The 143,038-nt window shown below is 49.0% G+C and overlaps 6 protein-coding genes across 15 annotated transcripts in view; 3 read left to right on the top strand and 3 right to left on the bottom strand.

The window, feature by feature from the left end:
• Positions 1-37,101, bottom strand: part of DNAH1 (dynein axonemal heavy chain 1) — a 90,854-nt gene extending 53,753 nt beyond the window's left edge. For 2 of the 3 annotated variants that reach the window (XM_083155799.1, XM_083155801.1), the window contains exons 1-30: positions 37,025-37,101; positions 29,483-29,728; positions 28,038-28,110; positions 27,564-27,738; positions 27,308-27,464; positions 25,984-26,116; positions 25,709-25,858; positions 25,393-25,630; positions 18,291-18,448; positions 17,996-18,207; positions 13,982-14,280; positions 13,627-13,777; positions 12,459-12,652; positions 10,233-10,458; positions 10,027-10,146; positions 9,417-9,499; positions 9,191-9,332; positions 8,948-9,103; positions 8,643-8,841; positions 7,959-8,212; positions 7,466-7,678; positions 5,932-6,096; positions 3,961-4,082; positions 1,834-1,939; positions 1,243-1,422; positions 1,020-1,160; positions 745-908; positions 415-528; positions 147-335; positions 1-62 (exon numbers count right to left, since the gene is read on the bottom strand). The exon at positions 1-62 is cut by the window's left edge and continues 44 nt beyond it. In XM_083155799.1, the coding sequence (XP_083011925.1) occupies positions 1-62; positions 147-335; positions 415-528; positions 745-908; positions 1,020-1,160; positions 1,243-1,422; positions 1,834-1,939; positions 3,961-4,082; positions 5,932-6,096; positions 7,466-7,678; positions 7,959-8,212; positions 8,643-8,841; positions 8,948-9,103; positions 9,191-9,332; positions 9,417-9,499; positions 10,027-10,146; positions 10,233-10,458; positions 12,459-12,652; positions 13,627-13,777; positions 13,982-14,280; positions 17,996-18,207; positions 18,291-18,448; positions 25,393-25,630; positions 25,709-25,858; positions 25,984-26,116; positions 27,308-27,464; positions 27,564-27,738; positions 28,038-28,110; positions 29,483-29,689 (4,783 nt within the window). In that variant the 5' untranslated portion in view covers positions 29,690-29,728; positions 37,025-37,101. Of the gene's footprint in view, positions 63-146; positions 336-414; positions 529-744; positions 909-1,019; positions 1,161-1,242; positions 1,423-1,833; positions 1,940-3,960; positions 4,083-5,931; positions 6,097-7,465; positions 7,679-7,958; positions 8,213-8,642; positions 8,842-8,947; positions 9,104-9,190; positions 9,333-9,416; positions 9,500-10,026; positions 10,147-10,232; positions 10,459-12,458; positions 12,653-13,626; positions 13,778-13,981; positions 14,281-17,995; positions 18,208-18,290; positions 18,449-25,392; positions 25,631-25,708; positions 25,859-25,983; positions 26,117-27,307; positions 27,465-27,563; positions 27,739-28,037; positions 28,111-29,482; positions 29,729-37,010 lie in introns of all 3 variants that reach the window. The other variant, XM_083155800.1, reaches the window with a different exon arrangement.
• A 6,918-nt stretch (positions 37,102-44,019) lies between these two features.
• Positions 44,020-70,784, bottom strand: GLYCTK (glycerate kinase). Of its 4 annotated transcripts, XM_083155796.1 has the most exons (6): positions 70,685-70,784; positions 68,477-68,668; positions 53,375-53,752; positions 51,459-51,610; positions 46,218-46,393; positions 44,020-45,017 (listed from the first exon to the last, which is right to left on the bottom strand). In XM_083155796.1, the coding sequence occupies exons 3-6, from the start codon at positions 53,737-53,739 to the stop codon at positions 44,148-44,150; spliced, it is 1,563 nt and encodes a 520-aa protein (XP_083011922.1). In that variant the 5' UTR covers positions 53,740-53,752; positions 68,477-68,668; positions 70,685-70,784; the 3' UTR covers positions 44,020-44,147. The 4 variants fall into 4 exon arrangements, with proteins under 4 accessions (XP_083011922.1, XP_083011920.1, XP_083011923.1 ...); XM_083155794.1 differs by lacking the exon at positions 68,477-68,668 and having other exon boundaries at positions 70,718-70,782; XM_083155797.1 differs by lacking the exon at positions 68,477-68,668 and having other exon boundaries at positions 70,685-70,720.
• Positions 70,785-70,862: 78 nt separating this feature from the next.
• WDR82 (WD repeat domain 82) lies at positions 70,863-80,182 on the top strand. The gene is made up of 9 exons (XM_083155798.1): positions 70,863-71,562; positions 73,035-73,132; positions 73,613-73,679; positions 74,472-74,571; positions 74,656-74,772; positions 75,595-75,750; positions 75,836-75,905; positions 75,981-76,123; positions 78,885-80,182. The coding sequence occupies exons 1-9, from the start codon at positions 71,402-71,404 to the stop codon at positions 78,912-78,914; spliced, it is 942 nt and encodes a 313-aa protein (XP_083011924.1). The 5' UTR covers positions 70,863-71,401; the 3' UTR covers positions 78,915-80,182.
• Positions 80,183-82,701: 2,519 nt separating this feature from the next.
• On the top strand, positions 82,702-102,672 carry TWF2 (twinfilin actin binding protein 2). The gene is made up of 9 exons (XM_083155793.1): positions 82,702-82,852; positions 91,344-91,421; positions 93,104-93,282; positions 95,311-95,406; positions 95,832-95,936; positions 96,018-96,143; positions 99,779-99,929; positions 100,672-100,793; positions 101,772-102,672. The coding sequence occupies exons 1-9, from the start codon at positions 82,714-82,716 to the stop codon at positions 101,937-101,939; spliced, it is 1,164 nt and encodes a 387-aa protein (XP_083011919.1). The 5' UTR covers positions 82,702-82,713; the 3' UTR covers positions 101,940-102,672.
• Positions 102,673-116,996: 14,324 nt separating this feature from the next.
• Positions 116,997-133,153, top strand: LOC146025754 (antileukoproteinase-like). 4 transcript variants are annotated; one of them, XM_083155789.1, is made up of 4 exons: positions 116,997-117,127; positions 125,603-125,758; positions 125,844-125,965; positions 132,982-133,153. In XM_083155789.1, the coding sequence occupies exons 1-4, from the start codon at positions 117,028-117,030 to the stop codon at positions 132,988-132,990; spliced, it is 387 nt and encodes a 128-aa protein (XP_083011915.1). In that variant the 5' UTR covers positions 116,997-117,027; the 3' UTR covers positions 132,991-133,153. The 4 variants fall into 4 exon arrangements, with proteins under 4 accessions (XP_083011915.1, XP_083011918.1, XP_083011917.1 ...); XM_083155792.1 differs by lacking the exon at positions 116,997-117,127 and adding an exon at positions 123,612-123,655; XM_083155791.1 differs by lacking the exon at positions 116,997-117,127 and adding an exon at positions 124,088-124,317.
• Positions 133,154-139,199: 6,046 nt separating this feature from the next.
• Positions 139,200-143,038, bottom strand: part of JOSD2 (Josephin domain containing 2) — a 10,152-nt gene continuing 6,313 nt past the window's right edge. For both annotated transcript variants that reach the window (XM_083155788.1, XM_083155787.1), the window contains one exon: positions 139,200-139,617. Coding sequence is in view for 1 of the 2 variants with exons in the window: in XM_083155787.1 (XP_083011913.1) it covers positions 139,509-139,617 (109 nt within the window). In the remaining variant the exon portion in view is untranslated. The remainder of the gene's footprint in view (positions 139,618-143,038) is intronic.

Here is a 143,038-nt window from a genome sequence, read left to right as displayed (position 1 = left end):
CCACGGAAAGCACCTCAATATCGATACGATTGAACTCATCAAAGCAAGCCCAGGCCCCGGAGCTGTTGGCGCACACAGAGAATCACAGTCAGCAGATAGAAGCCACATCCCGCAAGTGGACAGAGTCACCATTAATGATCACACACCTGGCCAAGCCTTTGAAGAACTTGCCCATGGCCATAAAGTCCAGTTGGTCAGAGCAGTTGAACACGACGGTTTGGATTGCCAGTGCTTTCCCCAGATCCTTTGTGGTCTCCGTCTTCCCCGTTCCGGCTGGGCCAGCAGGAGCTCCCCCAAACTTTAGGTGGAGGGCTCCCGTTAGTGTCAGGTAGCATCTACAATCAGAGCAAGGAGAATACTTAATCATTCCACACCCTAATAATAACAATGGTCATTATAGAGCACCAGACGTACCGGTCAGTGAGTGGGGTTATGACCAAGCGTCCGGTATTCCCCAGGTACTCGTAGCCGTACAGGAACTCGGCATTGACGGCTCTGACATAGAGGTCATCCCGGCTCCAGTAATACCTGGCAATGAGTAAAATGGTAATGGCCCATGGTAAAACCGTATAACGAGATCCGCAAAGTGCATGACTTTATTACAGGTGCGCCGCCGTCTTCGTTAGCGCATTTATAGCACAATAACCTGCTATGGAGTAATTAGCTCCTTTCAAGAAAAATAAACCCTCTTATTAAAGTACTAATCCTAGTAATAACCCCCAAAAAATAGTATTGCTTTCATACCGGAGCTGGGAGATCCACTCAAAATCATTGACGCTCCTCACGCTTTCCTCAATCAGACGAGCGGCGACATCTTTTGCGTGGACCTCGATCACGATGAGAGCGGACAGGATGGAGCGCTGCATGCGGGATAACTTACCCCGCACCAAGGCCACGAGGTCGCTCAGCTGCCGAGACAAGAGACTCGTTTATAGAGGGCATTGGACCGCAAAGCATTGTAACGAGAGATTCATGGTCGGGCGGCTGAAAGACACGGGAGTTTGAAGCAGAATCCTGACCTGAGCTTCTAGTTGTGGGAAGAGCGCGGTGGATAAATTTCCAGCCTCCAACGCCTCGGACACTTCCTTTGTCCAGAATGTCTGGCATCCGGCTATGACGACTTGTCCTGGCCAGTTGGTCACCCACTCTGTACGAGGAGCCTGGAAACGAGAAGCCAATTGTAAGCGGAGGGTGATGTGGACATAGCAGGGTGGCGGGGATGATAGAAGCTAGTAGTCTTACGTTGGGGTAAGCCTTAATAGATTGCTCGATGTAATCCCGCACACTGGCCTTCATAACCTTCTCCACCACCAGAAGCCAGTCCTCCACGTTGCCCGTTGGGTAGATGGGTGTGGACAGCTGCACTTCCTCCCCCTCCGCCGAGTACATGTGAGTGATCTGGAGATCTGGCTGGAACAGCAGCTGGACAGAAGCAGGCATATGTCATAGGTACGTCACTTTCATATTGCTAGAATCACAAATATATTGGGACACTAAAGAAAATCTGACATCTACAGTCATCCGAAATAACTCTACGGGGCTGGAAGAGAAGCCAAACCATAAGACATGGCCATTTCCACTGCAATATAAATGATGGGGGACTTCCTAAATGTTCCACAGTGGCAGACATACAGTATAGTGATAAGTATATGGTCAGACGGTGAGCAATGTGCATTGTACATGGGCATTAGCGAGGAGGCAGCAATACTGCAGTCTGAACCGCTGTCCAGCCAAGTGTCACATGCCTCAGTGATGTCATTAGATCCTAGTGAGTTTACTGGCCTACATCCAGGTCTATGTGAATAGTGCAGCCAGTGGGATCCTCAATCTCACCCGCGCAACATTCTCAAAGCACTTGCGTAGATGCGGCTGTACGGCGGTGGGGTCCTTGGTCTGGGAAAGAATCTCCAGGAGTTCATCGTCCGACAGAAAATAGAACCTGAAAAGACAGACATTGTGCATCACTGTGATCCTGACAGGTCTTTAGACGCTGCGCTGTAAGGTGTATAGACGCTGCGCTGTAAGGTCTATAGACGCTGTGCTTTAAGATCTATAGACGCTGCGCTGTACAGTCTATAGAGGCTGCGCTGTACAGTATATAGTGGTTGCGCTGTAAGGTGTATAGAAGCTGTGCTTTAAGGTGTATAGACGCTGTGCTGTAAGGTTTATTGAAGCTGCGTTGTAAGGTCTATAGATGCTGCACTGTAAAGTCTATAGACGCTGCACTGTAAGGTGTATAGACGCTGCGCTGTAAGGTGTATAGAGGCTGTGCTGTAAGGTTTATAGATGCTGCACTGTAAGGTGTATAGACGCTGCGCTGTAAGGTGTATAGACGCTGCGCTGTAAGGTGTATAGACGCTGCGCTGTAAGGTGTATAGAGGCTGTGCTGTAAGGTTTATAGATGCTGCACTGTAAGGTCTATAGATGCTGCACTGTAAGGTGTATAGACGCTGCGCTGTAAGGTGTATAGACGCTGCACTGTACAGTCTACAGAGACTGCGATGTAAGGTTTATAGATGCTGCGCTGTACAGTCTCTAGAGGCTGTGCTGTATGGTCTATTGAAGCTGTGTTGTAAGGTCTATAGATGCTGCACCGTAAGGTCTATAGACGCTGTGCTGTACAGTCTATAGAGGCTGCACTGTAAGGTGTATAGACGCTGCACTGTGAGGTCTATAGATGCTGCGCTGTGCGGTCTATAGAGGCTGTGCTGTAAGGTGTATAGATGCTGCACTGTACAGTCTATAGAGGCTGTTCTGTAAGGTGTGTAGACTTTGCAATCTAAGATCTATAGATGCTGCACTGTACGGTCTAGTGAGGCTGTGCTGTAAGGTGTATAGACGCGGCACTGTAAGGTCTATAGACGCTGTGCTGTAAAGTGTATAGACGCTGCGCTGTACATCATATAGACTCAAGGCTTTGCTGTAAAGTGTATAGATGCTGCACTCTAAGGTCTATAGACGCTGCGCTATAAGGTGTATAGATGCTGCACTGTAAGGTCTATAGAGGCTGTGTTGTAAAGTGTATAGATGCTGCGCTGTAAGGTCTATAGAGGCTGAGCTGTAAGGTGTATAGACACTGCACTCTTAGGTCTATAGAGGCTGTGCTGTAAAGTGTATAGATGCTGCGCTGTACATCCTATAGACTCGAGGTTGCGCTGTAAGGTGTATAGATGCTGTGGTGTAATGGCTGTACACTCTGCGCTCTAAGGTCTATAGATGCTGCACTTGTATGGACTAGTGAGGCTGTGCTGTAAAGTGTATCGATGCTGCACTGTAAGGTCTATAGAGGCTGCACTGTAAAGTGTATAGATGCTGTACTGTAAGGTCTATAGAGGCTGCGCTATAAAGTGTATAGACACTGCGCTGTACGTCCTATAGAGGCTGCGCTGTAAGGTCTGTAGATGCTGCGCTGTACAGTCTATAGACGCTGCGCTGTAAGGTCTATAGACGCTGGTCTGTAAGGGCTATAGACGGTGCACTGTAAGGTGTATAGATGCTGCGCTGTAAGGTATATAGACTATGCTGTAAGGTCTATAGAGGCTGCACTGTGAAGTGTATAGAAGGTGCACTGTAAGGTGTATAGATGCTGCGTTGTAAGTTATATAGGTCTGTAAGGGCTATAGAAGGTGCACTGTAAGGTGTATAGATGCTGCGGTGTAAGGTCTATAGAGGCTGCACTGTAAAGTGTATAGACGGTGCACTGTAAGGTGTATAGATGCTGTGCTGTAAGGTGTATAGCTGCTGCGCTGTAAGGTGTATAGGCTCTGCTGTAAGGTCTATAGAGGGTGCACTGTAAGGTGTATAGATGCTGCACTGTAAGGTGTATAGGCTATGCTGTAAGGTCTATAGAGGCTGCACTGTGAAGTGTATAGATGGTGCACTGTAAGGTGTATAGATGCTGCGCTGTAAGGTGTATATACGCTGCACTGTATGTATATGGAGCTATATGGAGCTGCTCACCTGGGGAAAGCTCCCCTTTTGGTCTCCAGATATTCACTGAGTCCTTTCTGCACCAATTCCAGCAACTTATTACATTCCCGGAGACTCTCCAGGAGGCGGGGATCGGGGCACAGGGAAATGACCTGCAAACCAGAAGCGTCCTCAGCCAATATACAGCCATATACAGCATTGCACAGCCATACACTGCAATGTACAGCCATACACTGCAATGTACAGCCATACACAGCAATGTACAGCCATATACAGCATTGCACAGCAATGTACAGCCATATGCAGCATTGCACAGCCATACACAGCAATGTACAGCTATATACAGCAATGTGCAGCCATACACAGCAATGTACAGCCATATACAGCTACACACACACAGCAATGTACAGCAATACACAGCAATGTACAGCAATACACAGCAATGTTAAACCATATACAGCCATACACAGCAATGTACAGCCATATACAGCAATGTACAGCCATACACAGCAATGTACAGCTAAATGCAGCAATATACAGCCATACACAGCAATGTACAGCAATGTACAGCCATATACAGCAATACACAGCAATGTACAGCCATACACAGCAATGTACTGCCATATGCAGCAATATACAGCATTGCACAGCCATACACAGCAATATACAGCAATGTACAGCCATATACAGCCACACACACAGCAATGTACATCCATATACAGCAATACACAGCCATACACAGCAATGTAAAACCATATACAGCCATACACAGCAATGTACAGCCATACACAGCAATGTACAGCCATACACAGCAATGTACAGCCATGAACGGCAGTACGGATGGTGTAATGGTAAGCATTACTGTCTCATGGCGGTGAGGTCATGGGTTCGATTCTCCCCGTACTTGCGTGGGTTTCCACTGGGTACTCCGGTTTCCTCCCACAATCCAAAATACTGGTAGGTTATTTGGCTTCCAACAAAATTAACCCTAGAATGTCTTTGTCTGTGTGTGCGTGTACATGTGGTAGGGAATATAGATTGTAAGCTCGAGATGTCAAATATTCTGTAAAGCACTGTGGATTATGTGTGCGCTATATACGAAACTGTTAATAAATAAATAAATAAATAATATACAGTCATGTGTTGATCATTGTATACTACATGGCCTGGACACCTCCCAGGTTGGCTGGAGGAGAGCTGCAGGTACTGTACCTCAGTGATATGTATTATACTGTAATGATAAGAGTTCTCCTGTGCAGACTGATACCACAGGGGGGACGTAGCCCTTTATCAGATTTGGGGAATGTTACATAAGACACCAAGCATAGGAACACAACCACATAGGAGGTGCAGTCAGCATGGTGGCGTAGTGGTTAGCGGTGCTGCCTCACAGCCCATCACCAAGACATTACGGTAGGGATTTTGTATGTGCTTCATCCGAGGGCTCCGCTTCCCCCCCCCCACCCCCTAAACACCAACCCCAGGATGTGTGCGAAAGGTAACAGGGGCTGTGATATGATCAGTACAGGAATATGTGTGCGCTATATAAATAACTGGTAAATGGGGAATTAGCTCATACACATTGGGGGTTATTCTGGTTGATTCTCAAGGCTGCAAATTTGTGGCGGCCACCCATTTGCAGAGTGTGTTCGCACGCACTGGCTGCGAATGGATGGATTCAGCCTGTGGGGGACACTCATCATTCAATGGTCACTGACTATGGAATGATGTGGAAGGCACACGCACATCTAAGGTTGAAATATGCATAAAAAATACATTGCGCTCGCACGTGAATTCTTATACAAGCATACGGACCTGAATCAGGTCCATTATCCCTGCTGACAGTGACAGCACTTACACAGCGGAGCTCTCCCTCCCCCCACACTCAGTAATGGGGGTACAGGTGAGTACAGACAGTCATACATCCTCTGTATGGTGCACCCCTAGATGTACATACCGCCCTCACTATATGTGAGACCCCCCAGATCTGCATGCCCCCACCTGTTTATTCTCCTCTGTGTTCCGCATGATCTTCCTCCAGGTCCTCTCCATGGTCTGGTAACGTTTGCTCTCCACCGGCAGCTGTCTGTTAATATCCTCAGAGCTAAAAATTGGCTCCAGATAGAGCCAGGAGCGCTGGCAGGTCAGCCATTCATCCAGGACGTCCTGAGAGGCACAGAGGGAACGATACATGTATCCATACTCACAGTAAAGCACCGCGTACCAGAGTCACAGACTGTACAGCACCACGTACCAGAGTCACAGACTGTACAGCACCACGTACCAGAGTCACAGACTGTACAGCACCACGTACCAGTCACAGACTGTACAGCACCGCGTACCAGAGTCACAGACTGTACAGCACGACGTACCAGAGTCACAGACTGTACAGCACCACGTACCTGAGTCACAGACTGTACAGCACCGCGTACTTGAGTCACAGACTGTACAGCACCGCGTACCAGAGTCACAGACTGTACAGCACCGCGTACCAGAGTGACAGACTGTACAGCACCACGTACCAGAGACACAGACTGTACAGCACCGCGTACCAGAGTCACAGACTGTACAGCACCGCGTACCAAAGTCACAGACTGTACAGCACCGCGTACCAGAGTCACAGATTGTACAGCACCACGTACCAGAGTCACAGACTGTACAGCACCACGTACCAGAGTCACAGACTGTAAAGCACTGCATACCAGAGTCACAGACTGTACAGCACCGCGTACCAGAGTCACAGACTGTACAGCACCGTGTACCTGAGTCACAGACTGGACAGAACTGGTGAGGCCAGTATACTCATCCGCACTCACAGACTGTACAGCACTGCGTACCTGGGTCAGGCAAGGCCAATGTACGTATCCGCAAACACAGACTGTACAGTACTGCATACCTGGGTCAGGCGAGGCCAGTATACTTATCCACAACCTCAGACTGTACAGCACTGCATACTTGCGTCAGATGAGGCTAGTGTACTTATCCATAACCTCAGACTGTAAAGCACTGTGTACCTGGGTCAGGTGAGGCTAGTATACTTATCCGCAAGCCTCAGACTGTACAGCACTGCATACCTGGATCAGATAAGGCCAGTATACAGACTGTACAGCACTGCATACCTGGATCAGATAAGGCCAGTATACAGACAGTACAGCACTGCGTACCTGGATCAGATAAGGCCAGTATACAGACTGTACAGCACTGCGTACCTGGATCAGATGAGGAAAATGAACTTATCCGCAATCACAGACTGTACAGCACTGCATACCTGCGTCAGATGAGGCCAGTGAACTTATCCGCAATCACAGACTGTACAGCACTGCATACCTGGATCAGACAAGGCCAGTATACAGAATGTACAGCACTGCATACCTGCGTCAGATGAGGCCAGTGAACTTATCCGCAATCACAGACTGTACAGCACTGCGTACCTGGATCAGACAAGGCCAGTATACAGAATGTACAGCACTGCATACCTGCGTCAGATGAGGCCAGTGAACTTATCCGCAATCACAGACTGTACAGCACTGCGTACCTGCGTCAGGCGCAGTTTGGTCTCCCAGGTGCTGATGCGATCCTCAAAGGGCTTCTTATAGGGGGAGAAGGACATGCTCTGCGTCATTACGATGTGGTCATCCAGCAGCTGCGAGGCCTCCTCAGGACTCTTCAGGATAAAGGTGCCGGTCTCTTTATAAGGCAGTATATTGAACAGTACCGTGGACCACTCACCCTCCATTTTGTCCAGGGCCTGTGTAATGAACAATTAGTGTTAAACCCATATTAAGCCTGTCACCTAAACAGAATGGGGCGACATGTTCACGTTAATACTAGAACAGCCTATCAACTCCAGCGACATCACCATGGCACTCCAAGGCGGCCATCTTCCCTGCCTTGACGTATTTCTGTGATGTCACTGCTTCCTGGTGCATTGATTGGCTGCATTCTCATGATACTAATTTGAGACCACAATATGGCTGCTTCTGTGGTGTGAAGGTTATTGAGGCAGCATTGATGGACACAATGATCACCTGTTCGATGGAGAATTCCTTTCCCGCAATCTCAGCCACCTTGGCTATACTCTCTATGTGGTCCTGTAGCCTCATCTCCAGGCAGCGGGTGAAGGTCAGGTTGGCTTTGGGCTTGACGTTGATCTTTATTTCTTCGGATAGAATCTCCCAGTGACGGTTTCTCATACCAGGGTTGCGCAAGCCTTGTATCAATGGTATATAAGGCTTAAATTCTTCAATCCGCCCCTTAATGTCTTGGGCTACATTTTGGCAAGCTGTGGAAGAACACAATACAATAGCTTCATCCTTCCCTATTCAACAGCCTTAAGGGGAGGACATTTCACTCTGCACTTTCTACTTCCTTCATGTCTTAGCAGGAACAGGAAGTCAACATTTTTGTGGTCAATTTTGTATATAAGCTGGATGGACAAAGTTTCCCCATTAACGGCAGAAAATTATTTCTAGCAAATGCATACTCCCATATCGTATACTGCCACCTGTTATAGTGTAGTGACTTACTCAGGTGCCATTTTATAAATGGAACCAATGTTCATATACAATTTATTACTATAGACATCACTGTACACCTTTACCTTGTGAACAGAGAGCTTCTGCTGGCAAAACATGCGCTTAAAGTATGGTCTTATGTAATGTCATGTGATCTGTACGATCGAGTCACATGACATAACGGTGCCACTAATTCACCTGGAATGTCCCGGAAGTGCTTCACGCTCTTGTGCATGGTTTTATAAGACTCGCTGACGTTCTTCTCCAGCTGCTCAGCGTCGATGGTGGTGAGCGGGTCATTCATCCAGCTCTCGTACCAGCGCATCCAGTCAGAGACGGTGGTCCACAGGTCTCGGAAGGGCTGGAAATCTTTCACCAGTCTCAGCAGCTTATCGTACTGCCCGAGAGAAAGTGAAGCCGGTTTTTAGACCTTTATGTGGGAAGAACGTAACCATCGGTCTTGTAGGACGCAAGATGTGACGTCACCACCGAGGGGTACTTACATTTGTGACTGGCTGGCCAAAGAGCCTCTCCCTGTTGTTATAGAGCTGAGCCATCTGCAGGGACTCATTCAGCTGCTTGTGGACCCTGCGGACCTCGTTAGCGATCTCGTGGGCCCGATTTATGTCCACGTGAGTGGAGAAACCAGCGACGACCATCTAGGAGGCAGAGTAACAGGAGACCGGGAGAGCACAGATTACATACATGCTACACAGATTATAGACCAGGAGCCGGGCAGTACCCACCTGCAGGGAGTCCAAACGCTCCAAGAAATTGTTCTGATCCATGACCTGGATTTTACGAAACCTCTCCTCATCCTCCAAGTGCTGTTCCTGGATGGTTTCCATGGTGGTCAGTACTTTGTGTGGCCAAGCGATGATGGACCACCTAGAGATGACGAGACATGGGACAATCAGTGGTGATTCTTCTCCTCTACTATGACGTATACATAGGAAGGAGCCGCGCACTCACTTTGTATTGAAGTCGTCCTGGGTGAGGTTATAGAGGAAATCATCCATGACCTCGTAATCACCGGCGACTTTGGCTATTTGCTCCTGCAGAGCGAAGACATGACGGCAGAGTTACTTTCTACATACAATGACTTTCAGCAGGAGATAATAAGGTGGAGATAACGGGGCTGGTACAGAGGTGGCTGCAAATCGAGTATTTTTGGGCAGTAACGGGGTAGTGGCAGACGGGTGACGACTGATTTGGGGGCATAAGGCTGTAACTGAGATCTCATATGCAACAGCAATGCATCCGGTGTCTTATTTAATGCGGCCATGCTGCAGATCATAGGGCTATTCACAACTTCCAGAACCGACTGATCTGTGACGGATGTGGCATCTTTGCACGCAGCTGCTGGGACTTGCAAAGCCCCACCGGGGGATAGCAACATTTGCATATTATTGTACAGCTGCTGCTTACACATTCCCAGTGTGCAAACTATGTTAACAACTGTGACAGTGTTGCAATAGTCATTGTGATAGGCCGGGGGACCAGACAGTGGCGCACTTATCTGCCCATGACTTGGCCCAGTATAGAATGTCATTATCATTGGATTCCCTTTGCGGGGTCTTACCTCCAGAGATTTAACCTGCTCTGGAACCCCCTTCATCCACTCCCGGAGCTCCGTCAGCTCCTCCACACTGTTCGGCTTCTCATACAGTTTGCGACTGATGACTCGGAACTGCTCTGAGATCTGTAAAAGCGAAGCAACGGGGCGGTGTTACCGGATGACAGCATGCGCTGCCGCACTACCCCCACAGACCGCCCTCGCTCAGTCACCTGCTCCACCTCGCCTTGCACGCTCTTGGCGAATAGCTCCAGCAGCGCCTGGGAGAGAGCTTTGCGTTTACGAGACAGGTTCTGCTTCACTCCCTCAATGCTGATGTGGAAGGGGCCGACTATGACGGAGTTGGGGAGGGAATGGTCAAGTCGCTCCTTTTCCAGAAGATGTTCCTCTGCCTCGCGTCGGACTTCTGCTGCCGACAGGTTCTTGGCTCTGATCATTCTGTGGGGAAATCGAGGATGCCATCAGGGGTAACATATATGGAGTGTGATCTCACATAATGAGGCTGTGCTCTTTTATAGAGGACTATGGCGTGATTCTGAGTCAGAAAGAAAGGGGGTTATTCAGCTGGTACTCAACGCAGTCCATGCAGACAGACTTAACTGAATAGCCTTTCCCAGCACCGCAGGGTTTTTTGTTGCCAACTAGCCGTGGGGTAAAACTCCAAAGTGTCTGTGATGCCGCAGAAGCAGCCGGATTTACTACCTTATGCTAATGCACGGCCATAAGCATCATTTGCATTGGCAAGTGCACCAGCCCCTCACATGGTGCCAGAGACCCAGCATACACAGTCTTCCCTTCACCGTATGCAGGACTCCAGCTAAACTCCCACCACACATGACCTACCCACCACATGTCCACCACATGCTCAGGACACACCCACCCCATTCCTATGACCTACCGACCACATGCTCAGGACACACCCACCACATTCCTATGACCTACCGACCACATGTTCACCACATGCTCAGGACACACCCACCACATTCCTATGACCTACCTACCACATGCTCAGGACACACCCACCACATTCCTATGACCTACCCATCACATGCTCAGGACACACCCACCACATTCCTATGACCTACCGACCACATGCTCAGGACACACCCACTACATTCCTATGACCTACCCACCACATGTCCACCACATGCTCAGGACACACCCACCACATTCCTATGACCTACCGACCACATGCTCAGAACACACCCACTACATTCCTATGACCTACCGACCACATGTTCACCACATGCTCAGGACACACCCACCACATTCCTATGACCTACCGACCACATGCTCAGGACACACCCACTACATTCCTATGACCTACCCACCACATGTCCACCACATGCTCAGGACACACCCACCACATTCCTATGACCTACCGACCACATGCTCAGGACACACCCACTACATTCCTATGACCTACCCACCACATGTCCACCACATGCTCAGGACACACCCACCACATTCCTATGACCTACCGACCACATGCTCAGGACACACCCACTACATTCCTATGACCTACCCACTACATGTCCACCACATGCTCAGGACACACCCACCACATTCCTATGACTTACCGACCACATGCTCAGGACACACCCACCACATTCCTATGACCTACCGACCACATGCTCAGGACACACCCACCACATTCCTATGACCTACCGACCACATGCTCAGGACACACCCACCACATTCCTATGACCTACCGACCACATGTTCACCACATGCTCAGGACACACCCACCACATTCCTATGACCTACCCACCACATGCCGAGGACACACCCACCAAATTACTATGACCTATCCACCACATGTTAAGGACACACCCACCACATTACTATGACCTACCCACCACATGTCCACCACATGCTCAGGACACACCCACCACATTCCTATGACCTATCGACCACATGCCGAGGACACACCCACCAAATTACTATGACCTACCCACCACATGTTCAGGACGGACCCACCACATTCCTATGACCTACCCACCACATGCCAAGGACACACCAACCAAATTACTATGACCTACCCACCACATGTTCAGGACACACCCACCACATTCCTATGACCTACCCACCACATGCCGAGGACACACCCACCACATTACTATGACCTACCCACCACATGTCCACCACATGCTCAGGACACACCCACCACATTCCTATGACCTACCGACCACATGTCCACCACATGCTCAGGACACACCCACCACATTCCTATGACCTATCGACCACATAACAATGACACACCCACCAGATGCCCATGACACACCCACCACATGCATATGACACGCCCGCCACAAGAGCTCAGTGTAGATGCTGCACTTTGTAATGACAGGAGACTTAAGCAGCGACAGAAAGCTGCGCATTCTCTCTGCCAGTATTACTGCTGAGATAAACCATGATGGCACCTATAGGACACTCACTTCATGTAGGTTTCCACGTCTGTGTTATTTAGCTCCAAGTATTTCTCGTACTGTCTGACGTACGCCCTCAGAGGTATCAGGGCTTTACAAATGGCGGTGCGGATGTTATTCCTCAGCTCCTCCACCGGCGGCTCGTGCAGCCCCACGGACTCCAGCAGCTGGGTGCCGCTGATGAACAGATTTTCCAGCACAAACTAGAACAAAGATGAGGAACCCGAAAGAATTAATCATCCCCAGCTTCTCAGGAAATGTCAGTGATTTTCAGCCTTGTTTTAGAACATCAGGAAGAGCCGTTTACTGGTATTGCACTGGATATAGATGTACCCATTGGTGAGAGCAGAGCACCACTATATCATACCCCGAATCATCCCTCCCTGAGGATAGAACCACTGGGCTGTGAAGCACATGCCCTCACTTCCATTGTGCACAGAAAAATACATTGGTTCTGCACCAGAGCTGGTGTAAAATCCCCAGATCGTTATACAGTATGTTTCATTGGCACATTCTTACACAAGTCACCTTTGTGTGTGCAAATCAGGGCCGCCGATAGGGGGGTGTTCTGGGTACAGCTGTCTCGGGCCCCGGCCTCTGGAAGGGCCCGGGCAGCTCATTTTGCCCACTGCAACACCCCCTCCCTTCCACGAATGCCTTCAGACGACGGCAGCCAATTAAAATGCTGCACCGGCTTTTGCGCCAATCAGAGCTGATGTACCGTTAGCCAATCAGAGAGGCTGCCGATGCACGAGCTCTGATTGGCTCACCAGTTGGTGCTGCATTTTAGTTGGCCGCAGGCGTCCTGCATTAAATAAGCCTGTGCTTCAGGATCAGCAGTAGGGGATAAGGGAGCAGGAGTCGAGTGGAAAGGGAAGGGAGGGGGTGTTGGGGCCCGAACTGGAAATCAGTCCCGGGCCCCGAAATTCCTAGTGGCAGCCCTGGTGCAAACCTTTTATATCACATTGCCTGGCGAAAGCCAGAAATGCGCTTCTCTGCCGAAAAAACACAGGGAGACAAAAGATCACAGTCATAGGGGTCATGTCAGGCCGCTGAAGGTCACTTCTGGAAGGCAGCGTGGATATTTATGTCCTAGCTGCAGTTATGATGGTTCCCTGTGTTTGCACGCTGCTGGGAAACCCTGGGGGTCAGTACCAGACCTGGCCGGCTGACTCACCTTTTCGAGTTGGGGTACAGTGTGAGTTGCCAGGATTCCCTTATCAAACAAGCTCATGAGCGTACTTTCAAAATTCTCCATAGGCGTGCTGAAGTGGGCCCCGGAAATGTCCAGCACCAAGTCCAGCAGGAATATTGGGTTCTTGCGGGGCCTGTAAAATAAAAGGAATATGACAGTCACGTGGGGAAGTGCAGTACAGTGCCATGTAGAGTGATGTACATTATCTTGCCATTGTCTATACGGCATGTATTCCAAGATCATCCCTTTACAATTCATATAACATGAGCACGTCTAATGGGAAGATAATGACAGCTCTAGCCTCTATAGCCTTACAATACTACGGATGATGTCTCACTTATAGGGGCTGTTGATGAGGTCACCTCCCCAATCCATATCCTCGGGACACGACAAGACGCTGTAACAGGCATCCAGTATGAACTGGGTGAAGCTGACCAGAGAGTCCTGCACCAGGAACCGCAGAGAGTCCTGCAGGTTAAACTTCACGAGCTCCATCAGCTGCCGCAGTTTGGACATACGGTAGACCTCCCAGTTACGCTCGCTGAGGTCATACCAGCCCTTTCCCACATCTCGCAGACTGCTGCGCACGGCATTCTTTAACGTGCTCACCCAGCTGTCCTTCAGAAACAGCTGGACCTAGAAGGGAAAAGAGAGGGGAGGTCAGGAAGAAGCAGGTGGATCTAGAAGGGAAGATACAGAGGTGAGATGAGGAGAGGGGAGGTCAGGAAGAAGCAGATGGACCTAGAAGGGAAGATACAGAAGTGAGGAGAGGGGAGGTCAGGAAGAAGCAGATGGATCTAGAAGGAAAAATACAGAGGTGTGGAGAGGGGAGGTCAGAAAGAAGCAGATGGACCTAGAAGGGAAAATACAGAGGTGAGATGAGGAGAGGGGAGGGGAGGTCAGGAAGAAGCAGATGGACCTAGAAGGGAAGATACAGAAGTGAGGAGAGGGGAGGTCAGGAAGAAGCAGATGGACCTAGAAGGGAAGATACAGAAGTGAGGAGAGGGTAGGTCAGGAAGAAGCAGATGGATCTAGAAGGGAAGATACAGAGGTGAGGTGAGGAGAGGGGAGGTCAGGAAGAAGCAGATGGATCTAGAAGGGAAGATACAGAAGTGAGGAGAGGGGAGGTCAGGAAGAAGCAGATGGACCTAGAAGGGAAGATACAGAAGTGAGGAGAGGGTAGGTCAGGAAGAAGCAGATGGATCTAGAAGGGAAGATACAGAGGTGAGGAGAGGGGAGGTCAGGAAGAAGCAGATGGACCTAGAAGGGAAGATACAGAAGTGAGGAGAGGGGAAGTCAGGAAGAAGCAGATGGATCTAGAAGGGAAGATACAGAGGTGAGGTGAGGAGAGGGGAGGTCAGGAAGAAGCAGATGGATCTAGGAGAAAAGGTACAGAGGTGAGGAGAGGGGACGTCAGGAAGCAGCAGATGGATCTAGGAGGGGAAATACAGAGGTGAGGAGAGGGGATGTCAGGAAGAAGCAGATGGATCTGGGAGAGAAGATACAGAGGTGAGGAGAGGTGATGTCAGGAAGAAGCAGATGGACCTAGAAGGGAAGATACAGAGGTGAGCAGAGGGGATGTCAGGAAGAAGCAGATGGATCTGGGAGAGAAGATACAGAGGTGAGGAGAGGGGAGGTCAGGAACAAGCAGATGGATCTAGAAGGGAGGATACAGAGGTGAGGAGAGGGGATGTCAGGAAGAAGCAGATGGATCTGGGAGAAAAGATACAGAGGTGAGGGGAGGGGAGGTCAGAAAGAAGCAGATGGACCTAGAAGGGAAGATACAGAGGTGAGCAGAGGGGATGTCAGGAAGAAGCAGATGGATCTGGGAGAGAAGATACAGAGGTGAGGAGAGGGGATGTCAGGAAGAAGCAGATGGACCTAGAAGGAAAGTTACAGAGGTGAGGAGAGGGGAGGTCAGGAAGAAGCAGATGGATCAATCGTGGCGGCGATGGGGAGAGGAGGCAGTGCTGTGCTCCCCCGGCGGTGAGCACCGTACACCCCCGGCGGTGAGCGTCGAGCACCGGAGCACAGCAGCAGGAGCAGCAGGACGGCCGGAGCTGCAGCGCGGCGGTTCCCTTCGCCCCTCCCGCAGCACCATCAGCCTGCGGGCGGCCCCCCTTAATCCCCGGCGGTGAACGGTGAGCATGAAGGACGGAGTCCAGCATCGCGGCGGTTCCCTCCGCCCCATCAGCCTGCGGGCGGCCCCCCCTTAACCCCCGGCGGTGATCAGGAGCAGGATGGCCGGAGCACCATCAGCCTGCGGGCGGCCACCCCTTAACCCCCGGCAGTGAACAGGAGTCAGACAGAGCAGGACGGCCGGAGCCCAGCAGAGCGACGGTTCCCCCCACGCAGCACCATTAATCTGGGGGCGCCCCCCACAGAGACAGCGGTGGTCTGGCCTAGCGGAGGCCCCACACAGACACCGGAAATTGCGGCATCCAGGCTCCCGGCGACCAGCGGAGGGAGAGGTGAGGGGAAGCTGCATGAGGGCCCCAGTGGTAGCCCCCACTGCTCAGTGCTGGCAGGATCATGTGCTCTCATCCCCAGGAGAGAGACCCAGGGCCCAACTCCATCTCCCAGGCCTCACTGACCCTGCCCAGGCCCCACTGACTCTCTCCCCCCTCCAACTCCAGCCCCAGTCCTGACTGACTCTGCCCAGGCTTCGGTGACTCTCTCTCTCTTCCCCCAACCCCCCATCGCCGCCACCACCATCCATGCCGCCCACGGCTCTCCCTACAGGAAGATCCAAGATGGCGCCGCAAATGGCTGCCAAGGAACTGTGCATCTCAGCTATGTAACCCTTGTGTTACCTGCCTGGCTGGTGCAGCGACCAGTGGCGCCGCGGATGGCTGCCTAGGCGCTGTGCTGCTCGGCGGGTAGGTTTTTCCATGTGTTCCCTGTGTGACAAACTGTTCTGTCCGTGCTTATATGGTCACCTACCGACTGCTGCATCGACCAGTGGCGCCGCTGATGGCTGCCTAGGCGATGTGCTGCTTGGCGGGTATGTGTTCCCTGTGTATAAATTGTACTGTCCCTGCTCATATTGTCACCTACCAACTGCTGCAATGACCAGTGGCGCCGCTGATGGCTGCCTAGGCGCTGCGCAGCTCGGCGGGCATGTGTTCCCCTACATGTAATGTGTAATGTCCTCAATGTAATGTATGCAATGTCCTCTCTCCCCCCCCCCCTCCCCCATCCCTGCTTGATGATGCACTGTAAATCCGAAAAAAATTCCTAGTGTGCGCAAGCACACATGGCCAATAAAGTTGATTCTATTCTATTCTATTCTATGGATCTGGGAGAAAAGATACAGAGGTGAGGGGAGGGGAGGTCAGAAAGAAGCAGATGGACCTAGAAGGGAAGATACAGAGGTGAGCAGAGGGGAGGTCAGAAAGAAGCAGATGGACCTAGAAGGGAAGATACAGAGGTGAGGAGAGGGGATGTGAGGAAGAAGCAGATGGACCTAGAAGGAAAGTTACAGAGGTGGGGAGAGGGGAGGTCAGGAAGAAGCAGATGGAGCTAGAAGGGAGGATACAGAGGTGAGGAGATGTCAGGAAGCAGCAGATGGATCTAGGAGGGAGGATGCAGAGGTGAGGAGAGGGGAGGTCAGGAAGAAGCAGATGGACCTAGAAGGGAAAATACAGAGGTGATGAGAGGGGAGGTCAGGAAGAAGCAGATGGACCTAGGAGGGAGGATACAGAGGTGAGGAGAGGGGACATCAGGAAGAAGTAGATGGACCTAGAAGGGAAAATAAAGAGGTGAGGAGAGGGGAGGTCAGGAAAAAGCAGATGGACCTAGGAGGGAGGATACAGAGGTGAGGAGAGGGGACGTCAGGAAGAAGCAGATGGACCTAGAAGGGAAAATAAAGAGGTGAGGAGAATGGACGTCAGGAAGAAGCAGATGGATCAAGAAGGGAAGATACAGAGGTGAGGAGATGTCAAGAAGAAGCAGATGGACCTAGAAGGGAGGATACAGAGGTGAGGAGATGTCAGGAAGCAGCAGATGGATCTAGAAGGGAGGATACAGAGGTGAGATGTCAGGAAGAAGCAGATGGACCTAGAAGGGAGGATACAGAGGTGAGGAGATGTCAGGAAGCAGCAGATGGATCTAGAAGGGAGGATACAGAGGTGAGGAGATGTCAGGAAGCAGCAGATGGATCTAGAATGGAGGATGCAGAGGTGAGGAGAGGGGAGGTCAGGAAGAAGCAGATGGACCTAGAAGGGAGGATACAGAGGTGAGGAGAGGTAGGTCAGGAAGAAGCAGATAGATCTAGACGGGAGGATGCAGAGGTGAGGAGAGGAGATGTCAGGAAGAAGCAGAAGAACCAATGTAACATGTAACTCTTTACCTGGGAGAAGATCTGTGACTGAATCTGCTCAAACTCCTCCAGTCGAACGCTCTTGGTCAGGTTGGAATTAAAGAGAGACATTGCGCAGACTTTGTTACACTCCGCTCGGACCTTACAGAGGGAGGTGATGACCTCTGGTCTAGTCAGGAGGGTGGTGAACGTCAACGACGCACGGTTCTTCACAAAAGGGTAGTTTGGAACCTGAACTAGTCCTGCAGTGACCCAATGACAGGGGTTATATTGGTAAATAAGACAGAACACAGCGACAGCAGCAGGAGGGATATAATATTTGTACCTTTCACAGGAACCTTTTCCTCAGTTCTGTCTGGGAGAGTCACATACGAAAACTTCTCAGGCTTTAAAGAGACCAGTCGGTGAAAGATGAGCTTGTTCATCGTGCGCTGGTAATCCAGGCTGACTTCCGACTCCAGGAGTTCCAGCTGCTGACGCGCACTGAGAAAAGCGACGACACTGTGAGTGTAGTCTCTAGTTTTGACTATTTTTCTTGTGCAAGTGTAGAGATTTTAAGGAATCAGGGAGCCTTAATTGGGAGCAGCAGGCTACACATTTATTGAATTTTTTTTTTTTTTTTTTTTTTTAAATATTTTTATTCACAATTGAACAGAAATAAATAACATACATTGCATTGTAGTTGTGCATACATTTTCATCGGCATAGGTACATTGTACAGTAGCGTATCATGAGTGAGCACAGATATAGGATTCTCTAGAGTGCATCTTCTTGAGTGCGTTGTGGGCATACTCGTTTAGCCAAGACCTATCCTAGAAGGGTGGTTTGCCCGCCGCTAAGGCAGCCATGTTGTACCAAGTGGATAGATGGACAATTTTCCTTATAGTGTCCCTTTCGCTTGCTGATAGTGTTACCACATAAGGTAGCCATATATCAAAAAATTTTTCCGATCTGGTCTCTACATCTCCCATACATTCAACCCAGTCCATCTGGTACATATAAATCAATCTAGGCATACATAGCGATAAAGGTATGTCTTCTGGATGTATCCACTTGGAGAGTATGGTTTTTTTTGCCGCAGTCGCTATTCTAGCTAGCAACAATTTTGTGCCCTGTGCAAGTTTTGGGTTTAGTGAGGGAGGATAGTAGTTCCATAGCGCCCAGTTCATACTTATCGTGAATGTGATGTGCAGTGTGTCAGTAATGTATTCCTGTATCTTGGCCCAAAAGGTCTGTACTACTGTGCAGGACCAAAGGCAGTGTGTGATTTCTGCATCCGGTGAGGAGCATTTAAAGCAATTTGAATTATCTGCTACTCCTGTAATGTGTCTGAGCTTTGGGGTGAAATAGGCCCTGTGTAGAATTTTGTATTGCATTTCTGCGTACGATGCCGACACCATTTGCTTGTTTAGTTTGACCGTGAGTCTTATTACATCTAGGGTATTCAGTCCTGCCGATGTGTCCTGCCATTTGGAGAGGCCCGTAGTATTAGTGGTTAGGTCTATTTTCTTCCTGATGAATTCATATAGTATTGATGTCGAAATTGACCTTCCCTCGCTTGTAATTATTAAGTTGTTGAGGGTGTTAGTGAATTCGGCCTTTGGTAGGGTGGGTAGTAATTTGGTGATATAACTTCTGACTTGGAAGTATGCGAATATTGGGATGTGTATGTTTGGGAACTTTTCTTTTAAATTTGATAGCGTAAGTATGGTGGTATGATCTGAGCTGAGAAATTGGTATACCATGTGGAGGCCCTGATTGCGCCATCTTTCATATATCTGATCTGGGGTGCCCTCTTGAAAATCTTTATTATCAGTTAGGGTTGAGAACAGAGTCCGAGTGGCGCATAGTTTAGATCGTTGTCTCCATGATCGCCAAGCTATGTATGGCGTATATAGTAAGGGGTTAGTTTTTGTGATCGTATCTACAGTTCCTATTGGGGAGTGTAGGTGCGCCACTAGTGTGGAGTTAGGTAGGGATGCTTGGTCTGTCGTCCAATCCACAAAGTGGTTGGTCCCCTGTATCCAGTCCAGAGCATATCTCACATTGGATGCTAGTGCATAGTCCTGAATATTAGGGAGGTTAATACCTCCAAGAGACAGGGGTTGCTGTAGTTTGAATAGCGCAATTCTCGGGCGTTTGCCTGCCCATATAAATTTAGTGAGTGCTCTGTTGATTTGCATGGTATCATGTTTATTTATAAGGTAAGGCAGCATCTGGACCGGGTACAGGAGGCGAGGAAACGAAACCATTCTGTATAGTTGGCATCGTCCCAGGTACGAGAGGGGTAGGTGTTGCCACCTTGCAAAATCTGTTTTTAATTGGGCGATGGAGTGTGAGTAGTTGGTGGAGTATATGTCCGATACCTGTCTGGGGAATTTCAGACCTAAGTATGTCAAACATTCCCGCGCCCATCGAAATGGGAATTCGTATGGCCATCCCTGCATAGCTTCAGGACACAATGCTAGGGCCTCTGTTTTGTCAAAATTGACTAGGAATCCAGACACCCTGTGGAAGTCTGTCATGATCTGTTGTAAGTTCGGTATGGCCTCTTTCGGATTACTTATGTACAGTAGTAAGTCATCAGCAAATGCTGACACCTTTATGTCCAACCCCCCGATTTGGATCCCCTTCCAGGTCTCGTCTTTCATGAAGACCCTAATTAGTGGGTCTAGGGCTAAGTTGAAAAATAACGGTGAGAGCGGGCAGCCTTGGCGTGTTCCCCTTGATAGTGTAAAGTTTGTAGAATTGAGGCCATTTACCATTATGTGTGCTGTGGGGCCTGCGTATAGCATACGGAATACGTTCATGAATCCCTCCCCAAACTGTTGAGCTTGTAGGACTCTTAGAATATGCGGCCAGGAAACCCTATCGAACGCCTTGTCGGCATCACAGCTGACTATAATAGTGTCTTTGGAGGAGAGTTGGTTCGACTTATGCATGGCGGCAATTAGTGTTCTTACATTATGTACGGAAGTTCGCCCTCTCACAAACCCGTTTTGGGCCGGGTGGAGAATCCTTGACAGTATAGGTTGTAATCTCTGGGCTAGCAGCTTGGTGAAAAGTTTGAGGTCTTGATTAAGCAGGGATATGGGTCTGTATGATTGCACCTTTAGGGGGTCTTTCCCCGGTTTGGGGAATACTACAATTCTAGCTTCTGTGAATCTGTCTGGTGGAGGGTTGCCTAATAGCATGGAGTTAAAAAGGGAGGTGATGTGTGTTAGTATCTGATCGTGGGCCATTTGGTAGAACTCAGCCCCTAATCCATCGGGACCTGGGGATTTGCCTTTTGTCAAGGATTTGATAAGGGGTGACATTTCTAATTCTGTGACAGGGGACATCAAGGATTCCCTTTCCTCTGGGGTGAGTGTAGGTGATTCGGCCAATCTAAGGAAGTCCAGTCCTTCTGTGTGGTTGTCAGGTGGTGCAGAGTACAGCTGTTTATAGTAGTCCTGGAAAGTGCCTAGTATTTCCTGTGGGTTGTCTACGAGGGGTCCCCTGGAGGACTGTATTTGTAAAATCTGGGATGGGGTTGTATGTGTGCGGATTAGGTTTGCTAATAGTTTCCCTGCCTTGTTGCAGCCTCGGAAATATCTATTTCGTTGTGCATTATGTGTAAACTGTGCTCTTTCGGTACATAGGGCATCGTAAGCTTGTTTGGCCGTTCGATATGATACCTGATTCTCTTCTATGTCACTTAGTAGCATAGCATTATAGGTTTCCGACAGCTTGGTACTACATACTTCTATGGCGCTTCTCAGTTTTTTACGCTTCCTGGCCACATATTCTATAATTTGGCCCCTGATCACCGGCTTGGCTGCTGCCCAAAACAAGTTGATATCTTTTTCATGCTCCGTATTGTCTTTCTGATACATGGTGATTGCATGTTTCAGGTGTGTGTGGAAATCGGAGGAATTAACCAGGTAGGAGGGGAACCTCCAGTTATATGTGGTTGTTATCGGATCTGTGAGGGACATTGTGAACCACACTGGGGCATGATCAGACAGCGTTATAAGATTGATCCCAGCATCAACAACCCTATGTAGTAATGGTTTAGACAATAGCCAGTAGTCTATTCTGGATGAGGAGTGATGTGGGTGTGAGTAGAATGAATATTCTCTAGACACTGGGTATCGACATCTCCACGGGTCACATAGGTTGAGATTATTGGTTAGTATATTGGTATGGGCGGCTTCATCTCTCCCCTCATCCCCTCCCATTCCCGTGGACCTATCTAGGCCCAGGGACTGTACACAATTAAAATCTCCTCCCATAATCAGTTCTCCCTCAGCCCACTGTACTAGCTTGGAGTAGATCGAGGTGTAAAATAATTTGTGTTGACTGACAGGGGCATATACATTAATTAGAGTGTATATCAAGCCAAACATTGTTATCTTTGTGAAGATAAAGTGCCCTTCTGGGTCTGCCCACACATCTTTTATGGTGTAGGGTAGGTGTTTACGGAACAATGTAACCACCCCTCTACGCTTCGAGGTGTATGATGCGGCTTTGAATTCCCCCACCCAGTTGTCTCTCAAAACATTAGCATCTTCTATTTTCCAGTGGGTCTCTTGAAGAAACACTATGTCTGGCTTAAGTCTCTTCAAGTGGGTCATAATCTTACGCCTTTTGATTGGGGTGTTAAGCCCTTCTACGTTCCACGATACAAACTTTAGTGATCTCTGCACTCTAGTGATACTATCTGTTGTAGCATTTGTTTCTATCCTATACCTGTTTTAGGTTTAACCATTCTGTAGCTATTTCTATTTTTGGCCGTCCCATCCGTCCCAGCGAGCGGACTGGAGGACCTGATGATAATTGTACAATGACCTATTGTGCCTATGGGGTTATAATAGTTCTCATATACAATACAATGAAATAGTGAACAAACTTTTTTAAGTATTTTTCGGAACCTATATTGCGACCCTATATGTCGCCACTTATAGTAACATAACTCTGAACTCTGCAATCGCGTGCCCGCACATGATTGTGCCAGGCCTACCGCGTATAGCATATTGCTACATAACAAAAAACTGTAATATAAAAGTAATTGAAACATATGATGACTTATTCTAGATAATAACTTGAACATACGTAACACATAAAAGGATATGGTGCCGACAGTCCTTTTCTATTTTAGAGTGTCAGTCTGCGTCTGACATGTGGGAGGCAGATTCGTCTTTGAGAGAATCCATGAAATTTTTCGCTGCCTGTGGAGTGTCTAGAAAGTAGGAGCGACCCTCATGTGTTACTCGGAGCCTTGCCGGGTAGAGTAGCGCGAATTTGCAGCCCATTTCGAACAGCTGCTTGCAAGCCGGTGCAAATTCTCTTCTTTGTGCTGCAACTAGAAAAGAAAAGTCCTGGAACAACAGCAATTTGGCTCCTTGATATTGCAAACCCTTGCATTTCCTGTATGCGTCTAGGAGTCGGACTTTGTCTGCATAATTGAGTATGCGCATTATGACCGGTCTTGGTCTGTCTCTATTGGTCTGTCTGTCTGGCCCTATACGATGGACTCTCTCTATCATTAGGGGGACTCCCTGTGTGGTGAGGCCCAGTTCGCTGGGTAGCCACTCTGCCACCAGCTGCATAAGTTCTGAATTCTTTACCGATTCTGGCAGACCTATGATGCGCACGTTGTTTCTTCTGTTTCTGTTCTCCAGATCTTCGAGTTTGTCGTGGATGGTGGTTACTAGCTTCTCCTGTTGGGTTATCGTTGCTTTCGATTTCTCTAGCTCATCCTCTAGGTCCGAGATTCTCTGCTCTGCTTCTGACAGCCTCTGGGTATGTTGCGTCAGCTGGGTTAGGGTAGAGTCAATCGATTCTTTGATTGGGGCCAGTTTTTGGTCTAAGAGTGTTGCCAGAATGGTTGTGATGTCTTGAGTCGACATTTGCTTCGGCAAGGCTGGGTCATGGTCTGTATCTGGGTCTTCCTCTTGTGTTGACATAGGGGAGTTTGGGGTGGATCTAGGGGCTGCCACCTTTCCTCGTCCCTTACTCTGTTGGCTGCTCTTTTGCGCCCTTTGTGGCTTGGCCACAAATTTATCCATGGTGGTGAGCATCGACAATGCGTGTGTGCTGGCTATATCTTGGTGCTAGGTGTTAGGGTTCCCTGCAGCTCCTCCGGCCAGCGGCAGTAAGCAATGTGGGTGATCCTTTACACTGCACTATAGTAGCAGAGTTTTGTATTATGTCAGCACTAATTCAGATCTGAGTTCTAGGTTCGAGCTTTGGAGTTCAGGGTTTAGAATTCAGGGTTCAGGATTCAGAGTTTAGAGTTCAGAGTTTAGAGTTCAGAAGTCAAGTTGGAGTGGGATGGGTCCAACTGGTATGCTTTTGGACAAGATGAGATGAGGTAGGGTGAAATGGAGTGAAATGGGATGGAGGGGGGCAAAGAAAGGGAGTATTACAGCTGCTGTGGATGGTCTTGTAGCCTTTTATTATGGTGAGCTGAATCAGGCCCCTCTATCTGTGTTTCAGCAGGAGGGTTTTGTCCCTTCTTTGTACATATATAGCCCCTAATGCGCACTTTCCAGATCTTTGCCCTGTGTATTGTGCAGGTTTCTTCTGGGTTGGGGCACAGTCCCTGCCCTCTTCCCCGTGCCCTGGCTGCTGCTTGGTCTCTGGCTCTAGGGCTAGCTTCTGCAGCCTCTCCTCCCTGGCTGCTCACCTTGTTATGGGGGGTATTGCGGCGGTATCAGGGTGCCCTGGTTTCTTTCTGTCTTGTACTGTGTGGCCTGTGACGTCACCAGCGTCTCCGGCCACCACCAAACTTGAGGCCGCGGTCTCGGCCTGTGTGTAGGCCGCGGCTCGGCGCTCACTTTTCTGGGCTCTGGCGCGGCTGTGCCTGGGTCCCCCCTCCTGTCTGCTCACCTCTCGGGGGGCTGGGGAGGTGTCTGTGTGTCCCCCTCCTGTCCGGGGCGCACGTCGTGACGGGCGGCGTCTCCGATGCCTCTGTACTCGAGGCCGCGGCTCCGTCTTCTGCGTAGGCCGCGGTCCTGCGCTCGCGTCACGGAGCTCCGGCGCGGCTGTGACGGGTGACGGACTGCTTCTCCGTCTCTCCTCTGCTGGACTGGCTACAGGTGCTCCTTCTGTGGGACTTTCCCCGGTGTTAATCGGGCTTTTTCTTGGCTTTTGTCCCGGAGCTCTGTTCAATGGCGTCTGCTCAGTCCAGTCGCTGGCCACGCCCCCATTTATTGAATTTTTATTGATTTTTATATCAAATATAGTAGATTGGTGCGCCCGATTGTCCGGCTTTCCTCTCTCCTTCTCGGCTTTCCCCGACACCGTGTGTTTAAACATATCACACGTCTGCCAGAGGTTTACCGTGTTGGGAGCGAGAGTGAGCCGGGCTTAAATACTGTTGTGAGTGTAAGAAAGCCTGAGGACTGTAATGCACCATGAACATACAGATGTGGGTCATATACCTATCGTCCGTCTTCAGCAGCCGCTGCTTCATCCGGCTCAGACTGTCCTCTGCGATCTTACAGCTCCTGTTCTCTGGCATGCAATCGATATACAGGTTATATAGCAGCAACGCCTCCGTCTTCTTCCGTAACTGGTTAGCTGCTGCGATCCGCTGCGCAAATACAAGAGGGTTCTCAGCGCAGAACAGCAGCCGGATCCGTGGTACCCAGTACTGGTATAATGACAGAGCGGACGATCCTGAGAGAGACGGGAAAAGGTTCAACAACATAACTGGTGTTGGTGCGCACTATACAATACTGGGGTTACCATAGTTACCTGAGACCCCGCATGGTTCTGCGTGCTCTCTGGGGGTCCGGAGCTGGGTGTCCGTAGATTTATGGACCAGGTAAAGCTTCCTCTGCTGATCATAGTCCAGGACACCAACGTTGCACCACTCATACAGCAGCTGCGGACTCCGCGGGTCCTCTACAATGACAATAACGCTAAGTTCCGTTTCCTTATACCCTAACGTGCTATTCCCCCTAGAATGGAGTCAGACCCAACATCTGCCCTCCCACTCCTCCCTCCAAAAACATATTTAAATAGCTGACCGTGCCCAAGTATGTCGTCCACCGGGAGGAGGGCCTGGCCTGGGACAGGTTTTCTCACGTCGGATGTTTCATCGTATCCCAGATTCAACCAATCAGCCCAGGTCCGAATATCGAATTCCTCATCATCGAACACCTTTTACAGGAATAATGAGCGATGTCATATACACCCGCTGGAGACCATGAGGCTTATGTCAGCATTCAGTATGTGCTTCATTGTCACAAAGGGACTGGCTGGTGTGCAAAAGCAAACTCCTTCTTTAATGGACAAAACTGTGCTGCACTGCAGGTGGGGCAGATGTAACATGTGCAGAGAGAGTAAGATTTGGGTGTTATATTGTTTCTGTGCAGGGTAAATACTGGCTGCATTATTTTTACACTGCAATTTAGATTTCAGTTTGAACACACCGCACCCAAATCTAACTCTCTGCACCTGTTACATCTGCCCCATCTGCAGCGCAGCATGGTTTTGTCCATTAAAGAAAGAGTCTGGTTTGCAAACCAACCTGAATCACCCCCATGAGTGTAAATAGAGTACAATGGGCCGGGTTCTAAGCTGTACTGAATGTAGATTGCAGGCGCCTGCTGCAAACAGCGGGGCCGATTCGTCCCTGCCTCTGACGGCAGGGTACTGCACACAAGCATAGGCGCTAATGAGCATACGCAAACCCCCGCAGCAGGCGAATTGGGCAAGATTTTCACCCGCCAGGGTGTTTGCACATGGCGCACCTACCAATACAGCTAGGTGGGCCCTATAGAACGCAGGCGCCCTGGACTGCTCGGGGCGGGCAGGTGATGTCACATGATGTCAGCACTCGCCCCTGTGTGGCAGAACAGTAAGTCCTGGGCTGCGCTTTGTGCGGGCGCGTGTCAATGTACACATCCGCCTGCAGCGTAGCGAGGGGATCCAGCCAGCATGGGGGGGGCATATGCCGGGGCGCCGTTAACCTGCTCACTAGGCTCCGAGCAGGACTGAATAAGGCCCAGAATGCGCAGGAAATGCAGGTGGAAAGCTACCGCGACAGTACGCAAGTTCTGATGTGTATACATGCGTTGCCACACTCTTACATCCGCGGGAACAGCCGCCATTGCCGCCGCCGCCACTTACACCCACCAGATGCTACGAGCAGGAGGTCCGCCTGAATGTGGTGCACTGACACATGCGCACGACTCTGGCTACACACCCCAACGCACCCAAGGGACGGTTCTCTGACGTGCGTTCACATTGATGGCGCCCAGCCACCCACCACCCAAATACACTCATTCAGCCGCTGCAGAGAGACGGTGGAGATATGTACCACTGAGTGCATGAGAGGTGTGGACTTACCTCCAGAGGTAGGTATGTGGGTAGAGGCTGTCCCGTGATCTGCCCGATGCAGGGGAGGCCACTGGGGTCAGTATGTCGGGCCACCAGCAGATTAGAATCTATACCTTCATTGGCCAGGAGCTGGGATATATTCTGACTGAGGTATTCCCGTCTTCTCCTGGTATCATTGGCAGAAATGAGTTATCTTATGTATACACTCTCCTATTTGTCTATAACAAACATCTGCTGTAGCGCAGTACAAGGGTACAGATCTCACCTCTCCAGTTCCAGCTTCCGTGGGCACTGCCCGGGGGGCACAGTGTAAGGAAGCTGCACCTTTGGCTCGTAGCCTCTCCGTGAGAAGTCAGACTTCACAAGCACTTCAGTGGTGGGGTACGAGACCTGTGCGTCCAGGTAACACTGGAGGTTGTCCGGCGTCTCAAAACTGCTAACTGACCAAGAGATTGATAATGATGTTATCACAGGAAAAGGGGAATACAACAGATGTAGACCCTGGAAATGGCACAGACCAAGCTCAGTACAGAGACTAGGGGATATAGACAAAGACTGACACAGGGTGATGTGTGTGACTGTCGGTAACCCGGCTGTATCCCCAGACCCAGAGAATGGCCCACACATCCTGTAATTCTGTTACATGTCCACCTATTGATCAGACTGAGGGGAGCTGACCAGAGACGGTCACAGTGATGTGTCTGCAATCTATGTCGGAAGGAGGCTATGGGGGTTTTACCTTTGGGGGTGTTATGGTCCTGATCGGCCTGTCTGAGGAGGTCTGGTTGTACCATAGGCCCCGCACTCACATCCTGAAACATAAAGGAAACGGCGTGACGTCATTGGTAAGTCTGGGATACTGCTGGAAATATATGGTCAGTGTTACATGAGGGGTCACTTACACACACGGGTAAGTGCGTCCCCGGAAGGATGCCATACGGCTAGTATTTGCGGTAATGTGACAGTTGTTATGGGAGACGACGGTGTTATCGCAGGCTGGAGACTTCAGTTTAGGACAAGATAGTAACATGACTTTCAGAGGGTGACAAGGGGCGTTCCCTTACACGTGTTACATATTATGGGGTGGATTTATCTGACAGGGCAGGAATATGGTGTGTACCAATGCAATACATATGTGATGCGGAAGGGTCAATCGCCCATCATAAATAAGTATTGTGGGGTGCAATCAATCATTATAAATAAGTATTGTGGGGTGCAATAGCACATTATAAATAAGTATTGTGGGGGTGCAATCGCACAATATAAATAAGTATTGTGGGGGTACAATCGAATATTATAAATAAGCAGGGCTATTTTTCAGTAGGCTCCAGCAGGAACTGAGGCCCTTATTCTAGTTCACTCTTTCTGACAAAATATTTCTAAAGGTGCGTACACACGGGGGGAGATATATTGCTATACCAGAGATGGTCGCTGATAAAAAGGAACCTCTGCTGGGGGAGCCACAGAGGTAATTAGCTGGTCGCAGATTACAATGGGGCAGAAAACGGGAGCGGGATTTATCGCCGGGGCACACTCCCAATCACTGGCAATATGGTTACCTGCGACCATATTCCCAGCGATTATAGCCCCTATCACCCCCGTGTGTACACAGCATTAGATGGACAAAACCATGTGCACTGCAGGTGAGGCAGGTGTTACTTGTGCAGAGATAATTAGATTTGGGTGGGGTTTTACACCTGCCTCACCTGCAGTGCACATGGTTTTGTCCATCTAATGCCCCGTACACACGGGGGGAGATATATTGCTCAGCAATATATTGCTGAGCAATATATTGCCCAGTGTCTACTTTGCATCAGCGACCAGAGATGGTCGCTGATGAAAAGGAACCTCTGCTGGAGGAGCCGCAGAGGTAATTAGCTGGTCGCAGGAGCAAGCTCCTGCGACCAGTGATTACAATGGGGCAGAAAACGGGAGCGCGCACCCGGCGATTTATCGCTGGTGAGCACTCCAATCACTGGGAACATGGTCGCCTGCGACCATATTCCCAGCGATTATAGCCCCTATCGCCCCCGTGTGTACACAGCATAAGAAATATTTTGTCAGAAAGAGTGAACTAGAATAAGGGCCTCAGGGAGCGGCATCGCACATTATAAGTATTGTGGGGTGCAATTTAGCACATGCGCCAGTGGCCTCTCATTTCCTGGGTACAATACTGATACTCACGGTGACCAGGGTGTGTGCGCCATAAGTCACGATATCTGAATAAAAGCCTCGCTGCTTGATCGCCGGGTACCTCCGTGTACTCTTAGTGCTTCCCCATGAGGTGGGAGACAGGACAAGAGACGGAGGATGAGGAGACACTGCAGGATACAGCTGGTAGGGACTCTGCCGCAGGGAATGGGGTATACTTCTGCGTGTCTCTTCCATCATACAGGAGAAAGCAGCAGCCACACAGATTCATGGGCACATCTGTAACAGAGGGGATTACCTACTGCAGAGCATTCCACCCTCTACCTAGAACTGCAGAACATTCCACACAACCCTACAGCTGTTGAATACACCTCCACCATTTTGCTGTAGATTATTTCACCCTGTGCCTACATATGCAGCTTATTCCACCATGTCCCAACATCTGCAGATCAATCCACTCTCTCACTGTAGCAGCAGATCATTCCACCCTGTACTTAGAACTGCAGAACATTGCACAATCCTGTACAGCTGTGGGACTTTCCTCTCTGTCCCTGCATCTGCATTCACCACCCTGTCATTGCAGCTGCAGATTATTTCACCCTGTACCTACATCTGCAGATCATTCCATCATATCATTCTGCCCTAGTGAAGGCCATAGACCATCGATGATTCCAAATCATTGATGGTCTATGACCAATGGTGAATACTTTTGCCATCGCTGGGACATCGGGTCTTACTGGCCCACAGCATTATAAAGCATGGTCTACACACAAACCTGGGAACACATGTCAGCGCTATCCTGAATATACAGGTATCTTATGAACAGGAAATATCCCCCTGGATGGATTTTTCCAAATCTTCCGTTACTTCGAATTCTCCTCTACTTCTGCAGGTGCCCCTTAAAGGTTTGGACTGACCTTACAATAGGTCCCTATTGTCACATAAAGGTATCTTTGGGATAACTTTCTCTCTACACTTCCACACTGGATAATCCTATGATAGAGATTTGTACTGACCTCCTATAGGGCCCCTATATTCATATAAGAGTTTCTTTATGGTACATATATTAGATGTCCTCCACATTCGTATATATCCTCGTCACCAACAGGTCAATATGGAAAATCACAGCTCTTATAGACCGACACTCACCTCACTATAAGGCCCTATGGGGAGATGTATGAAGCAGGGAAGCATGGGCACAGGAGCTGACGCTCTATGGGGAGATGTATGAAGCAGGGAAGTGTGGGCACAGGAGCTGACGCGCTATGGGGAGATGTATGAGCAGGGAAGCATGGGCACAGGAGCTGACGCTCTATGGGGAGATGTATGAAGCAGGGAAGTGTGGGCACAGGAGCTGAAGCTCTATGGGGGAGATGTATGAAGCAGGGAAGCATGGGCACAGGAGCTGACACACTATGGGGCAGATGTATGAAGCAGGGAAGCATGGGCACAGGAGCTGACGCTCTATGGGGAGATGTATGAAGCAGGGAAGTGTGGGCACAGGAGCTGACGCGCTATGGGGAGATGTATGAGCAGGGAAGCATGGGCACAGGAGCTGACGCTCTATGGGGAGATGTATGAAGCAGGGAAGTGTGGGCACAGGAGCTGAAGCTCTATGGGGGAGATGTATGAAGCAGGGAAGCATGGGCACAGGAGCTGACACACTATGGGGCAGATGTATGAAGCAGGGAAGAGTGGGCACAGGAGCTGACGCTCTATGGGGGAGATGTATGAAGCAGGGAAGTTTGAGCACAGGAGCTGACACTCTATGGGGAGATGTATGAAGCAGAAAAGTGTGGGCACAAGAGCTGACGCTCTATGGGGAGATGTATGAAGCAGGGAAGTGTGGGCACAGGAGCTGACGCGCTATGGGGAGATGTATGAGCAGGGAAGCATGGGCACAGGAGCTGACGCTCTATGGGGAGATGTATGAAGCAGGGAAGTGTGGGCACAGGAGCTGAAGCTCTATGGGGGAGATGTATGAAGCAGGGAAGCATGGGCACAGGAGCTGACACACTATGGGGCAGATGTATGAAGCAGGGAAGCATGGGCACAGGAGCTGACGCTCTATGGGGAGATGTATGAAGCAGGGAAGTGTGGGCACAGGAGCTGACGCGCTATGGGGAGATGTATGAGCAGGGAAGCATGGGCACAGGAGCTGACGCTCTATGGGGAGATGTATGAAGCAGGGAAGTGTGGGCACAGGAGCTGAAGCTCTATGGGGGAGATGTATGAAGCAGGGAAGCATGGGCACAGGAGCTGACACACTATGGGGCAGATGTATGAAGCAGGGAAGAGTGGGCACAGGAGCTGACGCTCTATGGGGGAGATGTATGAAGCAGGGAAGTTTGAGCACAGGAGCTGACACTCTATGGGGAGATGTATGAAGCAGAAAAGTGTGGGCACAAGAGCTGACGCTCTATGGGGAGATGTATGAAGCAGGGAAGTGTGGGCACAGGAGCTGACGCTCTATGGGGAGATGTATGAAGCAGGGAAGTGTGGGCACAGGAGCTGACGCTCTATGGGGGGAGATGTATGAAGCAGGGAAGTGTGGGCACAGGAGCTGACACACTGGGGCAGATGTATGAAGCAGGGAAGCGTGGACACAGGAGCTGACGCTCTATGGGGGGAGATGTATGAGCAGAGAAATGTGGGCAGAGGAGCTGACGCTCTATGGGGCTGATGTATGAGCAGAGAAATGTGGGCACAGGAGCTGACGCTCTATGGGGAGGAAGATATATAAAGCAGAGAAGCGTGGGCACAGGAGCTGACGCTCTATGGGGAGATGTATGAAGCAGGGAAGTGTGGGCACAGGAGCTGACGCTCTATGGGGAGATGTATGAAGCAGGGAAGTGTGGGCACAGGAGCTGATGCACTACGGGGCAGATGTATGAAGCAGGGAAGCGTGGGCACAGGAGCTGACGCTCTATGGGGAGATGTATGAAGCAGGGAAGTGTGGGCACAGGAGCTGACGCTCTATCTTTGGGAGATATATGAAGCATGGAAGTGTGGGCACAGGAGCTGATGCACTATGGGGAGATGTATGAAGCAGGGAAGTGTGGGCACAGGAGCTGACGCTCTATCTTTGGGAGATATATGAAGCATGGAAGTGTGGGCACAGGAGCTGATGCACTATGGGGAGATGTATGAAGCAGGGAAGCGCTGGCACAGGAGCTGACGCTCTATGGGGCTAATGTTTGAGCAGAGAAATGTGGGCACAGGAGCGGACGCTCTATGGGGAGATGTATGAAGCAGGGAAGTGTGGGCACAGGAGCTGATGCACTATAGGGCAAATGTATGAAGCAGAGAAGCGTGGGCACAGGAGCTGACGCTCTATGGGGAGGGAGATGTATGAAGCAGGGAAGCGTGGGCACAGGAGCTGACGCTCTATGGGGAGGGAGATGTATGAAGCAGGGAAGTGTGGGCACAGGAGTGGACGCTTTATGGGACAGGTGTATGAGCAGGGAAATGTGAGCACAGGAGCTGATGCTCTATGGGGAGATGTATGAAGCAGGGAAGTGTTGGCACAGGAGCTGACGCTCTATGGGGAGGGAGATGTATGAACCAGAGAAGCTTGGGCACAGGAGCTGACGCTCTATGGGGAGGGAGATACATGAGCAGGGAAATGTGGGCACAAAGGAGCTGACACACTATGCGGCAGATGTATGAAGCAGGGAAGCGTGGACACAGGAGCTGACGCTCTATGGGGGAGATGTATGAAGCAGGGAAGTGTGAGCACAGAAGCTGCCGCTCTATCTGGGGAGATATATGAAGCAGGGAAGTGTGAGCACAGGAGCTGACACTCTATGGGGAGGGAGATGTATGAAGCAGGGAAGTGTGGGCACAGGAGCTGACATTCTATGGGGCAGATGTATGAAGCAGGGAAATGTGGGCACAGGAGCAGACGCTCTATGGGGGAGATGTATGAAGCAGGGAAGTGTGGTCACAGAAGCTGACGCTCTATGGGGGGAGATATATGAAGCAGGGAAGTGTGAGCACAGGAGCTGACACTCTTTGGGGCTGATGTATGAGCAGAGAAATGTGGGCACAGGAGCTGACGCTCTATGGGGAGATGTATGAAGCAGGGAAGTGTGGGCACAGGCGCTGATGCACTATGGGGCAGATGTATGAAGCAGGGAAGCGTGGGCACAGGAGCTGACGCTCTATGGGGAGATATAACTGTGGTGATTTCGCACTGGATCACTACCTAGTGTATAATGTACATAGTTAGAAATAAGTAGGTAGTGTGGACTCCTATATCCCAATTTGTTAGCTTGTGAAGGCTAGGGAATATTGAAGGATAGGAGGTGCTCCCCTAAGTCAGAAATAACATGAAGATACACATAGAGGAAAGAAGACTTGTATTGGGGCAATACAAGTCTTCGCTCTATGGGGAGATGGGGAGTCTTCGCTCTATGGGGAGATGTATGAAGCAGGGAAGTGTGGGCACAGGAGCTGATGCACTATGGGGTAGATGTATGAAGCAGGAAAGCGTGGGCACTGGAGCTGACGCTCTATGGGGAGGGAGATGTATAAAGCAGAGAAGCGTGGGCACAGGAGCTGACGCTCTATGGGGAGATGTATGAAGCAGGAAAGTGTGGGCACAGGAGCTGATGCACTATGGGGCAGATGTATGAAGCAGAGAAGCGTGGGCACAGGAGCGGACGCTCTATGGGGAGATGTATGAAGCAGGGAAGTGTGGGCACAGGAGCTGATGAACTATGGGGCAGATGTATGAAGCAGGGAAGCGTGGGCACAGGAGCTGACGCTCTGTGGGACAGGTGCAGAGCCGGCCTTAGGCATAGGCAAACTAGGCAATTGCTTAGGGCATTTGGAATGCCTAGGGGCATCAGCAGCTTCTGCTAATTAAAGTGATATGCAGCATGCCTATATTCTGTGTGTGACGAGGCTGTATCTGCATATGAAATAGTGTGTTCATGGAAATCACTGTAACATAGCATTCCGTATGCAGGTACAGCCACAGTCGCACACAGAATATAGGCATGCCACATATCATTATAATCATCGGAAACTCCTTGTGTGTGCTGGTCACATAACAATGCAAATAAGATTAATTTTCAGCAAAAAAGGCACCCAACGTTAGCAGAACTGGCCAGGAGCTGCATATCCTATTGAGGCAAGATGTATGAGGAAACATCTGTATCCAAGCAGAGGCAGAGGTCACAGTGTTAGCGGCTGTGCGAGTGCTGCCTGCGGGTGGGTTGGTTGTGCAATAGTGTTTGGCATATGTGTAAGGGGCATTATGTGTGTCATGTATAAATGCATTAATAATGTGCGACATATGTGTAATGGGCATTATGTGTGTCATGTATATAAGGGCATTAATAATGTGCAACATATGTGTAATGGGCATTATGTGTGTCATGTATATAAGGGCATTAATAATGTGCAACATATGTGTAAGGGGCATTATGTGTGTCTTTATGTGTATGAAGGGCATTAATAAAGGTTGGCATAATGTGTAAGGGGCATTATGGATATGAGGACATTAATAATGTGTGTTATATGTAATACCCCATTCACACCAGCATAAATTCCCGGGTTGAGCCCGGGAACAACCCGGTACTACCTCTGGTGTGAAAAGTACCTGGGACAAATTACCGGGCTAATTTGCCGGCAATCCAACCCGGCTAGGTAGCAGGGTTGTTCCCGGGTTCAACCCGGGGACCTGGCTGGTGTGAAAGGTATAGCGTATACTTACCCGGGTTGCCGTGTCCTGTCCGACGGGAATTAATGCAAGCGGCGGGCACAAATGATGGAACAGCCGGTGGATGATGATGACGCAGCTCTCCGGCGGCAGTGAGGACGCTGGAGAGCTGTGTCATCTTCATCCGCCGCCTGTCCTGTCATTTGCGCCGCCGCCTGTGTGGATCCCTGGCCTGTGCGGAGGACCAGCAACCAGGGTGAGTATTCTCCCCACCTCCTGTCCACCTCCGCCGCCATCCCGCAGACTGCCCAACATCATCCCGCTGACTGCGCGCCTCCTCCCCACCTCCTGCCGGCCTCCTTCCCGCCCCCTTCACACACCAGAAAATGCAGAGACATTTCTGGTGTGAATGGGTCCAAACCCGGGAATGTCCCTGCTTGTCCCGGGAACTGATTTCCCGGGTTTGTCCCTGCATTTCTGGTGTGAAAGGGGTATAAGGGGCATTACTGTGTGGTATTATTAGGGTTGCAGAGAGAAAGGGGTAGGGGGTACAAATTGCTCAGGCCAAAGTCTGATTTAAGGGCCCAGTGGGGGCCCCGGGCCCCCTCCCCTTAAGTGACAGCAGCAGCTGCAGCTCTTCTCCGCTGCCTAGCACACACTGCTTTGTGCTGGGTTGCAGTGTGGCCATGGAGGTGGTTAAAATACAATATTTTCTCAGGATTTTTTTCTAAGGGTATAATGTGAATAATGTGAGGAGTAATGTACATAAGGTAAAGTGGTACTACTGTGTGATGTAACGTGAATAAGGGACACCATCGCATGATATAATGTGACTAAAGTTGCACTACTGTGTGGCATAATTTAAATTGGGGGTACTATTGTGTGGCCATGCCCCTTCCCAGCAAGAAAACACCCTGAATGTGTGCACTGTTTCTATTTAAAATATTGCTGGTAGGAGCACCAAAATGATGACTGCTATGATGAGGGTTGATGGTGCTGGGAAAGGGGAGAAGGGTCAGTGGCGGAACTAGTGGTGGTGCTAGGGGGCACCAGCCAAAATCTTGCCTAGGGCGTCATTTAGGCTAGGGCCGGCTCTGGACAGGTGTATGAGCAGGGAAATGTAGGCACAGGAGCTGACGCTCTATGGGGAGATGTATGAAGCAGGGAAGTGTGGGCACAGGAGCTGACGCTTTATGGGGAGGGAGATGTATGAACCAGAGAAGCTTGGGCACAGGAGCTGATGCTCTATGGAGCAGATGTATGAGCAGGGAAATGTGGGCACAGGAGCTGGCGCTCCTATTGGGAGATGTATGAAGCAGGGAAGTGTGGGCACAGAAGCTGACACACTATGGGGCAGATGTATGAAGCAGGAAAGCTTGGGCACTGAAGCTGACACACTATGGGGCAGATGTATGAAGCAGGGAAGCTTGGGCACAGAAGCAGACACACTATGGGGCAGATGTATGAAGCAGAGAAGTGTGGGCACAGGAGCTGATGCTCTGAGGGGGAGATGTATGAAGCTGGGAAGTGTGGGCACAGGAGCTGATGCTCTTAGGGGGAGATGTATGAAGCTGGGCAGTGTGGGCACAGGAGCTGATGCTCTGAGGGTGAGATGTATGAAGCTGGGCAGTGTGGGCACAGGAGCTGATGCTCTGAGGGTGAGATGTATGAAGCAGGGAAGCGTGGGCACAGGAGCTGACTCTCTATGAGACAAATGTATGCAGGCAATCAATCAGCTGTTACGTATAACTTCATAGCATGCACTTGTTAAATGTTACTGCAGTTGACTTGATTGGTTGCTATTGGTAACTTCGCTCCTTGTACCCGGGACAAGGTGTAGCACCCGGTACCGGACAGGGAGTCCCGGGACGGTATAGGGGGAGCAGTGATTACCTGCATTACATTACCTGCACCCGCCGCCGCCGCTGTGTCCGTATCCCAGCAGCCGCCGGACGCTGAAGGTTGCTAGGGAGCGTTGCTAGGGAGGTACCACGTGTTCCCACCTCGGGGAGAAGATACCTCCCCCCGCCCCCTCACCCAGCTGGCCCACCCATCTCACGTGACCGAATCTCAGACAGTAAATAAAATTCATACATGCGGCACGGCGGGAGAGTCTGACTGTCACTGTACCTGCCGCCACTGACTAGCAGCCACGCCACAGCCCCGCCGCACACACAGACCGGTCACTCACACTGGAACACGTGCTCAACCCACCAGCCCGAGAAGCCATCCTCATCCCGCCACCGTGAGGAGCGAGCAACCCTCATCCCGTCACCGTGAGGAGCCAACCTCAGCCCCTCACCTTGAGGACAGTCCTCCACTCACTTTCTTAAAGACCCCACCTCAGCCCAACACCCTGAGGATCCAACTCAGCCCAAAAGCCTACAGACTTCACCTTAGCCCTCTTACTTCCGGGACCCCAGCTCAGACAAGAGCCCTAGAAGCAATCCACAGCCTGCCACCTTTAGGAGCCATCCACCACTCACTTCCTTTAGGAGCCATCCTCTGTAGGCCACCTTAAGGAGCATTCCTCCACTGACTTCCCTTAAGAACCACACCTCAGCCCAACAACCTGAGGATCCACCCCACAGACCTTACCTTAGCCCTCTCACTTCCTGGACCCCAGCTCAGCCCACTAGCCTGAGAAGCCACCTTTAGACCACCAGCTTGAGGAAGAAACCTTCTTGACATATGGATACTGCAAGTAACCACCGTGTTGGTACATCTTCTCTGGGAACATTGAGCGCACCTAGAGGAGCCGATGGCAGAGACCTGGGTGACCATGATGGCAGAAAACAAGCTTCCCATCCAAGTAGTACAACTACCATGGATGAACTCGGAGCTTTGCAGGCAGCTGCCCCCTTTAGCCTTGTCCCTTTCCCAATATGGGCGTTGCTGCACCAACATCCAAAGTTTGACGGATATAACATGAAGGTGTGGGATTGGCAGGATAGTGTACAAAGACTATGTAACCTGTGCCAGATTCCGGAGGATAAGCAGGCAGATTTTGTGCTGGTGTTTGCCCTCGAGGGAGAGGCTTTAAGGACTGTGGTAGTGAACCCACGAAGGCAACGAGACACGATGGAGAAGATCTTCAAGATTCTTAAAATCTTTGGAATCGGGTCATCAGTTGTACAGCTGCAAAAGATGTTCTATACCCGAGTGCAGCTCGATCATGAGACCACTGATGACTTTGCCTTTGCATTGCAGGACCTCATGGTGGAGATTAAGTGGAGGGAAACTGGAAAACACCAGGATCTGAGAGAGGTGGATACATTACTGCGGGATCACTTCACCATGGGTCTCCGTAGTGTGCGCCTGCGGGAAATCCTGCTTGATAACAAAGATTCAGCTCAAACTTTCTTTCATGTGCGGACAAGGGCAAGAGCTTTTAAAAGCAATGACGATGACCCCTTCAATGTGGCCCAGAAGAGGCCAGGAACACCGGCCAAAGCCACCAAAGAAGAGCTAAGCAATCTGGAAAGTTGTGTAAGGGACTTGAGGGATTCGCTGATGGCACTGGAAGAGGAAGTTTCGCAACTAAAGCAAGAACTGATGTCCTTCAGAAAGGGACAAGCGGCTGATAAAGACCCTCAAAAGCAAGGGGCAAAGAAAACTCGCTGTTGGAGATGCGGGCAGCTTGGGCATGTTGCTCGGCACTGCCAGTAGGTAGTCCTCCTGCGGTCTTTAAACTACGATCCCATAGCCATGGGATAACCAGCAAGTAATGGAAGAGTGAGGCCCACAATATGTTGCTATAATTCAGATATAGAAAATTAAAGATAAAAAAAAAAAAAAAACAGGGACAGTGGAGAAGAAAGATGATCTTGACAGCCCCTTGGGCTTCCAGCCTCAGGCTACATCCGTCTTGGGCTCCATTCAAACTTAGGTCTAGCTTGTCCCCAGTCTTAACGCCCAGGCCTAAGATATCACAAAAGAAAGCAAGTTTGAGGTGACTGTGCGCTAGAGTCGGCTGCCTTGTGGGGTGACAATGATGGAGTGGTAACCCTAGAAACCACAGAAGACATATACAGAAAGGCATAATCTTCCTTTCTGTATATGCCCAGGCCTAAGAAGCCGTAGTCTGACATCTTAGTTTTGTTTCCTATTCCCCATGTTAATCTGTTATTCTTATGTGATTTTTATAGTGTTATGGTCTATTGTTCCATGTGTTAGATGGTTGTTTTATTTAGGATAGTTGTCCGGTTCTGTGCACAAGCAATACAAGGTCTTATTACCCAAGTTAGCATATGGACAGGAAAGGGTGTTGTGTGTAGGATTCCAGTGGTAACTGCTGGGAGATTTTACTTGTGAATCACAGTCACTGACTTCAGTATTGGAACAACCCCTCAATTCCCAGAACTGTGCTTCAGCAACACCCTGGTGCAGTGGCTGAGGTGTGTTACCTACCTGTTCCGCCTTATGGAACTGCCCTTACACTAAAACTATAGTGACACGAGGCCCAGTGTGTGAGACAAGGGTCCTCTACTCTTGTTACAGCAGGATATCTGACATCCCCAGTGGCGTAGCTATAGCACCGCAGCCCCCGCGGTCGCGGGGGGGGGCACTGTGCATATGGGGGCTGCGGTGCTATAGTAATCCCCCCGCCCCCCCATCCCCCGCAGGCTTACCTGTCCGCGCGTCCCGGCTCCCCACCTGGCTTCAATCAATGCTATGGAGACGGACCACGATAAAATGGCCGCCCCATAAAGCAGACTGTTCTCTGAAACTGTCTGCGGTATGGGGGCGGCCATTTTATCGTGGTCCGTCTGCATAGAATTAATTGAAGCCAGGAGGGGTGCCGGGACGCGCGGACAGGTAAGCCTGCGGGGGAGGGGGCACGGGCAGCCACTGGACATCCCCTCTCCAGCTTTGACTAATATAAAGGAGGATTTTTTTTTTTTTTTTACTTAACTAGTACTTTATTGCTGAGTTTGTGTCTGCGCATTTATTTTACATTGTAAATGCCACATTTGTATTAACACTGTCCAGGCATACACAAACTGTGTTATGTAAATGAGAAATAAAGTTCTGTATTGTTTAGGAATTGTGTACAATCACTGTAGCATTTAGCACTAATACTACCTGGTGCATATACTGCTCTCTCCCGGTGTAACCAAGGCACGTATGGGCCCTTATTCTGGTTGACTTGCAGCCTTGCAAGTCCTCTAGATGCCAAATGCCGATCTGCCCACCCACCATCGAATGATGTCGAACGAGTACACATATCTATGTGACTGCACACTCCACAGGAACTGGGCAGGCAGCTGACATCCAGTGATGTCAGCTGCCTGCGTCACTGCCGCATTACATGGAAATGCTGGACTTTCCCATGGGCAGTTTCCTCCCGCCCGCAGTCTTGGGTGCGTGTGCCCGGCGAAAACTCTCATCACCGTTGCAGCACACACCCTGCGTCTGCACATGTGCACAGATGCAAAAACCACTTTCTCCCGGTGTAACCCAGGCACATATACTACTGCTCTCTCCCAGTGTAACCCAGGCACATATACTACTGCTCTCTCCTGTGTAACCCAGGCACATATACTACCGCTCTCTCCCGGTGTAACCCAGGCACATATACTACTGCTCCCTCCCGGTGTAACCCAGGCACATATACTACTGCTCTCTCCTGTGTAACCCAGGCACATATACTACTGCTCTCTCCCGGTGTAACCCAGGTACATATACAACTGCTCTCTCCTGCTGTAACCCAGGCACATATACTACTGCGCTCTCCCGGTGTAACTCAGGCACATATACTACTGCTCTCCCGCTGTAACTCAGGCACATATACTACTGCTCTCTCCCGGTGTAACCCAGGCTCATATACTACTGCTCTCTCCTGCTGTAACCCAGGCACATATACTTCTGCGCTCTCCCGGTGTAACCCAGGCACATATACTACTGCTCTCTCCTGCTGTAACCCAGGCACATATACTACTGCTCTCTCCTGCTGTAACCCAGGCACATATACTACTGCTCTCTCCCGGTGTAACCCAGGCACATATACTACTGCTCTCTCCTGTGTAACCCAGGCACATATACTACTGCTCTCTCCCGGTGTAACCCAGGCTCATATACTACCGCTCTCTCCTGTGTAACCCAGGCTCATATACTACTGCTCTCTCCCGGTGTAACCCAGGCACATATACTACTGCTCTCTCCCGGTGTAACCCCGGCACATATACTACTGCTCTCTCCCAGTGTAACCCAGGCTCATATACTACCGCTCTCTCCTGTGTAACCCAGGCACATATTACATCTGCCCCACCTTCAGTGCAGCCTTTTACAAAAGGTCCCCCAGACGAATCAGGCTCACTGTTGCTGCTCAGCCCTGGATGTGTGAAGCCTGGGGGGTTCCCCTTTATTGGGGGGGGGGGGTCCCCACTACCCCAGGTACTCTGTCCAGGGCTGACCAGCCACGGTGAGCATGATATGTCGGGGGACTTATGTAAAAAGTGTCCCCCGACAGAGGCATGACACCTCGGGCTGTTGGAGCCCGGTGCTGGTTCCAAAAACGGGGGACCCCCAGTTTTTTTGTCTCCCGTATTTTTGGACCCAGGAGTCTGGGGCTGGTTTCAGAAATACGGGGGACCCCTACGCTTTTTGTCCCCTGAATTTTTGGAACCAGGTCCGGCTCAATGAGCTCAGGGCTGATTATGCTCAGGAGGGGGGACCCCACGCGGTTTTTTTATTTCTCTTTTACACATATTTGAACATAGAACCATAAACAGATCTCAATGATCTATGCATAATTCTGTCAAATTCGCCTGTCAGAACCTGGTCTATTTTTAGTAAAGTTTACCAGAATTCGCATCCACTAAATTTGCGATTTGTATACTTTATAATGGGAAAACATCTGGATGCGATTCGAAGTGTGACTAAAAATCACCACTTCAAAATGTGCGAATTCGCGGCAAAAAGTGCAATTTCCCCCCGCAAATCGCACCCTATAAAATGTGTGAATTGTGGGAAATGTGCGATTTCGGAAGTTTTTTGAGATTTTATCACAAAAGTCACAAATTCGGACCCTATTACATTTCGCCCACAATATTCATTATATCAGCAATGCAGTGGTGGTGCCCTCTGTATTGCAGAAGCCCATCTCATCACCCTCTACTGGTAAGGATGTGGAACTGCATTATTAGGTCATCAAGCTTCTCTTACATACTGTAGTACATGTACACCCAGCTAATCCAAGGGGTCCCGACCCAAATCTATACCCTCCTAGTGCAGTGACATAATCTACGGACAGGACACCTTACCTCATCTGTGATCTCACAAGCGCGTCCCAAGACCCAGTCTCCGCGCTCTGATATGCCCCATGTGCAGAGTAGATAATGTATAAGTGGATGTAAAATATGGAGTGAAAGATCTGCTCCAATGTCTGTTGCCATGACACCAATGATCAATCCGCATGCTCGCAATAATCACACTGAATACCCATAATAATCACATCACATGCCCGCAATAATCACGCCGCATGCCTGCAATAATCACACCGCATGTCTGCAATAATCATCGTACATGCCCGCAATAATCAATCCGCATGCCCACAATAATCTGTGTGATTGTTGGTGACATGTTGTGTGATTATTTGGGACATACGGTGTGTATGTCCCAAATAATCACACAACATGTCACCAACAATCACACAGCGTGCCCGCAATAATCACATCGTATGTCCCAAATAATCACACATGTCCCCAATAATCACACCGCGTGCCCGCAATAATCACACCCTATGTCCCAAATAATCACACATGTCCATAATAATCACACCGCGTGCCCGCAATAATCACACCGTATGTCCCAAATAATCACACAACATGTCACCAACAATCACACAGCGTGCCCGCAATAATCACACCGTATGTCCTAAATAATCACACATGTCCCCAATAATCACACCGCGTGCCCGCAATAATCACACCGTATGTCCCAAATAATCACACAACATGTCACCAACAATCACACAGCGTGCCCGCAATAATCACACCGTATGTCCCAAATAATCACACATGCCCCCAATAATCAAACAACATAATTACACTGCATGCCCCCAATAATCAAACGCCATATTTACACCGCATGCCCCCAATAATCACACCTCATGTCACCAACAATCACACAGCGTGCCCGCAATAATCACATCGTATGTCCCAAATAATCACACATGTCCCCAATAATCACACCGCGTGCCCGCAATAATCACACCCTATGTCCCAAATAATCACACATGTCCATAATAATCACACCGCGTGCCCGCAATAATCACACCGTATGTCCCAAATAATCACACAACATGTCACCAACAATCACACAGCGTGCCCGCAATAATCACACCGTATGTCCTAAATAATCACACATGTCCCCAATAATCACACCGCGTGCCCGCAATAATCACACCGTATGTCCCAAATAATCACACAACATGTCACCAACAATCACACAGCGTGCCCGCAATAATCACACCGTATGTCCCAAATAATCACACATGCCCCCAATAATCAAACAACATAATTACACTGCATGCCCCCAAAAATCAAACGCCATATTTACACCGCATGCCCCCAATAATCACACCTCATGCCCCCAATAATCACACCTCATGCCCGCAATAATCAAACAACATAATTACACTGCATGCCTCCAATAATCTCGCCGCATGCCTGCAATAATAACATTGCATGCCCACAAAAATCACACCACATACTCCCAGTAATCACATTGCATGCCCACAATAATCACACTGCATGCCCACAATAATCACTCCGCATGCCCGCAATAATCACTCCACATGCCCGCAATAATCACTCCGCATGCCCACAATAATCACTCCGCATGCCCACAATAATGATCCCACATGCCTGCAATAATCACAACACACCTATAGCCTATGGATTGTTATTAGGGGTATATATACTTTATTAATTGTATCTTCTCCATATATATACTTTATTAATTGCACATATATGCCACGTGCTAGCTGGATGTTGCTTATCACTATTGTCCCCTGGAATAAGAGTGTCATTGCCTCCGTACCAGCAGCATCTGCACATCCATGACGTTGGTCCCAGTTAATCCCGTCACCAGGAGATACTTTCCGCTTCGGAAGCGACTGAAGAAGCCGTTTGAATCACTTAGAATAAGCGTCTGATCGGCATCCAGCCCACTCTCTAAAGCCTGTGCCACAAGCTGCGGGTAGGCGAAAGCCCCTGCGGCCTCGGTTGGTCCATCCTGACCGTCTGTGCCCCCACTCAGAAACATTACCTCACAGCCCTTCATGCTGGTCTGAGATTTGTGCCATTCGGCGGCCACCCGCAATGCCAGCTCCTGGTTTCTGCCTCCTTTACCTTTTCCCTGCACCTGGACTGTGGTCTCCCCTCCAAAGAGGACGCAGACGGCATCTACATTACCGCCCGCTTTCAGCTCCTGGAGGCGGTCAGCGAGGTTCAGGTCGGGAATGTCCATCTGTGACGCCAGAGCCAGGACATCTTGCTCTAGCTCCCGTTGCTGAGGACTGGACATCAGAACCGAGCAGATGACTTCAGCTAGGGCGGCATAGAAACGGGAGACGTGTTTAACATCCCCATTGATGGCAGTGGAGAGCAGGAGGGGAACATAACCCAACTTCTTAGCTTCCTGCTCTGCCTCGCGCAGTGCAATCAGGTTGGACCCAATGAGGATGTTGTGGACGTGGCTGTAGTTGTTGGGATGTTCCGCAGGTGACCTGGAGCACAACGCCTCCTCTACCACCTCCGACATAGAGTCTCTCAGTCCGTACTTACTCAATATCCGCAGGCATTCCTCAGTGCTGTGCGAGCTGCAGATGGTGGGACCACTTGCAATGACGTCCAGGTCATCTCCAATAACATCCGATAGGATCAGGCTGACCACCTGGACAAGGCAGAAGCTGCATCAGTGTCTGAGGGATGATCTTACAGGAAGCAGATAATCGCATGTTACAAAGCAATGTGTCCCAGATGTAGGGAGAAATTTACCACGTTCTAAAAATGCAAAGAGGTGTTCTGTCTAGAATATGGGTTGCTAAGGGCAACATGAACACTCTCCAATTTTAGAAGCGTTAGAAAATTTACCCCGTAGTGTACACTGGCTTTGCCCAACGTGCTCCTATTCCCCATAGCTAGGTAGGTAATGGCCAGCGCTCCAGCTGCCTTGGTACTACAAATCCCAGGCTGCCTTGATGCAGTTTCAGCATGTCCTAACAGCAAAACTGTGGCAAGCATGCTGGGATGTATAGTTTCACAGCAGCTGGAGTGTTGCATGTTGCATACCCTTGCTTCATAGAGTGCAGACAAACATGAAAACGCTTGTATTTGATGATAGGAGAAAGTCTAGCACTATGGTGGCCCACATCGCACTCAACCGCCTGCAAAATCCTGTGTTACTCGTGCCATGGAGTCACAATGGCCTAACCAACACAGCCCACGGTCACTCTCCAGCCTCCGGCTGTCTCAGTACTAGGGGGGCCAATCCCAGGATCGGTGGGATCCCAGGATTTGGCCCTAAAAACGCCAGGATTTGAATCCCAGGATTGTACCTTCCAATCCAGGGATTAGCTGTGCATGCGCATATTTACCGCCGGGCAGCGTATTTGCAGCCGCTCAGACGCTGCCCAGGTGTTACCAACCCTGGCATTTGGTCTGTAGCGGATATGGAAGGCGAGGCCTGTGCAGAGTCACCTCTGACCGACATACTCGCTCCAGACCACACCTCTGAGTCCCGGCCCCACCGCCCTGTCTGCAACTTCGGCCGCCTGCCCTCCGGCTCTGCTGCTGCCACTAGCCCGCTCCTGGAGGCACTGCTGCTCTCTGCCCTGCGCATGGCCGCCCGCCCATGTAAGGGGCCAGGGCTTGTTTTTTGCCTCTGCTGAATTTGCTAATGTGTGTACTGCATTTAGAGATATCAAATGTCCTGTGATTGGCTTCCCTAGTCAGTATGTCCTCTGTAGGCCTGGGCTCTTCCCTGAGATCTAGGAGCCAGAACTACACTTTATGAAGGAACATTTGCTGCCTGTATGACAGCCTGATACCATTTCCCATACAGGGAGAGCGATTCCCCCACTCCTATACTGACCTGAGCAGGGTACGCGGCCCTAGCCAGTCCTCCTCCCTTCAGCTGTGACAGCGCTCTCCTCAGGGTGTTCAGCTCCTGTATGGATGCACCTCTCAGAGCCAGCTGCTGGGTCACTCTCTGCTTGTCCTGCAGGGTAAGGGGTGGTACAGGTGCTGGCAGGAGGGCCGAACCCCCACCTGGAGACAGAGATTTGGCATCAGCTGTATATCACATATACAGACAGCGATTCGCTACAAGGTTACATGTACACTGTAACACCGACGCATCTATGTTTGACCGCGGCTTCTAATAACAACTGATAACCCTGTTATATATTAATGTCAGAACTGTACTTCTGGGTTCTTTCTGCAGCAAGTGAAACTACATCTCTTTCTCTCTCACACATGCACAAACACAGAGGCAATCACAAGGTAGCAGGCTAGCTTTGGAAGCATTTGCTTCGAGTGGGCTTACATATACTGTATATGTGTACCCCGCTCTGCTCTTCCCGTCACCTGAGATGTGCACCAGTGATACCCCGCTCTGCTCTTCCCGTCACCTGAGATGTGCACCAGTGATACCCCGCTCTGCTCTTCCCGTCACCTGAGATGTGCACCAGTGATACCCTGCTCTGCTGTTCCCGTCACCTGAGATGTGCACCAGTGATACCCCGCTCTGCTCTTCCCGTCACCTGAGATGTGCACCAGTGATACCCTGCTCTGCTGTTCCCGTCACCTGAGATGTGCACCAGTGATACCCCGCTCTGCTCTTCCTGTCACCTGAGATGTGCACCAGCGATACCCCGCTCTGCTCTTCCCGTCTCACCTGAGATGTGCCCCAGTGATACCCCGCTCTGCTCTTCCCGTCTCACCTGAGATGTGCACCAGTGATACCCCGCTCTGCTCTTCCTGTCACCTGAGATGTGCACCAGTGATACCCCGCTCTGCTCTTCCCGTCACCTGAGATGTGCACCAGTGATACCCCGCTCTGCTCTTCCCATCACCTGAGATGTGCGCCAGTGATACCCCGCTCTGCTCTTCCTGTCACCTGAGATGTGCACCAGCGATACCCCGCTCTGCTCTTCCCGTCTCACCTGAGATGTGCCCCAGTGATACCCCGCTCTGCTCTTCCCGTCTCACCTGAGATGTGCACCAGTGATACCCCGCTCTGCTCTTCCTGTCACCTGAGATGTGCACCAGTGATACCCCGCTCTGCTCTTCCCGTCACCTGAGATGTGCACCAGTGATACTCTGCTCTTCCCGTCACCTGAGATGTGCACCAGCAATACCCCGCTCTGCTCTTCCCGTCTCACCTGAGATGTGCACCAGTGATACCCCGCTCTGCTCTTCCTGTCACCTGACATGTGCACCAGTGATACCCCGCTCTGCTCTTCCCGTCACCTGAGATGTGCACCAGTGATACCCCGCTCTGCTCTTCCCGTCACCTGAGATGTGCGCCAGTGATACCCCGCTCTGCTCTTCCTGTCACCTGAGATGTGCACCAGTGATACCCCGCTCTGCTCTTCCCGTCACCTGAGATGTGCACCAGTGATACCCCGCTCTGCTCTTCCCGTTACCTGAGATGTGCACCAGTGATACCCCGCTCTGCTCTTCCCGTTACCTGAGATGTGCACCAGTGATACCCCGCTCTGCTCTTCCCGTCACCTGACATGTGCACCAGTGATACCCCGCTCTGCTCTTCCCGTCTCACCTGAGATGTGCACCAGTGATACCCCGCTCTGCTCTTCCCGTTACCGGAGATGTGCACCAGTGATACCCCGCTCTGCTCTTCCCGTCACCTGAGATGTACACCAGTGATACCCCGCTCTGCTCTTCCCATCTCACCTGAGATGCGCACCAGCGATACCCCGCTCTGCTCTTCCCGTTACCTGAGATGTTCACCAGCGATACCCCGCTCTGCTCTTCCCATCTCACCTGAGATGCGCACCAGCGATACCCCGCTCTGCTCTTCCCGTTACCTGAGATGTGCACCAGTGATACCCAGCTCTGCTCTTCCCGTCACCTGAGATGTGCACCAGCGATACCCCGCTCTGCTCTTCCCGTTACCTGAGATGTGCACCAGTGATACCCCGCTCTGCTCTTCCCGTCACCTGAGATGTGCGCCAGTGATACCCCGCTCTGCTCTTCCCATCACCTGAGATGTGCACCAGTGATACCCCGCTCTGCTCTTCCCATCACCTGAGATGTGCACCAGTGATACCCCGCTCTGCTCTTCCCGTCACCTGAGATGTGCACCAGCGATACCCCGCTCTGCTGTTCCCGTCACCTGAGATGCGCACCAGTGATACCCCGCTCTGCTCTTCCCGTTACCTGAGATGTGCACCAGTGATACCCCGCTCTGCTCTTCCCGTCACCTGAGATGTGCACCAGCGATACCCCGCTCTGCTCTTCCCGTCACCTGAGATGTGCACCAGTGATACCCCGCTCTGCTCTTCCCGTTACCTGAGATGCGCACCAGCGATACCCCGCTCTGCTCTTCCCGTCACCTGAGATGCGCACCAGCGATACCCCGCTCTGCTCTTCCCGTCACCTGAGATGTGCACCAGTGATACCCCGCTCTGCTCTTCCCGTTACCTGAGATGTGCACCAGTGATACCCCGCTCTGCTCTTCCCGTCACCTGAGATGCGCACCAGCGATACCCCGCTCTGCTCTTCCCGTCACCTGAGATGTGCACCAGTGATACCCCGCTCTGCTCTTCCCGTTACCTGAGATGTGCACCAGTGATACCCCGCTCTGCTCTTCCCGTCACCTGAGATGCGCACCAGCGATACCCCGCTCTGCTCTTCCCGTCACCTGAGATGTGCACCAGTGATACCCCGCTCTGCTCTTCCCATCACCTGAGATGTGCACCAGTGATACCCCGCTCTGCTCTTCCCGTCTCACCTGAGATGTGCACCAGTGATACCCCGCTCTGCTCTTCCCATCACCTGAGATGTGCACCAGTGATACCCCGCTCTGCTCTTCCCGTCTCACCTGAGATGTGCACCAGTGATACCCCGCTCTGCTGTTCCCGTTACCTGAGATGTGCACCAGTGATACCCCGCTCTGCTCTTCCCGTCACCTGAGATGTGCACCAGTGATACCACGCTCTGCTCTTCCCGTCACCTGAGATGTGCACCAGTGATACCCCGCTCTGCTCTTCCCGTCACCTGAGATGCGCACCAGCGATACCCCGCTCTGCTCTTCCCGTCACCTGAGATGTGCACCAGTGATACCCCGCTCTGCTCTTCCCGTCACCTGAGATGTGCACCAGCGATACCCCGCTCTGCTCTTCCCGTCACCTGAGATGCGCACCAGCGATACCCCGCTCTGCTCTTCCCGTCACCTGAGATGTGCACCAGTGATACCCCGCTCTGCTCTTCCCGTTACCTGAGATGTGCACCAGTGATACCCCGCTCTGCTCTTCCCGTTACCTGAGATTTGCACCAGTGATACCCCGCTCTGCTCTTCCCGTCACCTGAGATGTGCACCAGTGATACCCCGCTCTGCTCTTCCCGTTACCTGAGATGTGCACCAGTGATACCCCGCTCTGCTCTTCCCGTTACCTGAGATGTGCGCCAGTGATACCCCGCTCTGCTCTTCCCGTTACCTGAGATTTGCACCAGTGATACCCCGCTCTGCTCTTCCCGTCACCTGAGATGCGCACCAGCGATACCCCGCTCTGCTCTTCCCGTCACCTGAGATGTGCACCAGTGATACCCCGCTCTGCTCTTCCCATCACCTGAGATGTGCGCCAGTGATACCCCGCTCTGCTCTTCCCATCACCTGAGATTTGCACCAGTGATACCCCGCTCTGCTCTTCCCGTCACCTGAGATGTGCACCAGTGATACCCCGCTCTGCTCCTCCCGTCACCTGAGATGTGCACCAGTGATACCCCGCTCTGCTCTTCCTGGCACCTGAGATGTGCACCAGTGATACCCCGCTCTGCTCTTTTTGTCACCTGAGATGTGCGCCAGTGATACCCCGCTCTGCTCTTCTCGTCACCTGAGATGTGCGCCAGTGATACCCCGCTCTGCTCTTCCCGTCACCTGAGATTTGTACAAGAGATACCCCGCTCTGCTCTTCCCGTCACCTAAGATGTGAGATGTGCGCCAGTGATACCCCGCTCTGCTGTTCCCGTCACCTGAGATGTGCACCAGTGATACCCCGCTCTGCTGTTCCCGTTACCTGAGATGTGCACCAGTGATACCCCGCTCTGCTCTTCCCGTCACCTGAGATGTGCACCAGTGATACCCCGCCCCGCTCTTCCCGGCACCTGAGATGTGCACCAGTGATACCCCGCTCTGCTCTTCCCGGCACCTGAGATGTGCACCAGTGATACCCCGCTCTGCTGTTCCTGTTACCTGAGATGTGCACCAGTGATACCCCGCTCTGCTCTTCCCGTCACCTGAGATGTGCACCAGTGATACCCCGCCCCGCTCTTCCCGGCACCTGAGATGTGCACCAGTGATACCCCGCTCTGCTGTTCCCGTTACCTGAGATGTGCACCAGTGATACCCCGCTCTGCTCTTCCCGTCTCACCTGAGATGTGCACCAGTGATACCCCGCTCTGCTCCTCCCATCTCACCTGAGATGTGCACCAGTGATACCCCGCTCTGCTCTTCCCGTCTCACCTGAGATGTGCACCAGTGATACCCCGCTCTGCTCTTCCCGTCACCTGAGATGTGCACCAGTGATACCCCGCTCTGCTGTTCCCGTCACCTGAGATGTGCACCAGTGATACCCCGCTCTGCTGTTCCCGTCACCTGACATGTGCACCAGTGATACCCGCTCTGCTCTTCCCGTCTCACCTGAGATGTGCCCCAGTGATACCCCGCTCTGCTCTTCCCGTCTCACCTGAGATGTGCACCAGTGATACCCCCTCTGCTCTTTCCGTCTCACCTGAGATGTGCACCAGTGATACCCCCTCTGCTCTTCCCGTCACCTGAGATGTGCACCAGTGATACCCCCTCTGCTCTTCCCGTCTCACCTGAGATGTGCACCAGTGATACCCCGCTCTGCTCCTCCCGTCTCACCTGAGATATGCACCAGTGATACCCCGCTCTGCTCTTCCCGTCTCACCTGAGATGTGCACCAGTGATACCCCCTCTGCTCTTCCCGTCTCACCTGAGATGTGCACCAGTGATACCCCGCTCTGCTGTTCCCGTCACCTGAGATGTGCACCAGTGATATCCCGCTCTGCTCTTCCCGTTACCTGAGATGTGCACCAGTGATACCCCGCTCTGCTCTTCCCGTCTCACCTGAGATGAGTACCAGCAGTAAGTGTTTCTCATCCAGCTTGTCAGCCAGCTTCCAGATAGCCCCTGCAGCTCTCATTGCTGCGTCATCAGGCATATTGTTTGCGGCTCCCTCCATTACCCGGACTGGGGACCCCGGAGACAGCAGCATATCCCTGCAATAACACACATTATACAGTATCAGAGAGGCCCGCTGGTATACGTGCCATGCTGTAGTGCCAGCACCTGGTATAAGTGTCATGCTGTAGTACCAGCACCTGGTATAAGGGCCATGCTGTAGTGTCAGCACCTGGTATAAGCGCCATGCTGTAGTGCCAGCACCTGGTATAAGTGCCATGCTGTAGTACCAGCACCAGGTATAAGTGTCATGCTGTAGTACCAGCACCTGATATAAGTGCCATGCTGTAGTGCCAGCACTTGGTATAAGTGCCATGCTGTAGTGTCAGCACCTGGTATAAGCGCCATGCTGTAGTGCCAGCACCTGGTATAAGTGCCATGCTGTAGTACCAGCACCAGGTATAAGTGCCATGCTGTAGTGCCAGCACCTGGTATAAGTGCCATGCTGTAGTGCCAGCACCTGGTATAAGTGCCATGCTGTAGTACCAGCACCTGATATAAGTGCCATGCTGTAGTGCCAGCACCTGGTATAAGTGCCATGCTGTAGTGTCAGCACCTGGTATAAGCGCCATGCTGTAGTGCCAGCACCTGGTATAAGGGCCATGCTGTAGTACCAGCACCAGGTATAAGTGCCATGCTGTAGTGCCAGCACCAGGTATAAGTGCCATGCTGTAGTGCCAGCACTTGGTATAAGCGCCATGCTGTAGTACCAGCACCAGGTATAAGTGCCATGCTGTAGTGCCAGCACCAGGTATAAGTGCCATGCTGTAGTGCCAGCACTTGGTATAAGTGCCATGCTGTAGTGTCAGCACCTGGTATAAGCGCCATGCTGTAGTGCCAGCACCTGGTATAAGCGCCATGCTGTAGTACCAGCACCAGGTATAAGTGCCATGCTGTAGTGCCAGCACCTGGTATAAGTGCCATGCTGTAGTACCAGCACCAGGTATAAGTGCCATGCTGTAGTGCCAGCACCTGGTATAAGTGCCATGCTGTAGTGCCAGCACCTGGTATAAGTGCCATGCTGTAGTGCCAGCACCTGGTATAAGTGCCATGCTGTAGTGCCAGCACCTGGTATAAGTGCCATGCTGTAGTGCCAGCACCAGGTATAAGTGCCATGCTGTAGTGCCAGCACCTGGTATAAGTGCCATGCTGTAGTACCAGCACCAGGTATAAGTGCCATGATGTAGTGCCAGCACCTGGTATAAGCGCCATGCTGTAGTGCCAGCACCTGGTATAAGTGCCATGCTTTAGTGCCAGCACCTGGTATAAATGCCATGCTTTAGTGCCAGCACCAGGTATAAGTGCCATGATGTAGTGCCAGCACCTGGTATAAGCGCCATGCTGTAGTGCCAGCACCTGGTATAAATGCCATGCTTCAGTGCCAGCACCTGGTATAAGCGCCATGCTGTAGTGCCAGCACCTGGTATAAGTGCCATGCTTTAGTGCCAGCACCAGGTATAAGTGCCATGCTGTAGTGTCAGCACCTGGTATAAGCGCCATGCTGTAGTGCCAGCACCTGGTATAAGTGCCATGCTGTAGTGCCAGCACCTGGTATAAGTGCCATGCTGTAGTGCCAGCACCAGGTATAAGTGCCATGCTGTAGTGCCAGCACCTGGTATAAGCGCCATGCTTTAGTGCCAGCACCTGGTATTACTTAGGAACAAATGATTAATGCAGCCCAAATATTCCATTTCATATATGTCTTACACATGATATATATGATACAGTGCTAGGCCTATCCCATAGGTAATGGCCAGGACAGATACCCAAGGTATGTTTCCTTACATTAACCCGCATCATACCTTTTTCCAGCTTGCGTCAGGCTCTCCTCCATGCCTTGAGGTATACTGATCACCCCTTGCACCAAATGCCTTCCCACAATCTGCTCTGCGGCGGCTGCCATGCCCAGGACCGCTTTGCCAAACCCCACCATGAAGAGATTCTTGTCCAGGGAGAACTCCTTCCCGCCACACTCCAGGACTGAGGAGCCGCCGGCATCCCTCACAGCCAGGGCCCCCTGTAACATGCGCGGAGGTAAGACGGCCGATACCGCGCTCCAAAATATACGGTGAGCATCTTCCTGTAGGGAGGTCATGTTCCGCACAGCGCCACGTGTCTGGCAGGAGAGGACACTTCGTAGGGATAAACTGCCCAATATCCTGGCCATGGGGGAGAGATACCTGCAGAGAGAGCAGTAGGAATCATGGGCATAGTTATAGGCATGCTGGGTAATAGACTGCACTGCAAAGGTCTCAAACTTGCATCCCTTCAGCTGTTGTGGAACTACATATACCAGAATACCCGGCCACACTTTTTTTACTGCCTAATAGAAAATTGGTGGCAGGACACTTGGGGTGTGTAGTTGCACAACAGCTGATACTAACAGGAGGCATCTATCTCCTACAGACGCAGCACTCGGATCCTCGCTGATACTAACAGGAGGCGTCTATCTCCTACAGACGCAGCACTCGGATCCTCGCTGATACTAACAGGCGGAGTCTATCTCCTACAGACGCAGCACTCGGATCCTCGCTGATACTAACAGGCGGAGTCTATCTCCTACAGACGCAGCACTCGGATCCTCACTGATACTAACAGGAGGCGTCTATCTCCTACAGACGCGGCACTCAGATCCTCGCTGATACTAACAGGAGGCGTCTATCTCCTACAGACGCAGCACTCGGATCCTCGCTGATACTAACAGGAAGCGTCTATCTCCTACAGACGCAGCACTCGGATCCTCGCTGATACTAACAGGAAGTGTCTATCTCCTACAGTCGCAGCACTCGGATCCTCGCTGATACTAACAGGAGGCGTCTATCTCCTACAGACGCAGCACTCGGATCCTCGCTGATACTAACAGGAAGTGTCTATCTCCTACAGACGCAGCACTCAGGTCCTCAATGATACTAACAGGAGACGTCTATCTCCTACAGACGCAGCACTCGGATCCTCGCTGATACTAACAGGAGGTGTCTATCTCCTACAGACGCAGCACTCAGATCCTCGCTGATGCTAACAGAAGGCGTCTATCTCCTACAGACGCAGCATTCGGATCCTCGCTGATACTAACAGGAAGCATCTATCTCCTACAGACGCAGCACTCGGATCCTCGCTGATACTAACAGGAGGCATCTATCTCCTACAGACGCAGCACTCGGGTCCTCACTGATACTAACAGGAGGCGTCTATCTGCTGCAGACGCAGCACTCGGATCCTCGCTGATACTACCAGGAGGCCTCTATCTTCTACAGACGCAGCACTCAGGTCCTCAATGATACTAACAGGAGGCGTATATCTCCTACAGACGCAGCACTCGGATCCTCGCTGATACTAACAGGAGGTGTCTATCTCCTACAGACGCAGCACTCAGATCCTCGCTGATGCTAACAGAAGGCGTCTATCTCCTACAGACGCAGCATTCGGATCCTCGCTGATACTAACAGGAAGCATCTATCTCCTACAGACGCAGCACTCGGATCCTCGCTGATACTAACAGGAGGCATCTATCTCCTACAGACGCAGCACTCGGATCCTCGCTGATACTAACAGGAGGGGTCTATCTCCTACAGACACAGCACTCGGATCCTCGCTGATACTAACAGGAGGTGTCTATCTCCTACAGACGCATCACTCGGATCCTCGCTGATGCTAACAGGAGGCGTCTATCTCCTACAGACGCAGCACTCAGATCCTCACTGATACTAACAGGAAGCATCTATCTCTTACAGATGCAGAACTCGGGTCCTCGCTGATACTAACAGGAGGCCTCTTTCTCCTACAGACGCAGCACTCGGGTCCTCACTGATACTAACAGGAAGCATCTATCTCCTGCAGACGCAGCACTATGATCCTCACTGATACTAACAGGAGGCGTCTATCTCCTACAGACGCAGCACTCGGATCCTCGCTGATACTAACAGGAGGCCTCTATCTCCTACAGACGCAGCACTCAGATCCTCACTGATACTAACAGGAGGCGTCTATCTCCTACAGACGCAGCACTCGGATCCTCGCTGATACTAACAGGAGGCGTCTATCTCTTACAGACGCAGCACTCGGATCCTCGCTGATACTAACAGGAGGCCTCTATCTCCTACAGACGCAGCACTCGGATCCTCACTGATACTAGCAGGAGGCGTCTATCTCCTACAGATGCAGCACTCGGATCCTCACTGATACTAGGAGGAGGCGTCTATCTCCTACAGATGCAGCACTCAGACACCTACTGTTAGTATCAGTGAGGAACCGAGTGCTGCATCTGTAGGAGATAGACACCTACTGTTAGTATCAGTGAGGAACCATCTCCCACAGGCTGCACTAGAATTACACATGATTTTGCAGCCACTTCCTTGTTTTGTTTTATTTACTGTAAATATAAATCTAGTTATGGCTGCATAAAACAATACAATGTAAAATAAGCAGTAATTAGAGAACAGGAGATGAGGTAGCGTGCATGTAACCTGTAGCAGGTCCGCTGCAGAGCCTGGAGATTAATCCCGCTATGTCAGAGCATTCCAGTGCTGCCTGATATATTCCATGTCCTGGGCACAGAACCACAGGAGCTCTCTCAGAAGTCTGAGCACCACACAGATGACTTCCCAGCATCTAAAGTCCACTGTTTGTTTACCCTCCCGAAGGCCAAAACTTTTCACTGTTATATTAATAATTAGCAAGTGCCAGCTAGCAGTATAATAGGGAAAGTAATACCAGTAAGCTATCAGTCCACTATGGCAAGTGCTGTTCTAAAAAAATATAATATAATAATATCTTCCAACTGCCCATACAGCCCGCGCCGGTGATTGACAGCCCAGTGGGCGGGAGCATGCTGATGTCAGTCCCAATGGATCGGGCAGCATGTATGGAGAGCGCGCTGCCCAATCCGTCTGTAGATATATCTATCCCAGTGTTTCCCCGGACACTCGCAGAGGTTCCCCGGACACTCCCAGCATTTCCCCGGACACTCCCAGTCTTTCTTGTGGCACGCCTGCGTTTTTCTTAGAACTCCCACCCCCAAGACGCCCTCTTCTGTCAGTCACCTTGCAAACGGTGTGTAATAAATAAAAAAAGTAGCAGGACATCATCGCAGAATGGCCTTGTGCATGCATACTATGAGCCGTACACGTGAAGTGTAAAGATAATCGGTCACTGTGCAAATTTGCACCCGTGCAATCATGTCTGAATGACCCCCATAGTCTGTAAGCGCACCTTCCATAACAATCATGCACTACACACTGGCCGAGTTAAGATGCAAGTTCTTTTTGTACATATATACGTCATGGCTTCTAACTGTCACTCCGTCTAGAGACGCAGTGACAGAGGGACGATGTCTGCTGTCCCTGACAGCAGACATGTCCCTGCATGCCCAGGGGGGGCTGCGATGCCGCCCCCCCGTCGGCGATCGCTGTGATTGGCTGTTCAGTGTGAACAGCCAATTACAGCGTTTTCTGTGTCACCGGCGAATAACGTTCGCCGGTGACACGGGATCGGAGGTGATTGGTGCTGTAAAGTACAGCACCAATCACCGCGGGGTGTAAGGGTGACACTGGTGTCACCCCACCTCACCCCGCCCGCCCCCAAAGGCCGTGATTGGTCCGTCGGACCGACGGACCAATCACAGCCATGGAGGGGGGTTTAAACTAACGGGGACTACACTGCAGACGCCATTCCGGTCTGGAATAGCGTGCAGTGCGGTCACCGTGCCCAGCTGTCGCCATTTACTGACCAGAACCTTGCTCAATACTTACCTGATCACTGCTTGGGATCTTGCTTCATCTTGTGACATCCTGTGCTGTGTTGTGCTGTGTTGTGCTGCTGCAGTGTCATCGAGTTAGAGAGAGAGAGAGATAGAGAGAGAGAGATAGAGAGGCCTAGTGACAGAGAGTGCTATATTTTGGGCTGCTGCAGTGTAATAGAGTTATAGATAGAGAGATAGAGAGAGATAGAGAGAGAGAGAGAGAGAGAGATAGAGAGATAGTGACAGATCGTGCTATATATTTTTTTATATAACTGACTGCTGCCCCCCCTTTTGTGCTGATCAGTATAAATTAACTGATCAGCAACTTTTTGGGGGCGCAGGGTATTTTTTATATATATATATATATATATATACCTGCTGCAGTGTCATAGAGTGATAGATAGTGAGAGATAGAGAGAGATAGTGACAGAGAGTGATAGAGACTGCTATATTTTGTCTGCTGCCCCCCTTTTGTGCACCCCCAGCAACTTTTTGGGGGTGCAGGGGTTATTTTTCATATATATAACTGTCAGTGCTGCTGCTGCAGTGTCATAGAGTGATAGATAGTGAGATAGAGAGAGATAGAGAGAGATAGAGAGAGATAGAGAGAGATAGAGAGAGATAGTGACAGAGAGTGATAGAGAGTGCTAAATTTTGTGTCTGCTGCCCCCGCCTTTTGTGCTGATCACTATATCTGAGGTGATCAGCAACTTTTTAGGGGTGCAGAGGTTTTTTTTTTTTTATATATATACCTGCCAGTTGCACTGTCAGTTGCACCAAAGGTTGTGCACCTGCTGCCCCTCACTGGTAATCAGTGTCGCATCACTGATCACCTTTTTTTTTTGTGTGTGTACTGTGGGGTCTTTTTTTAATTTTTTTTTTTACACACACTGTGATTTTGGGGGTGTCCTGTGGCCGCTGTGCGCTGATCAGTGACGTACATCACTGATCATCTTTTTCGGCACAGGGTTGATCTATTTTTTTTTTTTTGATCAAATTCCTGTTGCCTTTGAGCGCTGTTCAGTGACGGACGTTACTGACCAACATCTGTGCTCAATTTTTGGCGCAGGACCTTTTTTTTTTTTTTTTTAACCCCTTCAATTTTTTTTTTTTTTAAACCCCTTCATTTTTTTTTTTTTTTTGTATAAAGTATTTTTTTTTTCTGCACTACATACACACTACACACTACATACCCCCCTGGTTGAAATAAAGTTTGTACCCCCCCCTACACTATACACGTGTTGAAACATTTCACTACCAGTAACACAAAAATAAAAATGGCATCCCAAATGTCATCCCAAATGTCATCCCAGTCATCCAGAAGAATGTATTCAGTGGAGGAGGCATATGCCATGCTTGCTTCTGACTCTGACACAGCCAGTGATGCAAGCGGGGAATTTGAAGGATTCGCCTTAAGCTCCTCTTCCTCCTCTGGTGATGAGGGACCCCCTCAAAGACGCCCCCGTAGAGCAGCTGAGACCCCCCCCCCCCAATAATTGATCTCGTATGGACCCCACCACCAGACAATTTTGAGCCCCAGGTTCCTGAGTTTTTGGCCATGCCAGGAATCCAATTTGATTCCACAGGTCTCAGAGAAATTGACTTTTTCAAATTATTTTTCTCTGATGATTTTATAAATTTAATGGTGGACCAAACTAATTTATATGCCCAGCAGTTTATTGCTCAAAACCCCACGTCATCATTTGCTAGGTGGACCCCTGTAGATGCAGTAGAGATGATGACGTTTTGGGGTCTGGTGTTTCATATGGGCATAGTAAAAAAGCCAGAAATTAGGCAATATTGGAGTACAGATGTTCTGTACAGCACCCCATTTTACCGTATGGCCATGCACCGGGCTCGATTTAAGACGATCCTTAAATTTTTGCATTACAACGATAATGCACAGTGCCCACCCAGAGATGATCCCACCTTTGACCGGCTATTCAAAGTCAGGCCGGTCATTGATCATTTCAGTGCCAAATTTGAAGAGATGTACATCCCAGATAAATTCATTTGCATAGACGAGTCCCTTATACATTTTAAAGGAAGGGTTAAATTCCGCCAGTACCTTCCCAGTAAGAGGGCAAGGTATGGCATAAAAATGTATAAGCTGTGTGAAAGCACCTCAGGGTACACTCACAGGTTTAGGGTATATGAAGGGAAGGATTCAAGAATTGAACCGCCAGAATGCCCCCCCTCCCTCGTAGGTGTTAGTGGAAAAATTGTCTGGGATTTAGTGCACCCCTTCCTGGATAAAGGTTATCACCTCTATGTGGATAACTTTTACACTAGCATCCCCCTGTTTAAGGCCCTTGGTTCAAGAGGTACAGCAGCTTGCGGTACTGTGCGCAAGAACCAAAGAGGCCTCCCAAAAACGCACATTGCCCAAGTAATGAGAAGGGGTGAAAGCAGGGGAATATGCACGGAAAATATGTTGTTGGTCAAATATAAGGACAAGAGGGATGTCCTTATACTGACAACAATTCACGGAGACAGTACCACCTCCGTCCCTGTACGAGGTACCAGTACCCACACCTCAAAACCTAATTGTATCCTGGATTACAATAGGTACATGGGCGGAGTAGATCTTTCAGATCAGGTACTGAAGCCGTACAGTGCCCTGCGGAAAACAAAAATCTGGTACAAGAAGCTGGCCGTGTATATCATCCAGATGGCACTGTATAACGCTTACGTGCTATTCCGTTCTACCGGCCAGAGGGGGACATTTATGCACTTTCAAGAGGAAGTCATAAAGGGCCTAGTATTTGGGAACCAGCAGGCAGAGGGCCCCAGTACTTCTAGTACTGGCCCCCGTATTGTACCAGGGCAGCATTTTCCGAACGAAATCCCCTCCACTGCAAGAAAGGGCAGGACACAAAAAGGTGCAAAGTTTGCTATAAAAAGGGAATAAGAAAGGAAACTATTTTCCACTGTGAAACTTGCCCCGACAAACCCGGCCTATGTATAAAGGAGTGTTTTAAAATATACCACACATCTATGGATTATTAGGTTCATCATTTCACCGTGCTTCGGGGGTCTTGCTAATGCCACATAGCACCCACCAACATTCCACCAGAATCTGAGCTGCAAAATCCAAAAATCACTCCTTCCCTTCTGAGTCCTGCCATGCACCCAACTGGTATTTTTTGGTCACATATGAGGCATTGCCATACTCGGGAGAAATTGGGGCACAGATTTTGGGGTGCTTTTTCTCCTTCATACCTTCTGAAAATGAAAAATTTTGAGCCAGAACTGCATTTTTGTGTAAAAAAATGTAATTTTTCATTTTCACTGCCCACTTGTATCAAAATTGGTGAAACCCCTGGGGGTTTGAAATGTACACTATACCCCTAGATGAATTCCCTGAGGGGTGTAGTTTGCAAAATGGGGTCACTTGTGGGGGGGTTCCACTGTATTGGTGCTTTGGGGGTCTTGCTAATGCGACATAGCACCCACCATCATTCCACCAGAATTTGTGCTGCAAAATCCAAATATCACTCCTTCCCTTCTGAGTCCTGCCACTTTTTGGTCACACATGAGGCATTGCCGTACTCGGGAGAAATTGGGGCACATTTTGGGGTGCTTTGTCTCCTTCATTCCTTCTGAAAATGAAAAATTTTGAGCCAGAACTGCATTTTTGTGTAAAAAAATGTAATTTTTCATTTTCACTGCCCACTTGTATCAAAATTGGTGAAACCCCTGGGGGTTTGAAATGTACACTATACCCCTAGATCAATTCCCTGAGGGGTGTAGTTTGCAAAATGGGGTGACTTGTGGGGGGGTTCCACTGTATTGGTGCAACATAGCACCCACCATTCATTCCACCAAAATCTGTGCTGCAAAATCCAAAAATCACTCCTTCCCTTCTGAGTCCTGCCATGCACCCAACTGGTATTTTTTGGTCACATGTGAGGCATTGCCGTACTCGGGAGAAATTGGGGCACAGATTTTGGGGTGCTTTTTCTCCTTCATACCTTCTGAAAATGAAAAATTTTGAGCCAGAACTGCATTTTTGTGTAAAAAAATGTAATTTTTCATTTTCACTGCCCACTTGAATCAAAATTGGTGAAACCCCTGGGGGTTTGAAATGTACACTATACCCCTAGATGAATTCCATGAGGGGTGTAGTTTGCAAAATGGGGTCACTTGTGGGGGGGTTCCACTGTATTGGTGCAACATAGCACCCACCATTCATTCCACCAAAATCTGTGCTGCAAAATCCAAAAATCACTCCTTCCCTTCTGAGTCCTGCCATGCACCCAACTGGTATTTTTTGGTCACATGTGAGGCATTGCCGTACTCGGGAGAAATTGGGGCACAGATTTTGGGGTGCTTTTTCTCCTTCATACCTTCTGAAAATGAAAAATTTTGAGCCAGAACTGCATTTTTGTGTAAAAAAATGAAATTTTTCATTTTCACTGCCCACTTGTATCAAAATTGGTGAAACCCCTGGGGGTTTGAAATGTACACTATACCCCTAGATGAATTCCCTGAGGGGTGTAGTTTGCAAAATGGGGTCACTTGTGGGGGGGTTCCACTGTATTGGTGCTTGGGGGGTCTTGCTAATGCGACATAGCACCCACCAAAATTCCACCAGAATCTGAGCTGCAAAATCCAAAAATCACTCCTTCCCTTCTGAGTCCTGCCATGCACCCAACTGGTATTTTTTGGTCACATGTGAGGCATTGCCGTACTCGGGAGAAATTGGGGCACAGATTTTGGGGTGCTTTTTCTCCTTCATACCTTCTGAAAATGAAAAATTTTGAGCTAGAACTGCATTTTTGTGTAAAAAAATGTAATTTTTCATTTTCACTGCCCAGTTGTATCAAAATTGGTGAAACCCCTGGGGGTTTGAAATGTACACTATACCCCTAGATGAATTCCCTGAGGGGTGTAGTTTGCAAAATGGGGTCACTTGTGGGGGGGGTTCCACTGTATTGGTAAAGAAATTTGTGCCTGCGCTGGCTGCTTCCAAATAATTGTATCAGACGTTTCTCAAAAAAGTATAAACAATTTATTAAAATATACACATAAATAAAATCACACTACATATATTAGCTGAGAGTCCTTTTTGTTTAAGGTATTGTCTCACTGAGAGCGATATCGCAAATGCTAGCTGAGAATACTGATAATAAAGTGCTGTGCAATTTATATTACCATCCTGGTCGGTCTGGAAGATATTTGTATGCCAGAGTCGGGATCACAGTCCTGAATTAGGCCCTATGACGGGCGGGGGTATATCACTCCCCTTAGAAGATGATGTCCTTTGGAGACTGGGATTTAGGGATCATGCAGGTATCCCAAAGGCTGGAACTCCAGTGTTTTTCCAAGCAGGACTTCTCAAGGTGGTGAGTGGCTGTGTCCCTTTAAACAGCAATAGATTTTCAAACGACCAAATTTTGGATGTGTCCCATTGGGAGAAATATGGGGTATCAGGCACCGGGTCTCAGCAGCACAATAGGGGTGTCTTTGGCAAGGCTTTTTCCATTTTCCACTGTATTGGTGCTTGGGGGGTCTTGCTAATGCGACATAGCACCCACCAAAATTCCACCAGAATCTGAGCTGCAAAATCCAAAAATCACTCCTTCCCTTCTGAGTCCTGCCATGCACCCAACTGGTATTTTTTGGTCACATGTGAGGCATTGCCGTACTCGGGAGAAATTGGGGCACATATTTTGGGGTGCTTTTTCTCCTTCATACCTTCTGAAAATGAAAAATTTTGAGCCAGAACTGCATTTTTGTGTAAAAAAATGTAATTTTTCATTTTCACTGCCCACTTGTATCAAAATTGGTGAAACCCCTGGGGGTTTGAAATGTACACTATACCCCTAGATGAATTCCCTGAGGGGTGTACTTTGCAAAATGGGGTGACTTGTGGGGGGTTCCACTGTATTGGTGCAACATAGCACCCACCATTCATTCCACCAAAATCTGTGCTGCAAAATCCAAAAATCACTCCTTCCCTTCTGAGTCCTGCCATGCACCCAACTGGTATTTTTTGGTCACATGTGAGGCATTGCCGTACTCGGGAGAAATTGGGGCACAGATTTTGGGGTGCTTTTTCTCCTTCATACCTTCTGAAAATGAAAAATTTTGAGCCAGAACTGCATTTTTGTGTAAAAAAATGTAATTTTTCATTTTCACTGCCCAGTTGTATCAAAATTGGTGAAACCCCTGGGGGTTTGAAATGTACACTATACCCCTAGATGAATTCCCTGAGGGGTGTAGTTTGCAAAATGGGGTCACTTGTGGGGGGGTTCCACTGTATTGGTGCTTGGGGGGTCTTGCTAATGCGACATAGCACCCACCAAAATTCCACCAGAATCTGAGCTGCAAAATCCAAAAATCACTCCTTCCCTTCTGAGTCCTGCCATGCACCCAACTGGTATTTTTTGGTCACATGTGAGGCATTGCCGTACTCGGGAGAAATTGGGGCACAGATTTTGGGGTGCTTTTTCTCCTTCATACCTTCTGAAAATGAAAAATTTTGAGCTAGAACTGCATTTTTGTGTAAAAAAATGTAATTTTTCATTTTCACTGCCCAGTTGTATCAAAATTGGTGAAACCCCTGGGGGTTTGAAATGTACACTATACCCCTAGATGAATTCCCTGAGGGGTGTAGTTTGCAAAATGGGGTCACTTGTGGGGGGGTTCCACTGTATTGGTGCTTGGGGGGTCTTGCTAATGCGACATAGCACCCACCAAAATTCCACCAGAATCTGAGCTGCAAAATCCAAAAATCACTCCTTCCCTTCTGAGTCCTGCCATGCACCCAACTGGTATTTTTTGGTCACATGTGAGGCATTGCCGTACTCGGGAGAAATTGGGGCACATATTTTGGGGTGCTTTTTCTCCTTCATACCTTCTGAAAATGAAAAATTTTGAGCCAGAACTGCATTTTTGTGTAAAAAAATGTAATTTTTCATTTTCACTGCCCACTTGTATCAAAATTGGTGAAACCCCTGGGGGTTTGAAATGTACACTATACCCCTAGATGAATTCCCTGAGGGGTGTACTTTGCAAAATGGGGTGACTTGTGGGGGGTTCCACTGTATTGGTGCAACATAGCACCCACCATTCATTCCACCAAAATCTGTGCTGCAAAATCCAAAAATCACTCCTTCCCTTCTGAGTCCTGCCATGCACCCAACTGGTATTTTTTGGTCACATGTGAGGCATTGCCGTACTCGGGAGAAATTGGGGCACAGATTTTGGGGTGCTTTTTCTCCTTCATACCTTCTGAAAATGAAAAATTTTGAGCCAGAACTGCATTTTTGTGTAAAAAAAATGTAATTTTTCATTTTCACTGCCCAGTTGTATCAAAATTGGTGAAACCCCTGGGGGTTTGAAATGTACACTATACCCCTAGATGAATTCCCTGAGGGGTGTACTTTGCAAAATGGGGTGACTTGTGGGGGGGTTCCACTGTATTGGTGCAACATAGCACCCACCATTCATTCCACCAGAATCTGAGCTGCAAAATCCAAAAATCACTCCTTCCCTTCTGAGTCCTGCCATGCACCCAACTGGTATTTTTTGGTCACATGTGAGGCATTGCCGTACTCGGGAGAAATTGGGGCACAGATTTTGGGGTGCTTTTTCTCCTTCATACCTTCTGAAAATGAAAAATTTTGAGCCAGAACTGCATTTTTGTGTAAAAAAATGTAATTTTTCATTTTCACTGCCCAGTTGTATCAAAATTGGTGAAACCCCTGGGGGTTTGAAATGTACACTATACCCCTAGATGAATTCCCTGAGGGGTATAGTTTGCAAAATGGGGTCACTTGTGGGGGGGTTCCACTGTATTGGTGCTTGGGGGGTCTTGCTAATGCGACATAGCACCCACCAAAATTCCACCAGAATCTGAGCTGCAAAATCCAAAAATCACTCCTTCCCTTCTGAGTCCTGCCATGCACCCAACTGGTATTTTTTGGTCACATGTGAGGCATTGCCGTACTCGGGAGAAATTGGGGCACATATTTTGGGGTGCTTTTTCTCCTTCATACCTTCTGAAAATGACAAATTTTGAGCCAGAACTGCATTTTTGTGTAAAAAAATGTAATTTTTCATTTTCACTGCCCACTTGTATCAAAATTGGTGAAACCCCTGGGGGTTTGAAATGTACACTATACCCCTAGATGAATTCCCTGAGGGGTGTACTTTGCAAAATGGGGTGACTTGTGGGGGGTTCCACTGTATTGGTGCAACATAGCACCCACCATTCATTCCACCAAAATCTGTGCTGCAAAATCCAAAAATCACTCCTTCCCTTCTGAGTCCTGCCATGCACCCAACTGGTATTTTTTGGTCACATGTGAGGCATTGCCGTACTCGGGAGAAATTGGGGGCACAGATTTTGGGGTGCTTTTTCTCCTTCATACCTTCTGAAAATGAAAAATTTTGAGCTAGAACTGCATTTTTGTGTAAAAAAATGTAATTTTTCATTTTCACTGCCCAGTTGTATCAAAATTGGTGAAACCCCTGGGGGTTTGAAATGTACACTATACCCCTAGATGAATTCCCTGAGGGGTGTAGTTTGCAAAATGGGGTCACTTGTGGGGGGGTTCCACTGTATTGGTGCTTGGGGGGTCTTGCTAATGCGACATAGCACCCACCAAAATTCCACCAGAATCTGAGCTGCAAAATCCAAAAATCACTCCTTCCCTTCTGAGTCCTGCCATGCACCCAACTGGTATTTTTTGGTCACATGTGAGGCATTGCCGTACTCGGGAGAAATTGGGGCACATATTTTGGGGTGCTTTTTCTCCTTCATACCTTCTGAAAATGACAAATTTTGAGCCAGAACTGCATTTTTGTGTAAAAAAATGTAATTTTTCATTTTCACTGCCCACTTGTATCAAAATTGGTGAAACCCCTGGGGGTTTGAAATGTACACTATACCCCTAGATGAATTCCCTGAGGGGTGTACTTTGCAAAATGGGGTGACTTGTGGGGGGTTCCACTGTATTGGTGCAACATAGCACCCACCATTCATTCCACCAAAATCTGTGCTGCAAAATCCAAAAATCACTCCTTCCCTTCTGAGTCCTGCCATGCACCCAACTGGTATTTTTTGGTCACATGTGAGGCATTGCCGTACTCGGGAGAAATTGGGGCACAGATTTTGGGGTGCTTTTTCTCCTTCATACCTTCTGAAAATGAAAAATTTTGAGCCAGAACTGCATTTTTGTGTAAAAAAATGTAATTTTTCATTTTCACTGCCCACTTGTATCAAAATTGGTGAAACCCCTGGGGGTTTGAAATGTACACTATACCCCTAGATGAATTCCCTGAGGGGTGTACTTTGCAAAATGGGGTGACTTGTGGGGGGTTCCACTGTATTGGTGCAACATAGCACCCACCATTCATTCCACCAAAATCTGTGCTGCAAAATCCAAAAATCACTCCTTCCCTTCTGAGTCCTGCCATGCACCCAACTGGTATTTTTTGGTCACATGTGAGGCATTGCCGTACTCGGGAGAAATTGGGGCACAGATTTTGGGGTGCTTTTTCTCCTTCATACCTTCTGAAAATGAAAAATTTTGAGCCAGAACTGCATTTTTGTGTAAAAAAATGTAATTTTTCATTTTTACTGCCCAGTTGTATCAAAATTGGTGAAACCCCTGGGGGTTTGAAATGTACACTATACCCCTAGATGAATTCCCTGAGGGGTGTAGTTTGCAAAATGGGGTCACTTGTGGGGGGGTTCCACTGTATTGGTGCTTGGGGGGTCTTGCTAATGCGACATAGCACCCACCAAAATTCCACCAGAATCTGAGCTGCAAAATCCAAAAATCACTCCTTCCCTTCTGAGTCCTGCCATGCACCCAACTGGTATTTTTTGGTCACATGTGAGGCATTGCCGTACTCGGGAGAAATTGGGGCACATATTTTGGGGTGCTTTTTCTCCTTCATACCTTCTGAAAATGAAAAATTTTGAGCCAGAACTGCATTTTTGTGTAAAAAAATTTAATTTTTCATTTTCACTGCCCACTTGTATCAAAATTGGTGAAACCCCTGGGGGTTTGAAATGTACACTATACCCCTAGATGAATTCCCTGAGGGGTGTAGTTTGCAAAATGGGGTCACTTGTGGGGGGGGTTCCTAACTTTTAGCATCTTATGGTGCCTAGAAACCTACATGGTGCCTAAAAAATAATCTCATAAAAAGGAGGCTCCAAAATCAAGTAGGTGCTCCTTCTATTATGAAGCCTGTGGTTTGGTCAACGTGCACACTAGGGCCACATATAGGATATTTATGAAAACAAAAGAATTGGGGGAATCAATTTTTAGTCACATTTCTCTAGTAAAATGTACTGTGTTCCTTAGAAAAATGTATTCAAATTGCAAATCTGCAAAAAAAATGAAATTTTGAAATTTCACCTACACTTTGTTTTAATTCCTGTGAAACACCTAAAGGGTTAACAAACTTCCAAAATGCTGTTTTGAATACTGTGAGGGGTGCAGTTTTTGAAATGGTATCATTTATGGGGGTGTCTCACATACAAGTCCCTCAAAGTCACATCAGAACTGAACTGGTCCCTAAAAAAATCAGTGTTTGAAATTTTCTTGAAAATTTGAGAATTTGCTATTCATATTGTAAGCCTCCTAGTGTCCAAAAAAATTAAAAGGAAGTTGAAATAATGATGTCAACATAAAGTAGACATATGGTCTATGTTAGTTATTAACTATTTTGAGTGGTATGATTATTTGTCTCACAAGCAGAAAATTTAACATTTTGCAAATTGCTAAATTTTCCATTTTTTTACGACATTTTGGTATTTTTCACAAAAAAACACAGACTGTATTGACCCAAATTTACCACTAATTTGAAGTACAATGTGTCACGAAAAAACAATCTCAAAATCACTGGGATAAGTAAAAGCAAAAAAAAGTTATCCCCACTTAAGTGAGACATGTCAGATTTGAAAAAAAGGGCTCTGTCAGGAACGCAAAAACTGGCTCTGTCAGGAAGGGGTTAAAGCAGCAATCATACAAGGCAAAACCAGGTTGCTTTTGCGTTGTAAATGATTAAGAAAACAGGCAGTGCCGCACAAATCCCCGAACTCCGAGGCCATTACATGTAGCCCCAGATGTCATGGACTCTTTTACCATCAGGAACCTGCCACTACTGACCACAACTACCGTGCACCCAGCGGCACACTCACCGGCTGCGCACTAGTTGTAGGAGAAAAGTCACTGCCGCCACCAGCGTCCTTTGCCGGCATCTGGGACCACTGCCATTTGGCTATTAGTACAGCTGCTGCAGCACCTCTTCCCTGGCTGTTCCCATTGACTTCTTACTCTGAATCAGAGTTGCAGGCACAGTGTTGGCACACGGTTTTGTGTGTAGCTCTCTCCTGGAGGTCACAGAAGTACAGCATTTAATAGAAGGCGGACAGGATATTGTGAGTAGAATGATGTACACTATACTGCTACTAAATAGGCAATAAAAGTTACTGTTACACATCCGTATATGCCACATGCAGCTGGAATGTACGAAGGTTCTACCACAATACACATGCTATTTATATAGAGTCAAACTGTAGTAATTCATAGAAGCACTTAAAATATTACTGCACCAATACTGGAAGATGTCTGAGCACTTGGGGACAAGGTGACCAATCCAGGGAGGGCATAGGCTGCACTCAGCCAATCAATAAGAATAATATATGACCTTGATGGCTAACCTTTATACTCCAGCTGTTGTTGAACCACACAATCCCAGCATGCTCTGCATCAGATTTAGGATGGCCAAATAGCAAAACTGAAGCAGAGCATGCTGGGATGTGCCCCCCCCTGTCGGAGCATCAGCAGTCGGGATTCCGACGTCAGGATCCCCCCTGTCGGAACCCCATACCACAAACGTGCAATATATATATATTCCTATTACTTAATACAGCAGTATATCCCTATTGTCTCTAGCACACAGCGGCAGAAAACAAAGGCACATTGACCTCCTGCTGGCCAAGGAATGCAGCAGCCAAGGTAACACCACTCCTACCTGGCAGAGGCCGGAGGTATTCATGTGATTAACAGTCTGTATTACACAACCATGCTGTTGGTGAAGTGGGCCTTATTCAGACCGGATCGCACGGCTGTGGACGGCCTGCAGTACGGGGGTGGTAACCTGCTGTTTTCTTGGCGTGCCAGGTAAAACACAGGTGCGCCCAGGTGGTTGAAATGAGGGTGCGTCATCATCTCCGGCCCCCGCTTTGTAAGTCCTGAGCTACACACAGACTGCACACCATGTAAAAAACATTAAACGGAGAGCGAAGAGATTTGCAGCCATCCGCAGTATATGCTAAGCAATTTGAAGGTTTGCACGGAGCTGGATTTCCCTCTTGCAGTAGACTTATACCTGATCTCAGAGCTACAAAAATTAGCAGCCGTGCGGCCAGGTCTGAATCAGGCCCAATACCGCAGAAACCCACTTTTTACATGTATTGTACAATACAGCGGGCGCACTGTGCTCTAATACAGTTACTCAGCAAGTTTTTGGAAGCCATTTTGGTAGTTTTCCATGTGTGGATCAACAGTCAATAGGTCAAAAACCAAACAGGCACTAGGTTGATATTGTCAAAAGGTTGGCATAGAAATGGTTGACTTTGAAAAAGGTCAACAGGAAAAAAGTAGTCACGTGAAACGGTCGACTTGAGTTTTTCACGGTTTCTGTTGTCAATGTTGATGCCTGTCGATATGGACCTCCACCTAGGAATACCCTCAAATGGCTCTGTTACCGCTGTGCTCAGCACTGTTTCCATGTCAACCTTTTTTCAATGTCCACCTAGTGCATGTAGACCTTTTGGTGTCGACCTTTTATTCATATACCAATTTTTCTATGTTTTCTGTGAATAAATGCAAGTGACAAAACCTGTGAAGCGCGTCAGCACAGAGGTTCTGGCGGAGACCACCTGCTTGCTGATGCTCTGAATACATTCACAAAAGAGAAGTCGCCATGGGGCCCCTTACAGACCCTGGTGGCCCACCCATGTAGCTACATCACCAGCACTGTGGTTTAATGTGAACTGGGGGAGGTCTGTACAGTGCGTTTCGCACATTTGTAGCACTGGCATTTATACATTATTCTGAATAACATCGCCGCCATATCATACATAAGTGTATTCAGTAGGGGTCCCTAATCCTGCCCTGCCAAACAATGCCTATAATTCTGGTCAGGGAAGATGCATATTTATCATATCACCGAGGAACTGCACCAATAACAGCAGTACCCCAGGATCTGCCTCCTCTGAATCCAGCATCATGGAGGACAGATCAGTGCCCTGAGGATGGGAAGAACCCGTGTCAGTCTAGGTAGGTAATTACTAGTTACAAAATACACAGCGGACAAGTTCAACAGCTACAGCCAGACTCACAATTAATGGGAAAAGGGAATAACAAGGAGTTACCATGCCACACACAAGATGGCGTCCCCCATGTACCAAAGACAGGGCGCCGCGACCTACGCGTCCGAACATTCCACAGCACGCAAGCGTCGCGCCGCACGTAACATGGCGGACTCAGCTGACGTCACGACCCCGCCAGCCAATCGTTAGCCGCTCTTTCCCCCCTATGTGTTCTGTAGGCGCGCGCTGCGGCCTCCCTTCGAGTCCGGCTCCTGCGGCAACATGGCGGCGGCGGAGACAATGAGCGCGGGCGGGAGGCGCCAACTGTGAGCGGGCCACTGCCGTCCCCGTGCGCCGACCTCAGGTTACCCGAGCTCCGTCAACCGCCAGCCACCGGGCCCTAGGGGTGTGAGGTCCCCTTTCTGATCCCCAACGTAGCAGCCACCACACAAGGCCTGACAGCCAGGGGAGGGCCGGGGGGAAAACATAGGGGTTACTGCTCTGCCCCGTTCCCCAACTCCCCCCAGACACCTCCTGTACCCCAACATCTCCCCCCTCTCCTTGTGACTTAACAGCATTCCCCATCCTCAGCCCCCCCCCCCATCCATTACCTCAGACGTACCCCCTATCCCCTGTATTCCTGCACCCCCATATTCTGTGCTGTCCCCCACCCCTGTATTCTGTGCTTTCCCTGTACCCCACTTTCCCTCCACACCGGGGCGCATTGCCCCACCAGCCCTGGCGGCCATGAAGCTGACGGATAATGTGCTGCGCAGCTTCCGGGTGGCCAAGGTTTTCCGTGAGAATTCCGATAAGATCAACTGCTTCGACTTCAGCCCTGGCGGGGAGACTGTCATTTCCAGCAGCGACGATGACTCCATCGTTCTGTACGACTGCCAGGAGGGCAAGTAAGTATGGGGTCTTAGCGATGGCGATGGGCCGGTGATGTGCCGTTCTGTGTATAGCAATGGCCAGAGCCAGCGGTGTTTCCCCACCAATGGCTGCTATGGAGTAAGGCCAGGAGATGTCATAGTTGGCGGAGGAGCGACACAGTGACCTGAGAACGCCATTCCCTGTATAGGGGTATACTAGAAGTATACGATGCAGAGTATAAGCGTAGACTAGGAAGACACGTGGCAGCCATTCTGCTATGGAAACCGGATGGTGACGCTAGAACATGATATTATAATTTACACTAATCATCCATAACCATGTCAGGTCATAACTTGTCTTTGGTAAAATGTTTTGCCAATGTCTATAAACTTTCATGGATGCTTGTCGGTGTTTCTTGGCATTGAGAATGATGCCCTGAGCGGCCCACAGCTACAAGTCTGCCGTCAGGGGTTGTAGAAGCTAGGACAGTAGAGCAATATAAGCACGCTCAGGTGGGATAAGGATATCCTTACAAAGACCTAAGGGTCAAATGGGTTTGAAGTTGTCAGAAGTTTAAATGTAGACTAGATGGGCCAAGAGGTTTTTATCTGCTGTCACAGTCTGTTTCTATGTCTCAAGGTGCCCATACACGTTACAATTGTATACACTATCGCATTTCGATTTTGCAATGAGATCTAGTACAAAAAGTGCAGCATATACTTTTTGTACTAGTTCTCATCTCATTGCAATACAGAGATGCGATATTGTATACAATATTGTATAAAATAATTGTAACGTGTATGGGCACCTTAAGATGTTTGCACTGAGGACATCCCCACTTGGCATTAGATGTCCTATCTGTCATTATGGGGGAGAAGTGGTATCCACGCATGTTATATGCACCAATACTGTTTCTACCCCACGTGTTACTGAGCCGGCATGTGCCACTCTATTTTTTAGGGTTTCCACCTTTAAGATTGCCCACGACATCGGAGCTCTGTATATGAACGGTTGGTGGCACTGACAGCTACTGATTTTGACAGCAGTATAATAAATCCGCCCCCTTATCAGCTTTTTGTACTTTGTAAAGGTGGCATCTACGCTCGGAGGTAACAACTATGATAAATACAGGTATCTGGGGGTCAGCGTGTGTCCGTCAACTGGCAAAGCCTGGTCTTGAGAGAGGGTCAGATGTGCTGATAGGCATTTGGGAAAAGTGGGGGAGAGGTGTCTCAGATGTGGTGGGGGAAGTGACTGACAAGTTCCACACTTAAGGCCCTCGTACACTATGCGATTCACATGCTATTTGGGATCTTTTCCTGTGATTGAGGCGATCAGTCGCAGTTAAAGAGCCCATATTGCAGGTAAATGACGGAAGGTCTAATGCGATCCCTTATTACACCGGAGCCTTTGAGTCACAATGGCTACAGAAACAATCTCTTGATTTCACTTTTATAATGGCTCCTATGCGTTTTGCAGTGTTTCATATTGTTTTCTGTTCTGACAGGCCCAAGCGGACGCTTTACAGCAAGAAGTACGGCGTGGACCTCATCCGATACACACATGCAGCAAACACTGTCGTCTACAGCTCCAACAAGATTGATGGTACGCCTTTCCTGTGGTCCAGGGACTACATTCCTCTTTCCTACATTTACACCACACGGATTCTAACTGTGTTGTGTCATAACAGCAGTTTTTGAGTTTTTTGCTGTTGATGGTAGGTTACCTTCTCAGGTATGTCTTTTGTCAGTGTCGGCGATAGGCTTATGCTCCGGAGATGTCTTCGGTCTTACGCTTGGATCTGGGCTGAGGTAGTTGTTTGTACAGTTTAAGGGTCTGTGACATCACCCGCGGTTGGAGATAACTGTACAGGCTACTTCCTTGCCTGGGCCATGGCACAATCAGCGTGGAGTTCCTGCTCGGATCAGCAAACGAGTCTTCGTGGGGTAAATCCTTGGCTTTCTATGTTGTACTGTAGATTATTTTTTTTTATACCGTGTTATGTTGTATCCTATTCACATAAACCTGTTCTATACAGTGAGCTGTTACATACTGCTAGCTAATTCCTTTCCTTTCTTTCTATAGATACCATCCGGTACCTCTCTCTTCACGATAACAAATATATCCGTTATTTCCCCGGCCACAATAAAAGGTGAGTGACAGTACTGAGGTTCCTCGCTACAGTAAGGGGTCAGGAAAGAAATGGTAAAAGGGGGTGAGGCGTTCTAAATATATTATTCAGTCTTTAGGGGAGTCGGCTGCTTACTGAATGGTCAGGACTGTGCTGCATTTACCGACATACTCGCAGGCACCCATCGAGCAAACTGATGCAGCATTTGTTACTTGAGCTAGCGCGATTGGATGAGAATCGTGGTTATCGTTAGGTTGCACTTTCCTCCCGTAATGAAGGGGTTTCTGGATGTTCCCTTCCGCATTTGGCAAGCAATTGTACTGTCATTTAGGTGGCCACACATCAGACCAACTTTCCTCTAACCATCCAACTAGCTGCTTGGATGGAATAAAAATATGTTACTGGATGGGAGCAAATGTAATATTTACTTCAGAAAACTGCTCCCAAAATCTGGAATAAGTTAAGAACTGTCGCTCAGATACGGTACTGTAGTTGAACCTGTTTGATTTTAAACAATTTGACTGAATGTTTTTGTCCATTTTCCTGGGTTTGTGAGCACAATTCTAATTCTTTTGCTCCCATCCAGTACCAGATTTTTATTCCATCCAAGCAATGGTTGGAGGACAGTTGGCCAGAATTACAGACCCCTTTTTTTGTCCAGTTCTGGTTAAGATTGTGTACTTACACTCACAACTTGACAGAACCAACATCTACCTGAGCAGGGTTATTTGTGTTGTCTCCTTGTATTTATCTTGGGGTTCTGGCCATCAGAGCAGTGTTTTCATGGATCGTTCCCCACTCTCATTTTTGCAGGGTCGTTGCATTATCTATGTCTCCGGTGGACGATGCGTTTATTTCTGGGTCCTTGGATAAAACCATCCGTCTGTGGGACCTCCGATCTCCCAACTGTCAGGTTAGTTCGGCTCTTCCCTGATGTTTCTATGATGTTCCTGCCTATCAGACACCCGGCTGAGTGTATATTCTTTCCTCTGTACAGGGTCTGATGCATCTGCAGGGGAAGCCAGTCTGTTCGTTTGACCCAGAGGGTCTCATTTTTGCGGCAGGGGTTAATTCGGAGATGGTGAAGCTGTATGATCTTCGCTCCTTTGATAAGGTAAATATACCACAGGTCATGTGAGCTTGTATGTTTGTTGGGACTGTTGCGCTGGTCACACATGATCCTATTCTGCCACCGCACAGTCGCGGCATACAACGATGTCATAAATTGCACCAGACTTGTTATGGCCAAGAAGCTGGATCACATTGGGGGTTAATTGAGGAAAAAGAACAATTGTTTGCAAGGACCAATACTCTTCTTTCTTACACGTGCTTCACTATTTTAGGGGCCACTTGCAGCAAAGTGGGGCCGATTGTTAGACATTTAGTGATCCTTCTAGTCTGTTACAATGGGGCTCCGCTGCCTGCCCTCTGCCTTTCCCACCCAAGGGCCGCAGTGTCATGCTGGTGGGAGTAGTTGTGGTTTAGCATATATTCAATGTGCAGATAGTGCTTGGGGTCAGCCCGACCTCTCAGTAAGCGCTGGGCACTCCTACCAGAGTGAGGAACAGGTGGAGTGTCGCAAGGCCAAGCCTCTTCCCAGAGTGACTACGCCCCTTTCTGGGCATGCACGGAAGTGCCTGAGTTCACACAGCAACCTAGGCTCACCCTAAAGTAAACAGTAGGCCTCTATTGCAGTATGGTAGTGTTCAGCTATGCCGACTTTTCCGATAATCTGTTGGATCCACATTCTGTCGGTCAGTATGTTCTGGAAGTGTAACATCTGGTTGCTTGTTCCATGTGCACAAATGTCACATTTGTACATGTTAAAGCGTACATTGCTCTGTGTGGTCACCAGCACTCAAACACTACACCTCTGTAGACCGACACGTTGCAAAACGTTCAGTAATACATCTTGTGCCGAACCCCCTTGTTGCAGGGCCCATTCGCCACCTTTAAGATGAATTATGACCGCACCTGCGAGTGGACGTCGCTCAAATTTAGCAACGATGGAAAATTAATCCTTCTCTCGACCAATGGCGGCTTCCTGAGACTGGTCGATGCGTTTAAAGGGGCCGTGCTGCACACCTTTGGGGTAAGAAGTTTGTGAAGACGTGATTGGATAAAAGGGGAGATGTAGGTGGATGATTCTGATTGTAGTGCACGTTGGTCTCTGACAGGGTTACAACAACAGTAAAGCGGTCACACTGGAAGCTTCCTTCACTCCCGATTCTCAGTTCATTATGATCGGTAAGATGAGTACAAGTCGTTTTCTCCCTTGTTCTACGGCTCCCGGGCTCCATCTCATACTCTCTATCTATGCAGGGTCGGAAGACGGTAAGATTCATGTTTGGAATGGAGAGAGCGGCATGAAAGTAGCTGTACTGGATGGCAAGCACACCGGGCCCATCACCTGCTTACAGTTCAATCCCAAGTTCATGACTTTCGCAAGTGCTTGTTCCAATATGGTGAGTAAGGATTCTCAGAGTGAAGTGTCTTCTACTTGTGTAATGTAGATAGGTGAAGGCATAGGCAGCTTGTAGTAGAGTGTAGTGCTCCTGGCAGAATGGGGGGGGGGCGGAGGGCTCTGACCTGCGGGAACATGCTAAAAGGGGATGTGCTCTGCCGGGGAGGGGGGTGTCCTGTCAGCATCACTCTTGGGGGCTGGGCTTCCCCAAGCTCTACTCTGTTTGAATAGAGGTTATAGCATCTATTTACCTGACTCCATAGCCTTTCCCATCTGCGGGACAGTGCAACCTACACGTGAGGATGGCACCCGGCCCTCTCATCTGCCCCCACCCCCTGAGCTCTCTTATATCTATGTCTGGAGGGTGCGGTACAGACTTGTATATCTGTATACGCTGGGATGAGATGCTGTATCTAGTCGGGCAGCCGCTGAGGGGGAGGAGCTTTCCTGCAGCTCTCACTGCACCGCTGCCAGACACAGCTGATAATACAATAGACCATTCCTATACCTGAAAATAACACACTTAATGTTCCGCTGCGGGCACGCAACTATTCTACTCTCCCTCTATGGGGGTCGTGGACCACGAGGGAAAGTAGCCGACGACTGTCGGGAACCCGGATGTCAGTGTGTTGAGTCGGGATCCCGACGTCGGGTAAATGCCTGTCGGGACCCCGTCCGGCACCTGGTTGTGATGTACGTTCAGTTAGAGAAAGACCAAGGGTTCGGCTAAGATTCTATAGACATTCTGAAAACTCAATTCCATAAGTTGTGTTTTGTAGGCATCTGGCGCTGCCTGAGATTGTGGGATCTCTGTGTGCAGCTAGCCATCCCTGCTACAGTAATCTGCCATCAGTGGTAGTACTGTCTCCAGAACCGCTTATAGCCACGACATAAAGGACTCTGGCTCAGGATAGGACATAATGACTTTTCCGGGCATCGTGTCAGTACACAATCTCACCAGAAGGGAAAATGTAATGGGGACTGAATCCTGGACTTTTTTTTTTTTTTTTTTTAAAGCGGCAATCATTTAGAATGCATAAACGACCTGCATCCTATTACTTATATCCCAATATGTCTGATTTGATTGCCCATTGCTCAAAATAAAGTGGGAAGCACCAATATCTAGGAATGGACAAATTAGCGCAGTATTGGAGAGATGGGGGTCGGCTGTATGTTGTACTACAGTGTTCCCGGTGTCACTGTCTTTCCCATGTCCTGTCACAGCCATGTACAAGGCATAAAAGCAATGGAGGTTACGTGCTAAGATAAACGTTCCGCCATTGCTGCTCCTGCACAATCTGACTTCCTGCCCCTCTGCCAGCTGTGGCGAAGGGGTAAATTTACTAAGATGGCATGTTGCCCATCACAGATTATACCTATATAGCACCTTCTAGAAGAATATAGATTGATCAGCTGATTGGTTCCTATAGGCAACATCCCATTTTCAACCCCCATCTTATTAACCCTAAAACCCCTTTTACATTGCAAATGCCACCGTCGCACCTGGGATTTGGACATGAGTCCTTCTTAGGAGTGACCACGCATTTCCAATATGCCTGGTTGCTGAGGCCAGACGGGAGGGGGGAAGGAAGGCAGCACCTGGAGCTGACGTGGTCTCCAAGCGTTGCCTCCTCCATAGTGTGAACGGGACCCGAGTCTTACCCATTAACACTGCACTGTAACCCGGGTCCGACCTGGGATTAACCCTTCTTTTAACCAGTCGGAATTCCGGGTTTTGAAAAGGGCCATTCACATTGCACAGAGACCTGTGTCAATTCCCCAACAACCCGGGATCGACCCAGGTTACTCCTCTCCTGCAATGTGAAAGGGTTGTAATACCCCTTTCACACCGGCCTACATTGCCGGGTTGGCCCTGGGAACAACCTGCGACTAGCGCTGGTGTGAAAGGCTCTCTGTAAAATTTGCCGGGATTTCAACCCTGATAGCTAGCAGGGTTGCTCCCGCGACCAGCCCAGGTTACTGGTTGGTGTAAAAGCTACTGACCTGGGCAGCAGTGTCCGTGCAGCGGTGGCTGGGAGCTTGTAGCGCTATATGCCAGGCGGCAGGGCGGGAAGTGCAGCTGAATTTGAAACCTATTAAAAAGACTGTCCGGGCGCACTCAACCATGTTCAAAACGCTTTCAAATTCAGCAGCGCTTCCCGCCCCACTGCCCGGCAAATAGCGCTTCAAGCTCCTTAGCCACCGCTGCTGCACATAGGCGCCCTCCCAGCGCTGTCTCTCCCCCTCACAGCAGAAAATGCAGGGACTAGGCTGATGTGAAAGGTGCCAACCCGGGAAAGTCCCTGCTTGATCCCTGGACTGTATTCCCGGGTAAGTCCCTGCATTTTCTGGTGTGAAGGGGTATAAGTGTGTTCTGTGTAGGAACCTCATTATGTAGGGCAGCACATGGTACCCGGGCACAGCTGATGCTGAAGCACTTTGTGGATAGTACAGGTCTCGCGGTATTACTGGTCACATGCAGAAGTTGAGCACCTTTTATCTGCTGTCCTAATGCAGAAGCCATCAGCCGGAGAGCAAGTACACAGGAGTCATATGCGGTATCTCTGATACATGTGCTATACGGTTTGGACCCTATTGACATAAGTGTTTGATAATGTAAAAAATACAATAGTGGACTTCTATCTTGTATCTAAACTGCATATATTTACCGGTGTACCAAACTACATTCTTGTTCTCCGTGTGCGTCTGTATGTACTGTAAGGATGGTCTCTTATCTGTAATGGACTCTTCTGTCTCCCCAGGCCTTCTGGCTGCCAACCATCGATGACTAGTTTACCAGTCACCCAGCAGGGGTAGCGAGAGCCCCGATGTTGCGTTTAGGACTGTTGGAGTCTGGAGAATGAGTATGGACCTTCCTATAGGCTCTCCTCAGTGTTACACCACTTCCACAATAGACTGGTCATTCTGCTTGCCAATCTGCTGGTCCATGCCTCCGAATATGTACATTACTGCGGCCCAGACGCCGGATAACGAAACTACTGTGCGGTGCCCGAGCAACATCCGGATCACATCCATTTTGGTTCAGTTTTTATTTTATGTCCTTTTTATGAATTGTCTCGATCACATTTTTATATATTTTCGCTGTTTGTACAAGTGTACAATCTGGCCAGACTCCCTGCCGGGACCAGTTACTCAATCCCCTCACCTTTTTATTGCTGGGATATTTCAGGCCCCCTTCCCCATTGTGCAACTGTGATGAAATGGCCACGCGTGTGTGTCATGTGACAGACGTGTATTTAGTTCCCTGAACACTGGAGTGACAGCATTATAATTAGTTGTGCTTGGGATCTCTTGCGCAATGAAGGCCCGAAGTAGGATCGTTGTGTCTCCGTTTGCGCTTTGTGGACACGAGTGATAGAAATGTTTTCTGCAATCTGAGAGTGTTGTCGCCCTGACGCCCAGCGGTACACGGGTGTGAAGGGCTCATTGCAGTATTGCCCATTTGTCTTTTATCTCCTTCCAGCTTCTGTTCTTCCAGACAAACTGAACAGGCCGCAAATAAGAGTGTGAGATTTCATTTGGCTCCTGAAACCGTTTGAGAATTAAATATTTCCTAGTGATTGGAGACGGCCTGCGCCGCCTGGTATTGTGTAGCCAGCAGTATCGGAAGTGGCACTGCAGCAATAAGAAGGGAGTTTGTAGCCATGTACAAGCCCAACAGGCGGAGGTTGTGCCCACTTCCACAATTAGGCTTAGTCCGGCACACAGATCAGAAAGACCAGCGATGAGACGAAGCGGAACCTCACCTTGCAGTATGTCAATCCCTGTGTATTGCTACTTTTTCCGGCTTCAAGTATTTAAAGGGACCGGGCATGTGACGGGTGCTCATAGCCTTCATTATCCCTAAGGGACTGTCCGCAAGCAGTATTCCAGTTCACAGCCGCACAGTTTGTGCTATCCGGCCGCATAAACAAATGTACATTTTATTTGCATGTGTACATAAGTGTTGTGATATTGTGAGTTTACTGCAATAAACACCCACAACCGTTTCTTGTATATAATGTTTTTTTACACAAATAAAACAATGATTGAAAAGTTGTGTGATTTGTGATGTTTTCCGTGCACGGCGGAGGGGATATGATACAATCCCCATTACTATTGCAGCCCAATCCATCACTAACCCATTAAACCAGGCACGTCCAAACTCTGGCCCTCCAGATGTTGTGAAACTACAAGTCCCATCATGCCTTACCACAGTTATGCTATTAGGAAATTCTAAAACTATGGCAAGGCATGCTGGGATGTATGGCTTCACAACAGCTGGAGGGCCATAGTTTTGGACATGCCTGTATTAAACAGTCATGTACCCCTACCTATCACAATTATACCAATTCCAGGGTGAGGGGGGCGATAGTGGACACAGATTTCCATCATTACTTGGGAGTTGGTACAATTATTCTGGTGTGCTGGAAGTAACTATGGGGGAGCGTCCTATAATGGGAGAATTTGCATCAGTCAGTCTGTGGATGCGAGGGGGGTGATATATACTAGGTGCAGCAATAAGTGTGAGCGGTCACAGTGTGTAATGTACTAGAGTAACAGTTTGGGGGGTAATAATAGAATGTACTAGATGCGGAAGTGGGTGTGAGGTAATAGAATGCACTAGGTGCAGCAGTGAGTATTGGGGCACAGTGTGTACCAGGTGCAGCAGTGAGTGAGGGGAGGGCAATAATAGAGTGCAATAGAATGCACTAGGTGCAGCAGGGAGCGTCGGGGGTGATAATAGAATTCTATAGGTGCAGTAGTGAGGGGGGATAATCGGATGCACTAGGTGCAGCAGTGTGTGTGTGGGGGTAATAGAATGCACTAGGTGCAGCAGTGAGTGTGAGGTAATAATCAAATGCACTATGTGCAGGAGTGAGTGTGTGTGGGGTAATAGAATGCACTAGGTGCAGCAGAGTGTGAGGGGCAGGTAATAATATAATGCTCTAGGTGCAGCAGTGAATGTGGGGTAATAATAGAATGTGCTAGGTGCAGCAGTGAGTGTGAGGGGTAATAGAATGCACTAGGTGCATCAGAGAATGAGTGTGTGTGTGGGGGTAATAATATAATACACTATAGGTACAGCAGAGTGCGTGTGAGGGGGTAATAATAGAATGCACTAGGTGCAGCAGTGAGTGTGTGTGTGGGGGGTAATAATAGAATGCACTATAGGTGCAGCAGAGTGAATGTGAGGGTTAATAATAGAATGCACTAGGTGCAGCAGTGAGTGTGAGGGGTAATAGAATGCACTAGGTCCAGCAGTGAATGTGAGGGGTAATAATAGAATGCTTTAGGTGCAGCAGTGACTGAGGGGTAATAATAGAATGCATCAGAGTGTGTGTGTGTGGGGGGGTAATAATATAATGCACTATATGTGCAGCAGAGAGTGAATGTGATGGTTAATAATAGTATGCACTAGGTGCAGCAGAGTGTGAGGGGCAGGTAATAATATAATGCTCTAGGTGCAGCAGTGAATGTGGGGTAATAGAATGCTAGGTGCAGCAGTGAGTGTGAGGTAATAGAATGCACTAAATGCAGCAGTGGGTGTGAGGGGTGGGTAATAATAGAATGCACTAGGTGCAGCAGTGAGTGTGGGGGCGGTAATAATAGAATGCCCTAGGTGCAGCAGTGTGTGTGTGAGGTAATAGAATGCACTATGTGCAGCAGTGAGTGTGAGGGGTAATAATATAATGCACTAGATGCAACAGTAAGTGTGAGGAACGGGTAATATAATGCCCTAGGTGCAGCAGTGTGTGTGATTTAATAGAATGCACTAGGTGCAACAGTGAGTGTGGGGTAATAATAGAATGCACTAGGTGCAGCAGTGGGTGTGAGGTAATAGAATGGACTAGGTGCAGCAGTGAGTGGTAATAATATAATGAACTAGGTTCAGCAGAGGGTGAGTGTGATGGTTAATAATAGTATGCACTAGGTGCAGCAGTGAGTGTGAGGGGTAATAATATAATGCACTAGGTGCAGCATTGAGTGTGAGGGGTAATAATAGAATGCACTAGGTGCATCAGAATGAGTGTGTGTGTGTGGGTAATAATATAATGCACTAGGTGCAGCAGTGAGTGTGAGGGGTAATAATAGAATGCACTAGGTGCATCAGAATGAGTGTGTGTGGGTAATAATATAATGCACTAGGTGCAGCAGTGAGTGTGAGGGGTAATAATAGAATGCACTAGGTGCATCAGAATGAGTGTGTGTGGGTAATAATATAATGCACTAGGTGCAGCAGAATGAGTGTGTGTGTGTTTGTGTGGGTAATAATATAATGCACTAGGTGCAGCAGTGAGTGTGAGGGGTAATAATAGAAATGAGGTGCATCAGAATGAGTGTGTGTGTGTGTGTGTGTGTGTGTGTGTGGGGGGGTAATAATATAATGCACTAGGTGCAGCAGTGAGTGTGAGGGTACAGGGTGTAGCAGGAAAAGGATTGCTGCTTTATACTAGTTACATTTTGTAGGAAATAATGATTGTGTACTAAATGAAGAGGGCGGAGCAGAGGCAATAGCCTGAGGAACACGTGGTATATTGGATACGCCATCAAACTACGTTTCCCGGCGTGCCCCACGGTGCTCCCAGCATGCCGTGCGGTGGTGCCCCTGGAAATATCTTTTTTTTTTTCAATCGCTGTCCGTGCTGGCCCCGCCCCCCAGCGCAGTGTGTGAGCCGCTCCCTGATCCCGGGCTGTCCTGACATGGCGCACCAGACCGGCATCCACGGTATGTACCAACCCCCCCTTCTCCGCACACGGCGGGCGTGGCCTGCTCCCCGGCTCTGGGTGTACGTGCATGCATGTATGTATGTATGTATGTATGTATGTATGTATGTATGTATGTATGTATGTATGTATGTATGTATGCATGCATGCATGCATGCATGCATGCATCTATGTCTGCACCTGGGAGGTGCACTCACTATAATGTGCCTATACTGCACACTACCATATATATATATGTCCTGTTTGCAGGCTCTCTCCATATACAGCTGCTGTGTAGTGCTGAGCTTGTGTCACACCAGCAGTGCTCCCCTGTCATTACCTGCACACAGTGTGAGCGCTGAGCTTGTGTCACACCAGCAGTGCTCCCCTCTCATTACCTGCACACAGTGAGAGTGCTGAGCTTGTGTCACACCAGCAGTACTCCCCTCTCATTACCTGCACACAGGGTGAGCGCTGAGCTTGTGTCACACCAGCAGTACTCCCCTCTCATTACCTGCACACAGTGTGAGCACTGAGCTTGTGTCACACCAGCAGTGCTCCCCTGTCATTACCTGCACACAGTGTGAGCGCTGAGCTTGTGTCACACCAGCAGTGCTCCCCTCTCATTACCTGCACACAGTGAGAGTGCTGAGCTTGTGTCACACCAGCAGTACTCCCCTCTCATTACCTGCACACAGGGTGAGCGCTGAGCTTGTGTCACACCAGCAGTACTCCCCTCTCATTACCTGCACACAGGGTGAGCGCTGAGCTTGTGTCACACCAGCAGTGCTCCCCTCTCATTACCTGCACACAGTGTGAGCACTGAGCTTGTGTCACACCAGCAATGCTCCCCTCTCATTACCTGCACACAGTGTGAGCGCTGAGCTTGTGTCACACCAGCAGTGCTCCCCTCTCATTACCTGCACACAGTGTGAGTGCTGAGCTTGTGTCACACCAGCAGTGCTCCCCTGTCATTACCTGCACACAGTATGAGCGCTGAGCTTGTGTCACACCAGCAGTGCTCCCCTCTCATTACCTGCACACAGTGTGAGCGCTGAGCTTGTGTCACACCAGCAGTGCTCCCCTCTCATTACCTGCACACAGTGTGAGCGCTGAGCTTGTGTCACACCAGCAGTGCTCCCCTCTCATTACCTGCACACAGTGTGAGCGCTGAGCTTGTGTCACACCAGCAGTGCTCCCCTGTCATTACCTGCACGCAGTGTGAGCGCTGAGCTTGTGTCACACCAGCAATGCTCCCCTCTCATTACCTGCACGCAGTGTGAGTGCTGAGCTTGTGTCACACCAGCAGTGCTCCCCTGTCATTACCTGCACGCAGTGTGAGCGCTGAGCTTGTGTCACACCAGCAGTGCTCCCCTCTCATTACCTGCATGCAGTGTGGACAGTGCTACATTAGGCTTATGTGCGTTGCACTGTTCTGTGTTTGTCACTTCGGCTGCCTGATTCCTGGGACATGCTGAAACTTGTAAACGCAGGTCGAGACGCCGCTCTGTTCCAACTGTCTGGCACATACTGCTGGCCAGTACTAAATACACAGGAGTCTGGGTGTGAGAGTCGCCCCTGGGCATGTATGCTTCTCAGTGACTAAACGGCCGCTGTCAGATAGGGGCTCCTGGGTCGCCAGGGTGAGGACGGTCCTGCTCCTGAAAGCATACAATCTTGTGAGGCACAGTGGAGGCATATACCCCTTTTACACCAAAGCAATAACCAGGGTCAGTGCTCGGTGAAAATGGGGTAAAAAATAAATAACCCGGGTCCTGTTACCTGGAAATGTTCTAAAGTTGAACACAGTTGAGAGCCGAGTTCAGGGGCAGTGTAAACTGGTAACCCGGGGCATCCGACCCAGGACTTGTTTCCACCAATTTGGGGAAGCCCATACCCCCTGACTGCAGCATCCTGCGGTCAGTCCGGAGGTTGGAGGCATATAGCCTCCGCTGCTGTCCGCTGTACTGTGTAGAAAGCAGCAGTTCCTGTGTGCTCTATCCATTCACCTCATGGACAAAGGCTGGGGGCAGCCAAGTATCTTTCCCAGGTGTGTGCATTGCCCCCAGCATGTCCACTGGTAGGTCTACTGACACTTGGAGATGATGTCATATCAAAGTGCCAGTTCAGGACCCGCCTCCGCCGACATCACTCTTCTGGCATTATGCCGGGTGGGAAACCTGTTGTAAAAGTGGTCAAACTTATGTCCACAATCCTGGGTACGATCCGGCGTTTTGGTGTAAAAGGGGTATTATTTGTAGTGTGGGGTAAATGCCCAATGGGGGTAGGGGGAGAATTTTGAAACTCCTGGTAAGATTCAGTAACTCCGTGTCTGGATCATGCCATGTTACCCTGCAAATACATTTATATTGTTTATGTGCAGGGTAAGTACTGGCTGCTTTTGCATGTAGCCCACACATGTTAGACAGCTTTATTCTTAGGGCATGTACACATGGGGCGATACGATGGCTGAGCGATTTTGTGTTATTATTGCTTAGCAATTTATATATCGCTCAGCGGACGTATAGCACTGCACCGTTTTCTTTCAGCGGCGTGGCCGTAGCATGCTCCCGCCACCAGCGGTCATTAAGGGTTGGCTGCGGGAGAGCGCTCCTAGAGATTTATCTGGCTCATATCGCCCCATGTGTACAGGGCTATACACTGTTATTTAGATTTCAGTTTAAACACTCCCCACCCAGATCTAGCGCTCTCTGCACCTGTTGCATCTACCCCTGCAGTGCCTGTTTGCATGCGTTTTTCCAAACGAAGCTGAATTGGGCCCTAAATGCTTGTAGGCTCCATGTATTGTATCCGTCTCTTGGGATTCCAGCTTTGGGCTTCCGTTCCCCACCATATGTTGCCTGTTACAGACTTGGGAGCAAGGCCAAAAAAAGAGAGCAGTTTTGGATGTTCGGTGATACCATGCTGCGCTACAGATGGGGCAGATGCAATGAGTGTATGTAGTGACTGATGACATATCTACAGTCAATGTATTGACATGATCAGATCACATATCAGCATAATACCTAACCGTTATAATCAATCACATCTCCACCAAGCCCCCTGCAGGGCTGACTAGCGACCGGTGACATCTCGACGTCCCGCCACAGGGACACCGTATTTGTGTACCGGGTCCCCCTCGTCGAATGCCTCCCTTCGCTGGTCATGCTTCAGGCACCGTGCCTCGGTTGTTGGGATGTTGAGCGCGTCGGCGTTGTTCGGTATTGTGTCATTATTTTTGGGGGGCTGTCGACATTGTGGTTGTGTCGGTGTTTTCTTCCTGACTGTTTTACTTGGGGATATTATCAATAGGTATTCTGTCCGTTGGCAACTTAACTATTACCGCCTGTAGAATTTACTAGGAACCACAGCAGTAACCTCACTGAGAGGCGAGGCACTCGATACCTCATGCCTCAGTAATGTCAGTGGTTCCTATTACATCGCAGGCAATGGCCGCCCTCACTGCGGAAGGTGGGCGGGAAGTGTCCGAGTTCTGTACCCGTAAAGAGGAACAGGGTATGCGTGTGTCTGTGTGCAGGAGCTGGGAGGGGAAGCGTGACACATGTCCTTATATGTGGGTGAGGAAGTGCAGCCGCCAGGGAAGCGGTTACTATAGGCCCTGACGCCTCAGCCGAGCTTACAATGTCTGGATACCATTGCCCCCCAGCTGTGGTAGAACTACAACTTCCAGAGTGCCAGCGCTGCCGGGGCATGCTGGGATATGTAGTGCCTCTGGTTGTCACGTGTGACGTCATGCATACTAGTACCAGGGCATAGATGTGGGATGCAGATGGAGCGTTCTTGATGGTAGCGGCTCAGCCTCGCTGCTATTTATAGCTGACATCAGATGATGTAACAGCGCTGCAGAGTTACTCCGCTACTAAACAGCTTCACCACCCACATCCCCTGCTCTGCCGCTGGGTAATCTGCTGCTTCCTCCTGACCATATGGTCCCCGCTCTGAGCTCCTCCAGCCATGCCTTTATATCATCAGGGAATACAGGTTCTTTTAGTTACCCTGGGGTAATATCACATGCGATCCTGCTGCCAGGGACCTTCCCAGGCGGCTCATGGGGGGAACATGAGGGGAGAAGTGGCCCTGGTGTATGGCCAGCTTATAGGGGTGGGTACTTATCAAAGCTTCAAGAGCGATTACATTGTGAGAGATAAAGTACCAAGCAATCTCCTGTAACCTGTACGGATAGTGCTGCGCTTCATATTTCTCTGGACTTTGTTAAGATGGGACTTCTATTTCAGATGGGATGTTGCTATAGCCAACCAATCAGATTCTATTATCTATTATCTTCTAGCAGGTGCAAAATAAATAAAAAGTAGATTCTGATTGGTTGCCCATAGCAACCAATGTGTGAACTAGAACTCCCACCTTAAGGTGCCGTCACGGTGCTATTTTACTTCCACGTGCATCATATTGCAAAGTACAAGAAGAACGCGCAGCACCATGCAGGTATACAGTCCTCAGGGCGACACATCTAAGGTCCACATGCGTTGTGTCTACCACTGAAGGTTGACATGGGCTTAGGTCGACAAGGTCATGGTCAACAGACAAATGATCTTCATGGGGTTTTTCACATTTTTTAGCCGACATGTGCCGACAGGAGGTATTTTATGCCCTAGCATCCATTAGGGTGTGGAGGGATAATAGATTAGTGTGCCGAGCATAGCGAGGCACCGCGCCCGAAACATGGTGAGTGGACACGCTGCACCGATACGGTGCCTGTGTCGACATTCGGGACAAAAAAATTAAAACCCCATGTTGACCGTTTGACTGTCGCCCTAATGCTTGTGTTGACCTAATGACCCTGTCGACCTAAGCCCATGTCAACCTTAAGTGGTTGACTCAATGCATGTCGACATTAGCTGTGTCAACCCTATGACCCCTATACCCCTTTTTGGACTAGATTGCATTGCATCGTGTGTGGGCAACATCAGTAAGTTTCCCCAATGTGGCTGCAGAGACCCTGCTGCTATATATTCTTGTTTATTATTTGTTGGAGGTGAGGCACGGAGCTGGTGGTATCGCTGTGTATGTATATATACGAGGGTGAATCAATAAGTACCTGTGTATGAAGACAGATGGCGTTGCTGAGGAAAGTTGGTATTACTATCGTGTACTACCATCTTTCAAACAACGCCATAACAAATTTCAGATTGATTCATAGCTTAGGTTTTTTTCCCACCACGACAATGCACCGGCTCCCTCATCTGGAACTGTTGCGGACAAATTGCGCTATGAATTGTTGTCGCATCCACCGTACTCGCCCGACTTGGCTCCCTGCGACTTATTTCTGTTCCCTAACCTTCAAATGTGGCTCACGGGAAGAAAAAAATTGGTACTCTTTACCTAGAACGGCGCCCACGATGTCCATCGCGGTCATCGGGGGTAAAAAATTGCGGCCATCGCATGCACTAAAAAAACGGGTGCGACGCGATGCCCGCGGTTTCCCATAGGGATCAATGTTAAAAGTGTGATTGTACGCGATTTTAGTGTTCAATGCCCGCGATTTTTCCATAGGAAACAATGTTAAATGGGCCACAGAGCCCTAATAGTCCCCCTGAAGTCTTAAATGGCCCCCACAATTGTTAACGCCACCCCACTATCAACGTGAACCCGAAGCGTGGCGAGCGCAGCGAGCCCGCGAGGGGCGGCGGTACGCGTCCTCCGACCTTTTCATACCCCCACTATCCACGTCGGCGTAGAGTTGAGAATAGAATAGTGTGGCGAGCGCAGCGAGCCACCGAGCCCGAAGAGTGGCGGATACCTGTGAAGCCCGCGAAGGGACGCGTTTACCTGTGAAGGTATCCGCGTCCCCTCGCGGGGCTCGCTGCGCTCGCCACGCTTCGGGCTCGGTGGCTCGCTGCGCTCGCCACACTATTCTATTCTCAACTCTACGCCGACGTGGATAGTGGGGGTATGAAAAGGTCGGAGGACGCGTACCGCCGCCCCTCGCGGGCTCGCTGCTCTCGCCACGCTTCGGGTTCACGTTGATCGTGGGGTGGCGTTAACAATTGTGGGGGCCATTTCAGACTTCAGGGGGACTATTTGGGCTCTGTGGCCCATTAACAATGTTTCCTATGGAAAAATCGCGGGCATTGAACAGTAAAATCGGGTCCAATCACACTTTTAACATTGTTCCCTATGGGAAATCGCGGGCATCGCGTCGCACCCGTTTTTTTGTGTATTTAATGGCCGCGATGGGCGCCGTGCTAGGTAAAGAGTACCAAAAAATTCATAGTGCAATTCATGCGATTTGGACGCAACAGTTCCGGATGAGGGAGCCGGTGCATTGTCGTGGTGGACAAAAAAACCTAACCTATGAATCAGTCTGAAATTTGGTCAGGGTCATTTGGAAAGTTTATGTTGTCATTATGATTTATAAAGAGTAAACACAGTTGTTGGACAATAAATGGCTTCACCCAACCACTAACCATGAGTGAGAGAAAAGTTTGAGTTATCATTCATATTCTCTGACAAACGGCCAGAAATCACACATTCTGCTAGGGTATGGAAACATGAGCACAGCTGTATATTGCAGTGTGGCTGGGAGCTGGTGGTATTGCTATGTATGTATAGCAGTGTGGCTAGGAGCTGGTGGTATTGCTGTGTATGTATATATTGCAGTGTGGCTGGGAGCTGGTGGTATCGCTGTGTATGTATATATTGCAGTGTGGCTGGAGCTGGTGGTATCGCTGTGTATGTATATATTGCAGTGTGGCTGGGAGCTGGTGGTATCACTGTGTATGTATATATTGCAGTGTGGCTGGAGCTGGTGGTATCGCTGTGTATGTATATATTGCAGTGTGGCTGGGAGCTGGTGGTATCACTGTGTATGTATATAATGCAATGTGGCTGGGAGCTGGTGGTATTTCTATGTATGTATGTGGAGCTGGTGGTATCGCTGTGTATGTATATATTGCAATGTGGTGGGGAGCTGCTGGTATCGCTGTGTATGTATATATTGCAGTGTGGCTGGGAGCTGGTGGTATTGCTATGTATGTATATATTGCAGTGTGGCTGGGAGCTGGTGGTATTGCTATGTATGTATATATTGCAATGTGGTGGGGAGCTGCTGGTATCGATGTGTATGTATATATTGCAGTGTGGCTGGGAGCTGGTGGTATCGCTATGTATGTATATATTGCAGTGTGGCGGGGAGCTGGTGGTATCGCTATGTATGTATATATTGCAGTGTGGCGGTGAGCTGGTGGTATCGCTGTGTATGTATATATTGCAATGTGGTGGGGAGCTGCTGGTATCGCTGTGTATGTATAGCAGTGTGGCTGGGAGCTGGTGGTATTGCTGTGTATGTATATATTGCAGTGTGGCTGGGAGCTGCTGGTATCGATGTGTATGTATATATTGCAGTGTGGCTGGGAGCTGGTGGTATCGCTATGTATGTATATATTGCAGTGTGGCTGGGAGCTGGTGGTATTGCTATGTATGTATATATTGCAGTGTGGCTGGGAGCTGGTGGTATTGCTATGTATGTATATATTGCAATGTGGTGGGGAGCTGCTGGTATCGCTGTGTATGTATAGCAGTGTGGCTGGGAGCTGGTGGTATTGCTGTGTATGTATATATTGCAGTGTGGCTGGGAGCTGGTGGTATCGCTATGTATGTATATATTGCAGTGTGGCGGTGAGCTGGTGGTATCGCTATGTATGTATTGCAGTGTGGCTGGGAGCTGGTGGTATTGCTGTGTATGTATGTATGTATGTATGTATGTATATATTGCAGTGTGGCTGGGAGCTGGTGGTATCGCTGTGTATGTATGTATATATTGCAGTATGGCGGTGAGCTGGTGCTATCGCTATGTATGTATTGCAGTGTGGCTGGGAGCTGGTGGTATTGCTATGTATGTATGTGGAGCTGGTGGATTGCTGTGTCACTTGACATAAAAGGAAGTTGTTGTTTGTGCGGCCCTTTGCAGCGTGTGTCATCAGTTATTAGGGGCCCGGGGTCACCTTCTCAGAGCCGGGACTATTTCTATGTGCGCTTCTGCTGTGTATCCCAGCGTCACGTCAGCTCTATATACCAGTGTCGGCAGCCAGCAGCAGCGGTGGTTATGTGTCCCCTGCACAGGAGGAAGGAGCGGTGATGGGTATTATATTGTCTGCCCTCTGCCCCCATTAGGGGTGATCTCCGGAGGTCTGTGTATGAGATAGGCAGCGTCTGGCCCCCCCTTCCTCCTCCAGCGGAGCCCTCGGCTATATTTGGGAGGTTACGCTGTCAGGACTGTGATCCAGTTTAGCACATGTCCTCAGCCTGTCATTCCCTATGTGCAGCTGATCTGCAGCAGACGTCCAGCAGTCTCCCGCCTGTTTCTGTGCCCGCTGCCCACAGCTGATGTCCTGCAGCGTCTCCCCCTGAACGTCCCCCTGTTTCTGTGCCCGCTGCCTGCAGCTGACGTCCCGCAGTGTCTCCCCCTGAACGTCCCACTGATTCTGTGCCCGCTGCCCGCAGCTGACTCACCGGCATGTTCTTGGTTCTTGTAGCTACACCGGAACTGAAGGATTTCTTCGCCAAGGCACGTAATGGATCTATCCGGCTCATAAAGGTGGTCATCGAAGACGGTGAGTCGGGGGTGAAGGAGGGATCATATACCGCGGAGTGTGTTCTATACGGGGTTAATGGATATTTTGCCTGGCTGAGAAATGACATTTGTGTTTATTATGCGTGGCCGTATTGTGGGACTCTCAGACCCTATATTGGAGGTTTCCCAACTTGGGGGCCACATTTATTAAGTTGACTACTACTTATCGACATGCTTTAGGCCGACTGGGTCCATGGGTCGACGTGATAATGAGTTTTTCATAATTCTTTTGATTTTTGGAACTTTTTCATAGTGCCGCCTGCGATTGGGATGGTTGAGTGTAGCGGGCGCAGCAGCAGTAGCGCAGCGAGACACATTGCTCTTAGAAGGGCGAGTGATACTGTACACTGATTGGGGATCCACGTGCTAAAAGGCAAAAATTTACACCCCTAAAAAAAACCTCATGTCAACCTTTTCATCAGTCTTATCTTTTTCGTGTCGACTTTTTTGCATGTTGGCACACTGTCGACACAGCGACCCTATTGCTGATTTTTGCCCATGTGTACACCGTTTTAGAAGCCAACGTGTTACATATATGTTACAGATATAATGCCAGGCTGGTTACACGCACCTCCTCTGTGGGGGGAACCACAACAGTTGTAGGAACATGATAGAAACTTACCGAGAGTATGTATGGATATAATCAGAATTGGCTAAACACGAGGGGAACTACAAGAACAAGCATGCGTTCCATGCTGGGGCTTGCAATTCCCCAAGCTTTGGTGTGGTCACAACTTGCCTGAGCCTGGTCTAGACTTGTGTACAGCAATACCACTCAACATGGCATGTTGTCAGGATTTCCTGTGAGAGCCCAGGAGGTGTAATCGCTGACCTAATCAGATCTATCCACCCCTGAGCTGTAGAAGAGATCCTTACACCCTGACCTGCAAATAAGATCCTGTAGCCCACCGCAGCCATCGCTGACTAACAGGTGTGGCATAGCTCACAGACCACGGCTAGGTAGACAGCCAATAGGTCGACGGTGACAAAATGTTGACTTGAGTTTTTCATTTTTTTTTTGTGAGTGTCGACACCTGAGCACCGGTACCACGTGGCTCCGATATTGCTGCGCTTGGCACATTTTACCGTTCCCAATCATTGAACTTGTACTTACCTTGTGTCAATGCCGACATAGTGCATGTCGACTGATTGACTGTCTACATAGACACTGTCTGTTAGCCTTCGAAATTCCATAATTATTTGATTTTTGTTCTCCACCCAAAATGCAGCTTTCAGGTGCTGATAAGGAACGCCGGTCTTGTGTCGGCAGGTGGGACGTTCCCCACCTCCACCAGTGACAGGCGTAATGTAGGACCACGGGTGCAGTGATGTATAGCTGAGGGGATAGAGGGTCGGTCACGGGGGTAAATAAGAGGCTTCGCTGCAGGGCTCAGCCAGGATCCAGCTCATGGAAAATGTTTCTCATGCCGTCAGGAATGTGTGGGCTCAGAATAGCTGGATATAAACCTATTGGCCAATTGTACATAGCGACAAGGGGCTGTCACTGCTGATTATATACACACACATAACTGTACGCTCACCTCTGGGGGGGGGGGCTTCCCTGCCGCCATGTTTTATTTACAGCCGTCACTGTCCTGAGGCTACTGTGGGACTACACATCCCAGCATGCTAGATTCATTGCTTGTGTTCTTGGCTCTGCAGAGCAGCTGGTGTTGGGAACTCACAAGGAGCTGAGACAGAACTGGGACCAAGACTATGACGCCCTCGTCCTCCCTCTCCTGGACGAGACGCAGCCCTGTTATATCCTCTACCGCCTGGACAGCCGAAACGCTCAGGGATACGAATGGCTCTTCCTATCATGGTCGCCTGACCACTCTCCGGTACGGTACAAAGTCCCTCACAGGCCTCCGTAGAGCCGCACATCCCTAATATACTGTACAGCAGAGGTGTGCAGGAATTAACCGTCCCAGCATGCCTGGCATGGTAAACCTGTGGCAGGGCATGCTGGAATGTGTAGTTCCACAACAGCTTAAAGGCTCCATGTTGTTTACCAGGGGTTGGGATCATTTGGTCTACAGCATGATGGTCAACAGTCATTAGGTCGACATGGGAAAAAGTTGACCTGGTTCTAGGTCGACAAGTCATTAGTTCGACAGTGTCTAGGTCGACAGTCAAAAGGTCGACATGGGGTTTTTCACTGTTTTTTTACCCGAATGTTCGCACCGTCGACATGGACAGAGTTTAAAGTGCACCGCGTTGCTCGCTATTCTTCGGGTGCGGTGCCTTGCTACGCTCGGCACACTATTTTATTCTACCACCATGCCCTAGTGAATGGTAGGGCATGAAATATGGCCTGTCGGCTCAAAAAACAGTGAAAAACCCCATGTCGACCTTTTAACTGTCGAACTAACGACCTGTCGAACTAATGACCATCATGCAGTAGACCAAATGACCGCATCCCGTTTACCAGCTGTACATAGACTTGTATACTCCCCCTTGTGGCCAGATACAGCTATAGCACCATGTCCCTGGCAGAGACTGATGTACCTGGCAGCCTAGTAGTGTCAGACACAATCTGTAATAACCAGGAGCAGAGGATTTGATATCTCTGAGGATATCAGTCTGGTCCTTACGGTGAACACTGTATGGGCAGCGCCCACCTGCGCAGGTGGCACCCGGACCACGTTGTGCTCAGTTGGCCTATGAGGCATTTACAAGCCTAGAAACTGTGACCCATAACTGTGTGATTCTCCCCACTCCAGTCCTGGGACATGATTGCAGTTCAGGTTTTCTGAAAATAATACAGGAGATATCTGAGGAGATAAATGGGGAAGGGAAGGGTACTTGTTTCCTAGCACGGCGCCCATCGCATTGTATGCCGTAAGACTAAATACGGTATGTGATGTGATGCGATCTTGCACAATAAAAATCGTATCACATCGTATGCCATACAATGGCATACAATGCGATGGTATATGATTTTTTATTGTACAACCACCCTGATGGGTCCTTACAATGTTAAATGCCCCCCCCACTATCAACGCAAACCCAAAGCGTGGCGAGCACAGCGGTACACATCATCCAACCTTTTCATAACCCCACTATCCACGTCGGCGTGGAGTTGAATTTAGATAGTGTGGCGAGCGCAGCGTGGCGAGCGGACGCGGAATACATGTAAGGTAATATACGTCCCCTCGCGGGGCTCACTTCGCTCGCCAAACTATCTAAAATCAACTCCACGCCGACGTAAATACTGGGGGTATGAAAAGGTCGGAGGACGCGTACCGCCGCCCCTCGCGGGCTTGTTGCGCTCGCCACGCTTCGGGTTCGCGTTGATAGTAGCGGTGGCGTGGGGGTGCATTTAACATTGTAAGTACCCATTAGGCTGCTTATACAATCAAAAATCGCATCGTATGCAGCTATATGGCATGCGATGCGATCGCATAAGATGCCATAAGATGAAAAAATTGGGCGCCGTGCTAGGAAACAAGTACCAAGGGAAGTGCTGTAATGGCACCTCTACTGATATTTTTTTTAGCTTTCTTGAAGCATCATAGGAAAACATAAAGCCCACTAACAGATATATTTGTATACATTCATCTGGTATTTGTTTGCCTGTTCTGAGGCAATATTGTCCTAGTTCAGAAGTTCCCAAACATGTCTTCAAGGCACCCGAACAGTCCAGGATTTAAGTATATCCGTGGCTCAGCACAGATGACTGAGGTTCTAATTAAGTCACCTGTGGCCAAGCATGGATATAAAACCTGGACCACTGCCCTAGCTGGTTGTTCTGATTTAAAGCGCAGGGACCACCATGTATGTGTTGGCGATATTCCCCCGTCCAGTATGGCGGAGTCAGGCTGCCTGTCTCTGTCCCCGCCTCTAAACGCTTTGTGCTCCCGTGACAGGTGCGGCTGAAGATGTTATACGCGGCCACCCGGGCGACCGTCAAGAAAGAGTTTGGCGGTGGACACATTAAGGACGAATTGTTCGGGACACTGAAGGTGAGTCTGTGATTGGTGGGCGTAACGTCTGTAAGATGTATGAGGACCGTAGTGATACTGCAGTGGGGGATTCAGGTGTCTTCTCTCATCCACTCCTAAGCCTGGAAGATGTCTCCTATATTACAATGAACATGGTCCTGTGTTATTTCAAATTGGCCGCCTTGTAGTCCCGGTAGAGCTGCATGGCTGGTTAGAATCATGGGGCGTCAGACACCTGTGTAGTGTATTGCTGCCAAAACTAGGACCTCTCGGGCCCAGGTGGAGAAGCCCCCGGGATTGCAGATGGAGTGTAGGTTGCCTGTGTCAGCAGCTGTGGCAGATGTTGGGCGCTGGACGCGTTTCATCATGCAGACCAGAGATTTCATCAGTTACGACAAGAACTTGATGGTATTTCCCTGGATTAATTGTACCATTGTGTGCTGCAGGAAGACATTGCTCTCGGTGGGTACCAGAGACACGTTTCCTCCTGCGCTGCGCCGGCGCCACTCACTGCTGCCGAGAGGGAACTGCAGCAAATCAAGATAAACGAGGTGAGTGCGCAGCAACGTGTGACCGGGGCTAGGGGCTGAGGTGCCGTCTTCCTCTATGACCCTCTGGTGCCTCTTCCCCAGGTAAAGACTGAGATCAGTGTGGAGAGCAAACAGCAGACTCTGCAGGGACTGTTCTTCCCACTAAGACCAGAGGCCGAGGAGGCCGTTCAGCTCTTGAAGCAGAAGAAAATAAACTACATTCAGCTGGTAGGTCGCATAGTATCCACATGTGTCCTCCTCACAGGGTCTTATAGACACACACTGGCGGCTGTTATACCCTCACAGGGTCTTATAGACACACACTGGCGGCTGTTATTATACCCTCACAGGGTCTTGTAGACACACTGGCGGCTGTTATTATACCCTCACAGGGTCTTATAGACACACACTGGCGGCTGTTATTATACCCTCACAGGGTCTTATAGACACACACTGGCGGCTGTTATTATATCCTCACAGGGTCTTATAGACACACACTGGCGGCTGTTATACCCTCACAGGGTCTTATAGACACACACTGGCGGCTGTTATTATACCCTCACAGGGTCTTGTAGACACACTGGCGGCTGTTATTATACCCGGTACTTGTTTCCTAGAACGGCCACAATCGTGAGTGATCGTGGCTCTTAATTAAGGGACACGATCCTCACGATGTGGCCGATTTTTAACAATTTTTTCCCTTTGATTGACAGAAATCGGGTCAATCGGTCGGTCGCGACCAATTAAAATCGGCCGCGATGCGACCGACCGATTGACCCGATTTTTCCATAGACTTCAATGTTAAAAAATCTTTTAACATTGAAATCGGGAGGATCTTGTCGGTCTTGTGCCATTATAATGGCACAAGATGAGATGGACTTGATTAAGTCCATCTCACATAGGGAAAAATGATAAAAAAGGTGAAATGGGCCAATATGACCCATTTCACATTTTTTATGTGCCCGCCATGACCCCACGATAGACGTCAACCCGAAGCGTGGCGAGCGCAGCGAGCCCGCGAGGGGCGGCGGTGCGCGTCCTCCGACCTTTTCATTCCCCTACTATCCACTAGGGCGTGGAGTGAGAATAGAATAGTGTGGCGAGCGCAGCGAGCCACCGAGCCCGAAGCGTGGCGAGCGCAGCGAGCCCCGCGAGGGGACGCGTATACCTGTGAAGTTATACGCGTCCCCTCGCGGGGCTCGCTGCGCTCGCCACGCTTCGGGCTCGGTGGCTCGCTGCGCTCGCCACACTATTCTATTCTCACTCCACGCCCTAGTGGATAGTAGGGGAATGAAAAGGTCGGAGGACGCGCACCGCCGCCCCTCGCGGGCTCGCTGCGCTCGCCACGCTTCGGGTTGACGTCTATCGTGGGGTCTAGCCCACTTAGTAACATTTGGGGGGGCAATTGAAAATAATCAAGTGAAAAAAAAAAAAAATCGGGTGAAAAATCGGTCGGTCAGATCGGTCGCATCGCATGCGACCAAATCGCATGCGATGCGATCGATCCGATTTTTTATCTTACGACCACAACGATCTAAATCGTTGTGGCCGTGCTAGGAAACAAGTACCTTATACCCTCACAGGGTCTTATAGACACACACTGGTGGGCTGTTATTATACCCTCACAGGGTCTTATAGACACACACTGGCGGCTGTTATTATACCCTCACAGGGTCTTATAGACACACACTGGGGCTGTTATTATACCCTCACAGGGTCTTATAGACACACACTGGCGGCTGTTATTACACCCTCACAGGGTCTTATAGACACACACTGGCGGCTGTTATTATACCCTCACAGGGTCTTATAGACACACACTGGGGCTGTTATTATACCCTCACAGGGTCTTATAGACACACACTGGCGGCTGTTATTACACCCTCACAGGGTCTTATAGACACACACTGGCGGCTGTTATTATACCCTCACAGGGTCTTATAGACACACACTGGGGCTGTTATACCCTCACAGGGTCTTATAGACACATACTGGCGGCTGTTATTATACCCTCACAGGGTCTTATAGACACACACTGGGGCTGTTATACCCTCACAGGGTCTTATAGACACATACTGGCGGCTGTTATTATATCCTCACAGGGTCTTATAGACACACACTGTCGGCTGTTATTATATCCTCACAGGGTCTTATAGACACACACTGGCGGCTGTTATTATACCATCACAGGGTCTTATAGACACACACTGGCGGCTGTTATTATACCCTCACTGGGTCTTATAGACACACACTGGTGGCTGTTATTACACCCTCACAGGGTCTTATAGACACACACTGGCGGCTGTTATTATACCCTCACAGGGTCTTATAGACACACACTGGCGGCTGTTATACCCTCACAGGGTCTTATAGACACACACTGGCGGCTGTTATTATATCCTCACAGGGTCTTATAGACACACACAGGCGGCTGTTATTATATCCTCACAGGGTCTTATAGACACACACTGGCGGCTGTTATTATATCCTCACAGGGTCTTACAGACACACACTGGCGGCTGTTATTATACTCTCACAGGGTCTTATAGAAACACATTGGCGGCTGTTATTATACCCTCGCAGGATCTTATAGACACACACTGGCGGCTGTTATTATACCCTCACAGGGTCTTATAGACACACACTGGCGGCTGTTATTATACCCTCACAGGGTCTTATAGACACACACTGGCGGCTGTTATTATACCCTCACAGGGTCTTATAGACACACACTGGGGCTGTTATTATACCCTCACAGGGTCTTATAGACACACACTGGCGGCTGTTTAGTATATCCTCACAGGGTCTTATAGACACACACTGGCGGCTGTTATTATACCCTCGCAGGATCTTATAAACACACACTGGCGGCTGTTTATTATATGCCACCATCTGAGCACATTTCATGTTAGAGACAATACTTTCCCTTATATACTCCTGAGTCCTGATGCTTTGTTCTTATGACTTGGTTACAGCCCGCAGTACATTCTTACAGCCTGCAGGTGTCACTGTGCAGTGATGATGATTATTGGGTGACCACAGCACTTTTGTATCTTTCTTTGTGTGTACATAAACGGTTTAGCACCATTGTGGGGATATTTGCAATAACAGAGAGACCTTCTTCCATTGCGGTAGTGTCCCGGCATATGTACGGTACCGCACCTTCTGCCATGTTCCAAGTGTACCGGTATATATACAGTACCGCATTGACCTCTGCCGTGGCCCTAGTGTACCGTTATATGTACAGTACCGCAGTGACCTTTGCCGTGGCCCTAGTGTACCGTTATATGTACAGTACCGCAGTGACCTCTGCCGTGGCCCTAGTGTACCGTTATATGTACAGTACCGCAGTGACCTCTGCCGTGGCCCTAGTGTACCGTTATATGTACAGTACCGCAGTGACCTCTGCCGTGGCCCTAGTGAATCGGTATATGTACAGTACCGCAGTAACCTCTGCCGTGGCCCTAGTGAACCGGTATATGTACAGTACCGCAGTGACCTCTGCCATGGCCCTAGTGTACCGATATATGTACAGTACCGCAGTGACCTCTGCCGTGGCCCTAGTGTACCGGTATATGTACAGTACTGCAGTGACCTCTGCCGTGGCCCTAATGTACCGGCACATGTACAGTACTGCAGGAACTTCCGCTGTGGCTTAGTGTCCCGGTATATATGTACAGTACTGCAGGGGCTTCTGCAGCTCCACAGCTGTCTTTCTTTTTATGGTCACCTAATTGGGCACAAGTCCTGATCTGGGGGAGCCTCAGTTTGTACGTCGTCGCCACCACTGTTGCCATCTCATTGTGCCTCGCAGTGTCACATTCTGCCCTGTACCAGCTGATATTCACTTCTTCTTGTCCTAGAAACTGGATATAGAAAAGGAGACCATTGATCTAGTACATACGAAGCACACCGACATCCAGGACCTGCCTTCCAGGGTCCCGAAAGACACGGCCCGTTACCATTTCTTCCTGTACAAACACTCCCACGAGGGCGACTACCTGGAGTCTGTTGGTGAGATTGCTGTCCTCATTGTTTCTGTAGACGAGGGGTCTCTCCCTCCAACCTCTATGGACTCCTGCGGGTTCCCCAATAGCGACCTCCTCTCCCGGGAGTTGTCACAAGACTTGCCGATGCCAGTGCATGCATTGTGTTCTGTGCAGTACGTTCCTTTCCTCTCACACATATGTGCATGTTCTGGGTGACTGGACCTCCCCTCTTCTCCACAGACCCCTGATACCAGGTTTCTAGTCTCTCTTCCACGATGATATTGGGCTTGATTTTTATTTGCAAGCAAGCAACTGGGCAAAACTGCTGCGTTGCAGGGGAGGCAGATGTAACAGGTGCAGAGAGAGTTAGATTTGGGTGGGGAGATGTTCCAATGAAAATCTTAATTGCAGTGTAAAATTAAAGCTGTCTTAACATCTGTGGGCTACATGCAAATTCACCAGTATTTACCCTGCACAGAAAACGTATACATGCATTTGCTCCTCTTCCATTGCCACATGGTGAGTTCCGGGCACAGTTTCTTGCTTCCCTGAATCTGGCCCATAGTCTTAGGGTTATATGGTAGAGTGCAGCATACTCTGGTCTCCCTGGGGGGAAAAGAGGCCAGGTCATTTGTCCAGGGCCCAGGGAACAGACGTTGGGATTCAGACCGGGGTCTGCGGCGTACGCGGCACTTACACACCGAGCTGCATGTGTTTCCCGTCATATACCCATGATGTGTGCAGTGACTGACTCTCCTCCTTTCCAGTCTTCATTTACTCCATGCCGGGCTACAAGTGTGGTATCAAGGAGCGGATGCTGTACTCCAGCTGCAAGAACCGGCTGCTGGAATCGGTGGAGCAGGACTTCCAACTCGACGTTGCTAAGAAGGTAACACCTTAGTGATAGCGGAGTCCTTGACACGTGCCAGCGGGCCAGCATACCCATTCACTAACAACCGGTGACCTTACTGAGCCGTGAGGTATTAGCCCGTAGTGCCTCATTACTACTAAATCCTAGGGGGTACGTTTATTAAAGTATGAGTTTTTAGAAATGATGTTGCCAGTAGCATCCAATCAGATTGTAGATTTTATCCTCTAGAATGTGCTAAATAATAAGTAGAATCTGGTTGCTATTAGCAACATCGGTCACTTCTGGGTATAGCTGTCCGTTGAGGCCTGAAGTTCTAGGTACACCGCCTATGGAATACTTTCTTCCCAGATGCAGGGGTCACACTACAGGAGAACTGAAGGACGGCTGTACACTGAGGCCTGATCCTGAATCTATCGATAATCGGTGGTGTGAATCGGGCCCATAGCAGACGCATTCCCCCGTTACCTCCCACAAACAGCCTCCAACTGTCACTTGCTACTCAATAAGGCCCCTCTGTGACCTCCATAGCAAGTGTCTGTGCAATATAACGGCATGCACAGATCACTGATAATCATTCATGTGCGAAAACTTCGGGTTTGCTGATATCTTTAAACCAGGCCGATAGTTTGTGTCCCCATAGAACAGAGAGTAGCCTTTGGTCATAGTTACTCCATAAAGGACTGATATTGGATGACGTAGTGATGTTCTCGCAACCTGCACCTTTCAAAACTTGTGTCGTTTTTCTCTTTTCTGAGAATGGTGCTTCTAGCACAGTGTGGTCTGTATTTCAGCACTGATATGCAGACCAGACATGTGCTAGAAGCAGAAAGAGACAATCCAGGCAATGCGCTAAATGATCACTATTATAAACACTATATAACCGATGTCGGCAACTTCTGCCTTTGCCTATGACTCTTCCCATTACTCTAGAGCAGCAGCTTTCTCAGCCCGGACACCAGAACTCATCCTAGATCCCCGTTTGTGTCTGTTTTCCAGATTGAAATTGAGGACGGCTCAGAGCTGACGTCTGAGTTCCTGTACGACGAGGTGCACCCCAAACAACACGCCTTCAAACAGGCTTTCGCCAAACCCAAAGGACCTGCAGGGAAACGTGGACAGAAGCGCCTGATAAAGGGTCCGGGGGAGAACGGGGAGGACAGTTAGGTGCTTGCTTTCCAAGTCTGGGCCTTCCGTATGCTGCCAGGATGGACCTGTGTAATGATTTGGTGTCTGGGCCCCGGGGAACCCTGTGCCCCCTCCTCTACCTTGTAGCTGTGGCTTCTTACATGGACGTGGTCCGAATGAAATCTTCCCTTTTATTTCTTCTATTTTGCTTATGTCTAAGCCAGAACCTGGTGCCAATGTTCCCCCTCACTCTCTCCGCGCGTCACGCGCTCCAGGCCGCGTCGCTCATGTGTTGCTTACACCTGTCGCTGCCGACGCATTCATCAGCCTGGATACAATGGGGGCGGAGTGGGGCAATTAGGAGTATTTAATGACTTTTATACTCTTTGTGTAGTGCTGGTATTAGCCGCCTGTATAATTATGTTACTGTTTAGCTGTGGAATTGGGCAACAGGCATCTAGGGTTACGTGTCACGAAATCCGTTCAGGCTCTGCCAGAAAGTGCCTCTCGCCCGAGGCGTCAGCCGCTCCGTTTCTGAGATCCGGGGAAGAAGGTGGTGGGAGGGTTCCCCTTCCCGCTGCGGCAGCCATACTACACCGGGAAGGGACCGCGGTCATCAATGCTTCATCCCGGACTGTTACATTTACTCCCTGGAGGTGCCGTACATTCCAGACAAAACATCAGCCAAGACCCCGGTCTAACATGGAAATCAAATTATTTCACCCCAAGCTCTGTATTTTCTATACAAAATAAATAAGTGCTTTGTTTTTAAGTACAGACTGACTCGTTATTGCCAGGTGACCGGGCGATGAGATATAATACTACAGACCTGTGATTTACTGGGTGCGTGCCGCGTTCTCCGCCACATTGGGCCAAAAATTGACCGCGTCTAGTTAGAAGCCTAAAGATTGTCGACAGCATAACGACAGTTCGACACAAGCATTAGAGCGACGGGAACTTAATGGACCATCTCACATGGTCGACCAGTTTTTTGGTGTAGACCGACTTGGTTCATATTTTAGTATCCAAGTGGGTATAGTGTTAAGGTGGCCATACACACGCAGATTTATCTTCAGATCTGGCTGGTTGAAACAAAAACATGGTTATGGATGAGAGCAAATGACAGTTGACCATTGGCTTGGAAATGCTGGAAAACTGACAAACTGTCACTCATCCATAACCATGTTTTTGTTCCAACCAGCCAGATCTGAAGATAAATCTTACTAGTGTATGGGCACCTTTTAGATTATAATTCTATGCGAGCGCACCGGGGCACTGTGTGAGGGGACGCTACACTTATTTGGTGTCTGTTTGACCTATGTCGAAATAGGCACCAAAAAAACTTGACTCGTGTGACAAACCGAGTAACCGTGGATCTAACGCTGGCGTCTAACTCCCGTTACTGTTCTGGACGCTGTTGACTATCTTTAGGCATCTGTCTAGATGCAAGAGTGGTGATCTAGACGCAATTGATCCGCTATACCAGAACCGGCTGCGATCCCCTGCGAAAAATGTGTCGGCCGCCGGGATTTGTCATAAGCCTCCCACAAGCCGCTTTGCAAGTCCAAGCAACTGCGTTCGGTTGCAGCATCCGTGGTAGGTTCTTCCAGCAGTCCTGATTATGCTGTGGGGACGGAGGCCCTGGCGCCATGCGTTCTGTGCATGGGAACGGCCATGGGGTTAGAGTACACAAATACATTATTGCAGTAGATCCACTTCCATGAGGTTCCTCTGCCTGTGCAGACTGTCCTCCTCCTGGGTGTGATGTATAGATCTGTACACTGGGAATCGCCATGAGCAATGCCTATGTATGTATGTAATTATGCGCGCTGTGTTTGGACTCTGGGCCTGATTCTGGTGCTGGCGCTGTTGTGGCAGTTGTCGCTAAGTACTGATGTTCGTTACTTTGCTTTTGCATCGGTGATTAATAGTCTGCTGCTGATGGGGGACTTCATAGTGTTGACTTAGCAACCGTGTCCCGGTGCAATTACACCAGAGGTCAGCTGTTTCTGGATATCAGTATCTTGCAGAGATTCCTGGTCATTAGTATCATGTTCCCTCTCACCGTTGTCCTCTCTTACTACCCAACTGGTAACTCCCCTCCCGCAAGGTCCCTCTCCCCCCCCCCCCCCCCTTACCCCGAGATGAATGGGACGCACCACTGAAATGCAACGCTACATATCTATAATGTCCTAGCAAATATACAAGACCAAATTATGAACATGAGGGAACTGTACGGCAGCTATCTGTGGATCACGCATGCTTAGATATTCGATGACCAGCTAACCCGGAAATCATACGGACGTAGGATCATTTCTACCACATTGGAGGAACCGCTTCGACGCATCGTACTATGGTGGAGAGCTGCGCTGTTGTGGAAGCAAGGTCACAAGTGGGAATAGCTGGGTAGACCTAGGCAGAGGTGTGTTGAAGGTCGTGGATTAAAGTCCACCAAGGTGGGGCCAAGAAAGCTTGAAGGCTATTCCCACATCAGCCCTGTGGGACCTCTCCCACTCCCCTGCATTGAAGTCCAGGTAGATCGGCCTGGATGCCTTCATAGTACAGCGCCACAGATGTTGTTGATAGTGTATAACGAGTCTCTATCTGCTCACAGACCTCTGTCACATCTCCTTATTTACCCCGCTGTGGGAACGAGAGCTCATTAATGTCCATGGATTGTAATAAAACCAGTTGCGGCTGGATTTGATGATTGATGGCTGAGCTGCAAATAAACGTCTCTGGCGCAGGTCAGAGCAATGCTCAGTAACAAAGAGCATTGTGGGCGCCACCAGCTTCAGATGAAGCGTGACCTCTCAGAAGCCACCTCAGATAGGCCGATGCCTTTCAGAAGCTCTTGGTGACGTCACTGGAGGCTGGATTCTCAGGTGTTTGCAGGACGAGGCGTGGGATCCTTTTCGGGATGAATGTACCTGTTCTCTACAAAATCAGCCATTGTAATCGGTTGTGATGAGGGCAGCCGTGCCAGCCGCCGTTAGTAACATGAGATTGTCTTTTGTGGAGACCTCTGCTCCCAACTTTAATTAAATGTGCCTTGTGCCAGGAAGCGGCTACGCTTGGCTGGAGGTTCTGTGCTGGGAGCAGCTGAGCTCCCTCTGACCAGTGAATACAGAAGCTCCTTCTTAACCCCTTACCAGCGGCGTGGCCTGCAAAAAGCGGGATCATTATCTATGTGGAAGACTTGTTTCTAAAAAATGATTTGTGGCAGCAAAATTTTTTGAAACGATGGGTTTAGGCTCAAATCTGTCTTGTAATAAGATCAATTCTATGTAAAGGAGTATTTACATGTAGAAGTAGCACCATCCCCTATAACGGGGGGGGGACAATACATGAGGTAAGTAGCACCATTCCCTATTACACCCTATAACAGGGGGGGGGGCAATACATGAGGTAAGAAGCACCATCCCCTATAACACCCTATAACGGGGGGGGGGGCAATACATGAGGTAAGAAGCACCATCCCCTATAACACCCTATAACCGGGGGGGGGGGGCAATACATGAGGTAAGAAGCACCATCCCCTATAACACCCTATAACGGGGGGGGGGGGCAATACATGAGGTAAGAAGCACCATCCCCATAACACCCTATAACGGGGGGGGGAGCAATACATGAGGTAAGAAGCACCATCCCCTATAACACCCTATAACAGGGGGGGGGGGGGCCCAATACATGAGGTAAGAAGCACCGGTACTCTTTACCTAGAACGGCGCCCGCGATCAGAATCGCGGGCGTCGGGGGTAAAAAATCGCGGGCATCGCGGGTAAATCGCGGGTACATCAAAATCGTGTACCCGCGATGACCGCGATTTTCCCATAGGGAACAATGTTAAAAAGCCTAATTGACCGCGATTTTAATGTAAAATGCCTCAATGCCCACGATTTTCCCATAGGAATCAATGTTAAATGGGCTACAGAGCCCAAATAGACCCAATTAACCCTTAAATGTCACCCCAATTTTTTTACGCCACCCCACGATCCACGCCAACCCGAAGCGTGGCGAGCGCAGCGAGCCCGCGAGGGGCGGCGGTACGCGTCCTCCGACCTTTTCATGCCCTACTATCCACGTCGCGTGGAGTTGAGAATAGAATAGTGTGGCGAGCGCAGCGAGCCACCGAGCCCGAAGCGTGGCGAGCGCAGCGAGCCCCGCGAGGGGACGCGGATACCTTCACAGGTAAACGCGTCCCTTCGCGGGCTTCACAGGTGTCGGCGTCGCCACGGACACCTGTGAAGTCCGTGAGGGGACGCGTATAACTGTGAAGGTATCCGCGTCCCCTCGCGGGGCTCGGTGGCTCGCTGCGCTCGCCACACTATTCTATTCTCAACTCCACGCCGACGTGGATAGTAGGGCATGAAAAGGTCGGAGGACGCGTACCGCCGCCCCTCGCGGGCTCGCTGCGCTCGCCACGCTTCGGGTTGGCGGGGATCGTGGGGTGGCGTCAAAAAATTGGGGTGACATTTAAGGGTTAATTGAGCCTATTTGGGCTCTGTAGCCCATTTAACATTGATTCCTATGGTAAAATCGCGGGCATTGAGGCATTGAATGCAAAATCGCGGTCAATCTGGCTTTTTAACATTGTTCCCTATGGGAAAATCGCGGTGATCGCGGGCATCGCGTCGCGGCCGTTTATGTACTGCCCGCGATCCTGCGATCAACCCGATGGGCGCTGTTCTAGGTAAAGAGTACCGAAGCACCATCCCCTATAACACCCTATAACAGGGGGGGGGGCGCAATACATGAGGTAAGAAGCACCATCCCGTATAACACCCTATAACAGGGGGGGGGGCAATACATGAGGTAAGAAGCACCATCCCATATAACACCCTATAACAGGGGGGGGGGGGGGGGCGCAATACATGAGGTAAGAAGCACCATCCCCTATAACACCCTATAACAGGGGGGGGGGGGGGGGGGGGGGCAATACATGAGGTAAGAAGCACCATCCCCATAACACCCTATAACAGGGGGGGGGGGGCAATACATGAGGTAAGAAGCACCATCCCCTATAACACCCTATAACGGGGGGGGGGGGGGGGGCAATCCATGAGGTAAGAAGCACCATCCCCTATAACACCCTATAACATGGGGGGGGCAATACATGAGGTAAGGAACCACCATCCCCTATAACAGGGGGACAATACATGAGGTAAGGAGCATCATCCCCTATAACGGGGGGGGGGGGACACAATACATGAGGTAACGAGCACCATCCCCAATAACAGATGGGGACAATACATGAGGTAACGAGCACCATCCCCTATAACGGGGGGACGATGACAATACATGAGGTAACAAGCACCATCCCCTATAACGGGAGGGAATACATGAGGTAAGGAACCACCATCCCCTATAAAGGGGGGACAATACATGAGGTAAGGAACCACCATCCCCTATAACAGATGGGGACAATACATGAGGTAACGAGCACCATCCCCTATAACAGATGGGGACAATACATGAGGTAACGAGCACCATCCCCTATAACGGGGGGACGACGACGACAATACATGAGGTAAGGAACCACCATCCCCTATAACGGGAGGGAATACATGAGGTAACGAGCACCATCCCCTATAACAGATGGGGACAATACATGAGGTAACGAGCACCATCCCCTATAACGGGGGGACCACGACGACAATACATGAGGTAAGGAACCACCATCCCCTATAACGGGAGGGAATACATGAGGTAAGGAGCACCATCCCCTATAACAGGAGGGAATACATGAGGTAAGGAACCACCATCCCCTATAACGGGAGGGAATACATGAGGTAAGGAACCACCATCCCCTATAACGGGTGGAATACATGAGGTAAGGAGCACCATTCCCTATAATGGGGGGGGGGGGGGGGCAATACATGAGGTAAGGAACCACCATCCCCTATAACGGGAGGGAATACATGAGGTAAGGAACCACCATCCCCTTTAACAGGAGGAAATACATGAGGTAAGGAGCACCATTCCCTATAACGGGGGGGACAATACATGAGGTAAGGAGCACCATCCCCTATAAAGGGGTGACAATACATGAGGTAAGGAGCACCATCCCCTATAACGGGGGACGACGACAATACATGAGGGATCCTAGTTGATAGACAACAAACACAAGGTCTATTTATTATTTATCCCCTTTCTCTCTAGCAGTAAATGTACCCACCGCACTAGTGCCTAATCCACCTAAACCAAACTCTCTGCCCCATGGCTTAAACACCCCCCCCCCCCCCCACACACACACACACACACTTAATAGGTGCCTTCAAACATTGCAATGGACCAGAGAGTAGCTGCCAGGAGGAAGAGACCGGAGCCTTACCATGAAATGGGAGATTGTGAGCTTAGAAAGAGCAGAACTGGTTCTATTATGTTTAACCTGTTCCTGACCACTTATCTTATTTAAATGTTTGCATCAGCCTATACTATAGTCCATCTGTACTGATAAATATTAATACTGTATTCCATACAAAAGACCAATTCTAAGGGCTGTTACCGCTTCCCTGTACTTACTCCAATGCGCTGCAGAGTTGGAGATTTTGGATTACATTTGGAAACCCCCATCTAAAAATCCTGTGTTTGCCACTGAGTGTACAGCGACTAGCCCTGTGCACGCTACTGATATATCAAGTATACACACTGATATATAAAGTATACACATCCACAAAGATACACACACACACATGTTCTAAAGCAGGGTTTTCTCGAACTCGGTCTTCAAGGAACCGTAACAGTACATGTTTTCAAGTGTCCCCAGGAATTAGTACCACCTATAGATCTACATTGCTAGGGGTCATTGGGCAATAATTGCATTACAGTATGTATGTATGTATGTATGTATGTATGTATGTATGTGGTGTATCTTCAATGCTAAGAAATGACCATCTATATTCCAGCAAGTTTATTACAGAATCTCAGATGTACCGTAGAGTAATCCATACTCCATATTGCGCAATTGTCTTCAGCACCTAAGAGGCGCCTATTACTACGAGTCCTATCAATGGCTGCTCCCCAGCTGGGAAATCTTACCCTGTATTACTGTATGTCAACATTGCCAAGTGAGTTTCATGTTTATGTTCTGGGCTGAAGTTACTCTTTCCTAATGGCTGTTGACTTAATACTGTTTCACACATTCTGTAATGTACTTGTTTGCTGGCAGGATGGAGGAAGACGATGACTCTATGATGTAAGTGGCAGTTTGTAGCTAGGGATGGTGACACATAGAGACTGTGTGTGTACATTACTCCTGTGCCAGCAATATTTCCCAGAACTGGCCATTCTACATCTGAGAACATACACAGATCTGCCCTGGGGCTTTAATCCTCCTACCATGTGATATTAGCATTGGCGCTATACCTGCTGTACGCAACAGAGGTCCACAGGCCCCCTCCGCCTCCTACCGCGATGTACAACTCTGCTTGTCCTTATATACAGCCTTCTGTCACAGACTTTCTGCTGTTAGTGCTCACACATATGGTGTATAGTGTAGGGGTGGCCATTGGTGGGTTATCCACCAATGGCAACATTGCTTTATTACCTTGATAGTGTGGAACTATCTGCAAGTTAATGATCAATGGTGTTACCCAGTGATGGTCACCCCTGCTTTATGGTGTAATGACCTGCGGGCCAATCAGAGCCCAGGGGTGGGGCTTTAGGTTGCGTGGCGCGCACCGTGGAAGATGAAAACAATTACCTGTGGTATCTTTGTATTATTCATGACAGGAAACCACCTGATTCTCCCCCATCAAAGTTAAAAATAGTCAAGCTGGTCGTAGATAATTGATGTGTCAAAATATCGATGGTTGATGGATATCCTTCGTATAGTAACAGTATAAAAAGCTGGTTAATGGACACAATGTTTGCATACACATAATTATATAATGTCTGCTTACGCCCTGGGCTGCTATAGTGTACTACTGGCAGGCAGCTTTCATACTTGCCTCCATCCCGCTTTATCAGACCTGCTGAAGCCTCACAGCAGAGGGGTGCCGGACGGGGTGCCCGACATTCGGAACCATATACCATACCCACAGCAGAGTACCAGCACGTGAGCTGTGGACTGGAAGTAGGTACATTGGCAGCTTTTAGAAGTGAGACTGGAGGGAGGGAAAAAATTATGCAGGTCAGGAGGTCGCTCTCCCATGTTTACATAGAATGTGACGGCAGATAAGAACCACTTGGCCCATCTAGTCTGCCCCGTTTTTTAAACATGTTACCTCAAACCATATTTGATCCTTATTGCTTTGTAAGAATACCAATATGCCTATCCCAAGCATGTTTACAGTGTACTACTGTATTTGCCTCTACCACCTCTGATGGGAGGCTATTCCACTTATCTACTACTCTTTCTGTGAAGTAATTCTTCCTCACATTTCCCCTGAACCTTCCTCCCTCTAGTGTCAGTGCATGTCCTCATGTTCTGCTGTTCCTCTTCCTGTGAAGAATGTCTCCCACCTGTATCTTCCTCCCTCTAGTGTCAGTGCATGTCCTCGTGTTCTGTTGCTCCTCGTCCTGTGAAGAATGTCTCCCACCTGTACCTTCCTCCCTCTAGTGTCAGTGCATGTCCTCGTGTTCTGCTGCTCCTCTTCCTGTGAAGAATGTCTCCCACCTGTATCTTCCTCCCTCTAGTGTCAGTGCATGTCCTCGTGTTCTGTTGCTCCTCTTCCTGTGACTAATGTCTCCCACCTGTACCTTCCTCCCTCTAGTGTCAGTGCATGTCCTCGTGTTCTGTTGCTCCTCTTCCTGTGTCTAATGTCTCCCACCTGTACCTTCCTCCCTCTAGTGTCAGTGCATGTCCTCGTGTTCTGCTGCTCCTCTTCCTGTGAAGAGTGTCTCCCACCTGTACCTTCCTCCCTCTAGTGTCAGTGCATGTCCTCATGTTCTGCTGCTCCTCTTCCTGTGATGAATGTCTCCCACCTGTACCTTCCTCCCCCTAGTGTCAGTGCATGTCCTCGTGTTCTGCTGCTCCTCTTCCTGTGAAGAATGTCTCCCACCTGTACCTTCCTCCCTCTAGTGTCAGTGCATGTCCTCGTGTTCTGCTGCTCCTCTTCCTGTGAAGAATGTCTCTCACCTGCACCTTCCTCCCTCTAGTGTCAGTGCATGTCCTCGTGTTCTGCTGCTCCTCTTCCTGTGAAGAATGTCTCCCACCTGTACCTTCCTCCCCCTAGTGTCAGTGCGTGTCCTCGTGTTCTGCTGCTCCTCTTCCTGTGACTAATGTCTCCCACCTGTACCTTCCTCCCTCTAGTGTCAGTGCATGTCCTCGTGTTCTGCTGCTCCTCTTCCTGTGAAGAATGTCTCCCACCTGCACCTTCCTCCCTCTAGTGTCAGTGCATGTCCTCGTGTTCTGCTGCTCCTCTTCCTGTGAAGAATGTCTCCCACCTGCACCTTCCTCCCTCTAGTGTCAGTGCATGTCCTCGTGTTCTGCTGCTCCTCTTCCTGTGAAGAATGTCTCCCACCTGCACCTTCCTCCCTCTAGTGTCAGTGCATGTCCTCGTGTTCTGCGGCTCCTCTTCCTGTGAAGAATGTCTCCCACCTGTACCTTCCTCCCTCTAGTGTCAGTGCATGTCCTCATGTTCTGCGGCTCCTCTTCCACAGGAAGAAGACCAGGGGTTTACTGCCCCAGTTGGACTGGTTGCAAGCAGCAAAGGTCCTGATGTGAGGGGATTGTGTAGTTATGGAGACCTTGCTATTATGTGTGTGTTTGCCATAGGTTGGGACACATTAAGGTCTGTGGGTAGAGGAGGAACGTATCTCAGCAGCTGGAATTGTGGATTAATAGGTATAGGAGTGTGTAATGTGCAGTGGTATTGTTGCACGTTGGCTATGTTGTGTGTGTTTTCCCACAATGCCTGCCTATGTAGGACTTCTTGCCGATAGGTAACCATAGCGGCCTCTGCTCTAGGTGGTGGCACTGGCCGATGGTGTGTTCCTGGTGGTAGCCATGTTATATGACTCCTGGTCTCCGCCGGTTACATGCCTATTGTATGTCAGGGACAGTGAGGAACATGCTGGGACAACGCTTGTTTGATGGAGACTAAGGTGGAATCTGGTCTGGATTTAGCATGTTTTGGTGTATACTGTATACCATTACATAATATTTACTTCAGTTTACCAGTATGTTAGGGATGGCCATTGGTGCAGATGCCATCGATGGTTGCCATCGATGGCAATTCTGCACCCAGCCATCGATAGTGGCAAACTATTTAATGGATAACCATCGATAGTTTTAGCTATCGATGTCATCCATTATATTTTACTGAATGGCCCGTGGGCCAATCAGAACACGGGGGCGGGACTTCCGGATGTCAGGGGGCGGAGCTATGCTCAGTGTCCCGGCACCTTGCAAAAAAAAAAGGAAACAATGCTTCTCCTTTGCCATCGATGTAGGGAAACCATCTGGTACTCCCACGTCGATGGCAAAAGTATTCAACATCGGCCACATACAATCGATGATTTTAAATCATCGATGGTCGATGGCCATCCCTACAGTATGTACAGTTGCCATGGTTTCCCTTCTCTTCCCCCAACTACTTGTTTTTCTTCTCCCAATTCTCTTCTGTGACTCATTGAGGAGAATGATCATTGCTACATAATGCAAATGCTACGGGACGGGGGCATGTGATATCATCTTGGGCGTTGTGTGTTGTCATCGGGACTGTGGCATGCGGACTGGCCTGAACCCCCGTGCTTGCACATAGCCGGCTCATGTGATGACACAAGACTTTGGTGCAGGCATTTCCCTGAGCAGGACACCATTGAGCAATGCTTGGTATTGTAGGGAGGGAGGAGTACACAGGACAGGTGTGACCATCCCTCCTGGGGACTTGTACCATTGTCTGTGCAGATTCTGTTCTAAAGAGTCACCTCGGCTGCCGTGTCCACCTCATATGACCCATACGTCCTGACCAACCTGTGTGTCTCCAGCTGGTGTGTAAAACTACACATCCCAGCATGCCCTGCCACAGTTCTGCTATTAGCAATGGCATGCCTCCATACCTCCCAACTTCTGAGCGTCCGAAAAGGGGGACGGGGTGTATGCAAATGAGGGTGTGGCTTATGCTAATTAGCCGTGACCTCATTTTCATACGAGAATAGACGCTGTGCGCATGTGCACAGCGTCTATTCTATTAGATTGGGGAGTCTCCCAACTGCCACCCCCCGCAGCGGGACAATGCCTGACGCGGGTGGGACAGCAGGACAGGACCCGAAAATCGGGACTGTCCCGCTGTAATCGTGACAGTTTGGAGGTATGTGCCTCCAAACTTTCAAGTCCCGGTGAAAAGGTGGCCTATGTGGGAGGGGACGTGATGCAAGCCACGCCCCAGTTTTCTGTCACTATGGGGGCATGGCTACAGCTGTGTAAGCTGCTGTGTATGTCCCAACCCCTCTGCTACACCGAGCAAAGCAGCGGGTGACGGGGGACTCCAAACTTCCCCCGCCCCCATCTCCGTGGAACAGTCCCCTAAAAAATGGGACTGTCCCGTGAACAGCGGCAGGGCATGCTGGGATGTGTAGTCTCACAACAGCGGTAGCGCCACAGCTTGGCCAGGCCTGGTCTAGAACAGTGGTGTCAAACTCATGGCCCTCCAGCTGTCGTGGAACTAAACATCCCAGCATGCCCTGTCACATAGTTTATATAATCAATTGCTAAAACAGCAGTAGGGCATGCTGGGATGTGTAGTTCCACCACAGCTGGGTCAGGCCTGGTCTAGAACATCATCAGGTTGACAGGGCCTAAAAGGACTTTTGCCTGTCGACCATCAATCATATGATGTTGACCTACCTAGTGTCAACCTATATATTGGAACCCCTTTTAGAGACATCCCTGCTTGTGCACAGATGGTATATTAAAACTTATCATGTCACCTGTGCCTAAGCAGGGCCATATATACCAGGACTGTTGGGGCGCCTCGGGAACTACTGATAAAAAGTGACTATTCCAGACCCCAGAAAGGTGATCACCTATGGCAGGGCTGGGCAACACTGGCCCTCCAGATGTTGATGAACTACACATCCCAGCATGCCTTGCATCAGTCGGCATAGAAAAATGTCGACATGGTTCAAGGTCGAAAGGTCATTAGTTAAACAGGTCATTAGTTCGATAATGTCTAGGTCGACAGTCAAAAGGTCGACATGGGGTTTTTCAATGTTTTTTTAACCGACATGTGCCAACCACTGTCGACCATCATGCTGTAGACCAGGCATTCCCAGCCACGGTCCTCAAGGCACACCAACAGTCCAGGTTTTAGTGATATCCAGGCTTCAGTACAGATGGTTTAATCAGAATCCCTCAGATACTAATTAAGTCACCTGTGCTCAAGCCTGGATATCTACAAAACCTGCACTGTTGGTGTGCCTTGAGGACCGTGGTTGGGAATGCCTGCTGTAGACCAAATGTTCACAACCCACCTGACTGACAGCCTGTTTACCTGGTTCTCCAACCCATCTGGTAAACTCTACCCCTTTCCTTCAGGATACCAGTGTTTGTTTTTATCTGTCATTTGTTGTGCAATAAATTTCCATAAAACGGTACTGCACTATATTCCATTTCTTCAGTTTCACATGTGGGTCCTCCTACCCCACGGAGTCCGTTATCCTCATTGATGGAGAGACATACAGGGGAGGATACTCAATAAGCATTCCTTATTGGAGAAGAGGAGGCCCTATTACCCCCTAAGGGGCGTATGGTAGATATTTCTCATAGAAGCGCTGGTGGTGGGATCAATCCTATTTGTACAGTATGTTCCATACTCACCTGCTCATCCATTTGTTTCTCGGTGTGGGGACACCGTGATTTGGACTGAACCTACCGATAGCTGCTGAAAGCACATTGCGCAGGACTGTCACCTTGAACATTTACTTGTCTTACAGAAAACAGTGACTAACATATAACGGAACGCAACTGGAGAATCCCGCAGGGGAAATGGCGCAACGTAGAGAGACGTATTTACTGAGGAGGATGGCACGGAGGGGGCATATTTGTTAAATCCAAAAATTGGCACGTGAGAGATGTATGCAAACCATCGCAGGCACCCCAATATTGGAAATTTATGCAAACCATCGCAGGCACACCACCATTGGAGATGCATGCACACCATCGCAAGCATCCCACTATCGGAGATGTATGCAAACCATCACAGGCACACCACCATCGGAGACGTAAGCAAACCATCGCAGACACTCGACCATCTGAGATGTATGCAAACCATCACAAGCACACAACCATCGGAGATATAAGCAAACCATCACAGGCATACCACCATCGGAGATGTAAGCAAACCATCACAGGCATACCATCATCGGTGATGTAAGCAAACCATTGCAGACACCCTAACATCTGAGATGTACAGTATGCAAACAATCACAGGCACACCACCATCGGAGATGTAAGCAAACCATCACAGGCACACCACCATCGGAGATATAAGCAAACCATCACAGGCATACCACCATCGGAGATGTAAGCAAACCATCACAGGCACACCAACATCGGAGATGTAAGCAAACCATCACAGGCACCCCAACATCGGTGATATAAGCAAACCATTGCAGACACCCTAACATCTGAGATGTACAGTATGCAAACAATCACAGGCACACCACCATCGGAGATGTAAGCAAACCATCACAGGCACACCACCATCGGATATATAAGCAAACCATCACAGGCATACCACCATCGGAGATGTAAGCAAACCATCACAGGCACACCAACATCGGAGATGTAAGCAAACCATCACAGGCACACCACCATCAGAGATATAAGCAAATCATCACAGGCACACCAACATCGGAGATGTAAGCAAACCATCACAGGCACACCACCATCAGAGATATAAGCAAACCATCACAGGCATACCACCATCGGAGATGTAAACAAACCATCACAGGCACACCAACATCGGAGATGTAAGCAAACCATCACAGGCACCCCAACATCGGAGATGTAAGCAAACCATCACAGGCACACCACCATCAGAGATATAAGCAAACCATCACAGGCATACCACCATCGGAGATGTAAACAAACCATCACAGGCACACCAACATCGGAGATGTAAGCAAACCATCACAGGCACACCAACATCGGAGATGTAAGCAAACCATCACAGGCACCCCAACATCGGAGATGTAAGCAAACCATCACAGGCAAACCACCATCGGAGATGTAAGCAAACCATCGCAGACACCCCACCTTCGGTGATGTAAGCAATCGATCACAGGCACACCACCATCGGAGTTGTAAGCAAACCATCGCAGGCAACCGACCATTGGAGATGTATGCACACCATCGCAAGCATCCCACTATCGGAGGCGTATGCAAACCATAACAGGCACTCCACCATTGGAGATGTATGCAAAATAAAGCAGCCACTCGACCATCGGAGGTGTACACAAATTATCACAGACACCCCATATCAGAGATGTATGCAAACCATCGCAGGCACCCCATCATTGAAGATGTATGCAAACCATCGCAGGCACACCATCATTGGAGATGTATGCAAACCACAATTTGAGGAACCACCGGAAGTGGTAGTCTGTTTTGATCAATTTCTGATCCATTTTTTTGTCTTTTTTGCAGGAGTTGAATGCCTTTAGAACTACAATTTGACCAACATTGATGCTGATTAAAAAATTCAGCCATTTTCCCTTTTTTAAATGTATTTTTTACCATGAAACACTGTTGATATTGACCAATTGATGGTTGATGTTTAGTAACTATACCTAATTATAGAGCACATAGAGGAATGGACTTATTCTGTAGCATAATGCAGGTGCCTCTGTCTATACAATAATTGGGGGTGTGCTCTCTGACACCTCTATGAGTGAAGAATGTTATGCACAGGTGCCAGGGGTGAGGCAGATCCCACAGGGCTGGCTACTGTGCTTGTACACAAGGCATCACAGTGTTCCTTTCTGAGACACCTTATTTAATCCCCCTCTCGGGTTTCCCGGTGACAACAGAGGATGTGGGTTTGCTTACCTGTGTGCCTGGGGCTGCAGGTAACAGGGGGATGGGGCTGTCCCATCAGCATGCCCCACCCATACCTGGACTTACCTTTAAATGCTATTTGGATGTTTTGCTGACGTCTATCTAGAAGCTGGAAGAAGCATGAAGCCTGTGGTGTGTCTCCTGGTGTCTCTCCTGGCAGTGCTGAAGTGTACCCAGGGGGCGAGTGTGCAAGGGGAACCAACAACTACCCCACCTCCAGGTAAGCCGGGAGCACAGGACACTCACCTGTCCCTGCACCTTACACAAAGGCCATTATATTATTGGGCATCTTTCCACCTGACAGGTCATTCATGTACAATCAGGGACAGAGGCAGGGAGGAGGTGCGAGGCACAGGGTGTCACTGTGCGCTGTACCAGAACCTGCAGAGCGCCGGGTACTCACTGTGCTCCGCAATGTGATGACAGGTCAGGTACAGGTAACCGCCAGCAGGAAAATCTCAGCCTGCTCAGACATGAAAGGGCATTATGGGACTTGTAGTTCCACAGTTTCGATCAAACCTCTGGAATAGCTTTTTCTATGTACTGTATTTAATAAAAAAAAGAAAGATGTATTACAATGCAGATGTGTTATGTGTGTATGTGTGTTACGTGTATGTGTGTGTGTTACATGTGTGTGTGTCTGGCTGTGTGTTACGTGTGTATTCTATGTGTGTGTAAGTGTGTTACGTGTGTGTTTGTTATGTGTGTGTGTGTGGTGGCTGTGTGTGTGAGTTTGTGTATGTGGTGGCTGTGTGTGTGAGTTTGTGTGGTGGTTGTGTGTTACGTGTGTATATGTGTGTGGTGGTTGTGTGTATGTGTGTGTGGTGGTTGTGTGTGTGTGTGTGTATGTACAGTATGTGGTGGCTGTGTGTGTTTGTGTGGTGGTTGTGTGTTATGTGTGGTGGTTGTGTGTATGTGTGTGTGTGTGTGGTGGTTCTGTGTGTATGTATGTAGTGGCTGTGTGTGTATGCATGTATGTATGTATGTATGTATGTATGTGGTGGCTGTGGGTGTGTGTATGTACAGTATGTGGTGGCTGTGTGTGTGTGTGTGTATGTATGTATGTATGTATGTATGTATGTGGTGGCTGTGTGTGTATGTATGTGGTGGCTGTGTGTGTGTCTATGTACACTATGTGGTGGCTGTGTATGTATGTATGTATGTGGTGGCTGTGTGTGTGTGTGTATGTACAGTATGTGGTGGCTGTGTGTGTGTATGTATGTATGTATGTATGTATGTATGTATGTGGTGGCTGTGTGTGTGTCTATGTACAGTATGTGGTGGCTGTGTATGTATGTATGTGGTGGCTGTGTGTGTGTGTGTGTGTGTGTGTATGTACAGTATGTGGTTGCTGTGTGTGTGTGTGTGTGTGTGTATGTATGTATGTGGTGGCTGTGTGTGTGTGTGTGTGTGTGTATGTACAGTATGTGGTGGCTGTGTGTGTGTATGTATGTGGTGGCTGTGTGTGTATGTATGTATGTATGTCATACCTCCCAACTTCTGTGTTGGGGAAATAGGGACACTCGCGCGGCGTATGCAAATGAGGGGACGGGCGTATGCAAATGAGGGTGCGGCTTATGCTAATTTGCCGCAACCTCATTTTCATACGAGAATAGACGCTGTGCGCATGCGCACAGCGTCTATTCTATTAGATTGGGGGGTCTCCCAACTGCCACCCCCCGCAGCGGGACAATGCCTGCCGCGGGTGGGACAGCGGGACAGGACCCGAAAATCTGGACTGTCCTGCTGTAATCGTGACAGTTGGGAGGTATGGTATGTGGTGGCTGTGTGTGTATGTATGTGGTGGCTGTGTGTGTGTCTATGTACAGTATGTGGTGGCTGTGTGTGTGTGTGTGTGTGTGTGTGTGTGTGTGTGTATGTATGTACAGTATGTGGTGGCTGTGTGTATGTATGTATGTATGTATGTATGTATGTATGTATGTGGTGGCTGTGTGTGTGTATGTACAGTATGTGGTGGCTGTGTGTGTGTGTGTGTGTGTATATGTATGTGGTGGCTGTGGGTGTATGTATGTGGTGGCTGTGTATGTATGTATGTATGTATGTATGTATGTATGTATGTATGTGGTGGCTGTGTGTGTGTGTATGTACAGTATGTGGTGGCTGTGTGTGTGTGTGTGTGTGTATGTATGTGGTGGCTGTGGGTGTATGTATGTGGTGGCTGTGTATGTATGTATGTATGTGGTGGCTGTCTGTGTATGTATGTGGTGGCTGTGTGTGTATGTATGTGTTGGCTGTGTGTGTGTGTATGTACAGTATGTGGTGTGTGTGTGTGTGTGTGTATGTATGTATGTATGTGGTGGCTGTGTGTGTATGTATGTATGTATGTATGTATGTATGTATGTATGTGGTGGCTGTGGGTGTGTGCAGAGGTTGGAGCATGAAAACAAAGTGATTTTTAAGTCGCAAACATTGGGTTCCCTAGCGAGTCTTGGAGAGAGATAAAGTACAGCCAATCATCTCCTAGCTACCATGTTACAGAATGTGCTTGAAAATGACAGGAATTGGTTAGTTGCCCAGTGTGTATGGGCCTTTACTGTATCTCTCTCTCTCAGCTTTGATAAATCTCACACAATGGCCCTTATTCAGATCTGATCGCAGTACAAATTTGTTTGGAAAGTGGGCAAAACCATGTGCACTGCAGGTGGGGCAGATTTAACATGTGCAGAGAGAGTTAGATTTGTGTGAGTTATTTTGTTTCTGTGCAGGATAAATACTGACTGCATTATTTTTACACTGCAATTTAGACAGGGTGGTAGGGCAGAGAGAAGGGGTGCCAGGAGAGAGATAGGAGAGAAGGGGTGCCAGGGGAAATATAAGAGGGTACAAGGTGGCAGGGCAAAGAAAGAAGGTGCCAGGAGAGAGATAGGAGAGAAGGGGTGCTAGGGAAGAGAGAGGAGAGGGCACAAGGTTGCAGGGCAGATAGAAGGGGAGAGATAGGAGAGCAGGGGTGCCAGGTAAAATAAGAGAGGGTACAAGGTGGCAGGGCAAAGAAAGAAGGTGCCAGGATAGAGATCGGAGAGGGTACAAAGTGGCAGGGCCGAGAGAAGGTGCCAGGAGAGATATAGGAGAGGGTACAAGGTGGCAGGGCAGAGAAGCGTGGAGAGATATGAGAGGGTACAAGGTGGCATGGCAGAGAAGGGGTGCCAGGAGAGATATAGGAGAGGGTACAAGGTGGCAGGGCAGAGAGAGAAGGTGCCAGGAGAGAGATAGGAGAGGGTACAAGGTGGCAGGGCAGAGAGAGAAGGTGCCAGGAGAGAGATAGGATAGGGTACAAGGTGGCAGGGCAGAGATAATGGGTGCCAGGAGAGATATAGGAGAGGGTACAAGGTGGCAGGGCAGAGAAGGGGTGCCAGGAGAGATATAGGAGAGGGTACAAGGTGGCAGGGCAGAGAAGGGGTGCCAGGAGAGATAGGAGAGGGTACAAGGTGGCAGGGCAGAGAAGGAGTGCTAGGAGAGATATAGGAGAGGGTACAAGGTGGCAGGGGTGCAGGAGAGAGATAGGATAGGGTATAAGGTGGCAGGGCAGAGAGAGAAGGGGTGCCAGGAGAGACATAGGATAGGGTAAAAGGTGGCAGGGCAGAGAGAAGGGGTGCCAGGAGAGAGATAGGAGAGAAGGTGCCAGGGGAAATATATGAGAAGGTACAAGGTGGCAGGGCAGAGAGAAGGTGCCAGGAGAGAGATAGAGGGCACAAGGTGGCAGGCAGAGAGAATGGGTGCTAGGGGAGATATAGGAAAGGGTACAAGGTGGCAGGGCAGAGAGAAGGTGCCAGGAGAGAGATAGGAGAGGGAACAAAGTGGCAGGGCCGAAAAGGGGTGCCAGGAGACAGATGGGAGAGGGTACAATGTGGCAGGGCCGGGAGAAGGTGCCAGGAGAGAGATAGGAGAGGGTACAAAGTGGCAGGGCCGAAAAGGGGTGCCAGGAGACAGATAGGAGAGGGTACAAAGTGGCAAGGCTGAGAAGGGGTACCAGGAGAGATATAGGAGAGGGTACAAGGTGGCAGGGCCGAGAGAAGGTGCCAGGAGAGATATATGAGAGGGTACAAGGTGGCAGGGCACAGAAGGGGTGCCAGGAGAGATATAGGATAGGGTACACAAGGTGGCAGGGCCGAGAGAAAGTGCCAGGAGAGATATAGGAGAGGGTACAAGGTGGCAGGGCAGAGAAGGGGTGCCAGGAGAGATATATGAGAAGGTACAAGGTGGCAGGGCAGAGAGAGAAGGTGCCAGGAGAGAGATGGGATAGGGTACAAGGTGGCAGGGCTGAGAAGGGGTGCCAGGAGCGATATAGGAGAGGGTACAAGGTGGCAGGGGTACCAGGAGAGAGATAGGATAGGGTACAAGGTGGCAGGGCAGAGAGAGAAGGGGTGCCAGGAGAGAGGGTACAAGGTGGCAGGGCAGATAAGGGGTGCCAGGAGAGATATAGGAGAGGGTACAAGGTGGCAGGGCAGAGAGAGAAGGGGTGCCAGGAGAGGGAGAGGGTACAAGGTGGCAGGGCAGAGAAGTGGTGCCAGGAGATATATAGGATAGGGTACAAGGTGTCAGGGCAGAGAGAATGGGTGCCAGGAGAGATATAGGAGAGAGTACAAGGTGGCAGGGCAGAGAAGGGGTGCCAGGAGAGATATAGGAGAGGGTACAAGGTGGCAGGGCAGTGAAGGGGTGCCAGGAGAGATAGGAGAGGGTACAAGGTGGCAGGGCAGAGAAGGGGTGCTAGGAGAGATATAGGAGAGGGTACAAGGTGGCAGGGGTGCAGGAGAGAGATAGGATAGGGTACAAGGTGGCAGGGCAGAGAGAGAAGGGGTGCCAGGAGAGAGATAGGAGAGAAGGGGTGCCGGGGGAAATATAAGAGAGGGTACAAGGTGGCAGGGGAGAGAGAAGGTGCCAGGAGAGAGATAGAGGGCACAAGGTGGCAGGCAGAGAGAATGGGTGCCAGGGGAGATATAGGAAAGGGTACAAGGTGGCAGGGCAGAGAGAAGGTGCCAGGAGAGAGATAGGAGAGGGTACAAAGTGGCAGGGCCGAAAAGGGGTTACAGGAGACAGATGGGAGGGGGTACAAGGTGGCAGGGCCGAGAAGGGGTGCCAGGAGAGATATAGGAGAGGGTACAAGGTGGTAGGGCCGACAGAAGGTGCCTGGAGAGATATAGGAGAGGGTACAAGGTGGCAGGGCAGAGAAGGGGTGCCAGGAGAGATATAGGATAGGGTACAAGGTGGCAGGGCCGAGAGAAAGTGCCAGGAGAGATAAAGGAGAGGGTACAAGGTGGCAGGGAAGAGAAGGGGTGCCAGGAGAGATATATGAGAGGGTACAAGGTGGCAGGGCAGAGAGAGAAGGTGCCAGGAGAGATGGGATAGGGTACAAGGTGGCAGGGCGGAGAAGGGGTGCCAGGAGCGATATAGGAGAGGGAACAAGGTGGCAGGGGTACCAGGAGAGAGATAGGATAGGGTACAAGGTGGCAGGGCAGAGAGAGAAGGGGTGCCAGGAGAGAGGGTACAAGGTGGCAGGGCAGATAAGGGGTGCCAGGAGAGATAAAGGAGAGGGTACAAGGTGGCAGGGCAGAGAGAGAAGGGGTGCCAGGAGAGAGATAGGATAGGGTACAAGGTGGCAGGGCAGAGAGAATGGGTGCCAGGAGAGATATAGGAGAGGGTAAAAGGTGGCAGGGCAGAGAAGGGGTGCCAGGAGAGATATAGGAGAGAGTAAAAGGTGGCAGGGCAGAGAAGGGGTGCCAGGAGAGATAGGAGAGGGTACAAGGTGGCAGGGCAGAGAAGGGGTGCCAGGAGAGATATAGGAGAGGGTACAAGGTGGCAGGGGTGCCAGGAGAGAGATAGGATAGGGTACAAGGTGGCAGGGCAGAGAGAGAAGGGGTGCCAGGAGAGATATAGGAGAGGGTACAATGTGGCAGGGCAGATAGAGAAGGGATGCCAGGAGAGAGATAGGATAGGGTACAAGGTGGCAGGGCAGAGAAGGGGTGCCAGGAGAGATACAGGAGAGGGTACAAGGTGGCAGGGCAGAGAGAGAAGGTGCCAGGAGAGAGATAGGAGAGGGTACAAGGTGGCATGGCAGAGAAGGGGTGCCAGGAGAGATATAGGAGAGGGTAAAAGGTGGCAGGGGTGCCAGGAGAGAGATAGGATAGGGTACAAGGTGGCATGGCAGAGAGAGAAGGGGTGCCAGGAGAGAGGGTACAAGGTGGCAGGGCAGAGAAGGGGTGCCAGGAGAGATATAGGAGAGGGTACAAGGTGGCAGGGCAGAGAGAATGGGTGCTATTATAGGATCTGAATCTAGATTGCTAGAAGTGCCAGTGATGTGCACCTGCGATTAAGCATGGGAGATTTAAGTTACACAAGTTAATGCTGATTGCCAGGGCCGGATTAAAGGGGGGGGGGGGGGGGGCACAGGGGGTCATTACCCCCGGGCGCTCTGTGGTTGGCATGTATTTAAAAAAAAATATATATATATATATTTTAGCTAAAGGTTGTGCATGGGAGAGTGGGGTAGTGCTGCAGCTTCACCTATCTGCCAATGTGACAATGATTAATGGTGCTGAGCTTTGGGACCCAAGGCACACGGACTGCACAAGTGTGCAGTGCATTACTGGGAGCTGACTAAGTCCCATGACACTTTGTACAAGAGGGCAGAGGCTGAGAGGTTTGTGCTGAGCTCTGATTGGTGGAGTACACCAAATGCTTCTCAGGCCCATGAAGGATAGCAGCAGCATCATGGGAGGGTGTTTAATCAAAGGTAGCGCTGAGCCTATGAGGTCTCTTATGCCCCTTTCAGACCGCACAAAAAAAAAGGTATTTTGCCGATTTTTAACCGTTTTGAAACGGTAATCTGTGCGGTCTGAAAGGTGCAAAAGTGATTTTACCGTTTCCAAAAAAAACGGTTTTTGGAAACGGTAAAAAAGCAGGGTCCTACCCTTTCAGACCCGTTTTTTTTTTGGGTGACAAAACGGATCTGAAACGGGATTTCTCCCCCCCCCCCCTCTCCCCTGGGCAGCGCAGGGAGGGGAATAATCGTGCTGGGGGCAGGGGGTCCCTACAGTGTATGTTATATCAGTGGCGGGGTCCCTGCAGCTACTAGTTCCCATACGCTGCAGGGACCCCGCCACTGATATAACATACACTGTAGGGACGCGCTGCGCTTCCCAGGTTGAACCCCCCCCCCACGTGTGAGAGGATTTAATGAATAATCCCGGGACGCAGTTGCCCTGCTGCTGGGACAGCGCGCCGAGCTGCTGCTGGGGGGAGTTGGAGTCGTCAGAGTCTTTGCCGCTTAGATACACCACCCTGCTGTCAGAGATGTGGATGCTTAGAGCGCAGCCCATGCTGTGATGCCTCCCGAGCCGAGTCCCCGCTGCTGCTGCCGCCGCCGGGCGCCCTCCTCAGTCCTCGCTGCCAGCGGTCAGTGCAAGCAGCGACGCGTCATGTCCTGCAGCCGGCGATGCGCTGCGGCCGCCCGCAGGGAGCGGTGATAGGAAGCGAGGCTTCTGCTCCTCCCGCACTACTAACCCCCGAATGATGGGGACATCAGGATCCCTGATTGGATGCCTCCTGCAGCTACACCCGGCCGGACGTCTTGTATCAGCAGCATGGCAGCATGGTACCGGCGGCCGCGGCTCCGGGCATGTGTGCGGCTGGGATGCTGCTGCCTTATCCGTCTCCGGCTATTACAGCAGGCAGCGCACCAGGGCTGCTCCCGGGGCTCATGGGTGACTGGCTACTGCTGGGATGATGATGATGATAATAATGGGGGTGCACAGGGCGGCACAGGTCTGCCCCCTCCGCGGCTACAAAGTGTTGGGGGGGACCCTGGGGCTCCTCTGTAAAAATTGATTCATTGGGGGGAGGCTGCTTAGCCTCTCCCCCCCCCCCCCCAATAAATTAATCAGTTTTGCAGGAGGACCCGCGGGCAGCCGCTCTCCCCCCCCCTCCCCGCCCCCAGCCTGGACCGGCCACAGCGCAGGGGAGCAATGTGAGCCGTTTTCACAATCGCTTTCACACCGCAAACCTGCTTTAGACCAGGTATTTAGACGTGGTGTGAAAGGGGGTAAACTTCCTCTGACCCGTTTTAAAAAACATTTTAAATACCTGGTCTAAAGAAGGTTCTGCGGTGTGAAAGCAGCATTACAGAGTAAGGTACAGAGGGACAGTCAGGCTTTTCATGTGGTGTTTATGTGTTTTTTTATATATATATATATATATATATATATATATATATATTAACCCCCCCCCCCCCCTGCAGTTACCCATTGACCAAGTTTATACTGCCTTTACTCTGTGTTTTTACAGTGTAATATTCTCCCGTGCAGTTTGCGGCCAGTAATGACAAGTGGGAGGGGCCCCCCGTGTCTAAAGTGCCCCGGGCCCCCCGTGTCTAAAGTGCCCCGGGCCCCCCGAAGGCTTAATCCAGCACTGCTGATCGCTATCGCCCGCTACACAAAACACAGGGGCGCTGTGCAGTCTCTTGCTAAGCGATCTGATCTCTCGCACACATCACATCGTACAGTCCAAGTGCTGGACATGTGCTGCAGGTACTTTTTGAACTAGATCGCATTGTATCTAGTTCAAAATGCTGCTTTAGCACTACGCATGCGATCTAGTTTAAAACGCCTTTACCCAATCCAATGGTAATTGTTGTGTCATTGTTGTACGTGCTACTAAGTGACTATGCTCCATCTTTTTACAGAAAAAGATGGGAAATGCCCACCACCACCACCACCATCATCCATAGCTCTAGAAGTATGTAATGATTTATGCCAGAGTAATGATTATAACTGTGAAGACAATCGCAAATGCTGCTTGACATCATGCAACAATGGGCATCGGTGTCAGATTCCTGACGGTGAGTACTCACCAGATATCATCACCTGGCTGATGGCCTCCCATTAGAGTATCCGGCATTATTTGCTTTTTCCTTCCAATTTCAGACAAGATCGGCTATTGCCCTCCGAACGCCAATGAGACAACCTGTGAGCCGGCCCATCAGTGCGAAACTGACTCCAAATGTGAAGGTGTAAAGAAGTGTTGCTTTAATTGTTGTCAAGATCCTGTAAGTAGCCACTAGGCAGCCAAGTAACCTCATACTTTTCCCATGTCTAAGTCTATTAGGAGCAGGAGAGAAGAAGACCTATTAGTAGCAGGAGAGAAGACCTATTAGTAGCAGGAGAGAAGAAGGCCTATTAGTAGCAGGAGAGAAGAAGACCTATTAGTAGCAGGAGAGAAGAAGACCTATTAGTAGCAGGAGAGAAGAAGGCCTATTAGTAGCAGGAGAGAAGAAGGCCTATTAGTAGCAGGAGAGAAGAAGGCCTATTAGTAGCAGGAGAGAAGAAGACCTATTAGTAGCAGGAGAGAAGAAGACCTATTAGTAGCAGGAGAGAAGAAGACCTATTAGTAGCAGGAGAGAAGAAGACCTATTAGTAGCAGGAGAGAAGAAGACCTATTAGTAGCAGGAGAGAAGAAGACCTATTAGTAGCAGGAGAGAAGAAGACCTATTAGTAGCAGGAGAGAAGAAGTCCTATTAGTAGCAGGAAGGAAGAAGACCGTTGTGCTATTAATGGTGCAGTGGATTTCCTGCCAGAGGCTCCTCTTGGCTTCTTGCTCATTCATGGCGAGATGTCCTAAGACGTACAAGCCCCCACCCACTATAAAGAGATCTTTCTTTGTCTACAGGGGTCATCATATTCCAAAAGAAAGTACAGAGGGAAGAGCAACTACTAACGGGATCAGATGGCAAATCGGTGTCCCGTTACCCAACCCTGCTCCGAACATACACTATTTTAGTTGAATACAAAGATATATGGGTGCTGTTAGTGGTATAGACTTTGGTCTATCTCTGAAGAACTGCAGAAATAAATGTGTCACATGGGGCCTTATTCGAGTTCACTCTTTCTGACAAAATCCTTCTTAGATGGACAAAACCATGTGCACTGCAGGGGGGCAGATGTAACGTGCAGATAGAAATAGATTTGGTGATTTTTTGGTAATTCTTTGCAGGGTAAATACTGGTTGCTTTATTTTAACACTGCAATATAGATCTCACTTTGAAGTAAAACCCCACCCAAATCTAATTAGATCTGCATAAGTTACATCTGCCCCCCTGCAGTGCACATGGTTTTGTCCATCTAAGAAGGATTTTGTCTGAAAGAGTGAACTCGAATAAGGCCCATGGTGTAGAGTCAATGGCCTCTAAGAGTTAGAAGCCGGGAACCATGAGCTTAGTTGTAGCAGGAGGGACAGTGGAACCTTTTTGGATAACTATTGCAGCCATCCAGACCAGGGCCACCCCTGTTGCGGGACAGTCCTGCCTTCTAGATTCTCCAGACACTAATGAGATAGGTGAGATAGTCAGATAATGTTTGGAAGGAGCTACACTGATGACATCTGTTGAGCTTTGCTTCATGGTCCATGTGTGTGGTGGAGGAGATGTTGGTACGGGGGTCTAAGGGAGACAAGATGTATCCAACCTTGGAGAAAGATGGAGTACAAACCAATCTGCTTCTTACTACCAACTTTCAAACCCTTCTCCATGGGGTGGAAACATGCTCTATTATCACCTAGAGAAGTGATTTTCAAACTTTTTCAATGCGCGTCACACCAAACAAGGTTTTAAAATTGCCAAGGCACGCCATCACGCCCCTACAGGAAATAAAAAAACAAACCCATTGGCCCCCATATGAAAAAAACAATCACACTGGTCCCCACAGTTAACAAAAATAAAATTAATTTGCCCTCACATGAAAACAATAGACCAGTAAATAACAGTTGAACTGGTGTCGGTGGCTGTAAACTGGTGTGGACATCTCTAACTCTGGTGGCACACTTGTGAACAGCTCAGGGCACACCAGTGTGCCGTGGCATGTTGGTTGAAAAACACTGACCTTGGGACAACTCTGGGTGGAAGACATTCTCGAGTCCCCACAGTAACCTTTCCGCCACCATGAATAGTGTGGTAAACCTGCACCATAGCTGTCTTGTGTTTCGGCAGTCAATAGCACCTCCGTTTTACTTTAAATTATTTGTGCTGGAGATGTTCTGGATTCCAAAAGCTTTGGTTGGTTAAGTCCATCCTTACTTCCACCACAGTACTTCTTGTTGGGAAGTCTGTCGATCATTCCACTAGCTCCATTCAGTTCAGTAGATCTGGCTTTCCTTCAAGGAGATGTTCAAAGAAAAATGGCGATTGTGCATGCACAGTACCTATATCGGTACTGCGCACGCGCTGGTCCCGGTGCCTGTCATTTGTATTGTACAGGCGCCGGGACCATAGATCCTTCTATGGGCTGTTGCCGAAGCAGCCCATAGAAGCTGGCTGCATATGCGTTTGTAGAAAGTAAGTACAGATGTTTGTAGTGCGCATGCACCTGTCCCGCCGCCTGTCGTTAAAGTACAGGTGCCGGGGAGTGGGACCCAGGAGAGGAGGCGGCAACAGGGGGAGGGGGGTGCCTGAATAGCGGTACCCCTGCTATTGCCACAGGCAGCCCCCCAATCAGGTGCGAGCCGCCACTGGCCCCCTATATGGTATTTGGGGAGAATATTATGAAAGCCTGTCCGTCTAGCTCCACAGCAACCTGTACACAGAAACCATTATCCTAATAACATGGATGGGTATTTATGGAGATCCTGGGGCCCCTGCATGGAATGGCAGATTAGGATGGAGCTGGGGGATGTCAGGGTTTGTTTGTTTTTTTCCCTCTTTCCCCTTCTCTTCTTTCCCTTTTTTATTTTTTTTTGTAGGTTTTGCGGGGATTCCCGAACTTTAATTTTGTTACGTTTTTCGGTGGATGTTATTACTTGTTCTATTTCCTACGTGTCTGAGGTATTTATGGTCCCCCAGAGGGCATCTTCTCCACTATCGAGATATTGTTTCCATATTTCCCATTTTTTTAGTGACTTGGTGTTTGGTGTGACATCGTTTGTCTCCATGTTATAGGCACGGTTTATTTTGTTTATTATCTTTATCATGGTTGGGATTTGTTCTTGTCTCCAGTTCTGAGCTATTGCCGTTTTTGTGGCTATGAAGACTTGATTTAAGAATTAGATATTTGTTTGTCTTACATCTTGTGGCCCGATGTGGAGTAGTGCCCCCTGGGGGGTCAATTCCACCTCTTTTCCTAGTACTCTTGTTACCAGTCCCTCTACCTCCCTCCAGACTTGTTTGACTTTACTACACGTCCAGAATATGTGCAACAGGTCTGCACTTCCTTCTCCACATCTCCAACACTCATCTATCTGCTGAGGATGTATCTTATTTATTTTCTCTGGCGTGTAGTACATTCTATGTAGCAATTTCATGTATCTTTCTATATGCGAGATGGATTTAGTCATCTTATGTACTGTTGAGAAGGTCTTCTCCCATTGCTGTTCATTTATCTCTAGGTTTAAATCTCTCTCCCACTTAAGCTGTACGTTCATTTTTTCCTGTATTTTATTTTCTATTAAGATTTTATACCAGAACGTAATTCCCCTTGTCTGGTATCCTCCTCTTATTCTGTTTATTACGTTATTTGTTAGCTGTTTTACTTCTTCTCCTTTTATTTGTTGTTTATTTATCCAGCTTCTTATTTGTAAGTATTTATAGAAGTCTATTGTTAATACTCCATATTTTTGTTGGAGTTGCGTGAATGGGATTACTCCGTCTTCTCCGATTAACTTTTCTACCGTTTTTATCCCTCCAGAGATCCATGTGTCTACTCTTAGATCTGGAATTAGTTTCATTATTGTTTGTATTTCGATATACTTTAATGGCGTTTTAATTTTCTCGTGTGTGTTCAGAAACTGATCCCAGACTTTAAGTGTGTCTTTAACCGCTTTTGGGGTATCTTTTGTTATTTCTCTCATATTTGCTGGTATCCAGATTATATCTTTTAGACCTAGATTTCCCATTATATCTTCTTCTAATTTTACCCACGGTTTCTCTTCCCCCTCTTTTATTGCTTCTGGGATCTGGTTCAGAACACACGCGTATTGATATGTTTGTATATCTCGGAGCGCTACTCTTATCAAGTACTTTTTTGCTATATTAGCCTTTTTGTCTTTCCGAATGTATCTATTTATTATTGTGTTAAACCTATTCAGCCAGTATTTTGGAAGTATTCTTGGTATAGCCCTAAATAGGTATAATAATTTGGGTAGCAGAAACATTTTCATTGTTGCTATTCTACCCATCCACGTTATTTCTTTATAAATCCAGTCTTTGTTTTTTTTTTCTAATTGTTTTAATAATGGCGTATAGTTGCATTCTAGAAGGTCTGCTTCATTGAGAGCCAAATTTACTCCCAGATATTTTATAGTCTTATCTCTCCACTGAAACTTAAATGTCTTTTTAAGAGTAGCTATTTCTCCTGGGTCGATGTTTATCGGTAAGATTTCGGTTTTATTTTTATTTAACTTGTAATATGAAATTCTAGAATATTGATCTATTATTTGCATTAGAATGGCTATTGAGACTTGGGGTCTGGTAAGAAGTATGGGTACATCATCTGCAAACAGTAGTGTCTTATGTTGCTTTTCCTTAATCTTGGGGGCTTCTATCAAATGGGTATCTCGTATGGTTTCCACAAAGGGTTCTATCGATAAAACAAATATGATTGGGGATAGTGGGCAGCCTTGCCGCGTCCCGTTTGTGATGATAAATTTGGAAGATATGCAAGAGTTGCACATTACATGCGTTTCTGGGGCTGAATATAATGCCGTTACTGCTTTCAAAATTTTCCCCATCATTCCAAATTTTTTTTAAGACTTCTTCCATATAGCCCCAATGTAGCCTATCAAAGGCTTTTTGTGCGTCTAGCGACATCATTATTAGAGGTTTTTGATTTTTGATATGGTATTCCATCACATCTATTGCCCTTCTAGTATTTTCTGTCCCCTGTCTATCTTTAACGAATCCTACCTGATCTGGATTGATCAAATTTGGTAGGTATTGTTTTAATCGGTTTGCTATATTTTTTCCGTATATTTTTATGTCTGTATTTAATAAGGCTATTGGCCTGTAGTTTTGGATTTTTTGAGTCCTTACCTTCTTTGTGAATTGTCACTATTCTAGCCTCTAGCATTTCTGCTGGGAATTTTTCTTTTCTTATTGCGTCTTCAAATGTGGCTATTAAGATCTGGAATCTATTAAGATCTTGTTTCTGGAATACTTTGTAAAATTCGTTACTATATCCATCTGGTCCTACGGCTTTGTTTAGTTGTAAGATTTTAATTGCCTCTTGCATTGCTTGATCTGTTAAGGGTTTATTTAATTTTGTTATCGATCTATGTCTAGTTTTGGTAGTTTAATTCTTGCCAAAAAGGTGTTTATTTCTTCCTTTGTTGGTTGGATCGTATTTTCATCCATTTTAAGGTTATATAAACTTTCATAGTATTCTGCGAATACATTTGTTATTTCCACTGGATTTGTGATTTTCCCTCCATTTTTGTTATAAATTTCTTTTACTTGCTTTCTTACCTGTCTCCCTTTAATTTTGTTTGCTAATGCTGCTTTCAGACCGCATAACTGGCTTTGACCCTGTATTTGGAAACGTTTCCAAAAACGGGTCTGCCAGATAAAACCCCTTTCACACCGCAGCACTTAAACGGTATATTACCGTTTAAGTGCCGATTTTTTGACACTGGCAGACCCGTTTTTGGAAACTTTCCAAATACAGGGTCAAAGCCAGTGCAGCCTTCAGCCCCCCCCCCCCCTCGCGTGTCGACCGAGAGCATGTCGACGCCCCCCGCGCATGTCGACGCCCCCCGCGCGTGTCGACGCCCCCCCCACCCCACCCCGCGTGTCGGCGCCCCCCCCCCCCGTGTCGACTTACCCCGTGCCGGTACCTCCGTTGTGGACTGCAGCTCAGTATGCTCGGAAAGCACTTATGAAAAAAGTGTCTTCCAGAAAATGGCTGCCCCATAGGAAACCCTGTTTAAAAAAACTGTCTTCCGTATGGGGGGCAGCCATTTTCTGAAAGACACTTTTTTCATAAGTGCTTTCCGAGCATACTGAGCTGCAGTGCCGGGAACCACAACGGAGATACCGGCACGGGGTAAGTCGACACGGGGGGGGGGGGGCGCCGACACGCGGGGTGGGGTGGGGGGGGCGTCGACACACGCGGGGGGCGTCGACATGCGCGGGGGGCGTCGACACGCGCGGGGGGGGCTCCAGTGCTGTGAATACTTAATGAGCGCTCATTAAGTATTCACTGTGCTGAATTTAGGACCCAGCTCATTGGCTGGGTCCTAAATACCGTTTCTGAGCCGATTTTTGCGCTAAAATACCGGTTCAGAAACGGGTAGGACCCTGCATTTTAACCGGTTAGAAAAAACGGCATTTTCTAACCGGTTAAGTGGGACTGGACCTTTCAGACCGCACACATTACCGTTTTAAAACGGTAAAAAAACGGCAATTTACCGTTTTAAAAGTGCGGTCTGAAAGGGGCATAAGAGTTTAGTTGCTTTATTGCTTTCACAATATAGTTTTTGTTGAAATTTTGCCATATTTCTTTTTAGTTGGACCGTACTTTTATTTTCTATTTCTGCTCTTAACTTGTTCAGTTTTCCCAATATTTTATCATTTTTTGGGTTACTTTTGTGTATTTGTTCTAAATTTTTTATTTGCTCTTGTAGTTGTATTTGATTCTCCTGTTCCGGTTTCCTCTCTTTAGAGTTAATTTGTTTAATTTTACCTCTTCTATTGATTATCTTCTAGAAGGTGCTTAATAAATAACTAGTCATTTCTGATTGGTTGCCCCTATTTACTAAGCTTTGTAGTAAAGTGAAGAGAGATAAATTACCAGCCAATCAGCTCCTAACTGCCATGCTACTGGATGTCTTTGAAAATATACAGTTAGGAGCTGGTTGACTGCTTACTTTTATCCCCATCCATGGCTTAGTAAATCGCACCACAGTGTCCCAGGAACAGTGACATTGTATCGAGTCTATATCAGTGTAGTGAATGAATGACAGATCTTCATATAATCAGGAGAAATTAGATCCAACCACCGACCTTCATGCGTGTAACTAGGGTGACGACGTGTGATCCGTTGCTATAGAAATGTTGACGGGATTGTTTTTCATCTTCCCCAGGTTAACTAGCGAAGGGATAAGGAAATCACAGAGGAAGAACCACGCGGAGATTCTGTTGTTTGATGCATAATTGGAAATAAATATATATTCTTTCAAGATGACGTATTTCCTGTAATATTGTCTGCATTGTCATTTAAAAATAAAATCAAAATAAACGTGTCATCCTACAAAACAGCATTGCACACCTGGTTTTTACTATTGCAAGGCAGTTATATTTACTGTTATGTGATTGTTACTGTGTTTGCAAATTATTATTTTAATTAGGGTAGGACTGCATCTGTATGCCTGCAGCTGCTGTATTTGTGCCAAGGTTATGTACCCTACTGAAAGGTTTATGGCACATGGATAGTAGATGTAGTGTCACCTAGTGGCAGTAAGAGGGTAATGTAGGAGTAGCAGTGTGCAATACCTAGGAAAGGGTTATGGCACATGGATAGTGGATGTAGTGTCACCTAGTGGCAGTAAGAGGGTAATGCAGGAGTAGCAGCACAATATACCTAGTGAAATGCTTATGGCACATGGATAGTGGATGTAGTGTCACCTAGTGGCAGTAAGAGGGTAATGCAGGAGTAGCAGCACAAGATGCCTAGTGAAAGGTTTATGGCACATGGATAGTGGATGTAGTGTCACCTAGTGGCAGTAAGAGGGCAATGTAGGAGTAGCAGCATGCAATACCTAGGAAAGGGTTATGGCACATGGATAGTGGATGTAATGTCACCTACTGGCAGTAAGAGGGTAATGCAGGAGTAGCAGCACAAGATACCTAGTGAAAGGTTTATGGCACATGGATAGTTGATGTAGTGTCACCTAGTGGCAGTAAGAGGGTAATGCAGGAGTAGCAGCACAAGAAGCCTAGTGAAAGGTTTATGGCACATAGATAGTGGATGTAGTGTCACCTAGTGGCAGTAAGAGGGTAATGCAGGAGAAGCAGCACAAGATTCCTAGGAAAATGTTTATGGCACATTGATAATAGATGTAGGGTCTCAAAGAGGCAGATTTAGACCTTGTGGGGCCCATGGCAAGATACTGGTTTGGGGCCGGTTTGCCTTCACCCAATCCATAGCGCTTTATTTTTGCTTCTGATTGCAGGCGGTATCCTTAGATTACCTTGGCACATGCACAGTCTACCGATGCATGCTCAGCTGCGTGACCATCGGCTTTGTGTACAAATCTGATTCAGGCTCTAGGCCTATGGAAGTAGTCTAATACCTGGGTCACATTTACAGTAACCTGACTGCTCACATACAGCCGATAAGACCATTTTGCGTGTCCAGATATTTTTTTGTCCTATCAAAGGGCCCGATTCAGATTTGATCTAACGGCGGCCGATTATCGATGAACGGCACATGCTTATAGTCCACAAGGCACGTGCAGGACGCCCGCCAGCCAGCGATGAACTCTTGCAACTTTTTCGGATCGCAGACCGTTTGCACAGTGATTGATAGGTAGTTGTCTGGGGGTGTGAACTGGCCATTTAGTGGGATGTTACATAAACCCAGTCATGTTAGAAAAACAGGGAGTGACGGGGAAAGTACTTGGTGTGGCAGAGCATGTTCGGGGACTGTTTGTGACATCAGCTCCAGCCAGGATAGCCATTTTCCATCACAGCAGCTGAGTAAGTCTCTGGCGACGCGGTGCCTGCGATGACTTTTGCCCAGTGTAAAAATCATTAGTTGATGAGCAGCTTACGACGCAAAGTGGACATTAATTCCCAAGGTGGGATTTACATTTTAGCTGGGCGGCACCTTAACCGATTGCTGGCCGAAAGAGCATCACAAGGAATATGGTAAGTCCATGGAATGTCATTGTCATGCGATAGTCGTGCAATGCTCCTCAGGATATCTTTATGGGGCCTAGGTGCCTTGTGGAGAATCTGTCTTTGGGGTCACCTAGTGACAGGAAAGAGTATTGCTGGAGGAGTAGCGTGAGATACCTAGTAAAAAAACGGGTACTTGTGTATTATCACGACGCCCAAGTTTCTCACATACGGCACAGTAGTAAAATCGCATTGCATGGGCCATTGATCCGATTTTCCTATGTAATGTATTCAGTGCTCTTATTTATATTGTATAGGGCGTACAATGCCATTAGTTATACAATAATGACATACAATGAGGTTTTAGGCACCCCCCACTATCCACGCCACCCCGAAGCGTGGCGAGCGGCGGCGGAACGCGTCCTCTGACATTTTCATACACCTACTATCCACATGGGTGTGGAGTTGATTTTATATAGTGTGGCGAGCCTCGCGAGGGGACACAAATTACATTACATGTATTCCGCTGCGCTCCCCACACTATATAAAATCAACTCCACACCGACGTGGATAGTGGGGGTATGAAAAGGTCGTAGGACGTGTTCTGCTTCGCTCGCCACGCTTCAGGGTGGCGTGGCTAGTGGGGGGAGGGTGCCTAAAACCTTATTGTATGTCATTATTGTATACCTAGTGGCATTGTACACCCTATACCAGTGGTTCCCAAACTTGGGGGAGATTTATTAAGCTTGGAGAAGAGATAAACTGGAGATAAAGCTGAGAAAAGGTAAAAGGAGATAAAGCACCAGCCAATCAGCTGTGTTTGAAAAAGACAGTTGGGAGTTGATTGGCTGGTGCTTTATCTCCAGTTTATCTCTTCTCCAAGCTTAATAAATCTGCCCGTGTGCCTAGGCTCCCCGGGGTGCCTCAGGACACTTGAAGGGGTGCCTTGGGTTGGTGGATCAAGATCAATTCATATTATTTATGGTCAATGTACTAGGCAAAACCAATCATAATATATGTGGACAAACAGAAGCAAATCCTGTCCCTCACCAGATAACTGTGACATATACACACAATGCACTTCATTTAATATTTTTTTTCTGAATTTCTCGATAAGAAGCATTTGGCCTAGGGGTGCCTTGAAAATATTTTGATGCTCTAGGGCGCTGTGATTCAAAAAAGTTTGGGAACCCCTGCCCTATACAATATAAATAAAAGAGCACTGAATACATTACATAGGAAAATCGTATTGCATCGCACGGCACTTACAATGGCCCATGCAACGCGATTTCCCTACGCAGAATAGCCCACTAAGCAAATAGCTTAGTGGGAGCCGTGATAATACAGAAGGGTATCCGGACTATTTGTCTACAACAAGAAGATAGACAGCCATTAGGTCGACACCATTAGTTCGACAACTCAATAGGTCGACATACCATTAGGTCGACATGGTTTTTTTTCACTGTTTTTTGAGCCGACAGGCGGTATTTCATGCCCTACCATCCACTAGGGTGTGGAGTTAGATTATAATAGTGTGCCCGAAGCATTGTGAGCGGCTGCGGTTCACTTCAAACTGTGTCCATGTCGACTGTGTCGACATTTGGGTAAAAAAACAGTGAAAAAAAAAACACCATGTCGACCTTTTGACTGTCGACCTAGACCAGTGGTAGCCAACCCTAGCCCTCGAGAGCTACCAACAGTTCACATTTTCCAGACAACCTAGCTGCTGCGCAGCTGCACTCAATAATCACTGACACATTTTAAAAGATCTACAGGTGGAGCTAATTAGCTCACTTGTGATTCTGTGAGGAGACCTGCAAATCATGCACTGTTGGTAGCTCTCGAGGACTAGGGTTGGCTACCCCAGACCTAGACACTATCGACCTAATGGCATGTCGACCTATTGAGTTGTCAAACTAATGGTGTCGACCTAATGGCTGTCTATCTTTTTGTTGTAGACAAATGGTCCCGCATCCTACAGAAGTACCAAAAAACGTATGGCACATGGATAGTGGATGTAGTGTCACATTGTGGCAGTAAGAGGGTATTGAAGGAGTAGCATAATTTGAACCGCTTAATTACTATTCATTAAAATTAGGCTGATTCAGCATCTCTGATTAGGGAACTTTATTTTGAACCGCTGAAAACAGGTGTTTTGGTTGCTGGCATTTGAATGCGTTTAATCCATGGTTTAAGTTAGGGTGTGTGTGCAGGGGACAGATGTGAGCTGGGCTGCAGCACATTTCTGTACAGGTATCAGGTATTCAGAGTATTCATTTATTATATACAAAGATAAGTCATGGAGAACAAGCCTTTAGTGGAAAGATAGGTTCCGAACACATTTGAGTTGACCAGGGAATATGGGAGGACCCTTGATATACAGCATATACCACATGATGTCTAAGAGGTTCCAGTTATTGGGTGATGTATTAAGAAGTAACAACAGAAATAAACCTTTATAAGCATGGTAAATGTATATTTATGTAAGCCCATGCTCTGCACGGTGTACTGAGGCTGGATGTATGAGGTATATAACGCTGTATGGTGTACTGAGGCTGGATGTATGAGGCATATAACACTGCACGGTGTACTGAGGCTGGATGTATGAGGTATATCACGCTGCATGGTGTACTGAAGCTGGATGTATGAGGTGTCTCATGCTGCACAGTGTACTGAGGCTGGACGTATGATGTATAGCACGCTGCACTGAGGCTGGATGTATATCACGCTGCATGGTGTACTGAGGCTGTATGTATGAGGCATCTTGCTCTGCACGGTGTACTGAGGCTGGATGTATGAGGTAGATCACACTGCATGGTGTACTGAGGCTGTATGTATGAGGCATCTTGCTCTGCATGGTGTACTGAGGCTGGATGTATTAGGTATATCACGCTGTATAGTGTATTGAGGCATATCACGCTGCATGGTGCACTGAGGCTGGATGTATGAGGTATATCGCACTGCACGGTGTACTGAGGCTGGATGTATGAGGTATATCACGCTGCATGGTGTACTGAGGCATATCACACTGCATGGTGTACTGAGGCTGGATGTATGAGGTATATCACGCTGCACGGTGTACTGAGGCTGGATGTATGAGGTACAGTGTCTCACGCTGCATGGTGTACTGAGGCTGGATGTATGAGGTATATCACGCTGCACGGTGTACTGAGGCTGGATGTATGAGGTACAGTATCTCACGCTGCATGGTGTACTGAGGCTGGATGTATGAGGTATATCACACTGCATGGTGTACTGAGGCTGGATGTATGAGGTATATCACACTGCATGGTGTACTGAAGCCGGATGTATGAGGTGTCTCACGCTGCATGGTGTACTGAGGCTGAATGTATGAGGTATATCACACTGCATGGTGTACTGAGGCTGGATGTATGAGGTATATCACACCGCACGGTGTACTGAGGCTGGATGTATGAGGCATCTCACGCAGCATGGTGTACTGAGGCTGGATAAAATCGCCAGCTGCACGCTCCCATGTGTACCCCTTAATGGTCGCTGGTTGCAGGAGCATGCTCCTGTGACCAGCGGCTTCCCCCGGCGCTGAGGAGGAGGTCAGCGCTGCTGCTCCCCCCCTTCACCGCGACAGCAGACTGCTACGTACTGCTGTTCCCTCCTGGTCTCTCCCCGCCCCGTGACAGTAGACAGTTGCTGCTGCTCTCTCCTAGTCTCTCTCCCCGTGACAGCAGCAGCGTGAGCGTCTGCTGCTCCCTCCTCCATTTGGATCTCTTCCCCCCCGCCCCAGTGATGAAAAGGAGACACTGAGCAATAGGATTGCTGGCGATATATTGCTAGCAATATATCGCCAGCAATCATATCACCCCGTGTGTACACAGCGTAAGACTGTGCTGCACTGGCTGAAACAGGGTGCGCTCCATCCCCCAATCTCCCACTTTATGTGAATTGTCCTTACGTCTCCTGCACTTTCCCTCAGGCTATCTGCTAGTATCACCATGAAGCCGATAAGAGGGCACATTTACAGGGCTTCGCCATCTGATCCCTTGTAGCGGAGTCTGGCATTGACCTTCCTATGGGTCACTGCACCCTGCATAAGAGGACAAGGGGCTGCTGGGACTCCACAGAGAGCTGCAGTAAAAGCTCATTTTCCTCCAAATAGCAGAATTCCCAGGTCCCCGTCCTCTCAGTAATATCCTCTCACAGCATGGTGCTCGTACTGGCCAATGACAAACTTCTGAGGGTAGAATATCTGTGGCCCATAAGACGTGTGTAGTATGTGATGCATTGTAAATAGCCGGGTGTAGTGCACAGAGTCTTGGCACAAACAAACGAGTCGCTTTAACAGGCTCCACCCCTTCACCAGGCCAAAGAAGCCAGGGACCGTTGCACCTGATCGGAGCCAGGAGACCTCTTTGCTCCCCCATATCTCCTGCACAGTTGACGTTTTCCATTCCCGTACAGCCCACAAAATGCAGACCACAGTAGGTCAATTATATAAAATACCCTTTAATAGAATTAGCATAAAAGTGGTTTTAGCGTAACAGATCAACGGTCATCGGCGGTAAAAAAAAACAGACCACAAGCATTAAGGCATCGATAGTAGTGCATATTGGTAGAAACGCCAGGTTACGTACGCCTTCATTCACGACCCACGAACTGGGGTCAAACCTGAACTGGAAGAGAGGGGGGGCTGGGTGCGCCCCAATAAATAATCAATATTAATATTATAACTTAACAGTCTTTGGGTGAGGAGTTCATCGCAGCCGAGTTCAGACGTGTACAAGTAAGTGTGAGCTCACGTGGCTCGGTCTTCCTCGATCCAGAGACGAGCGTCTTCTACAGCCTTGGTCACCACGAGCAGGATCTCACAGGAGCCACGAGCGATGCAGTCCTGCAGGAAGTCCCTGGGGGAGAATATATACCGATTATTTAGGTTATATCCCATTACTGTCGGGCTGGACTAGTACACACTGGGCCTAATTCAGGTCAGCTTGCTAAGCAGCAGTCGTTCCCTGGTCCCCCCACCACCCAGTGACTGCCAATCACAGATGATCAATCAGCTCAGCATTCCCTTGAACATAAGCACTTACCCCCCTCTGTGTAGAAGGAATTGAAGCCTTTGATAAGCCGGTAATGTTTTGTTGTCAGCTTTGATAAGGGTTGTGTTATCAGCCGGGAGAAGCCGTTAATGCCCAGTTGTCAGCAATTTTAAAACAGCGCAAAAACAGCCAACTGACAAATTGTTTGGGTCTGTTGACCGTTTCCAGTCGACCGGTGCAAATGACGACATCCCTTTGGGATCTCCTCATCAAGTGTACAAACAGCAGCCTGTAGATTCTGTGTTTAAGAGCCTGGTTGGATAAGCCATTATTATCTTTGTGTCAGTAAGCTTAAAAACAGTACGAATTGTGAGCCCGAATTGTACAATAATTCTTGGAGATTTCTCGTGGGATTTCCTTATCAAGTGTGCAAAGAGCAATCTGTTGATTGTATACATAATAGTCTGCTAATACCTGTGGTCAGTAATCCTAAACAGTACAAATTGTGAGTTCTAACTGCATAACGGTTTGAAATATTTTCTTGAGTGCCAGGACTCCCGAACCTGACACAGACAGTGTTTAATATTTGGTACTTGTGAGTTATCTGGGCGTCCGATTTTGGTACTAGATCGCATACGATATCGCATGCGATATCGCATGCGATTTGCGATTTGCATGAGATTTGCTATTAATTTCATTACCCCACTATCCCCAAAGTGTGTCTATCAACGTGAACCCGAAGCGTGGCGAGCGCAGCGAGCCCGCGAGGGGCGGCGGTACGTGTCCTCCGACCTTTTCATGCCCTACTATACACTAGGGCGTGGAGTGAGAATAGAATAGTGTGGCGAGCGCAGCGAGCCACCGAGCCCGAAGCGTGGCGAGCGCAGCGAGCCCCGCGAGGGGACGCGGACACCTTCACAGGTATCCGCGTGCCCTTGCGGGCTTCACAGGTGTCCGCGTCCCCTCGCGGGGCTCGCTGCGCTCGCCACACTATTCTATTCTCACTCCACGCCCTAGTGGATAGTAGGGCATGAAAAGGTCGGAGGACGCGTACCGCCGCCCCTCGCGGGCTCGCTGCGCTCGCCACGCTTCGGGTTCACGTTGATAGACACACTTTGGGGATAGTGGGGTAATGAAATGAATAGCAAATCTTATGCAAATCGCATGCTAAATCGCATGCAAATCGTAAATCGCATGCGATATCGCATGCGATATCGTATGCGATATCGCATGCAAATCGCATGCAAATCGTAAGTACCCAAATCGGACGCCCAGATAACTCACAAGTACCTAATATTTAAATTGTGTGAGAAAGGCTATTTATCTGTAGCAGGAGAGAATTATGATAAGCTTTGGTTAACAACTGTGACACATAATACATTAAGCAATTTTTGCCTAATCAATTTGACACAGTCTGTTTAAACCAAAATCAACACAACGTCACTAATTAAGTGTGCAAACATCAGTCTAAGCAGGGAATATTTCCCTTGAATATTTCTAACAATACCCTTCAGACGATACCTAGCTGACAAAGCAATAAGCTCTGCTAGGCACATCTAGAACTATCTGTTCTGATATAGAACACAAGACTTGCATAGCATATTATTTAAAAGCTCACTGCAATATCTAGAGTTGTTGAACTTCTGTTCCTATATAGAACGTAAGATTTGCATAGCGTATTACTCAAAAGCTCACTGCAAAATCAATGTGGTCTGTCCTTGTCGGTCTTATGTTTTCTGTTGGACAAAGTAAGTCTGCCCTATATTAAAGAATCTACATTAAAAGCGAAGTTTTAAATCATTATCATAAACAAGAGTGCCCCACAAAAAGAGTCCACTTTCCCCTCTCCCCCATTTTGCAGCTGTAGAGACCTGACAGCCATTTCAACTGCTCCCACCTCTGATGAAAACTGCCTGGGAGCAGTTGAAATGGCTGTCAGGTCTCTACAGCTGTCATTTTTTGCAATGATGTGTTTGCAATAAAAGAGATTTTGTTTTTTTCACTTACATTGCTGAGTGCTGGCTTCAATTCCTTCTACACAAAGAGGGTAAGTGCTTTTGTTAATGTACCTATGTGCCCTGCACCAGCTCAGTTATTTCTTGAACATTTAGGAGTGCCTAACCTGCAAAAACCTGCTTCCCTTGAACATAGTTAGGAGGTTAAAGGAATCCTGAAAACATGACCTGTTGGGGTACATGAGAACTGTCTGGTTTATAGGATAACTACCCTGTTGGGGAACATTTCTGGCTGATTTATAGAACAGATGCCGGCAAACATGCAACTAAATTCAGCAGCTTCACTCTTATTAGGGCCCATTACAGCAGGATAGGAAGGTTGGCTTCTCCCGTATAGGACTTGTCGTGGTAAATTCAGGGTCGCACTCGATAGAGTCAAAGGCTTTGTTGGCATCAATAGATACCAACGCTGCCTTGATTTTACTGACTTCCGTAATTTGTATGTAGGAAAAAACCCTTCTCAGGTTGATCGCCGTCGATTTTCCTGCCCTAAAACCCGTTTGATCGGGGTGCACAATGCTGTCGATCGCTTTATTTAGGCGGTTCGCTAACACCTTAGCAAAAATCTTGGCATCAGCCGATATTAGGGAAATTGGCCTATACGATTCAACCTGAGAAGGATCCCTTCCACTTTTGGGGATCATTATTAACGAAGCTGCAGACATTGAGGGAGGGAATTTCTCCTCCCTCACCATCTCCTGGAATAGGGCCAACAGCTGTGGGCCCAACACATCCACATATTTCTGATATATCTCCCCGGGGAGCCCGTCCAGCCCTGGAGCTTTGTTAACTGGCATGGTTTTTATGGCCTCTACTACCTCCACTAACTCGAAAGGAGCATCCAGATATTCTTTTAGTTCTGGGGATAAGCGGGGCAGGGCAATTGAGTCAAGATAATCCTTGATTTCATCTTTTCCCTTAGTCAAATCGGATTGGTAAACATTACTAAAATATGTTACAAAGGCGGATACTATCCTAGGGGTCTCACTCACCATTTCCCCAGACTCAACTCTAATTTTTTGTATGATGTTGGATGCGCGATCTTGCTTTGCCAGAAGGGCTAGCCATTTCCCTGCCCTATCAACACTGGAAAACCACCGGTGGTCTCCCCTGGTTAATCTACGGCAGGTAATGTCCTGTAGATAATCTACCCATAATTTTTGGGCCTCCTGCCAAGCTATCCTATCTTTATCTAAATTGTTCTTCAAAAAAATGTTCTCGAGGTTACCCATACTAGTCTCTAGCTCGATTGCCCTGGCACGATGTTTTTT

The sequence above is a fragment of the Crinia signifera genome, chromosome 8, assembly GCF_055691185.1.
Source record: "Crinia signifera chromosome 8, ASM5569118v1, whole genome shotgun sequence".
Lineage (NCBI taxonomy): Eukaryota > Metazoa > Chordata > Amphibia > Anura > Myobatrachidae > Crinia > Crinia signifera.
This window is presented reverse-complemented; position numbering and strand designations above follow the sequence as displayed.

What these genes read in the sequence shown, in the direction of transcription:
- GLYCTK (XM_083155794.1), bottom strand. Translation starts at nt 70,746, where the DNA reads ATGGGGGACGCCATCTTGTGTGTGGCATG. An exon ending in GCCATCTTGTGTGTGGCATG is followed by an intron (nt 53,753 to 70,717) that starts GTAACTCCTTGT and finishes CTCTCTCTGCAG; the next exon opens with GTATCTCTCCCCCATGGCCA. An exon ending in GGGCCGCGTACCCTGCTCAG is followed by an intron (nt 45,018 to 46,217) that starts GTCAGTATAGGA and finishes TGCCTTGTCCAG; the next exon opens with GTGGTCAGCCTGATCCTATC.
- WDR82 (XM_083155798.1), top strand. Translation starts at nt 71,402, where the DNA reads ATGAAGCTGACGGATAATGTGCTGCGCAGCTTCCGGGTGGCCAAGGTT. An exon ending in CAGCTCCAACAAGATTGATG is followed by an intron (nt 73,133 to 73,612) that starts GTACGCCTTTCC and finishes TTCTTTCTATAG; the next exon opens with ATACCATCCGGTACCTCTCT. An exon ending in TTCCCCGGCCACAATAAAAG is followed by an intron (nt 73,680 to 74,471) that starts GTGAGTGACAGT and finishes TCATTTTTGCAG; the next exon opens with GGTCGTTGCATTATCTATGT.
- TWF2 (XM_083155793.1), top strand. Translation starts at nt 82,714, where the DNA reads ATGCCGTGCGGTGGTGCCCCTGGAAATATCTTTTTTTTTTTCAATCGC. An exon ending in AATTGTTCGGGACACTGAAG is followed by an intron (nt 95,407 to 95,831) that starts GTGAGTCTGTGA and finishes TGTGTGCTGCAG; the next exon opens with GAAGACATTGCTCTCGGTGG. An exon ending in CGACTACCTGGAGTCTGTTG is followed by an intron (nt 99,930 to 100,671) that starts GTGAGATTGCTG and finishes CCTCCTTTCCAG; the next exon opens with TCTTCATTTACTCCATGCCG.
- LOC146025754 (XM_083155790.1), top strand. Translation starts at nt 124,514, where the DNA reads ATGGTACCGGCGGCCGCGGCTCCGGGCATGTGTGCGGCTGGGATGCTG. An exon ending in GCTGCTCCCGGGGCTCATGG is followed by an intron (nt 124,626 to 125,602) that starts GTGACTGGCTAC and finishes ATCTTTTTACAG; the next exon opens with AAAAAGATGGGAAATGCCCA. An exon ending in TCGGTGTCAGATTCCTGACG is followed by an intron (nt 125,759 to 125,843) that starts GTGAGTACTCAC and finishes TTCCAATTTCAG; the next exon opens with ACAAGATCGGCTATTGCCCT.